The 142697-nt window shown below is 43.3% G+C and overlaps 6 protein-coding genes, 2 long non-coding RNA genes and 1 pseudogene across 19 annotated transcripts in view; 5 read left to right on the plus strand and 4 right to left on the minus strand.

Annotated features, from left to right (window-relative positions):
• The first annotated feature begins 6091 nt into the window (after positions 1-6091).
• LOC109909177 (beta-secretase 2) lies at positions 6092-17742 on the plus strand. 3 transcript variants are annotated; one of them, XM_031796079.1, is made up of 10 exons: positions 6107-6372; positions 6504-6685; positions 12585-12673; positions 12944-13157; positions 13716-13847; positions 14380-14514; positions 14865-14966; positions 15234-15383; positions 15532-15700; positions 15916-17742. In XM_031796079.1, exons 2-10 carry the CDS (start codon positions 6542-6544, stop codon positions 16152-16154), a joined length of 1374 nt encoding a protein of 457 aa, XP_031651939.1. In that variant the 5' UTR covers positions 6107-6372; positions 6504-6541; the 3' UTR covers positions 16155-17742. The 3 variants fall into 3 exon arrangements, with proteins under 3 accessions (XP_031651940.1, XP_020363765.1, XP_031651939.1); XM_020508176.2 differs by having other exon boundaries at positions 6106-6685; XM_031796080.1 differs by lacking the exon at positions 13716-13847 and having other exon boundaries at positions 6092-6685.
• Positions 17481-17938, minus strand: LOC116354767 (uncharacterized). Its single transcript, XR_004203996.1, has 2 exons — positions 17768-17938; positions 17481-17675 (listed from the first exon to the last, which is right to left on the minus strand). It is a non-coding gene; the product is annotated as an uncharacterized LOC116354767 (long non-coding RNA).
• Positions 17939-24350: 6412 nt separating this feature from the next.
• Positions 24351-66024, minus strand: atm (ATM serine/threonine kinase). Of its 3 annotated transcripts, none has more exons than XM_020508163.2 (63): positions 65921-66024; positions 65450-65578; positions 65240-65361; positions 64214-64359; positions 56720-56884; positions 56084-56249; positions 55441-55679; positions 55055-55224; positions 54706-54881; positions 54198-54569; positions 53856-54053; positions 52007-52108; positions 51674-51899; positions 51460-51591; positions 51244-51369; positions 51047-51136; positions 50711-50906; positions 50269-50462; positions 50040-50122; positions 47517-47672; positions 47343-47418; positions 47091-47221; positions 46845-46962; positions 46588-46758; positions 45675-45838; positions 45062-45305; positions 41599-41717; positions 41384-41510; positions 41014-41213; positions 40714-40888; positions 40395-40553; positions 40130-40262; positions 39912-40007; positions 39570-39741; positions 39002-39143; positions 38695-38871; positions 38360-38537; positions 38013-38124; positions 36759-36917; positions 36563-36671; positions 36393-36481; positions 36202-36304; positions 35941-36089; positions 35622-35726; positions 35397-35516; positions 34599-34833; positions 34104-34271; positions 32524-32643; positions 32194-32411; positions 31758-31965; positions 31430-31555; positions 31162-31302; positions 30859-30997; positions 30231-30313; positions 29881-30021; positions 29133-29249; positions 28649-28798; positions 28384-28549; positions 28189-28275; positions 27968-28082; positions 27791-27854; positions 27511-27659; positions 24351-24912 (listed from the first exon to the last, which is right to left on the minus strand). In XM_020508163.2, the coding sequence occupies exons 2-63, from the start codon at positions 65519-65521 to the stop codon at positions 24732-24734; spliced, it is 9267 nt and encodes a 3088-aa protein (XP_020363752.1). In that variant the 5' UTR covers positions 65522-65578; positions 65921-66024; the 3' UTR covers positions 24351-24731. The 3 variants fall into 3 exon arrangements, with proteins under 3 accessions (XP_020363752.1, XP_020363751.1, XP_031651517.1); XM_020508162.2 differs by having other exon boundaries at positions 24351-24915; XM_031795657.1 differs by having other exon boundaries at positions 24455-24915; positions 38013-38121.
• A 238-nt stretch (positions 66025-66262) lies between these two features.
• LOC109909173 (protein NPAT) lies at positions 66263-78398 on the plus strand. Of its 3 annotated transcripts, none has more exons than XM_031795659.1 (17): positions 66263-66345; positions 66671-66789; positions 66923-66983; positions 67089-67167; positions 67261-67301; positions 68053-68310; positions 68492-68567; positions 71058-71181; positions 71279-71370; positions 71487-71568; positions 71689-71785; positions 71932-72051; positions 72156-73580; positions 75691-75803; positions 75935-76025; positions 76115-77460; positions 77665-78398. In XM_031795659.1, the coding sequence occupies exons 4-17, from the start codon at positions 67118-67120 to the stop codon at positions 77743-77745; spliced, it is 3996 nt and encodes a 1331-aa protein (XP_031651519.1). In that variant the 5' UTR covers positions 66263-66345; positions 66671-66789; positions 66923-66983; positions 67089-67117; the 3' UTR covers positions 77746-78398. The 3 variants fall into 3 exon arrangements, with proteins under 3 accessions (XP_031651519.1, XP_020363757.1, XP_020363758.1); XM_020508168.2 differs by having other exon boundaries at positions 66281-66472; XM_020508169.2 differs by having other exon boundaries at positions 66281-66472; positions 71070-71181.
• Positions 78399-84791: 6393 nt separating this feature from the next.
• On the minus strand, positions 84792-89009 carry LOC109909193 (uncharacterized). The gene is made up of 7 exons (XR_004203951.1): positions 88278-89009; positions 87822-88059; positions 87644-87746; positions 87441-87533; positions 87124-87234; positions 86154-86414; positions 84792-85821 (listed from the first exon to the last, which is right to left on the minus strand). It is a non-coding gene; the product is annotated as an uncharacterized LOC109909193 (long non-coding RNA).
• A 2420-nt stretch (positions 89010-91429) lies between these two features.
• LOC109909174 (uncharacterized) lies at positions 91430-103751 on the plus strand. Its single transcript, XM_020508170.2, has 12 exons — positions 91430-91992; positions 93428-93568; positions 93709-94083; positions 94203-94340; positions 98503-98859; positions 99092-99294; positions 101463-101567; positions 101671-101766; positions 101858-101968; positions 102134-102254; positions 102401-102703; positions 102799-103751. Exons 1-12 carry the CDS (start codon positions 91875-91877, stop codon positions 103656-103658), a joined length of 2928 nt encoding a protein of 975 aa, XP_020363759.1. The 5' UTR covers positions 91430-91874; the 3' UTR covers positions 103659-103751.
• A 513-nt stretch (positions 103752-104264) lies between these two features.
• LOC109909179 (vacuole membrane protein 1-like) lies at positions 104265-127432 on the plus strand. 4 transcript variants are annotated; one of them, XM_020508179.2, is made up of 12 exons: positions 104265-104379; positions 104984-105067; positions 105501-105633; positions 105778-105868; positions 107328-107438; positions 117104-117271; positions 117609-117740; positions 122090-122170; positions 123515-123631; positions 124199-124260; positions 126388-126490; positions 126628-127432. In XM_020508179.2, the coding sequence occupies exons 2-12, from the start codon at positions 104992-104994 to the stop codon at positions 126778-126780; spliced, it is 1227 nt and encodes a 408-aa protein (XP_020363768.1). In that variant the 5' UTR covers positions 104265-104379; positions 104984-104991; the 3' UTR covers positions 126781-127432. The 4 variants fall into 4 exon arrangements, with proteins under 4 accessions (XP_020363768.1, XP_020363767.1, XP_020363769.1 ...); XM_020508178.2 differs by having other exon boundaries at positions 104274-104379; positions 104914-105067; XM_020508180.2 differs by having other exon boundaries at positions 104368-104787.
• A 7501-nt stretch (positions 127433-134933) lies between these two features.
• LOC109909447 (tubulin delta chain-like) lies at positions 134934-136214 on the minus strand (annotated as a pseudogene).
• LOC109909176 (ribosomal protein S6 kinase beta-1) overlaps positions 136202-142697 on the plus strand; it is an 11713-nt gene continuing 5217 nt past the window's right edge. Inside the window, exons 1-10 of one of the 3 annotated variants that reach the window (XM_020508173.2) lie at positions 136202-136420; positions 137498-137541; positions 137659-137779; positions 137920-137988; positions 138530-138677; positions 138996-139061; positions 139203-139260; positions 139507-139607; positions 139752-139842; positions 139950-140040. In XM_020508173.2, coding sequence (XP_020363762.1) covers positions 136352-136420; positions 137498-137541; positions 137659-137779; positions 137920-137988; positions 138530-138677; positions 138996-139061; positions 139203-139260; positions 139507-139607; positions 139752-139842; positions 139950-140040 — 858 coding nt within the window. In that variant the 5' untranslated portion in view covers positions 136202-136351. Of the gene's footprint in view, positions 136421-137497; positions 137542-137658; positions 137780-137919; positions 137989-138529; positions 138678-138914; positions 139062-139202; positions 139261-139506; positions 139608-139751; positions 139843-139949; positions 140041-142697 lie in introns of all 3 variants that reach the window. The other 2 variants (XM_020508172.2, XM_020508174.2) reach the window with 2 other exon arrangements.

Raw genomic sequence — 142697 nt, forward strand, 5'->3', positions numbered from 1 at the left:
ATGCAGATCATTTCACCACAATGTTATTATAGTGTCATCACAATGGTGTAATACCATTTTGATATTCTCTTATCAATTATGTGTTTACTTTAAAGTCTAAATGAGTTTCTCTGTCTTGACACAGACCATGCACGGAGCTGTGAGCTGACGGATTGTTAACAAACGCAGAAGCATGGCGGCAATAAGAATGTGGAATTTGACTTCTCAGCTTCACAACTCAATCCAACACAGGGTCGCAGTGTTGCCTAGTAACAATGGCACTCAACTGACCTTATCTATGTGGTCATAAAAATGTATGAAGACCCCCTTTCCCCCACACCTCTATATTTATTTATCTCCCCGTCTCAGAGCACAATCACCAGCACACAGCCAGAGGGCAAGCATACTCTGCACTCTCTTACCCTGGCCCGGGCAGCAGCGGGGTGGGTGTTTTTGCCTGGAAGCGCCCGTCTTTCATTATAGAAGGGTATCTGAACCAGAAAACAGCCACACAACACATACAGCACTGGTGGGTGGGAGATAGTGGAGATGCAGATCGCATGCCATGAAACAGAGAGATAGCTGTAGCACTGAGGGACAGAGTGAATGCAAGCTGAATAATATAGTTAAAGCAGCTACCACAGAATTATTTCCTTTGTTTTCCTCCCTTTAGGACAACAACAATAGAACAGACATTAAAACTCTCCTGCAAGAACAATACATTTTTACAATACCGTATGTACCTTTTTTCCAAAGGGCTTTAGAGAAGAATAAATCAAACTGAACTCATTTGCCATGGAACATAGACCTACAGATAGTCAAACAAATCAGGTAAGTCAATCTGATCGCTCGCTCTCTTGGCCATAAAACCAAGTATAATGCCTCTGATTGTCTACTGTATGTGACTTTGGAGATATGAACTCATCCGGGGAGCTCTTTGGAGTTACTCTTTCTTCCCCAGGTGATCCTGTACTGTAAACACCATGCCACGAAAACTGCTCTGCTCAGCCACCAGCCACCAGCCTCCCGTCCTGCTGCTACCATGGGAACATCTGTGTTGAGCTGCTGTGCGCATCTGGCGGGCACCATGCTAACACAGATGGTGTGTGTGTGTGTAATACTGCTGCAAAAGCTGGGTAAGGGTAGTGATCCTGACTCCTACAGGGACTGCTGTGCTGCTATATCCTACTACGTATCATATGTGTCCCCAATAATCCCCATTTTAAGGGTCAGAGAGTGACTTTAAGTGTAAATATTGCTGTAGGGCAACGATGGTAAAATGTGATTCGTATCTCTTTGCAACAAGTATGAAGCATCACAGACTTTCTGACCTCCACAATAATCTGAAGCAGAGTAGGTAGGCTAAGAATCTCCATACAAACAATGCTATTGCCTGTCCAATAAAAAGGCGCAGGCAGGGTGAGGGTAGAAAATTAGATTTGCAGCAGAAACATGTGGCCAGGTCATTACGCTTCTTCCCCTTTAATCCCAGCTTGTCCAGCTCTTTCCTGGCTGTAATTACACAGTATCCAATGTCACATGGAAATGCCAACAGATGCACAGCGTCTAAGACGAGCATTATGTACTTAGAGATGTCCTAGTCATTAGGCCTGTTGTACAAGGCATGCTGATTGCACCATTGTTGTGCTCTGGATAAGGCAATGGGGTGAGGTGGACGGACGGACAGAAGGACAGGCAAGCATAACAGGTGGACAATTCTAGGGCCATTGTGTGAAGCCAATTCAGAGGATGCTGTCAACTGTGGTCCTAATGACCAGTGACCACAAGAGTGAAAGACACCAATAATGCCTAGTTATTACACAACTACTACAGCTAATACTGTATTATACAATCATGATGTGTGCAATCAAATGATCATCAAATTAACCAAAAAGGTTCTCAGCATATGTTTACAGTGTACCTGACTTTTATTTAATCTAGAAATATATGTATATATAAACTCTAGAATTTGACATGTATTCATTGTAAAGATTGGGAGATGGCTACTCTGAAGGTGATTGGGTTGAGCTGTGGGTGTATTGTGATGATGAAAGAGGTGGAGGGGCAGGGGCTGATATGAAGGAAGAGCTGTTTTTCTTTCTCTGTGTGGTCATCTCTCCGGTCTCTCATCAGACATAGTGATCAGATCTCTGTGAGGATTAGGAACCGATGTTCCTCTGATGAAGCTTTGCACAGCACTGTGAGGCTGTTTACTCCCATAATCTGACTAATTTGCTCACCAGTATGTCACAGTGCCTCAAGTTTACATGGGAGCAAGGTAATTGACAGGATTGCCCTCTTCTGGTCATTGGTGGACAGCAATAAGGTAATGAGGGGATTCGATTAATACCCCGGCACGCCCTGGGTGAACTAAATGTGACATAGCTTTTGTCATATTTTACTTTTCGTGGCAGATTAGCATAACAAAACAAAAGTGACATAGGTTAAGCACATGGAGTAATAAGTAAGATTCTGTGTTTTCACATGCAAAAGTGATTGCTTTCGATAAAAACGCTTTCTGCCTTCCCAATGAAAACTAGTATGAAAATGCTAACATATATTTTATGGAAAAGAGATGCACCATGCTGCATTGTTGACAATATGACAGAGCGGCACAGATTACCGATCCGTTTTAGCAGAGCGCACCTCCCACACCGGTGTCGCCCTGTCACAAGATGGGCCATAGCTCGGTTCAACCTGGGGCAGCTTAATCAAATCCCCTCAATGTGTGCAAGGAAGAATTTAAAGCTCTCTTTGTTCTGGTTGTCTCAGTTCTCATGATGGACAACAGGCCCATTGAGGCTCTGCAAAAAGACACACACAGTCAAAATTATAAATGACCATAAGGTTGCTATGAATTTATGATAATAATGTCTTTCCAGGAAGCTAAGAAGGATAGAATGCAGACCAAGAAAACACAAGACCAATTCCAGCAGAGCCGGAGCCAGAACCAATTAAATTAAATTCTAAAAAAATATCATAAAATTTTTCCAGGCAAATTATCCAAAGGATAATTACTGAACTATTATGTTTTCAAACAAACATTGTTTTCATACCACAGCCATTTTGCTTTCTTATCCCTACTCACATGACCCCATACTTAAAGTGACAGGTATAATTTTGGCCAATCAACAGAATTTCAACCTGGCATACAAATCATGGCATGGATCTACAAATATTTCATTAAAACATGTCAAATGTAACCTTTCTTTCTGTTTAATTTCATTCCACATTTAATGTGGAGATGTTACAACTGAATGTTGACTTGCAGACTGCCTGGAATACATTTCTTGACTTAAAAGGCAGAGGCCAAAGGAAAGCTTTGATGCTAACATTGCGTACATCTTATTTACAGGAACATCAGGTGTTATATAAATGGTGATATCCATAGTAAGCACCATTTGATTATGTCACGTGAGCACATAGGCCCTACAGTGCATGCAGCTGTATTGCTATGGAGCAGATTGGTAAATGCTTTTCCCAGGCTGTACGCTGTGGAACTTCATTGAGGACATGTGAGACTGGAACTGTCTTAGCTCAAGTGGAACTCATTGGGGCTGTGGGGGGAGACAATGCCTGTCTCTGTGCTGCTCTAAGAGAATGAAGTGTGGTGCTGTAGTGTGTCATATTGATCCCTCTGACAACTACGGTCTCCCTCCCGCCACTTGTGGTGACAGAGACAGACTGGACAGTTTGCTGGTCATCCACCACATCGGTCAAGTGAGTGAGACAGGGCCTAAAGGGAATCCACCTTAATGACACTTTGCAGCAGATGATTGGGTAATTTTTATGCAATCATGTGGATCAGTAGTTGTTGCCTGCGGTAGGACGAGGAGGGCAAGGGTCAATCCAGAACACAATGCAAATAGGACAAGAACACCTCTCTGTGCACGTGGGTCATTCTGTTTCACCTTTGAAAAATACTAAATAATTTCCATATAATTCTAACATTTACAATATAAGCTTACGTATACCTATTTATTTTGTATCTTACAAACAAAATGTCCTCAATGAAAAAAACATTATTATTTTTCCTCCAGCTAAAGACTAGTCATACAGCACATAAATCACTTTTAAAGGTCCAATGCTGCTGTTTTTATCTCAATATCATTTCTGGTTAACCATTAAGTACTGTGATTGTTTTCAATTAAAATGGACAAAAAGCAAAAATGTTGCTGCAACTGTCTGGGAGTGGCCTTTGCCAGGTCCTCAACCACCGGATGTTCCGGTTTTCAGGGGAAATGGAAAGAGAGCCTATGATGTGACATCCGCTTTTGGAAGTTAACCTCTACGTAATCGGTGTCCGCCCGCGGGATGGTTGAGCTAACGTAGGCTAATGTGATTAGCATGAGGTTGTAAGTAACAATAACATTTCCCAGGACATAGACATATCTGGGTAGAAAGATTCTTGTTAATCTAACTGGACTGTCCAATTTACAGCAGCTATTACAGTGAATAAATACCATTCTATGATGAGAGTGCACCATTATAACTTGAAAATGTATTAATAAACCGATTAGGCACATGTAGGCAGTCTTGGTACAACATTTTGAACCAAAATGCAATGGTTCATTGGATCAGTTTAAAAGTTTGCACATACACTGCTGCCATCTAGTGGCTAAAATCTAAATATATATACAAATCACAGAAAGAAATCATGTTTTTGACGGCTCTGGGCCTTTAAAGGGAGATTGGTTGACTGACACCAAGTTGTTGCTACATATGGAAAAAACTGAATCTATTTTGTTTGGAACAAAACATAGATTGCTTAAGGCTGACAAGATAAAGGTAAACTGTGCAGGCAAGGAGATTGGATCTAAAACAAGTGTAACTTCTCTTGGTGTGTCCCTAGATCAATCCCTTTCTGGAGACCTGATTGCTGCTAAAATTATTTTGAAAATGGCGAACAAATTGACATTTTTAATTCGTAACACTAGATATTTTAACATTAAAGTTAAGAAACTGCTTGTCTCTACCTTGATTCAGTGTCATTTTGATTATGCCTGCTCTGCTTGGTATAGTGGGCTATCAAAAAAACTGAAAAAGAGAATGCAGGTCATGCAAAATAATGTAATCAGTTATATACTGAATTTCCCCCCTAGAACCCACATAGGGGTACAGGAGATCTGAGAGGTGGGCTTGTTGCCTTTTGAGTCCAGAGTGGACCAACTTAAACTGAATCATATGTTTTTCATCTTAAATGATCGTGCCCCAGGTTATATGAAAAACCACATTGATATGGTCTATAATCAATACAGTTACAATACCAGAGCTGGTGTTGTCTTGTAAAATCCCCAAAGTAAAGCGTTCTGCCCCCTACTGCTGGTCAGGTGTATTTATTTGAAGGATCAGTATGATTTAAAAAAATGTAACCTTTATTTAACTAGGCAAGTCAGTTAATTAAGAAGAAATTCTTATTTACAATGACGGCCTACCCTTAACCCGGACAATGTTGGGCCAAGTGTGCGTCGCCCTGTGAAACTCCCAATCAAGGTTGGATGTGATACAGCCTGGAATCGAACCAGGGTCTGTAGTGACTCCTCTAGCCCTGAGATGTAGTGCCTTAGACCACTGCACCACTCGGGAGTCCTGATGTGCAATTAATAGATTGTTTTAATGTGAAACTAATATGGATGATTTTTAGGGTTAGGGAAAGTGCAGTGAATCGAGGCACTTTTTAAGATGTCAAAATAAATGAATGTATTTATGGTTGTTTGTAATTTTGTCTTGCCTTTTAATCATTATATGTGATATTGTTTTTACCATCGAGGACCACTTTGGAAATAAGCATATTAATGAATAATTTCAAGTGATATCGTCTGGGTCCACATTGTACATTTTGATGTATATGTTGTCTGTTACCCAAAATAAAATAAAGTAAATTAAATTCAAAGGCTGATAGAGGCCTCTAGTGGCCAAAAGGCAGTTTTAGCATGGGCAGGGCCTCCAGCATGCTTCCACCATTTTAAAGTAGTCTAAGTAGTTATCTAGGTGGGAATGCCTATGGGTTGTAGCCTCAGTGGCGCTGCCCGTGGTGTCACAGACGCTATAACGGCACATATATAAAAATAAGTGCTCTATCTATCTCTATGGTGCGCCTCACAGGCGCCCTTCAAGCAAATCGTCGTTGACCAACAAAAAAACTCGTCACATCCGCGATATGGATTTCAGGAAGTAATCTAAAATAATAAAGTGGTGAACAACTTTCAGAGAGAGGAGCAAACTTATTAATGACAAGTGTCTAAATGTAAAGCCGGAGTTGTTTCTTATGTGTTTATTTAGCGTCGTTGTCGGAACATCACGTTCACCATGATTACCGCACTGGAGGTTTCATGTTGGCCAAGCTGAAAACTAAGGAGCAAACTTTGAACAAGGAGCTGAACTTTTTCTGAGGTTTGACTTTCCCTAAATATTATTTGCCATGGCTTACCATAAAGGTTCTATTCCTTTTAGGGCATTATTTATCATGCTCTGTTTTGGAATGGCAAAATCTCTCTATACCATTCCACTTAAAATATTTATAGGGACGTTTAACTCTTCTTTGGATTTGGATTTAACTCCTATGAAACGAATACAAGCCTCGGGACTGTCCCTGGCATCTGATCCAGCTGGAATAGTGAACTTTCTGGACATGGTCACTAACTTACAAGGCGACTCTGGCAGAGGTTACTACATGGAGATGACACTGGGTACCCCTGGTCAAAAGGTATATGAGAATATGACCTAATGTTGTTTTTAAGTTTTCAATGTGGAATACATTTCTTGACCTCTTTGGTATCACAGTCCAAATGTTTTCAAATGAAGGAGATATGCATACACACTACCGGTCAAACGTTTTAGAACACCTTTCTTTTCTTTTTTTTACTGTTTTCTTCATTGTAGAATAATAGTGAAGACATCAAAACTATGGAATAACACATATGGAATCATGTAGTAACCAAAAAAAATGTTAAACAAATCTAAATATTTAGGAGATTCTTCAAATAGCCACCCTTTGCCTTGATGACAGCTTTGCACACTCTTGGCATTTAAAAAAAAACTTTATTTAACTAGGCAAGACTGTTAAGAACAAATTATTTTCAATGACGGCCTAGGAACAGTGGGTTAACTGCCTTGTTCAGGGACAGAACAACAGATTTTTTTTTACCTTGTCAGCTCGGGGATTTGATCTAGCAACCTTTCGGTTACTAGTCCAGCACTCTAACCACTAGGCAGAGAGAGAGGCTAGAAGGCGAGGGAGGGATGGGGGGAGGGAGGGATGGGGGGAGGGAGGGAAGAGGCAGGGGAGGGAAGAGGCAGGGGAGGGAAGAGGCAGGGGAGGGAAGAGGCAGGGGAGGGATGAGGGGGAGAAGAGGAGAGGAGAGAAGAGTTGAGAGGAGAGAAGAGGCGAGGTGAGGAGAGAAGAGGTGAGAAGAGGTGAGAAGAGGTGAGGAGAGAAGAGGTGAGAAGAGGTGAGAAGAGGTGAGGAGAGAAGAGGTGAGGAGAGAAGAGGTGAGGAGAGAAGAGGTGAGGAGAGAAGAGGTGAGGAGAGAAGAGGTGAGGAGAGAAGAGGTGAGGAGAGAAGGGGCGAGGTGAGGAGAGAAGGGGCGAGGTGAGGAGAGAAGGGGCGAGGTGAGGAGAGAAGGGGCGAGGTGAGGAGAGGCGAGGTGAGGAGAGAAGCGAAGAGGTGAGAAGAGGCGAGGTGAGGTGAGAAGAGGAGAGGAGGTGAGGTGAGATGAGAAGATGCGAGGCGAGGTAGAGTGAGGAGAGAAGAGGTGAGGTAGGGTGAGGAGAGAAGAGAAGAGGTGAGGTGAGGAGAGGAGAGGTGAGGTGAGGTGAGAAGAGGTGAGAAGAGAAGAGGTGAGGTAGGGTGAGGAGAGAAGAGGCGAGGTAGGGTGAGGAGAGCAGAGGCGAGGTGAGGTGAGGAGAGGAGAGGTGAGGTGAGGTGAGAAGAGGTGAGAAGAGAAGAGGCGAGGTAGGGTGAGGAGAGAAGAGAAGAGGCGAGGTAGGGTGAGGAGAGAAGAGAAGAGGTAGGGTGAGGAGAGAAGAGGCGAGGTAGGGTGAGGAGAGAAGTGGCGAGGAGGTAGGGAGAGCAGAGAAGAGTTAGGGAGAGGAGTGAAGAGGCGAGGTAGGGAGAGGAGTGAAGAGGCGAGGTAGGGAGAGGAGTGAAGAGGCGAGGTAGGGAGAGGAGTGAAGAGGCGAGGTAGGGAGAGGAGTGAAGAGGCGAGGTAGGGAGAGGAGAGAAGAGGCGAGGTAGGGAGAGGAGTGAAGAGGCGAGGTAGGGAGAGGAGAGAAGAGGCGAGGTAGGGAGAGGAGTGAAGAGGCGAGGTAGGGAGAGGAGTGAAGAGGCGAGGTAGGGAGAGGAGAGAAGAGGCGAGGTACGGAGGGGAGAGAAGAGGGGAGAGAAGAGGCGAGGTGGGGAGAGGAGAGGAGGCGAGGTGGGGAGGGGAGAGAAGAGGCGAGGTAGGGAGAGGAGCGAAGAGGCGAGGTAGGGAGGGGAGAGGAGAGGAGAGGTAGGGAGGGGAGAGGAGAGGAGAGGTAGGGAGGGGAGAGGAGAGGAGAGGCGAGGCAGGGAGGGGAGAGGAGAGGAGAGGCAGGGAGGGGAGAGAAGAGGTGAGGTAGGGAGGGGAGAGAAGAAGCGAGGAGGGGAGAGGAGGCGAGGTAGGGAGGGGAGAGAAGGTGAGGGAGAGGAGAAAAGAGGAGAGAAGGGGAGAGAAGAGGCTAGCGTAGGGAGGGGAGAAGAGGTAGGGAGAGGAGAAGAGGCGAGGGAGAGAAGAGGCGAGGGAGGGAGGGGGAGAGGAGGCGAGGTAGGAAGAGGGTAGGGCAGGGAGGGGAGAGAAGAGGGGAGGTAAGGAGTGGAGAGAAGAGGGAAGAGGGGAGGGAAGGAGTGGAGAGAAGAGAGGTGGGGAGAGACGAGAAGATGGATGGTTTGGAGGGGAGGGAACAGAAGAGGGGAGAGGAGGAAGAGGGTAGGGAAGAGGGAAAGTAGGGAGAGAAGAGGAGTGGGAAGATAGGGAGGGGAGAAGAGGAGAGAAGAGGGAAGGTAGGGAGGGGAGAGAACAGAATAGGGAAGGTGTGAGAAGAGGAGAGAAGAGGGTAGGTGGGGAGAGAAGAGGGGAGGGGAGAGAAGGAAGAGGGTAGGGAAGGGAGAGGAGGGGTGGGAAAAGAGAAGAGGGGAAAGTAGGGAGTGGAGTGAAGGGAGGAGGGTAGGGAGGAGAGAGAAGAGGGAAGAGAAGGTAAAGGAGGGGAGAGAAGAGGGAAGGAGGGGAGAGAAGAGGGGAGGGGAGAGAAGGAAGAGGGTAGGGAAGGGAGAGGAGAGGAGGGGTGGGAAAAGAGAAGAGGGGAAAGTAGGGAGTGGAGTGAAGGGAGGAGGGTAGGGAGGAGAGAGAAGAGGGAAGAGAAGGTTTAAGGAGGGGAGAGAAGAGGGAAGGTGGGGAGAGGAGGGTGGAGGTAAGGAGAGGAGGGTGGAGGTAAGGAGAGGAGAGAACAGAATAGGGAAGGTGTGAGAAGAGGGGAGAAGAGGGTAGGTGGGGAGAGAAGAGGGTAGGTGGGGAGAGAAGAGGGGAGGGGAGAGAAGGAAGAGGGTAGGGAAGGGAGAGGAGGGGTGGGAAAAGAGAAGAGGGGAAAGTAGGGAGTGGAGTGAAGGGAGGAGGGTAGGGAGGAGAGAGAAGAGGGAAGAGAAGGTAAAGGAGGGAAGAGAAGGTAAAGGAGGGAAGAGAAGGTAAAGGAGGGGAGAGAAGAGGGAAGGAGGGGAGAGAAGAGGGGAGGGGAGAGAAGGAAGAGGGTAGGGAAGGGAGAGGAGGGGTGGGAAAAGAGAAGAGGGGAAAGCAGGGAGTGGAGTGAAGGGAGGAGGGTAGGGAGGAGAGAGAAGAGGGAAGAGAAGGTTTAAGGAGGGGAGAGAAGAGGGAAGGTGGGGAGAGGAGGGTGGAGGTAAGGAGAGGAGAGAACAGAATAGGGAAGGTGTGAGAAGAGGGGAGAAGAGGGTAGGTGGGGAGAGAAGAGAAGAAGGATGGTTTGGAGGGGAGGGAACAGAAGAGGGGAGAGGAGGAAGAGGGTAGGGAAGGTTGAGAAGAGGGAAGGTATGGAGGGGAGAGAAGAGGGTGGGTAGGTAGGGAGAGGAGAGGGGAGGTGTGGAGGGGAGGGAAGGAAGAGAAGGGGCAAGGTAAGGAGAGAAGAGAAGAGGAGGAAGAGGGTAGGGAAGGAAGAGGAGTGGGAAGGTAGGGAGGGGAGAGAACAGAATAGGGAAGGTGTGAGAAGAGAAGAGGGGAGGCAGGAAGGGGAGAGAAGAGGGTGGGTAGGTAGGGAGAGAAAATGGTAGGGTAGGGAGGGGAGAGAAGAGAAGAGGGGAGGTAGGGAGGGAGAGAAAATGGTAGGGTAGGGAAGAGGGGAGGTAGGGAGGGGAGAGAGAATGTGGTGGGGAGAGAAAGAGAGAACAAGGGGAGGGGGCACAATAACACCAAACCTCAAACAGTTCTATCTATTGTATGATGCAATTAGAGGCCTGATGTTAAACAAGGCGTTATTCAAATGAACCACTAATTGCCACATCTGTTAGCCCCGTCGCAGCAAGGCTGAGGTGTTGGCTGGAGTGCGTCACATCTGGTAATTGGTACAAACAGGTAGCAGATGTACGTCCCCTCCACTGAGCCTCTGCTAATTAGCCAGGCAAGGCTCAACCACAGGCGACTAGGCCGCCGTGCTGGCTCGGGGATGGGGAAGAGGAGGATTTGCCTGGCAGTGGCCCAGCCAGGCTAGGGGAGTACGGAAGAGGATTGAGAGGGTAGAAGGTACAAGGAAATGCCCCTAGTTTTCCCCAACAGACTGCGTCAGGATGGTCTGTCCGGTTTGGGCCCAGCGTGAGTGGCGTGCTGCCATCGGTGTGGTGGCAGTAGGGTTGCAGATGTCAGAGCCACGGTGGTGGGACTTCGGCCAGTCCAACTAGGAAACACAGATAGGGATGCAACATAGAACTTTGAGGAAGTACAGTGCCTTCAGAAAGTAATCACACCCCTTGACTTTTTCCACATGCATCCTGTTTGCAATAAGGCACTATAGTAAAACTGCAAGAAATGTGGCCAAAAAATGAACTTTATGTCCTGAATAAAAAGCGTTATGTTTGGGGCAAGTCCAACACATTACTGAGTACAACTGTTCATATTTTCAAGCATGGTGGTGGCTTTTTTTTTGGTTGATAAAAAGAAACTAAGCACTGGCAAAATCCTAGAGGAAAACATGGTTCAGCCTTTTTTCCAACACTGTGAGACAAATTCCCCTTTCAACAATATTCTAAAACATAAGGCCAAACGTACACTGGAGTTGCTTACCAAGATGAGATTGAATGTTCCTGAGTGACCTAGTTACAATTTTGACAGATCTTGGAAGAATTAAAAAATTATATGAATATTGTAAAATCCAGGTGGGCAAAGCGCTTACAGACTTACCCAAAAAGACTCACAGCTGTAATAACTACCAAAGGTGATACTAACATGTATTGATTGACTCAGGGATGTGAATAGTTATGTAAATGAGATATTTCTGTATTTCATTGTCAATACATCTGCAAAAATGTCTACAAACATTATGCGGTATTGTGTGTAGATGAGCGAGATTCATTTTTATTTAGTCCATTTTGAATTCAGGCTGTAACACAACAAAATGTCAAGGGGAATTAATACTTTCTGAAGGCACTGTAGATCCTACTAGGGTTTTTGTTTACCGTATATTGTGAGGAATAGCTAGGCCTATTTACTCAGTGTTTGTCCGTCATCAATACTTCCTGCTCATCTGTTTTTCAGAACAGGGTCGACAACACTAGAATGCAGAATACTCTTGAGTAGCCTATTTATTGAGAGCAGAATGCTCCATTTGTTCTGTCTGGGTGTCAAGTAAGGTCTTCACTGTAAAATCTCTGAGTAAGTCGCTTCTTATTCTTAGCTTTGATGAAGCCCATGCTTTAGTTGAATGGAAACAAATATCCAGAAAATCATGTTTTCCTGCTTTAGGGAAGAAACAGGAAATAGAATGTCACACCAGCAGACCGCATTCCTGTGTGTTTCCTGTGTGCTACCTCTCCTCCATCAATCCAAAGTGCCTTAAAGGCTGGGTATGCAGCCTAACATGATTTGAGGTCATGTTTAAATGGTAAAGAAACTCATTTTGAGAGCCGTGGGGGGCCTGTTTATTATGGCCTCTTTAATGATGAGGAATGTTAAGTAATGACTCTTCTGCGCCGGTCACCGAGGTGACAGAAGTCGGTTATCTCATTAGTTCCCCCTCGTTGAATTGATGCCTGAGACAACATAATCTCAACTGCTGCTTTGCTGGCTCATGCTCCGCTCCTGCTCGCACACAGTCGACAAATACCAGGTTGGAGGGACATTTAGACTCTGGAGAAATGGGTGGACGTTTTTCCCAATGACTACCAGACCAGAGAGCTTTTTTTCTAATCCTCAGACGTCAGAAGCATATTAGTAAATACCCTGTTCAGCTCAAAGCACGATTACTGACTGTGAGTCAGTTTGTGTGCTTATTGCGTGTATTAAGATGAATGGGGTTGAGTTGTTCTGTGTGCTTAACCCAGATGGTTGAATGATTGATAAAGTACTCACTACTCTTTTGTTTTCCAGCTGAATATCCTGGTTGATACAGGAAGCAGTAACTTTGCAGTGGCTGCAGCAGCACATCCCTTCATCACACACTTCTTCAACACAGTACTGTGAGTCGTCAGGCTCTCATATTTACTCTGTGGAATAGCTCTTTCTATAAGGTCAATAAGAAGCCTACGTTATCTACACATTATATTTGGTGGCCCCAATAATATTAGAAAATGCCTTAATTCAATAATCAGTGTTTCACATCAATCTCATAATTTATACTACAGTCTGATCGTGTTTATTTTTGTTTAGAATTCACTCAGGCATGTGTTTGATAAGATTTCCTTTGTCTAAGAGTACTGGTGACTCTCCCTGTCCCTCCCTGTGTTCAGTTCCAGTACGTACCAGTCCACTGGCAGGGGCGTGGCCGTCAAGTACACCCAGGGCAACTGGGAGGGCGAGCTGGGCACCGACCACGTCCGCATCCCCAGCATCCCCGGCACCCCCACCATCAACATCGCCACCATTCTCTCCTCCAACGGATTCTTCCTCCCGGGGGTCAACTGGCAAGGCATCCTGGGCCTGGCCTACCCCCTGCTGGCTCAGGTAAAGGGCGTGGGCTTGGTGCACCCTGGGACTCTGGATATGAAGGAAGGGGTTCCATGCCTTTCGCCATGTCTGTTTGAGTTGGCACAGTGGTGTACGTAAGCGTGGCGGGGCATGAAGAGCTGCTGAATGTTATCAAAGAGCAAATCAAGGTTCACACACATGATATTGTTCATAATCTCATCATCACATAGACCCATGGGGTGTGGTGGCTGAGGCTATTCTGAGCTGACACAATGTATGCCTTATGCAGATTGAGGTCAACCATTTTAAATCATTAACATGCAAGAACGTACGGTGACCACTCTGTACTGCAGTTCTCAGCTTTTGCTCAGATGATTTGCAGAATGTTTGTCAAACATCACATGTATATATACACCATGTGAAGTCAAGGTATATGGGGGGGGTCCTGTTTAGTCACGGTGATAACTGATAATACTTTATGCTGTCATTCTCTGTGCTTACAGCTTCACTATTGACCAATAGGACAGCCAAGACATTACACTGTTTTATACTAAGTTAATGACCAGTGTTTTGTGTTTGTCTCCTGTTTCTCAGCCTGACTCCTCGGTGGAGCCCTTCTTTAACTCCGTGGTACGACAGACAGGCATCCCAGATGTGTTCTCCCTCCAGATGTGCGGAGCTGGGTTGTCAGACAGCACCACTGCCGACCCCGCGGGGGGAAGTCTTGTGAGTAGTCAGGAGGAGAAAGCTAAAGGCTACGTATGGGAGGAGTGAATGCTGGGGGGGAGACTTCCTTATAAAGGCTGGTTGTTGTACTGCAAAAGAGGATGATTATTGAGGCTGTTTAATCTCACGCACGCTAGGCAGACACTTGGCATAATATTGCTCCCGACGCCCAGACCAGATAAACCTTTCAAGGGCGGATGAGACTGAGCGGCATTTTTAGAAACATGATCGCTAGCAAGTCTCTGCGCCTCTCAATGAGTTTCCCCATTGGACGCCCAATCTAGTTAGTGAGTGGCTAATTAAGCTAAAAGAGCCCCCTGCCGAGAGCAGGGCTGTCGGTGTTATAGGAGCGGTCGAGCCGACCACGTGAGCCTCTGAGAGGGGCAGATGGGAGAGATGGTGGGGTGTAATCACTGTCTGCAATGCCATACCAAACTGTGCCAAGGCATTCCATTGTAGTTTTATTATAGTATTCAGGCAATCATTGTCATCAATCATTTGTACGGTGAATGAAAACCCAGTTTTGTTTCAGGTCATGGGAGGGGTTGAACCAACATTGTATTCGGGGTCCATGTGGTACACCCCTATAAAGGAAGAGTGGTACTATCAGGTGGAAGTATTAAAGCTGGAGGTTGGGGACCAGAATCTAAACCTGGACTGCAAAGAGGTATGAGACAGACTGGCCCCATGTTGTTTTCTAAATGTTTCAATCTGCACAACACGTCAGGAACAAAGACTAACCTTGGCCCTAAGCCCAAGGCTGTTTCTAGTCAGCATTCTTGGTGGATTAACCTGTAGTGCAGGTTTGGAAAGAGGAAATAAAGCAACAGTTAATAAAGACAACAATATGCTAATCATGTTTCTGAAGCCTTCCAGGAATCAAGGTGGACATTTCAGATTTTTGTTTGATCAAGATCTTCTGAAAGGAAACCATGTAACTGAAGAGGAAAAATAAAATCTGCCTCCATGTTTCTTTATACATCTTCTCTCTCTCCTCACTCTTTCTCCTTCTCCCAGTACAACCAGGATAAAGCCATAGTGGACAGTGGAACCACTCTTCTGCGGCTGCCTGTGAATGTGTTCAATGCTGTGGTGGAGGCCATCTCAAGAACATCTCTGGTATGTCAGCCTCTGTGCCCATGATCAAATGACAAAGGACTTCTAGGATTACCTGGTTGTCTGAGGACACTTCAGTAACTGTGTAGACTGAGGACACTGCAAGTTATTTCCTTTTCATACAGTATGACCATGGCCTGTATTTTTCCACCCCAATATGGCCAACTTTGTTCTGGTCTACAGATCTGAGAGAAAATGTGTAGTCATCTATGTAAAAGTACACTTTTTTTTGTTGGAGTCTTAATCCATCGCTGTCTTTCTATGGTCCAGATCCAGGACTTCACCTCAGGGTTCTGGGGTGGCACTAAACTGGCCTGCTGGTTGAAGGGGGAGACACCGTGGAGGTTCTTCCCCAAACTGTCCATCTACCTGAGAGCCACCAACAACAGCCAGTCCTTCAAAATCTCCATCCTCCCTCAGGTGACAACAAACGTCCCCCATGTTGCCCCCGTGTGTTTTGTTGTTTTGTTACGCCAACCAACATCCGCCATCTTGTTATGAGCTTTAGATCTGTTTGCTGACAGCTCTTTGATTGACATTAGTGTGTCTGTGTGGCTCCTCCCTGTAGCTGTATATCCAGCCAATCACAGACGTGGATGGTAGGCTGGACTGCTTCCGCTTCGGCATCTCGTCGTCAGCCAACGGCCTGGTGATAGGAGCAACCGTCATGGAGGGCTTCTACGTAGTCTTCGACCGGGCAGAGAAGAGGGTGGGCTTCGCTGTCAGCAGATGTGCAGGTGAGGGCTGGAGACACTTAAGGGCATAAAGGATATTATTGGGTCTTACATAAAGCCTTGGACTTCCAATAAAATATGGTTATGGCTCTAGCATCAGAAAATATGTAATTTTTTGGGCTATTAAATGTTTATCTGCTTGGTCAAGTGCCCTTCGTATCCAAAATATTGCATTCAATACGTCAGTCATTATAACCCCAAACCCTCCCTCGCTCTAGTGAACGGTGGGCTAGCCGTGTCAGAGATATTGGGGCCCTTCTCATCTGCAGACGTGGCATCTGACTGTGCTGCTGGAGGGCTGCTGAAGGAGCCCCTTCTCTGGGTCATCTCCTATGCCCTGATGGCCGTCTGTGCTGTGGTACTCCTCATCCTGCTCCTCCTCCTGTCCTGTCGTCACCGAGACCGGTCCGGCGAGATCACTGATGAGTCCTCGCTGGTCCGCCACCGCATCAAGTGACACGACAGCGGCAGTCCCAGTTCTACTGAGGCTGGGAAAGGGGAGGGGTTGGGGCTTCACTGACCAATAGGACTGTTCTCTGGACATATCATGGGGGGAAAAAACCTAACCCGTTTGACCAGTGAACACTTGTCTTAGCTTAGATGTTACCACTTCTTTGCACTCCAGTTTTACATCAACCTAGACATGTTATAAGACTGAAGGTTGGGTAGCAGAAAGGAATCATGCTATCCTTATGCCAGCCCAGTCCCTCATTGCACATATTGCCTGCTGATTCTCCACTGCCTACAACATGGTAGTGAAGCACACTGCTCTCAGCTGAGAGACAAGGTCCCAAGAACTCTTAAACAGTCAGGTTTCTTTTTACTTCTTAGAAGCCTCAACTCAAAATGATGCTTTGAAGTTTGTTGAATGTTCCCCACAGGTATCAATAGCATTATTTCATGGCAACTTCTGTGATAAAAGGAGGAATGTTTCGTAGCAGTTTCTTATTTTCATTCACAAAGCACAACCAGGAGTTAAGACAATTGATGCACACATTATGTTGGGGTAAGAAAATCACTTCTCATACTTCCCTTCTGGTTTACAATGTCCTCATATGGGAACTAGCAGGGTTTGTAACAAGTGTCAAAAAATATGAAGATCAATATCACTGCATCTGTATGAGTGAGAATGAAGCAATCGATAGGATTTTGTAACCGACATTGATGATGTACTTTTACTGCTATACATATTTGAAATGTCAATGTGATTGTATAATATTATTTTAAAAACTTGCCATGGTAGACACATACAGAAAACTGATATGTAAGGGCACATATGTTTCTATGCTAATTCATGTTCTAAATTGTACAACACCCAAAGTTACCCATGATTTCAAAAGTGGAGATAAGACACTTTAAGTTGTACTGTATTTTTCTATCAAACGTTAAAGAAAATATTTTGCAAAGGTGTTATGAAACTGTTGTGCATGATCATGTTTGTTTAAAATGTGTTTTAACTGTTTATCAGTGCCAAAGTTGTGATTGTATATAATTACATTGACCCGATTAAAGTAAAGGCTCTCTCATTCCAGTGTGATAATAGGCCCGGCCTCTATTCCAACAGCCTTCAACCTGGATAAACAATCCACCATTCACTTGACTAGTATGACTAAAGAAAGAGTTACACAAGTAGAGGGAACCATGATGCAGGTTCACTTTCTCTAATCTTGAGCTCAAGAGGAACTACCAAGAACACAAGCACCATCTGGTGGTCAAAGTGGTATATAAACGTAATGACTTTTCAAACTGAACAGTATATATATATATATTACACAAAACAGTATCAGGATGTAGAAGTGGTCATTTAATGAATACATACATACATATGACAAATTCAATATGTAGCACAAATATTGCATTTCTGATGACACACTGTACGTACAAACATCTCTTTCTGGCTTTTCTATTCAGAAAAAAATACAATGTTTCCACCATTTCATTCTGATTGTCCACCAGTGATTTCTCAGTTTCTTTATTTCTGCAAAACCAAACACACCATAGTTACAACTTCCCATTATTAAAAAGTGTATGCATGTAAATCACAACAATGGATTTAATGGTTTCTTATACCTGCATTTGTTCATAGATCCAGCCTAGGAAGAAGGTGACGTTTCCATAGATGCCTGGTTTGTTCCTCGGCACTAACGTTTTTCTTGAGGTGAAGGAGAGTCGGACAAAAATGCAGCGTGGTTTCTATTCATGGTTCTTTAATGAAGAAAACTATACATGAACAGACTAACAAAAACAAGAAACGTGAAAACCTAAAAACAGCCCTATCTGGTGCGAACACAGAGACAGGAACAATCACCCACAAAACCCAACACCAAACAGGCTACCTAAATATGGTTCCCAATCAGAGACAATAACTAACACCTGCCTCTGATTGAGAACCATATCAGGCCAAACATAGAAATAGACAAACTAGACATGTAACATAGAATGCCCACTCAGATCACACCCTGACCAAACAAAACATAGAAACATAGCAAAGCAAACTATGGTCAGGGTGTGACAGGCACAGACATCTCCCCAGCTTGTGTCCCCTACCAGCCACCATACTGAGTCCTATAACAGCAAAGGACCTTGTGAAGATTCTGGAGGTAACAGGCACAAAAGTATCTATATCCACAGTAAAAAGAGTCCTATATCGACATAACCTGAAAGGCCACTCGGCAAGGAAGAAGCCACTTTTCCAAAACCGCCATAAAAAAGCCAGACTATGGTTTGCAACTACACATGGGGACAAAGATTGTACTTTTTGGAGAAATGTCCTCTGGTCTGACGAAAGAAAAATATAACAGTTTGGCCAAAAGGATCATCGTTGTGTTTGGAGGAAAAAGGGGGAGGCTTGCAAGCCGAAGAACACCATCCCAACCGTGAAGCACGGGGGTGGTAGCATCATGTTGTGGGGGTGCTTAGCTGCAGGAGGGACTGATGCACTTCACAAAATAGATGGCATCATGAGGTAGGAAAATTATGTGGATATATTGAAGCAATGTGACAATGTGTAGATGTGTAGATATTTGATCCCCAAATCCTGCATGTACTGTCTTCAGGATAAGAGTGACTGAAATGAAAGACAACTGAACTAGTCAATTTAACCAGGATGCCACAGATTCAAAAGAATATGCTCAGAAGTGGACTGTGCTGGACATACCCAATGATATACACGACAGGTCAAACATTTTAGAACAATATTTTTTTTTAAATGGGGGTGAAATTCACACAATTTAATGTCTTAATGTACTCTGAAATGGAGAGAGACAAAATAAATCATGGAATGGTTTTGTTTAACAAAATTGAACCAACATTTTTGACTCATCAAAGTAGCCACCTTTTGCAGACATAAGTCGTGGCATTCTTTCTACAATGGAAATCAAATTTTGTTCGGGAAGTTCTTCCCAACAAATGTGTTGCACTTGTAGGTTGCTTTGCTTTCACCCTTCTGCCCCGTTCATCCCAAACCAGCTCAATGGGGGTTACGTCTGGAGACTGTGCTGGCCATTCCACGATTTGAAGCCTACCGTCTTCTTCTTTTCTTCTAAGGTAGTTCAGACATAGCCTGGAGGTATTTTCTGGGTCATTATCTTCAGGTAGGATGAACCATATAGCCTGGAGGTATGTCCTGGGTCATTATCTTCAGGTAGGATGAACCCCATAGCCTGGAGGTATGTCCTGGGTCATTATCTTCAGGTAAGATGAACCCCATAGCCTGGAGGTATGTCCTGGGTCATTATCTTCAGGTAGGATGAACCATATAGCCTGGAGGTATGTCCTGGGTCATTATCTTCAGGTAGGATGAACCATATAGCCTGGAGGTATGTTCTGGGTCATTATCTTCAGGTAGGATGAACCCCATAGCCTGGAGGTATGTCCTGGGTCATTATCTTCAGGTAGGATGAACCATATAGCCTGGAGGTATGTCCTGGGTCATTATCTTCAGGTAGGATGAACCATATAGCCTGGAGGTATGTCCTGGGTCATTATCTTCAGGTAGGATGAACCATATAGCCTGGAGGTATGTCCTGGGTCATTATCTTCAGGTAGGATGAACCATATAGCCTGGAGGTATGTCCTGGGTCATTATCTTCAGGTAGGATGAACCATATAGCCTGGAGGTATGTCCTGGGTCATTATCTTCAGGTAGGATGAACCATATAGCCTGGAGGTATGTCCTGGGTCATTATCTTCAGGTAGGATGAACCATATAGCCTGGAGGTATGTCCTGGGTCATTATCTTCAGGTAGGATGAACCCCATAGCCTGGAGGTATGTCCTGGGTCATTATCTTCAGGTAGGATGAACCCCATAGCCTAGAGGTATGTCCTGGGTCATTATCTTCAGGTAGGATGAACCATATAGCCTGGAGGTATGTCCTGGGTCATTATCTTCAGGTAGGATGAACCATATAGCCTGGAGGTATGTCCTGGGTCATTATCTTCAGGTAGGATGAACCATATAGCCTGGAGGTATGTCCTGGGTCATTATCTTCAGGTAGGATGAACCATATAGCCTGGAGGTATGTCCTTGGTCATTATCTTCAGGTAGGATGAACCATATAGCCTGGAGGTATGTCCTGGGTCATTATCTTCAGGTAGGATGAACCCCATAGCCTGGAGGTATGTCCTGGGTCATTATCTTGCTGTAGGATGAACCCCATAGCCTGGAGGTATGTCCTGGGTCATTATCTTGCTGTAGGATGAACCCCATAGCCTGGAGGTATGTCCTGGGTCATTATCTTGCTGTAGGATGAACCCCATAGCCTGGAGGTATGTCCTGGGTCATTATCTTGCTGTAGGATGAACCCCATAGCCTGGAGGTATGTCCTGGGTCATTATCTTGCTGTAGGATGAACCCCATAGCCTGGAGGTATGTCCTGGGTCATTATCTTGCTGTAGGATGAACCCCATAGCCTGGAGGTATGTCCTGGGTCATTATCTTGCTGTAGGATGAACCCCATAGCCTGGAGGTATGTCCTGGGTCATTATCTTGCTGTAGGATGAACCCCATAGCCTGGAGGTATGTCCTGGGTCATTATCTTGCTGTAGGATGAACCCCATAGCCTGGAGGTATGTCCTATAGGTCATTATCTTGCTGTAGGATGAACCCCATAGCCTGGAGGTATGTCCTGGGTCATTATCTTGCTGTTGGATGAACCCCTGACCAACTAGGCGTACACCAGAGGGTGTTGCAAGGCGCTGTGGTAGCGGTTTTGGTTCAGGGTGCCACTCACTCTTTGCAAGTCGTCGTCTCTGGATTCAGTAAAAGAGCCCCAGACCATCACACTTCCTCCTCCATGTTTGACAGATGGTGTCACACACTGTGGAACCATCCTTTCGCCTACCGAATGGTGCACAGAAACCCAGCGTCAAATGTTGATTCATCGATCCATAAGACCGTCTTCCAGTCTTCAGTAGTCCACCGCCAGTGCTTCGTGGCCCAGGCAAGCCTCTTCTTTTTTTGCCATCTTAGCAGTGGCTTTCTTACTGCCACTCAACCTGTCAAATTGGAGACTACTCTGGTACCACAGTCTGGAGACAGAGGTTTATCAGGTGGTAACACTTTACATGAAGTGGCTCGATACCTAATTACTGAGAAAGTTACATAATGACTTACCTATGCACTTCAGGGTCACCCCATTAACACTGGGACAGGTTTCACTGAGGAGAGTAAAATGAATCCCAAAAATACAGATGGTGTTATCAAGGGTTTAACATTACATACCGTTGGGAAATAGTGTGATATGAAATGTGATTGGCTCACATTTTTTCACTGATGTGCTCGCAAGCTGTTGCATTATGGGTGTGTCAGGGCTTGCGCCAGACTTCAGCATTAAGAATCCACTGGCATTTGTCACATATGTAACATATGTGTCTCTGTGAACCCATAGCAAACAAATGAAATAAATGACCATAACACATGCTCACTGTTTTACATTCACGTTTACACTTGCTTGACTATCTCACAATGCATATGGGGAAGATTACATTCTCTAAACTATACCAATGGGCATAAATATAAAAACAAAATAAATCTCAATCTGAATCTAGATACAGTATGTCTCACCTGCTGTATCCTAAACGCTGTCAGGCTGCCTTCCCATGGTGATCAGCCCATCCATCGGAGCACACTGTCCTCCACGATCCAATGTCAGACAAATAGGCTTGCAGAAGAAAACTAGAGCCACACAGCCTCACTGTAGAAAAACAAATAGCACAACACACAATGTTAAGTCAAAGAGCAAAAACAAACAGAAGTACACACACAGTACCTATACAGTAAAATGTCCCAGCCAGGTCTTTGTCAGGGCAGATGACAAGAGGTCTGAATGGGTAAAGGTAAAGCATCCGAAAACCTATCTTCAAAAGAGTACCTCGTTTGAACCTTCTAGCGAAAATAAATGAAATAACCTCACACTTACTGTTGTACTTGCCTTTCTTGCACGAACACTAACGCTTCTCTTTTCTTATTAGCTACGATTTTGCTGATAAACTTTTCTTAATAAAGCAACTAACTTACAATCACTGATGTAGTTGTTATACTACCTTGAGGGTAATGCACTGACTGTAAAGTGTTCTGGATTGGAACATCTTCTAAATTACCAAAATGTAATGTAAAAATGGATTCTTACAACACTGAGCTTCATCCTGCCCTGCTGGACAGTCTCTTACCCCATCACACCACTGAGACTGCCTGACACAGCGACCATCGCCACATGCAACCCCACGCGCACAGATGGAGGACAATGGAGGGTGAGGTTAAGGATGGTCAGAAGGGAACAAGTTAAATTCATCAAATTGATGTGAATGAAGTGCACCTACACTACATGACCAAAAGTATGCTCGTTGAACATCTCATTCCAAATGGGCGTTAATATGGCATTGGTCCCCCCTTTGCAGCTATAACAGCCTCCACTCTTCTGGGAAGGCTTTCCACTAAATGTTGGAACATTAGTGAGGTCGGACACTGATGTTGGGCGATAAGGCCTAGTTCAGCCTGCATTCCAATTCATCCCAAAGGTGTTTGATGGGTTGAGGTCAGGGCTCTGTGCAGACCAGTCAAGTTCTTCCACACTAATCGACAAATAATTTCTGTATGGACCTCGTTTTGTGCACGGGGGCATTACCATGCTGAAACAGGAAAGGGCCTTCCACAAACTGTTGCCACAAAGTTGGAAGCTCAGAATCATCTACAATTTCATTATATGCTGTAGCGTTAAGATTTCCCTTCACAACTAAGGGGCCTAGCCCAAACCATTAATCCTCCTCCACCAAATGTTACAGTTGGCACTATGCATTGGGGCAAGTAGCGTTCTCCTGGCATCCGCTTGTGTGTGGCTTCTCGGCCATGGAAAACCATTTCATGAAGCTCCCGACGAACAGTTGTTCGGCTGAAGTTCCTTCCAGAGACACTTTGGAACACGGTAGTGAGTGTTGCAACCAAGGACAGACGGTGTTTATGTGCTTCAGCACTCGGCGGTCCCGTTCTGTTAGCTTGTGTGGCCTAACACTTCGAGGCTGAGCCGTTGTTGCTCCTCGACATTTCCACTTCACAATAACGGCACACACAGTTGACCGGGGCACCTCTAGCAGGGCAGAAATGTGTTGAACTGACTTATTGGAAAGGTGCAGTGGTGGAAAAAGTACACAATTGTCATACTTGAGTAAACGTAAAGAAACCTTAATAGAAAACGACTCAAGTAAAAGTCACCCAGTAAAAATACTGCTTGAGTAAAGGTTTCTGGATTTAAATCTACTTAAGTATCAAAATTAAATGTAATTGCTAAAATATAATTAAGAATCAAAAGTAAAAGTAATTTAACATTCCTTATGTTAAACAAAACACAGCACGATTTCCTTGTTAAAAGACCATCTTCCTGTCCTGCTAACCATTTGAAATGTAACGAGTGCTTTTATGCGTCAGGCAAAATGTATGTAGTAAAAAAGACATTCTCTTCAGGAATGTAGTTAAGTAAAAGTAGTCAAAAATATACATAGTAAAGTACAGATCCCCCCCCCAAAAAACAAATTAAGTAGTACTTTAAAGTATTTTAACTTAAGTATTTTATACCACTGGAAAGGTGGCATCCTATGACGGTGCCACACTGAAAGTCACTGAGCAATTCAGTAAGGCCATTCTACTGGGGCTGTGTGCCCGATTTTATACACCTGTCAGCAACGGGTGTGGCTGAAATAGGCGAATCTACTAATTTGAAGGGGTGTCCACATACCTTTGTATATATAGTGTATATATATAGTGTATATAGTGTGTGTTTTAGGGTAGAGACCAAATGAGGGAAAACACTATTACTTACAGTAGTATCCAAGCAAGATCCCAGCAACCAATAGGAGGAGAACACTGATGACCATGGTCATTAAGTACTTGAAACAGGTTAAGGTATATGGACAAATTCCTCTACATTCTTCTTCAACATAACATCAAAGACTACTAAAAAAAGTTGTAAAACATTTTTTGTTTGTTGCTTAATTACAATACCACATTAGTCTGACAGGAAGAGGACCAAATGTATACTGGTAACAAGGTAGAGGCAGTGCTATCAGGGGGAGGTGCAGAGCCCAGTTCATGTACAAACTGGGGTAGTTCCTCCGCAGATGGTTTGAGAGGGGATCTCCCGAGTCAATTAAATCTCCTGATCTCCTGAATCAATTCTCTTTATTATCTTACATGTCAGCTATTTACCATCCAATGGTACAATGTTCAAGAACAATATTCAAGAACAACCATTTTTCACTTCAAGTGACCAACATGTTTTGAATTTATATATAACTTGACACTTGATACAAAGAATTCAGAGCAACACAAGAAAACAAGTCATTTACATGTTGTATTAGAAACCTAATAATTGATTACAGTCTATTGAGTGCAGAAAGCTAAAATATCATCTGTGATTGATAAGGAAGCACATGGTGCATCAAGTATGTCAAAACAAAAACATTCATTATTCATACATAGTATTTTGTAGAAAGCGGACTAAGATTGACCCAGGCCCCCTGGTTTCTCCCAGTATGTTAGACTTAGACCCAGGCCTGCCAGCCGGGGAAGAGGCGGCTGAGATTGTTAGGGTCCATGGCCTGCTGGATGAGGAGGTTGACCTGCCCTCCTACACTGAGCACCCTGCCATCCTCCACCCCCTTCAGCTTCTCCTGCAGCCGCAGCAGCACGCGCTCCGCCACCTTGTTGAAGCTCTGGCTATCACTGCTGAGAGAGAAGAGACAGCATATTGTGCAGCCAATATATGAGATTCGTTAAAAATGTTTATAGCACAAATGTAAATGACCAACACCAAGCCTTGCCACATGATTTTCTTTAACGAGTCCGACGCAAAGGATATACTGCTTTCTCTGGATGGGCCCAAATCCCTGTCATTTGTGTGAAGAAAAGACAGAGAAAAAGGGGGCGGCAGTCGGGCTGCCTTCTATTAGCCAACGTGCAGTCATTGGGGGAAAAAATTGATGATATACGAGCAAGACTATCCTACCAACGGGACATTAAAAACTGCAATATCTTATGTTTCACAGAGTCGTGGCTGAACGATGACATGGATAATATAGAGCTGGCGGGATTTTCCATGCATTGGCAGAACAGAGAAGCTGCGTCTGGTAAGACGAGGGGCGGCAGTGTGTGTCCATTTGTCATTAACAGCTGGTGCGCGATGTCTAATATTAAAGAAGTAAAGGTATTGCTCGCCTGAGGTAGAGTACCTTATGATAAGCTGTAGACATCACTATCTACCAAGAGAGTTCTCATCTATATTATTCGTAGCCGTCTATTTACCACCACAAACCGATGCTGGCACTAAGACCACACTCAACCAGCTGTATAAGGCCATAGCAAACAAGAAAATGTTTGTGACAGGGGACTTCAATGCAGGCAAGTGGTCAGATGACGCAGATGCTATGCTACAGGACTGTTTTGCTAGCACAGACTGGAATGTCCAGGATTCATCCAATGGCATTGAGGAGTATACCACCTCAGTCATCGGCTTCATCAATAAGTGCATTGACAACGTCGTCCCCACAGTGACCGTACGTACATATCCCAACAGAAGCCATGGATTACAGGCAACATCCGTATCGAGCTAAAGGCTAGAGCTGCCGCATTCAAGGAGTGGGATACTAATCCGGATGTTTATAAGAAATCCCGCTACGCCCTCAGACGAACCATCAAACAGGCAAAGCATCAATACAGGATTAAGATTGAATCCTACTACACCGGCTCTAACGCTCGTCAGATGTTACAGGGCTTGAAAACTATTACGGATTACAAAAGGGAAACCCAGCCACGAGCTGCCAAGTGACGCGAGCCTACCAGACGAGCTAAATGCCTTCTATGATCGCTTCGAGGCAAGCAACACTGAAGCATGCATGAGTTCACCAGCCAACTGTGCCAACTGTGTAATAACGCTCTCAGTTGCCGATGTGAGTAAGACCTTTAAACAGGTCAACATTCACAAAGCCGCGGGCCAGACGGATTACCAGGGCATGTACTCAAAGCATGCATTGACCAACTGGCAAGTCTTCACTGACATTTTCAACCTCTCCCTTACCGAGTCTGTAATACCTACATGTTTCAAGCACACCACCATAGTCCCTGTGCCCAAGGAAGCCAAGGTAACCAGCCGTAGCACTCACGTCGGTAGCCATGAAGTGCTTTGAAAGACTGCTCATGACTCACATCAACAGCATCATCCCGAATACCCTAGAACCACTCCAATTTGCATTCCGCCCCAACAGATACACAGATGACGCAATTTCAATCGCAATTTCAATCGCACTCCACACTGCTCTTTCCCACCTGTCCACAAGGAACACCTATGTGAGAATGCTGTTCATTGACTACAGCTCAGCGTTCAACACCATAGTGTCCACAAAACTCATCACTAAGCTAAGGACTCTGGGACTAAACACCTCCCTCTGCAACTGGATCCTGCCACGCTGATCCTCAACACTGGGGCTCGTCAGGGGTGTGTGATTAGTCCCCTCCTGTACTCCCTTGTTCACCCACGACTGCGTGGCCAAACATGACTCCAACACCATCCTTAAGTTTGCTGACGACAAAACAGTGGTAGGCCTGATTACCGACAACAATGTGACAGCCTATAGGGAGGAGGTCAGTGACCTGGCAGTGTGGTGCCAGGACAACAACCTCGCCCTCACTGTGAGCCAGACAAAGGAGCTGATTGTGGACTACAGGAAAAGGAAGGCCGAACAGGTCCCCATTAACATCGACGGGGCTGTACTGGAGCGGGTTGAGAGTGTGTCCACATCACCAATGAACTATCATGGTCCAAACACACCAAGACAGTCGTGAAGAGGGCACGAAAACATATTTTCCCCCTCAGGAGACTGAAAAGATTTGGCATGGGTCCCCAGATAGTCACTTTACCCCTACCTACATGTACAAATTACCTCGACTAACCTGTATCCCCACACATCGACTCTGTATAGGTACCACCTGTATATAGCCTCGTTATTGTTATTTTATTGCATTACTTTTTATTCGTTTTTACTTTAGTTTATTTGGTAAATATTTTCTTAACTCTTTCTTGAACTGCATTGTTAGTTAAGGGCTTGTAAGTAAGTATGACACTAAGGTCTACTACACCTGTTGTACTCAGCGCATGTGACAAATAAAGTTTCATTTGATTGTTCAAAGGCATGTGGAGGGTTTGGTGAGTAACATCAGGACTGAGACAGGACTGAGAGTGTACTCTGTCAGGCATATGATTCCACTTGATGGTATACTAGTAGGCAGAGACCCCTGATGTAAGGGGTTTATAGTACTGAAGAGTACCTGGACTTGCGGTGGGCTTCCAAGATGTCTCCCCCCAGTGTAGAGTTGAGCGTGGACTGGAGCTCAGCCTGCTCATCATGCTGCTGCTGCAGGTAGAAGGCCTTGAGAGGGTTCATGGTCCAGTCAAACAGAGGGTCGTACAGCAGTACCTACACCACAGGGCAAAGGAACAGCAGGAGTTATCACATAAACATGTAATGAGCATACACTCCAAGCTCACATACAGACATTGAGTGAATGTGAACAGTATTTGTGCGTGTGTATATGTTTGTGTTTATACCTCTACAATAGTCAGCAAGGCCTCTTGAGAACACCTCATGACCTCCATGGTCTTCTCACAGCATCTGAATGGTAGAGATGAACACAGTAAAAATTATATCCTGATTTAAAAAAATGTGCTTCAATAAAATCCATCCAGATCTATCTCCATTGGGATTGGGTCTTGTTGTCTGCTCACCTTCTGAAAACGCCCTCCACCCCCGTTATGCCCATCCCATCCACAATATCTCTGGATAGCCTGAAGGGAACAGTCTCAGGAGTTGGGAGAATCTTGCCCTGTTCAAATGCTACACCTGAAGAGAGATAAACGCATTACACCAAATACCTAACCCAAAATGTTCTCAAGACACGTTCCTCAAATGTTAACTCAGACACAGCTATTAGGAGTATCCTCCTTACCCAAATCAATATGCACCAGTTCAGCTGTCTGTTCGTCTATAAGGATGTTCTGAATGTGCCTATCCCCCAGTCCAACAATGTAGCCCACTGAGGAGAACAAACACAGAAACAAAGGAATCAGATGAATAGCCAAATAAAATTGTGTAGGTATGGTAATTATTGTATTGTGGAGAGCAGAGGTGATGGTGTTTGTACCGATGGAGGAAGTGGCCACACTGCGAGTGTAGGCCAGCCGTTTTTCCAGCCACACTGCCGGGTCCAGGAATCGCTCCATGCAGAAGTACCGGAAGACAGGCCGGAAGTTCTGACACACCTCACTGAAAGCCTGGGTCTTCCCACCGGAACCAAGCCTCTGAGACTCCTACAGTAAAAACAATATGTTACCACGACATTACAGTACAGTACTACATAATTCAGCCATCAAGGGACTAAGAATAAATGAGTCAAAAGTGAGACTCACCATCATCTTTTTCCGGCAGGTTATGCTGGTCCAGTCTTGGGGGCAGAAGCGTGTGTGAGCGCCCTTTTGGGGGTCTATGAGGAAATCCCCTATAGGGACGGTCCCCGAGCACCACTCTAGAACCCCACTACGCTGGGAGAAGGGCACCACCTGGGGGCAGAGACAGGGGCCTCAATCACTCCCATCCACCAAAATTGATAACAGCTCCTTAAGAATATTTGTGTCACATTTTTAAAATATTTTTTTACATATAACATAACAATGATATGATGAGAAAGAGCCAACTAAGTCATTTAACAGAAGCTCATCTCTTGTGGATCTATGTCTGTGAAATGTTAAGTTGTCTATTGTGCAAGTAGATTAATTTATTTTTATTTAAAAAACATACCCCCCTCCCAAAACAGAAACTCTTCTACAGAGCAATTTACAGTACCGGCAAATGTTTTTAAATAAGTTGAGCTGTGAGACTGGGGCAGTGACTGACCTTGTAGCGTCTGATGTTGAGTTTCCTCTTGCGTGTCTCAGTGTTGCGCTGCAGCAGCATAGAACACATGTGAAACACCTGCTGCATTACAGCATCCTGCCGCAGATCATCCTGGCCCTGAGGATACAGAGGGGCAAAGGTCACAGGGGGTATCAAACTACATAATATCAAAATAAAACACTACACCGGAACTGACCAATTCTCTATAGGGTTTGTGTGATGGGTGCACTGCCACATGCTATGTTGAGTGAATTTACCAAAAAAGAACATCAGAAAACGGTCTAATATACCAAATCTCTTTTTTTCAGGGCCATCAGGTAAGAAATTCAAGACTGATTCCTTCTTGGCATTTTCCATGAGCTAATCTGTTATTTCATCATGAAACTCCAACATCTTAACTGTGCATTTATTAGACTGGGAGTGACACGTTTTCCAGCAAATAAACAAAAAGTGAACAGTTCCCTAAAGAACGCACTCATGAAGAACAAAGCACTGGATAGTGTTTATTTTGTTAGACTAGAAACATAGGGGATCAATAATTACCCTCAGGCCAACATGGACAATAACTGAACCCACAACAGAACCTCAAGTCCTCTATTGTCTTTCACATGGCTTAGGTACACAAGGCAGTGGATTTCCCTTCGAAGGGTCGGGAAATGCTTTGAATTACATTGAACACACAGTTTACTCACACAATGACTTGCAGGGGGAACAGCGATATAAATCTATGGTTCACAGTTCATCTCACCTTGACCAGTTGTCGTCTGATCTTCCCATCTGATCCCACACAGTCAATGATCTTGGGCAGGTTGACCCCTCCGGCCAGGTGAAAGTGAGGCTTGAAGGACTTGATGGTCACCAGGTTGTCATATTTACCCGAGGGGTCCACCTGTTAACACAGAGACCAATATGGACACAAGTCCTTCTTACATACATCCCTTTTCAAAGCACGCCATGGGTGTGACATGGTATATACATACATTACAGTGCAAATACTATACAAACTGGCTGCAAAACATCCTATTGCATAACAAAAATCCCCTTACGTCAGGTGATAGACTAGTGAGGGATCCACAGATGATCAAACCCATTCTCTACCTTGATCTCCATTGTAGGAATGATGACATCATCTAGGTTCTTTATCTGCATGATGGGCTGGTCAGAGGGGATGAGGATGGCTTCTACAGAGGAACACAAGGTACAGTAACTTCACAAACACATTAGCATGTGGTTAAAACTAGGTAGTCATTCATGAAGGTGGTTGTGTTTCTTTATTTTATTTAGGTAAGTTGACTGAGAAAATATTCTCATTTACAGCAACGACCTGGGGAATAGTTACAGGGGAGAGGAGGGGGATGAATGATCCAATTGGAAGCAGGGAATGATTAGAAACTCCATGACGGTATGAGGGCCAGGACACCAGGGTTAACACCCATACTCTTACGATAAGTGCCATGGAATCTTTTAATGGCCACATAGTCAGGACACCCATTTAATGTCTCATCCAAACTACAGAGGGCAATGTCCCCAATCACTGCCCTGGGATTTTTTTTTATATCAGAGGAAAGAGTGCCTCCTACTGGCCCTCCAACACCACTTCCAGCAGCATCAGGTCTCCCATCCAGGGAGTGACCAGGACCAACCCTGCTTCAGAGGCAAGTCAGCAGTGGAACACAGGGTGACATGCTGTGTTCAGTGCTGTAAGGAGTGTGCCATTGTCACTCACTTTTCTCTGTCTTATGTCGACTGGCGTCCATGTAGGCCAGAGTGATGTAGGCATCACAGAGGACCTCTATGCCTCTGATCATCTGGGCTCTCTTCTTCCTGATCTTCTTCATTATCCCCTGGGCCACCTCAGACCGCTCCTACAAGACATCACAACTTTCCTTCATTCTCACGCGACACACACTAAAAACAAACTCAGTTCCTAAGAGAATTCCAACAAGACAGTAACAGGTTATGCACACAGTAAAGAGACCCAGTTCCCTATTTATTTTATTGGCAGTGTTTAGAGAGGTGTTGGGCTTACCAGGTCCAGTTGGGAGGAATGGCGCGGGGTGCTCTTGGACAGGCGGCTGCGGGAGAAGCTCTCGTCCTTGTTAGCGTTGACCAGAGCCAAGATGATGAAGAGGGTGTGGTGAGGGTGCTCCAGACACGACAGGCAGATCAGCTGTGTTGGATGGATGGATGGATGAACAGATGGATGGATGGATAGATGGAAACAAGCTAAGCTGAGGAAGACAACTCTATAGTTCAAACAGACTTCTGTTGCTTATTGAAACATATTGAAGTCTCACCTCATTGAGAACACCATAGAAGCCCACATCCTCTGCCACTGTAGCAGACATTTTGGTCCCCATGCGGGCAGCCAGCTGGTACATGAGAGGCAGAAACTTATAGGACGGGATCCTGTTCACACCTCCCTGAAGCACAAGAAATAGTCAAACAAATTGTAGTTTCTCTCATCTGAATGGGAAGACACACTAATGCCAGGTAGCCTGGGATCCAAACAGCGAGATTTCAGTTTGGAATGGAGCCCAGACTAAACAAATAGTGCAACAAACAATATTGTATAAATGTAGTCAGTGTTTGGTGATATTAGTTAGTGTGATATCACTAACTCACCTTCATCATGTCATTGACTGTCTTGACGTCAGCATTCTCCAGCCACAGTGAGGCCAGGCGGAACACCCAGGTGTCGTGCTCCTCACCCTGCTCAAGACAATGGATGTAGTTCTCCACAGCCTTACACAGGAACCTCCTTCTGTCAGCCTGCAGGTTGGACAAAGCCCTCTCATCCAGCTCCAACTCCCTCTGCACCTTCACTGTGTACCTGGGAGAGACAGGGAGAGGGAGTTGGAATATCATACACACACACACACACAGTAGGTATTGAGCAGAGAGGACAATGGAAAATAAAATTGTCACAACAGCCTGGAGGCCAACTCTCTTTCAGCATCTGTCACCTACACTCAGCCGGTGTAGAACCTGCATAAAACAAGCTGATTCAAAACCACACAAGGTTAACAGTGTTCTCATCTGCTGTGAGTTTGTGTCTGACCTGTTCTTGCCGACCTTGCGCTCCCTCATCAAGTCCACCTCCTCCTTGGCCTTCTCCAGCAGAGCCTGTTTGTTCTCAAACTCAGATGACTTCATGTAGTTATCAATGCCCTGGTACTGGGCATCTGAGAACCTGGCCAGTGACAGGAAGGCCTGCGTCCTCTGGCTCTGCAGCTTGGTGTCTGAACCTATCGCATGGCCCTCGATCACAACCACTGCCTACAGGAGGTCAAACACACAGACAATCACACACACACAGACCCAGACAGTCACACACTATAGATCAACTGTGCCCAAGGAGTGGATTATATTATATGGGCCTTAGTTTTACCCTCTCCAGGTACTTCTCCAGGATGACCCCAGGGCTCTCCAGGCACGTCTCTGCCAGCCAGTTCCCACACAGCCTCAGGCACTCCGTGAACACCGGCACCAGGGCAGGGTTAACGTTAACCTGGCCAAGACAGAGGAACAAAATTAAGCTGTAGCTTAAACTGCCTGCTAGAGTAAACTGCCTGCTACTCAGGCCCAGAATAAGATATGTATATTATTAGTATATATGGGTAGAAAACACTCTAAAACTGTTTGAATGATGTCTGTGAGTATAACAGAACTTATATGGCAAGCAAAAACCTGAGAAAGAAAACAACCAGAAAACAACCAGAAATCTGAGGTTTGTAGTTTTTCAACTCTTTCCCAAACCAAGATATTGTAAATTTGGTCCGATTGCAATTCCTATGGCTTCCACTAGATGTCAATAGTCTTTAGAACCTTGTTTCAGGCTTCTACTGTGAAGGAGGAGAGAATAAGAGCTGATTGAGTAAGAGGTCTGCCAGAAGGCCATGAGCTCAGTCAGGCACGCTCCCGAGAGAGTTAGCTGCGTTCCATTGCATTTCTAAAGACAAAGGAATTCTCCGGTTGAAACATTATTGAAGATTTGTGTTAAAAACAGCCTAAAGATTGATTCTATACATCTTTTGTCATGTTTCTACGAACTGTAATGTAATTTTAAAAACTTTTCGTCTGGCCTGCACGTCGTGAATTTAGATTTGTGAACTAAAGGCGCGAACAAAAAGGAGGTATTTGGACATAAATTATGTACTTTATCGAACAAAACAAACATTTATTGTGGAACTGGGATTCCTGGGAGTGCATTCTGATGAAGATCGTCAAAGCTAAGTGAATATTTATAATGCTATTTATGACTTCTGTTGACTCCACAACATGGGGGATATCTGTATGGCTTGTTTTGGTCTCTGAGCGCTGTACTCAGATTATAGCATGGTGTGCTTTTTCGGTAAAGCTTTTTTGAAATCTGACACAGCGGTTGCATTAAGGAGAAGTTTATCTAAAGTTCCATGCATACCACTTGTATCTGTTATCAATGTTTATTATGAGTATTTCTGTAAATTGATGTGGCTCTCTGCAAAATCACCGGATGTTTTTGGAAGCAAAACATTACTGAACGTAACGCTCCAATGTAAACTGAGATTTTTGGATATAAATATGAACTTTATCGAACAAAACATACATGTATTGTGTAACATGAAGTCCTATGAGTGTCATCTGATGAAGATCATCAAAGGTTAATGATTCATTTTATCTATATTTCTGCTTTTTGTGACTCCTCTCTTTGGCTGGAAAAATGGCAGTGTTTTTCTGTGACTAGGTACTGACCTAACATACTCAGATGGTGTGCTTTCGTCGTAAAGCCTTTTTGAAATCGGACACTGGTGCGATTAACAAGTTTATCTTTAAAATGATGTAAAATACTTGTATGTTTGAGGAATTTTCATTATGAAATTTCTGTTGTTTGAATTTGGAGCCCTGCACTTTCACTGGCTGTTGTCATATCGATCCCGTTAACGGGATCTCAGCCGTAAGAAGTTAACATGTAGACTGACTCCCACTGACCTGCTCCTCCAGAGTGTGGATCATCTGTCTCAGTAGCCCCAGAGCAAGACCCTGCTCTCCCTTTGCCCAAAACACCTGGGCCTCTTCCAGCTGCCATGACGACGCTGTGGAGCCCCGCCCCCCTCCTCCGCCATGCTGCTTCATTTGGAAAACCGCCCGCTCTGCCAGCTGGGGAGGGGTGAGGGCGGCACAGGGGTGAAAAGGGCACAGCGGTGAGACGGGCACAGGGGTGCACTATATAGTCACTCACACATAGAGACCAATATAGTCACTCACACATAGAGACCAATGCAAATGCATGTTGTTCTGCAATATTTAAGAGAACATACTGGTAAATGGGTCAGGAGTGCTGAGTGAATCCAGACCAAAGAAAACATGTGCACTCATTCTCCTCCTATTACGTGTAGAGTAGACACACTATACATGTGGAACACACTATATAAACCCTATACACGTATGAAACACCCCCACGGTGAGCGCTGAGCTCTAGTCTACCTGTGTGTTTCCTGCGGCGCGGGCCAGTTGGCAGAGCTCCATGAGGTGGGAGGTGAGGACAGTGCTGAGGTACTTGTTCTTTTCAGGGTCTCTCTCCTGGGAGATTAGGGTCTCCTGGGCCACGGAGCGCAGGGCCAGGATGGGCTCCACCAGCGTAAAGTCACTGTCCACCAGCAGCTGGGAGTGCTGCTGCCAATGGGAACACACCTCGGCCAGGCCTACGTCGGTCAGGGGCCTGCCACAGGCCAGGGGAAATATAACTTACATGACTTGTATTACCTAAGAGATTGAAGTATCAAAACCCTGCACTCTATAAAAAATCTGATCACGTGTTTTTTGTATGTTTTTTGTATAATATTTGAAAGAGGGAGGAGCCTACAAGTCCCCCTGGGGTTTTTAATTGAACCTTTATTTAACCAGGAAAAGCCCATTGAGACCGAGAGACTCTTTTTAAGGTAGACCTGGCCAAGAAGGCAGCAACAATCAATACATTACATCATTAAAGCATACAACAATACAATACAACATGACGCACCCTAAAAAAAAAGCATTTACACTCCTCCGTAACAGTCTCCCATGTTCTTTTTGTTTACCTTTTAAACCATCATAGTGTTTTGTATTTTTTTATTGTGTGCAAATAAAACATGTATAAAAAATACAAAATCTCTAGGTTTGTGGATGTGCATTGTGTTGAGGTATGAGACACAGTGGGTTTCAAATCAATTAGAAAATACACTTTCTATACTGTATAGATATTTGAAATTAGCGATGTTGACATGCTGGGAAGGAAGATCATACTTGGAGAAGAGTTGTCGGATGCTCTCCAGCTCACTGATCCTCTGGAGGTTCCGTAGAGCAGGGTAGAGAGAGGACACTGCCTCCAGACTGCCTTTACACAGTTCCTCCACCTCATTGCCCCTGATGCCACACACAATTCATTTCAATGAGTATAGTTGTTTGTGTGGTGATATTTTGATGGCTGAGAGATAGTTGTTGATTTCCATGAGGGAAACCTTGTTTTACCTGGCATATTTAAGAGTTTGGTCGAATGTGGAAAACTCTTTGTCTCTCAAAGCCTGCAAGGAGCAGAACACTGACTCGTTGAAGCCAGGGTTCAATTTCTCATTCCTGAAACAAGCAAGAAGGCAAGACACCAAGGGCACATGTCAATCCATTTAGCAATATTTTCTTCACCTTCTAAAATACCACCTCAGGAACCCTTACTTTCATACCCCTTGTCTTCCAGAGGCCCCTCCCACTCACCTTTCCTATGGGCCAAAGTCCTGAGGCCCCTCTCACTCACCTGTCTGATAAGTCACAACCCGAGGCCCTTTCCACTTACCTCTCTGATAGGTCACAGTCCCACTGCATGTTCCTCCAGGCGGCCTGAAACCTTAGCTCCCTTAGCTCCGCCCCCCACTCCACCCCCTCACTCTCCAGACCCCGCAGGTAGGTGGCCAGGATACTGCTCAGACCAATGTTCTGCAGACCCTGAGGGACCATTGGACAAGCAGCATTAGGTTTTGTCATCTGTCCCCAACAATGGTTCACACAGACAGACAGAGACGATACAGATTTGGAGTTCAAACAAGTTTCTGCTTACCTCCACAATGCCTACTTGCCGTGTGCCATCAGGAAGATTGGAGTGGAGGTCGTAGGAGGTCAGAGCCTTTCCCCACATCGCCTCATGCTCATAGGTCCGAATCCTACAAAACAGACACACAAAAAGAGAATTCTCAGCTAACAAAACTTTGAATATCCAAGATAGAACAAAAATAGGATAACAAAGTTCACCTGGTGAGAGCGCTGGTCATCTTCCCACCTTCACACCCATACAGACTGTCTGGCTCCCCAATACTACGATACACCTCAATCAGTAGGTCCTAAGACATGGTACAGAAATTATAGTACGGAGCTATGCATTGGACAACAACACTAAAGGTTAATTGCAAAATCAACTCTACCTGTAGACTGATACCAGTGTCTTTCACACTCTCCTCTGTCAGACTGGAGATGGTGAAGTTCTGACTGCTCTCATCAAATGTGATTCTGCGCGACAATCTGGCCGGATTTCTGTAAGCAGAGGTAAAGAACGATGAGAACAACACAGAACAAGAAAGACATAAGAGACATCAGTATCTCCCATCATGTGTAGTGTACCTGTGGTTCTCCTCCATGTTAGTCTTGATCTTGTCGACGTAGATCTCAGAGTAGAGCAGGGCTGTGAAGTGGGCTGAGCAGGACTGGGCTGCCCTGGCCACCTCCAGGTAGTTCAGCTCCAACCAGAAGTTAGAGTGGCACACCGTACCACACAAGTTACTAGAACCAACACAACAGCATCAAACACCGTACCACACAAGTTACTAGAACCAACACAACAGCATCAAACACCGTACCACACAAGTTACTAGAACCAACACAACAGCATCAAACAAGTTACTAGAACCAACACAACAGCATCAAACACCGTACCACACAAGTTACTAGAACCAACACAACAGCATCAAACAAGTTACTAGAACCAACACAACAGCATCAAACACCGTACCACACAAGTTACTAGAACCAACACAACAGCATCAAACAAGTTACTAGAACCAACACAACAGCATCAAACACCGTACCACACAAGTTACTAGAACCAACACAACAGCATCAAACACCGTACCACACAAGTTACTAGAACCAACACAACAGCATCAAACACCGTACCACACAAGTTACTAGAACCAACACAACAGCATCAAACACCGTACCACACAAGTTACTAGAACCAACACAACAGCGTCAAACACCGTACCACACTAGTTACTAGAACCAACACAACAGCGTCAAACTCCGTACCACACAAGTTACTAGAACCAACACAACAGCATCAAACACCGTACCACACAAGTTACTAGAACCAACACAACAGCATCAAACAAGTTACTAGAACCAACACAACAGCATCAAACACCGTACCACACAAGTTACTAGAACCAACACAACAGCATCAAACAAGTTACTAGAACCAACACAACAGCATCAAACACCGTACCACACAAGTTACTAGAACCAACACAACAGCATCAAACAAGTTACTAGAACCAACACAACAGCATCAAACACCGTACCACACAAGTTACTAGAACCAACACAACAGCATCAAACACCGTACCACACTAGTTACTAGAACCCACACAACAGCATCAAACACCGTACCACACAAGTTACTAGAACCAACACAACAGCATCAAACACCGTACCACACAAGTTACTAGAAACAACACAACAGCATCAAAACACCGTACCACACAAGTTACTAGAACCAACACAACATCATCAAACACCGTACAACCTAACAAAGAGAGGGGTGCAGTAGATTTTATAGTCGTACAGGTCAGGAAGATAAGAGCAAATGCATCTACAAACCTATCAGATCCTAGAGGTCTTTGTTGCTGCCTCAGATAGTTAATGACAGAGAGCATGGTGCGCAGAGAGGCCTTATCCAACAGACCCTGGTCGGAAATGTCAGACTCTCCTGCTGAGATAATAAAAAACACTGTAATGACCTGATCTTCAGGAGAAAAACCTACTAGAAATGTCTAAAGTCAAACATACACAGCGAGCAAGCGAGAGAGCTAGAGAGAGAGAAAGAAAGCTAGAGAGAGAAAGAGCTAAAGAAAGAAAGCTAGAGAGAGAGGGAGAGAAAAAGGGAGAGAGAAAGGGAGAGAGAAAGAGCTAGAGAAAAAGGTAGAGAGATGGAGAGTAAAACCCACCAGAGTCTGAGAGGAGAGGAGTGGTGGAGCGGCTAGAGGCCCGGGCACGACTGAAACAGCTGGTGAAAAAGTCTTGGATGTGTGTGGAGAGGAGCTTCCTCCAGGAGCCGTCAGAGTCCCCCAGCAGGATGTCATGGATGATGAGCGGCAACACCCTGTGGCAGAAGTCTGTTTTCACCTGAACACATGGGAAAGGATAGGGGTTAGAGACAGGGATATCTGACTAGAAAGATGAGCCGAAATTTGTGTTTACAACGGCGTAGCGAGAGATGCCTGAACAAGAAATTAGCATTAGCACAAGTGCTGGCCTAGAGATATAACAGCCATGCCCTCACCAGACACAGGGGCCGGGAAAGCAGCAGAGCTTCACTCCTGACCCCTCCACTGTCCAGCAGAACCATGCAGAGCATCTTCAACCAGGCCTTATGGCCGCCAGCCTCAGGCACCCACAGGTCCTGGCTCTCCAGCCGCTCCCTAGCCACCAAGCTCACCTCCTCAATCATCCCGACCACCTGCACAGGTGAATGGAAAATTAACGCACACACACCGACACATATATGTATGCAAACAAATTCACACACTCCGAAATTCAGACACACATACGAGGATGTGATATTTCAGGTCTTGAAAAGTCTGCCCAACCTTCTTCTTGGTAGACCTAAAAGGGTTGAGGTAAGCCAGCATGGGGTCACGGTTGTCTTTATGGATCTCCCAGAAGTCAGCTCCAGCCTGAGTGGCCAAGATGCCCTTCAGACTCTGGACAGCAGCTTGCCTCACCTCAATACTGACAGAAAAATACATGGGACCACAAAACATGACAGCATGTCAAGACACACTCATTATATGAAAACCATATGACAATACAGTGGCTACTTCCCTGTGCTAAATTCAGTGTTGAATTAGTAGGAAAGTGTCATTGTACTTTAGGGCCATTAGATACAGTATATGGCAGGGCTCTAAACTGCTACCATTATGGTCGCATATGCTCCTAAATATTTTACTGTGCTACCTGGAATTGTAATTTGGGAGCACCAGTGCCCCTAAAAAAATTTAAATTTTGTAAATTTTGTAAATGTAAATTTTGTAATTGGTGGCAATTATCATAATTTATACCTATAATATTTTTCTAAAATTCTAAACCTACATTTTTCAACTTTGGAGCAAATGTGCTCTTTGAAAACATGTCAGCGTAGACCCCTGTATGATGTACCAGTGGTGTGTGAGGGCGTTGTTGATGCAGTTCAGGGTGATGTAGAGCCACTGTGGTTCCACTGAAGGGAAGAGTGATACAGCTCTGGCATTGAGCTGGTCCTTCCCATGGAGCAGAGCGATGGTGGAGAAATCCACAGGCCCCAGCTCTCCCAGACAGCTCCCTGCAGCCTCTATAAAAACATAGGCACATGGTCAAGGAAAAGACTAAGACCCTTTTCACACAACGGTGCCAAGCCAGCCGAAACTACTTCCTATCACACAAACAATTATTGATGCTTTCTTGGGCTGAGAGAGGAAACATACGCAGTGCCAACAGTGAGGTTGTGGTAACCATACGTACCTAAGATGTCTCTTCCTCCAGGGTGATTGGCTGCTAGCTTACAGAGCTGTAGTAGGTTAAGGACCAGCAGCACCAACACACTCTCTGCAGGGTCCGCTAGAATGAAGAGGTACAGAGATAGGATTCAAAAAGGGCAAACTAACACACACTCATCCCCACACACAGATACATGGGTCTGGTAACATATCTAGACTACAGTAGGCCTCCCCCTCTCTGACCGAGGCACTCTCTCAGCAGCGGTCTGATCTGGCTCTTGTTGTTGTGGAGCTGCCTCCTCAGGTCCTTCAGCCCCTCCAGTCTGGTCAGAGGCAGGGAGTCACAGGAAGCCACAGACAGGAAGTGGGCTATCTCCTGTGGACGAGACACAGAGAGGCTCATGGGATGTGGCAATAGTGTGACAGAAGTGTGAATCAGCTGTAGAGGTCATACATGAGTGGTTAGAGGGTGTGTGCTGTGCCCTGTGTGTGAAGGGGGTGTCCTTACCTGTCTGAGAGTGAATTTCCCTGTGCTGTACTTCAGTGTGTGCTGCACGGCCCTCAGCTCTCTGAACTCAGGTCGGTCTGGGAAGGGCTCTAACTTCTGGATGGCACTCTTCAGCTTGTCCTGACTCTCTACGACCAGGAACTTCAACAGACTGAGCACCTGAGAGAGAGAGGTCAACAGAGAGAAATAAAAAAAAGAGCGAGAAGAGAGGGGAGAGAGAAGGAAAAAGAGAACAATGAACAGGGTAATACCTACTTGGAGCAAATGATTATTTGTCATATAAATAGTCTACTGGCCAGGTAATACAACCATGTCTTACCTGCTGTGAGATAGCAAGTTGGGTTGTCACCTGGGCAGTGAGAGTACCAACGATAACCTGTAGGTGGCTCTCCACAGCATCGTCACAGAATTGCACGGCCGTGCGACACACAGAGGTCAGTAGGTCACAACACAGGGAGAAACTACGGCTGGACACCTCGTCCAACTGGGCCGGCCTGTCAGAAAACAAGAACAGGCAGAAAAACAGTTAACTACTAGAGAGAGCAAAAATCAAGTCACTCCATTGGATCTGTGTGTGAGCACTAGACTTTGTGTGTGTGTGTGTGCGTTTACCCCTAACCTGCTGTTGATGTGGTGGATGAGTGTGTAAATTATGTCTCGGAGGACGAAGGCCCAGGCTCCCCCCAGGCCGTCCTTGACCTCCTTGAGCAGCAGGCTGACAAACAGGTGGTACATCAGCAGGATGCGGTGCCTCTCGTAGGCATTGATCGTCTCAGCTGCCTTCTGACACACCGCCAGTAGGATCCTCTGGATGGAGATCTAGAATCACAACACAAGGGGATCACAGAATCTGGATTCCTTTCCAGATTAAACGGTTTGAAAAATTGGGCTCACGAAACCACAACTTTGTAAAGCCCTATTCTGTTCCATTGTGTAACAACATTTTACAGCCATTGCAATACAATGATGAGAGCAGGAGAGGATTTTACCGGAGTCTTGGATAAAATGGCCACCAGGGACTTGAGATTGGCACTGTGACACGAGCTGAGATAGTCCAGTGTGGCTTTTATGACATAGGAGCTGAAATAGGGTGGGTTTGGGGCTGGGTCCAGTTCCCTACAGAGAACATATTAACATCACAGTCAATGAAAAGGTTCTGAATGCAAGTAAGGGTGGTTGTGGAGTGATGTGTAGTGAACATTACCCTATGAACCTTCTCAGATCCCCTCTGCCCCCCTCCTCAGTAGCAGCCCCTTCATACAGGGTCATCAACAGCTCCACCACAATGTCTGACAGGTTACTGTGAATCAGGCTGTCGATTTGCTGTGGAAAGTCCAACAGTGATACAGTAAGTTAGGTCTGTGAGAGAGACAGACATTAAAGATTGCTTTTACAGCTTCTAATGCAGGTTCACTTGACTGCTGCGGATTGTAGCTAGCTCAACCTGAAATGGTTGTATGGAGGGAAAATGAGAAACTCTTATGAACATACGCTGTATAAGCCTTAAACCTGTACATTCCCATTGTCATGTTTCTGTCATGTAAGAAGAAGCTAGTGTTCTTCCACTCTTGTGTATCTTAGTCACGCGGGGCCAAAGACAAAGGGCCGTCTGAGAGTGACCACAATTTTTGGTCCATCCTGTTCTTTTTGTAACTTTCAAGAGCACAGCTGTGTGGAGATATGGAGAGACCAGAGGCTAGCTTGAGCAGCAGCAGCTAGATAGCTTACAAACAAGTGACAATGCCAGTTGTGTTACTATGTTCCCATCAGGCTCTTACACATTCGCTAAACTGCCATGTAGACAAAGGTTATAAAAGCTGAGACCCAAATCTTGCTAGTTGGGCTGTTAACTCTGCACCATTGAGTGAATTGTGAACCGCTCCAGAATAATAAAGTAGTTATTTGAATAATCTGGTCTCTCTCTTCCTTTCTGGTTAGAATTTCCGCGACAATTCTTGGCGACGATGGCGACGATGGATTGGCCAACTCCGTTTGCTGATCGGACACCAATGTTAACAGCGCGCAGGGGCTGCATTAGATGTAGTTCAGAGAGCCCACACTTCGCCTGAGTGGAGCAGAAGGGATCCGCCACGGACCTGCCAGGGAGCGTCAGTGGACAGATACGCCATCCCGAACAATCAAATAAAGGGTGAGACTGACTTTCTTTAAAAGGACAACTAAAGTACACATGAAAATATATATATTGTCTTAGTGACAGAAGACTACTGTGTGTAGAGGAGAATTCGGTGTGTGAAGAAGACCTTGTTTTAGTGACAAGGAGGGCTCTACTGTGCGTGGAGAAAACCTGTTTTATTACAGAGGTATTCCCGTGTAAATGCGCATTATTTGGCAAAGTACTAAATTAATATTAATTGAGATGCCAATCGTCAGATGTAAATGCATGATGAAAGTGTTCCAGGACAGGGTCCTGAAGTACTATAGATACCAGGACAGGGTCCTGAAGTACTACAGATACCAGGACAGGGTCCTGATGAAAGTGTTCCAGGACAGGGTCCCGAAGTACTATAGATACCAGGACAGGGTCCCGAAGTACTATAGATACCAGGACAGGGTCCCGAAGTACTATAGATACCAGGACAGGGTCCCGAAGTACTATAGATACCAGGACAAGGTCCCGAAGTACTATAGATACCAGGACAGGGTCCCGAAGTACTATAGATACCAGGACAGGGTCCCGAAGAACTATAGATACCAGGACAGGGTCCCGAAGTACTATAGATACCAGGACAGGGTCCCGAAGTACTATAGATACCAGGACAGGGTCCCGAAGTACTATAGATACCAGGACAGGGTCCCGAAGTACTATAGATACCAGGACAGGGTCCCGAAGTACTATAGATACCAGGACAGGGTCCCGAAGTACTATAGATACCAGCACCGGGTCCCAAGGTACTATAGATACCAGCACCGGGTCCTGAAGTACTATAGATACCAGCACAGGGTCCTGAAGTACTATAGATACCAGGACAGGGTCCTGAAGTACTATAGATACCAGGACAGGGTCCTGAAGTACTATAGATGCCAGGACAGGGTCCTGAAGTACTATAGATACCAGGACAGGGTCCTAATGAAAGTGTTCCAGGACAGAGTCCTGAAGTACTATAGATACCAGGACAGGGTCCTGATGAAAGTGTTCCAGGACAAGGTCCCGAAGTACTATAGATACCGGGACAGGGTCCCGAAGTACTATAGATACCAGGACAGGGTCCCGAAGTACTATAGATACCAGGACAGGGTCCCGAAGTACTATAGATACCAGGACAGGGTCCCGAAGTACTATAGATACCAGGACAGGGTCCCGAAGTACTATAGATACCAGGACAGGGTCCCGAAGTACTATAGCTACCAGGACAGGGTCCTGAAGTACTATAGCTACCAGGACAGGGTCCTGAAGTACTATAGCTACCAGGACAGGGTCCTGAAGTACTATAGATACCAGGACATGGTCCTGAAGAACTATAGATACCAGCACAGGGTCCTGATGAAAGTGTTCCAGGGTCCTGAGATAGAATTAAAAAATATTCCTGCAGGATAGAAAAATATTGTAAAAGAAAATGTATTAATCAATGGACTGGTAAAACAGTTGGTTATGATTGGGAAACCAGCTATACATTTAAAACCTTAAATGTGCATAGGAGGAACTACCATGTGGGTACAAAATCAAAAATGACAGAGTAATTCAAAAATATTTTGATGAGAAGAAATGACTCCTTTTTAATTATAAGAAAGGAAGACGTTCCTAACCAAATACTATTTGTTTTTGTTTCCTGAGTGTATTGACGAGAGATTCATATTATGGACGGACGATGAACCCTATCAGGCCCAACTGGCTGCACTGTGTGATCGCATTAAGGAACATTACCCACCAATGACTGATTGGTCAGCCATCCAGTTGCACACAGAATGTATACATTTATATATTTTATTCAACATTTCTTAAACTAAGCAAGTCAGTGAAGAACATATTCTTATTTACGATGACGGCCTAGGAACAGTGGGTTAACTGCCTTGTTCAGGGGCAGAACGGCAGATTTCTTTACTTGTCAGCTCGGGGATTCGATCTAGCAACCTTTCGGTTACTGGCCCAATGCTCTAACCACGCTACCTGCTGCCCCAGAAAGCCAAAGAGTCACTGGAGGACTACATTGGAAAACCGTGACAGATTAGGTGGACGAATCAGGAGGTTGACGCTGAACCCTGGCCGTGTGGACAGTGTCAACGTGATGATTGTCCTCTTTGTACAGACGACAGGTGTACTCCTGTGTAACTTTTCAAATGACTTGTAACTGTTTAAATGATTCCCATAAGAATGTTTTGTACCATGTGAAGGTAAAAAAAATGGCTCAACAGAAGCCCTTTACAAAGACAATGTAGTAGTGTAAGAAAGCCCTGTCCTACAATGTTTTATATTTTGCTTGGTTGAAGTTTTGAAGAATGTAGTCTTTTTCTTCCTTTCTGATTAAAATTTCCACGACAGTTAGCAAACCTGGCACCAGGGTTGGAGTCAATTCCATTTCAATTCAGCCACTTCAGGGGATGAAGTGAAAAGGAATGGAACCCAATCCTGGTTTATACATGATAACATCCTACAGAGTTTTAAGCACATTCAGCTGCAGGCACAGAGACTCCAAGCGTCTCATCCTCACCGGTTTGCCCAGGCAGTTGCTGTCCTTGAGTAGGTCATAGACCCTGTGGGCCTTCTCTCTCTGCCGGGCCACTTGGGCATCCTGGCCCGACATGGCAAAGTAGGGCAGGATGTTAACCATGATCTTAGGGAAGCAGTTGGCCAGCAGCTTCTTCCAGTCCTTACCCAGGAGGGTGCTGATGGACTTCACCTGCTTAAAGTCATCCAGGAAGACCAGGTGTGGGATAAGGACCTGATAGGAGGAGCTGGGATAAAACAAAGAAACAACAAATAAATCGATAGATGCATCATTCCTTCTTTCCTTAAGGTGAACTGACATGATTGAATAGGTGAAAGCAATATGGTAGAAACTCTACTTTCACCTCAATTCTGTCAGATTAGTAAATTCACAAAAAGTCATTTTATGGACATAAAACGTATGGGATGCGCCGAATTTGAATAGTAACTGAATTAAATAAAGGTGAAATAAAAAAATACAATAAATATAGCAGGTGCAGAACTTACCGTGAAATGCTTACTTACAAGCCCTTAACCAACAATGCAGTGTGAAGAAAATGTTTACTAAATAAAGTAAAAAATGTCATGTAGAACATAAACTAAGCGTGTGCACCTACCTGTAGAAGTCCTTGAGAGTGGCGTGGTTGAGCAGAGTGTAAGGGAAGGACTCCAGAGTGTAGCCATGCTGGCCCAGCCACTCTGCCACCAGGTAATCCAGGTGAGAGCTGACAAACCCCTCTACACTCCTGTAGCCCAGAGCTCTGGACACACTGCCCAGGACCTAGAGGGGGTGAGAGACAAACCAGGTTAACATTCAGTCTATCAATATCATAGCATATTGATACAGTAGTCAGAGAGATACTGTATGTAGTGATGGTAGAAAGCAGTTGTGTAAAGTACTTAAGTAAAAATACTTGAAAGTACTACATAAGTAGTTTTGGGGTATCTGTACTTGACAACTTTTACTTTATTACATTCCTAAAGAAAAGTATGTACTTTTTACTCCATACATTTTCCCTGACACCCACAAGTACTCAATACATTTCGAATGCTTAGCAGGACAGGAAAATTGTCAAATTCACACACTTATCAAGAGAACATCCCTGGTCATCCCTACTGCCTCTGATCTGGCGGACTCACTAAACACATGCTTAGTTTGTAAATGATGTCAGTGTTGGAGCATGCCCCTGGATATCCGTGAATAAATAAAAACATGAAAATGATGCCATCTGAATTGCTTAATATAAGGAATTTGAAATGATTTCGACTTTTACTTTTGATATTTAAGTATATTTTAGCAATTACATTTACTCAAGTAATATTTTACTGGGTGACTTTCACTTGAATCATTTTCTATTAAGGTATGTTTACTTTTACTCAAGTATGACAATTGGGTACCTTTTCCACCCCTGGTGGAAAGGGAAAGTTAGCCACATTCACTATAAAGTGCTTTCAGTTTAAGAAACATGAATACAAAACATAATAATTGATGAGACCGTAAATATATGTAGCCAAATGATTTTCCCTTACCTTTTTGATGAGTGGCTCCTCTATGTTGTTCTCCTTGTAGGACTGGAAGAGGGCGAAGAGGGACTGTTTCTCACAGACGGGGCTGCAGCACAGTACCACCGACAGACTCTTCAGCAGCGTGGCCTTGCGGTTAAAGGTCTCGTCACTCAGGTCTTCAGGAGAGCTGTTCTTCTGTTACACACCAGGGAGAGCAGAGGGATAGTGAGACGGACTGGCCATAACTTCTGTCAGAGTAACATGTGAAAGACAGGTTTTACCTGGAGCCTCATCCCTTCTTGGGCTTTCAGGTAGACGTTCTCAAAGGCTGTCTGCTGGCATTTCAGAGGAAGCATCTTTCTCTTCTCCAAGCTGTCCGGTGTCATCTCCAAAAACAGCCTATGGATGGAAGAGAGCATGCATGGTAGACATGTCAAACATGTAAATATTTACTTTTTAACTTGAGACATTAGCCTCTGTGATTGAATTAAGGCTGGTGAGAGAGTGTTCTGTCGGTAAAAACCAACCTTTCCACTGTCATGGCTGCAAGCATTCGTACATGATGGTGAGAGTCAGACAGGTGGGACGGGAGGATGACGGACACTGGAAGCTCCTCCTCCCTCAGGGTAAGGACCGCCCACTTACAGCAAGGGTCAGCCTGACATAGGGGCAGAGACAGGGAAGTAAATCTTTGATGTTATTACGCTCTATCTACCTAAAGACAGGGTGGTTATCATGGGCAGTTACTATGCTGTGATTTTAAAACATTGTGAGCTCACCTCCAGTAGAGCCAGTAGACAGTGAATTAATGCCACCTTTACAATTGCTGTGCATTTCCCCGTTCTGCCCAAAATGCTAGAAGAGACCATTAAAAAGTTGGAAGTTCAATTCTAGAACAAAGAACCAGAATGATTGTGAAGTCAAAATACAAAAATGGAGACTTTGGTGCTGACCAGAATCCAGAGACCACTTGGATCAGAGCTCCCTGGACATGTCTCATGTCATTGTGCTGGTCCTGGGTACGGCCCAGACTACGGATAGACGGTAGCAGACCCAGCAGCACTGCAGCACAGACCTCCTGGTCCTGGCGGTACAATGAGCAAAGATCCCTGCAAGCACAAAAAAGTCCTAACGTCTCCAGCACCTACTGTATAGCATAGTATACTTGACAGCTACTGTATAGCATAGTATACTTGACACCTACTGTATAGCATAGTATACTTGACACCTACTGTATAGCATAGTATACTTGACACCTACTGTATAGCATAGTATACTTGACACCTACTGTATAGCATAGTATACTTGACACCTACTGTATAGCATAGTATTACTTGACACCTACTGTATAGCATAGTATGCCATACAACTCTCCTTCCGTGGCCTCCAATTGCTCTTAAATACAAGTAAAACTAAATGCATGCTCTTCAACCGATCGCTACCTGCACCTACCCGCCTGTCCAACATCACTACTCTGGACGGCTCTGACTTAGAATACGTGGACAACTACAAATACTTAGGTGTCTGGTTAGACTGTAAACTCTCCTTCCAGACCCATATCAAACATCTCCAATCCAAAGTTAAATCTAGAATTGGCTTCCTATTTCGCAACAAAGCATCCTTCACTCATGCTGCCAAACATACCCTTGTAAAACTGACCATCCTACCAATCCTCGACTTTGGCGATGTCATTTACAAAATAGCCTCCAATACCCTACTCAACAAATTGGATGCAGTCTATCACAGTGCAATCCGTTTTATCACCAAAGCCCCATATACTACCCACCATTGCGACCTGTACGCTCTCGTTGGCTGGCCCTCGCTTCATACTCGTCGCCAAACCCACTGGCTCCATGTCATCTACAAGACCCTGCTAGGTAAAGTCCCCCCTTATCTCAGCTCGCTGGTCACCATAGCATCTCCCACCTGTAGCACACGCTCCAGCAGGTATATCTCTCTAGTCACCCCCAAAACCAATTCTTTCTTTGGCCGCCTCTCCTTCCAGTTCTCTGCTGCCAATGACTGGAACGAACTACAAAAATCTCTGAAACTGGAAACACTTATCTCCCTCACTAGCTTTAAGCACCAACTGTCAGAGCAGCTCACAGATTACTGCACCTGTACATAGCCCACCTATAATTTAGCCCAAACAACTACCTCTTTCCCAACTGTATTTAATTTTAATTTATTTATTTATTTTGCTCCTTTGCACCCCATTATTTTTTATTTCTACTTTGCACATTCTTCCATTGCAAAACTACCATTCCAGTATTTTACTTGCTATATTGTATTTACTTTGCCATCATGGCCTTTTTTGCCTTTACCTCCCTTCTCACCTCATTTGCTCACATTGTATATAGACTTGTTTATACTGCATTATTGACTGTATGTTTGTTTTTACTCCATGTGTAACTCTGTGTCGTTTTATCTGTCGAACTGCTTTGCTTTATCTTGGCCAGGTCGCAATTGTAAATGAGAACTTGTTCTCAACTTGCCTACCTGGTTAAATAAAGGTCAAATAAATAAATAAATAAATAAAAATACTTGACACCTACTGTATAGCATAGTATACTTGACACCTACTGTATAGCATAGTATACTTGACACCTACTGTATAGCATAGTATACTTGACACCTACTGTATAGCATAGTATACTTGACACCTACTGTATAGCACAGTATACTTGACACCTACTGTATAGCATAGTATACTTGACACCTACTGTATAGCATAGTATACTTGACACCTACTGTATAGCATAGTATACTTGACACCTACTGTATAGCATAGTATACTTGACACCTACTGTATAGCATAGTATACTTGACACCTACTGTATAGCATAGTATACTTGACACCTACTGTATAGCATAGTATACTTGACACCTACTGTATAGCATAGTATACTTGACACCTACTGTATAGCATAGTATACTTGACACCTACTGTATAGCATAGTATACTTGACACCTACTGTATAGCATAGTATACTTGACACCTACTGTATAGCATAGTATACTTGACACCTACTGTATAGCATAGTATACTTGACACCTACTGTATAGCATAGTATACTTGACACCTACTGTATAGCATAGTATACTTGACACCTACTGTATAGCATAGTATACTTGACACCTACTGTATAGCATAGTATACTTGACACCTACTGTATAGCATAGTATACTTGACACCTACTGTATAGCATAGTATACTTGACACCTACTGTATAGCATAGTATACTTGACACCTACTGTATAGCATAGTATACTTGACACCTACTGTATAGCATAGTATACTTGACACCTACTGTATAGCATAGTATACTTGACACCTACTGTATAGCATAGTATACTTGACACCTACTGTATAGCACAGTATACTTGACACCTACTGTATAGCATAGTATACTTGACACCTACTGTATAGCATAGTATACTTGACATATGAATCTAGAAACAGAGGCATTTCTTACGCCAGAGGTCTGAGGAGTGAGTCAAACTCTTCAGCTGCCAGCGATGTGTCCTCAGCAGGTAGTTTCTTCAGAAGGACCAGGTACTGAGGGGGGACAGGAAAATAATGAACTATTAGTATTCCATGTTAGAGATACAAGATCATCATCAGTCTTCATTTCCAACATGATTGGTAGGGAACAACGATTAGCTGTGCAACATTGACCCCACTACACAGTCCTGGTCACTCACCATGTTGAGGTGTAGTGGCTTGGTGCAGTCTATCTGCTCCAACATCAGTAGTAACCTGCGGCGAACCTCCACTGGTTTGAAAGAGAGCCCGTGGATAAACTCAGCCGATACACACAGGGACAGAAACTCTAGACTGGCCAAGATGGCTAAATCCTGCTGGGCCAAATGCTCCTCAGCCAGTAGGCTTTTAGCATCTAGGAGAAGATAAGAGTATTTAAATGACCATCTGGTCACTGGTTGATTCCTAGAAATGCATGGAGGACAATGCCTGGTCTGATTATCATCTGCCAAGCCCCTACCTCTGGAAATATCTCATTGATCTGAAAGAATCAGATGGGGTGTACACAATGTCAATAGCTCCACCTCTATTATCCTGGCATAGTGGCTGATGCTGAGGGGTTAATTTTACATGTGGCATATACGAGGGATATCATCCACTTGCCAAAACCACACTGGGTGTCATTGGGGTCCACATTCTGTCTGTGAGTCCCCTTAGATGTGCTGGTCTGTGGTCCGTCTCCATCATCAAACAGGTCAATATCCTCCTGCTGCTCAGCCTGTGTCCTCGTCATGTCCCAGTCCTCATCTGTGATCTCCTCCTCAATCCCCACACTACCTCTCTTACAGGAGCTGTTCAGCTGTGAGTTAGAAACAGAGACACAGGGTGAGCTTACATAATTCAGATCATTATAGAGTGGTTAAACAGGTCCAAATGATGGTTATTCAAATGGTCAAAATGATGGTTCATGGGACAGAAAGCAAACTCTCCATGACTCACCAACAGTTTGCATATTTCTGCCAGTTCAGTCAAAAGTCTCGCAGGGAAAATCTTCATGAACAAGTTGCAAGAGACAGAGCTCATACTGTCCTGTGGGAGAGGATATGTGGAAGTCAATGAAAGTACAGATAGAGAGCCAGATTTTAAACACAGATGTTGATGGTGGTGATAACTACGAGGAAGAATGCTTGTCTTACCTTAACCCCTCTGTTGACACACTGTGTGCACAGCCGCATGACAGACCTGAGTGTGGTCATTGTCCCATCCTCTGCCATCTTCACCTTCACATTAGATATGTACTCACTAAAATCCTGGACCAGTGCCTTCGAAAAGCCGAAAGAATATACAATGAATTACATATATGTGGATTTTCTGCAGGCATTAAAGAAATGTTATCAACCCGTTCAGACTACCTTGGCCTTTAGGAAGAGTTGGGAATGGCAGGCTTCTTCCTCAGTCAGGAGACCAGTAGAGACATATCCTGCTAAAACGCCAGTAAGGAGACTTGAACAACGAACCAGGCATTCTGGTGGTGTGGTCTGAGACTGAGGAGAAAACACACACAGTACTTAGTTTGAACATACACCAACTCACACAACCATGGTTCTAACATAGGCATTCACTCACATCTGGGGAGTAGCAGTTGAGTAGGTGGTCAGCCACAGACAAGAGGCCCTGCTCCAGCTTGTGTTTAAGGCTGGGGACAACAGTGAGCTGGGTGCCGGCTGAGGACACCATCACTTTCGCCATGGGGTTAGAGGGCATCTCGTCAAAGCTGAACTGCAGGTACATGCTCTCAATCTCACTCAGGGAACCTTTAACTTCCACTTGTGCTTGCTCTTGCATCACAGCACTTTAGGCAGAAGGAAAGGTTGAAGGCGGCATGAATTCTATGGAGTTATGTTGACACTGATGACAATATGGTTGAATTTATCGGTTTTAGATAAATATTTCCCTCACCTCTCAAGTCCCTTTGCTCCAAGGAGAAACATAATGCCAGCTCGGGTGTCTTTGAGGGTCAAAGGCACAAGGATTCTGGGGATGAGGTTATGAGGAAAATCCCTGTGAAAAGAGGAATAAGACAAACTCTTATTAGGAATGTGTTAAAACAATTACAGATGTAAAACATTGTACCAAAACAAAATAATCCCACTAGTAAATAACAGCTGGTGCACGATATCTAAGGAAGTCTCAAAGTTTTGCTCGCCTGAGGAAGAGTATCTTATGATAAGCTGTAGACCACACTACCTACCGAGAGAGTTTTCATCTGTATTCTTTGTAGCAGTTTACGTACCACCACAGTCAGAGACTGGCACTAAGACAGCATTAAATGAGCTGTATTCCGCCATAAGCAAACAAGAAAACGCTCACCCAGAGGCGGCACTCCTAGTAGCCGGGGACTTTAACGCAGGGAAAATTAAATCAGTTTTACCAAATTTCTATCAGCATGTACAGTGGGGAGAACAAGTATTTGATAACCTGCAAAATCGGCAGTGTTTCCTACTAACAAAGCATGTAGAGGTCTGTAATTTTTATCATAGGTACACTTCAACTGTGAGAGACAGAATCTAAAACAAAAATCCAGAAAATCACATTGTATGATTTTTAAGTAATTAATTTGCATTTTATTGCATGACATAAGTATTTGATACATCAGAAAAGCAGAACTTAATATTTGGTACAGCAACCTTTGTTTGCAATTACAGAGATCATACATTTCCTGTAGTTCTTGACCAGGTTTGCACACACTGCAGCAGGGATTTTGGCCCACTCCTCCATACAGACCTTCTCCAGATCCTTCAGGTTTCGGGGCTGTCGCTGGGCAATACGGACTTTCAGCTCCCTCCAAATATTTTATATTGGGTTCAGGTCTGGAGACTGGCTAGGCCACTCCAGGACCTTGAGATGCTTCTTACGGACCCACTCCTTAGTTGCCCTGGCTGTGTGTTTTGGGTCGTTGTCATGCTGGAAGACCCAGCCACGACCCATCTTCAATGCTCTTAGTGAGGGAAGGAGGTTGTTGGCCAAGATCTCAGATCTCAAATCAAAGATTTGGCATGGGTCCTCAGATCCTCAAAAGGCTCTACAGCTGCAGCATCGAGAGCATCCTGACTGGTTGCATCACTGCCTGGTAAGGCAACTGCTCGGCCTCCGACCGCAAGGCACTACAGAGGATAGTGTGTACGGCCCAGTACATCACTGGGGCTAAGCTTCCTGCCATCCAGGACCTCTAAACCAGGCGGTGTCAGAGGAAGGCCCTAAAAATTGTCAAAGACTCCAGCCACCCTAGTCATAGACTGTTCTCTATCCAACCACACGGCAAGCGGTACCAGAGTGCCAAGTCTAGGTCCAAGAGGCTTTTAAACAGCTTCTACACCCATGCCATAAGACTCCTGAACATTTAGTCAAATGGCTACCCAGACTATTTGCATTGCCACCCCCCCTCTTCACACCACTGCTAGTCTCTGTTGTCATCTATGCATAGTCACTTTAATAACTCTACCTACATGTATATAGTACCTCAACTAACCGGTGCCCCCACACATTGACTCTGTACCTGTACCCCCCTGTATATAGTCTTGCTATTGTTATTTTACTGCTGCTCTTTAATTACTTGTTACTTTTATCTCTTATTCTTAGCTGTATTTTTTTTAAACTGCATTGTTGGTTAGAGGCTCGTAAGTAAGCATTTCACTAAGGTCTACAGCGGTTGTATTTGGCACATGTGACTAATAAAATTTGATTTGATTTAGACAACACTAGCAGCGTGAATAAAAATGCGATATAAGCCCAGTGATAAACTGCCCACCTGCAGATGACGGGGTGTGGTCTTGAGCTCTCCTCTGCCTCTTCACTCTGTTCATTCATCAGCAGCCAGCTTATGATGTTCTCCTTGAGGCTGGGTGGCCCGACCCCCTCCACGGCCCCTGCATGGTCCCACCCAGTGCCCAGGCTCTTAAGAACAGGACACTTGAGGAGGGCCTGGGCCAAACACAGAGCAGCAGCACTGCAGACATAGAGACAGAGGATGAAATCGTCCTTCAGAGATAAAAACATAAAGCACTATAGTTTGCAAAGAGTAAATTAGTAAATCAAATGTTGAGGAAGTGACTTTATACGAAAAAATCATTCATCAAAGCCAAGGACTCACTCAGAGGGCTTGCAGGCCGAGCCAGAGAAGAGCTTCCAAAGCTCTCTGTCAATGGGAATGAAGGCTCCCTGGAGGATGGTGGACAGCAGGGCCAGACTGAGGGCCTCAGTCTGGGGGGAGCTGACCCCCCGTAGAGCCAGGGCCCAGACACGGCCCCACAGCCTGCCCAGTTCAGCCCTGTAGGATTGGGCCCTCTCTGGGTGTGTGGCCTGGCAGCGAGCCACCTCCCTCAGGCAGCGCAGCACGTAGGGCCCCCTGTCACCCCGCCGCTGCTCCCCCAGCAGCTGGCAAAGGACGGATAGCAGAGGAACCAGCTCCTGGCCAGGCACCATGGAGGGGTACTTAGAGGTCAACACTGATGTGATCTGTAACCTAGATAGGAACATTGTATTGTTGAGTTGGGGAACACAGAGGATATGGAGCTGTGAAGAGTTTGATTGTACTAAATATACGGATATTTGGCAAGTTAATGAGCACTGAACCTTGGTGTGATATTGTCTTTTCTCACCATGGTATGACGTCAAAGTCACTATGGTGTGGCTGCAGGTGGTCTCGGAGAACCTCCCAGCCCAAGTCAATGCGTCTACGCTTGCTGGGCGTGCCGTGTGGACTGCCTCTCTGGGTGGCTCTGAGGTGGGCCTGAGTCACCTCCAGCATCTGGAAGTTACAATCCTCGCTAAAGAGCTGAGAAACAGTCAAACACCCAAAACATGAAGATGAGACCAACAATACTAAAATCATCCATTTTCATTCTTAAAAACAGGAGAACTATGTCAGATGATGTCAGCACAGCTCAGGTTTTAGTCTTGAACTAAATGAAGTCAAGATGGAAAAATGAAGGATCTTAGCTTTATCACCTGATGGCAGATTTCTGCAGTCAGCTCCATAAGGTTCTCCTTCACAGCGATGTGGCGCGACCCTGTGGCATATTTCCCCCGGCTCCCAATCTGGCTGATCTCACTCACCAGGGCATCATACAGGTTATAGAGTAGACTCTGCCATTTGACCCAGTCCTCAGCGTAGGCTCCTGGAATATTGAGGGGTGGAATGGTCAAGAAAAGTTGTCAGATGGGCTGTATCAATCATAATCTATAATATAATTCTACTTCAAGGGTTTCCGTGATGAAAACACTTCACACTTGTCTGTTGTTCCACCATTTTTCATCGTTCAACATCGAAACAGATTCATAAAGACAATGGTGTTTTTTCACTTTTCAGTCTGTCCACAAAATTCCAGCCATACCTGTGTCTTGTGTCTTTGATCCTTTGGGATGATGTACACAGAGCTGCAGGTTGAAGAACTCTACTATCTCCTCTTTGAGAGTGGTGCTGGGCCTCATCTGTGTCCACACATAGAGCACAGAGGGCAGGAGCTCCTCACCCAGCCGACACACCCTCATACGGCAGTTCATGGCAGCAGACCTCAGGAAGACGTTCAGAGCAGAGACCAAGTGCTCCACCACTGCCAAGTGTCTCTCCTGCCTGGAGAGAACATACCACATGCAGTGTAATGGATGAAGTCTCTTGACGGTAGGTCTTACTGTAGACCAGAGGAGGCTGGTGGGAGGAGCTATAGGAGGACAGGCTCCTTGTAATGGCTGGAATGGAATCAATGGAACAGTATCAAACATATAATGGAAACCACATGTTTGACGCCGTTCCATTTATTCAATTCCAGCCATTACAATGAGCCCGTCCTCCTATAGCTCCTCCCACCAGCCCCCACTGCTGTAGACACAATTTCTAAGAGTTCCGTTTAGTAGGTTTACACATTAGACAACTTACACCTACAGTCTCTGAGGCGCATAACTACTGGACAATGACTGTGGCAAGTAGCAACTCCCTTGCATGATACAGGTCACCTCTCGCAGTTATTGTCATCGTACCTGGCATTGAGCAGTGCTCTGGAGAAGAAACTGAAGAGTGTATGGCTGAAGCCCTCAGTCTGCAGACAGCAGCCCTGGACTGCAGTGTGGATGATCCTGCTCACAAGCACACGATTTATGGCCTTGGAGGAACCAGTGAAAAGGCCACAATACAGATCCAGCAAATCTAGATGAATATTAGAGAATGAATTGTTTAGAAACTCACAAGAATGAAATCCATATCTGGACAATGCATTGCATTGCGGACCCATGACCTCAATCAAGCATTTACCATTGTGTTTGTTTGTATTTTCTATTACTAGCTGCAATTACTCCAAAACATCACCAATTACTTCCCCCTAACATTCATAGATTACATTCAACAGGGGTGGCAGGTAGCATAGTGGTTAGTGTTGGGCCAGTAACCGAAAGGTTAGCTTCATCACCTGAAGGCAGATTTCTGCAGTTAGCTCAAGGTAAAAAATGTGACACTGTAAAAATATGTCATTTTGCCCCTGAACAAGGCAGTTACCCACTGTTCCCTGGTCGGCCGTCATTGTAAATAAGAATTTGATCTTAACTGACTTGCCTAGTTACATTAAAAAACAATAAAAAAGTCTCTGCTGTATTGAGAGAGGAACAATAAAAACCACTGACTGTGCCACTGCTGCTGGGTGATGTCACACCAGTACTTGCGGACAGACAGGATGTTCTTGAGCAGGATGCTGCTGTAGTCCTCCCCATAGGCCAAGCAGCTGAATGAGCTCCGCAGCACCTCCATCACATGATTCAGGAGCTCGCCACAATTCAGCCGAGGCCCTCCTGTAGGGAGAGAAGTGGAGGGTTAAAGTACCCAGAGTGACTACAATAAAGTCAGTACATCCAAAATGGAACTACTTTTCATCAGAGCCCTACAGGCCCTTGTCAAAAGTAGTGCACTATATAAGGAATAGTGAGCCATTTCAGACACATATTGGTGATTCCCCTTGCCACTTTATTGTTAAGCCAATTGGTTTTAGTTTTGTCTTGCCTTCACCTACTCAACATGGCATCTTATTGGCTGGTTTGTGTGACTTGCTTGAGGGAGGATGTTTAAGTTAGAATCGTCCCAGTGAACAAGCACCAAACCAGCATTAGGTTGTTGGTTGCAAAGCACACGTCAAAAGTGATTTTTATACTCCCAAGTAATGATTTGAATGTACCATTTATTTGTACATCACACAAGATTAAGCGTTTTTTGTGCATTTTGTTGTAGAGAATTCCAGCTAGCAACTTACTGTGTCTGGTGTGGGGGTTTTGTGTATTTTGTACAGTTCTTGAGTGCAGATTGAATCGTGCATTGCATGACGTGCAATTTTGTGCTACTTATCAGGTACATTGTTGAAAATATTACATTGTGTATTGTAATCGTTGTATTATTCTGGTAACTACGTTCCCCAGTGAACAAGCACCGTTCTTCTGGATCGGATCATCCTTCGCTGGATTTCCATCTCAGGTTGCCCTTGGAGAATCACGTAAGACTTTGCTAGTGCAGTTTATGGCAATATCGCGTTTCGCCATAAGAGGGTGGTAGTGTGACATTTTTTGATTACTAAAGTTGGTGATTTCTCTTATCGAGACTTTCTATATTGATTGGAACTTTCTTTTCACGGATAAACGATAACTTTTGTGTTACTTGTTTATTTGCAATTCTAGTATATATCTGGTATAACTAGGCTGGGTTTTTACCAGTGTAAATGTTACATTTTGAGGTGAGTTTTTATTTATTTTATTTTAAAATGTTTTGCATTTTTGTTTTAGTGTGTTGATTTCCCATTATTAAGATGGAAGGTGAGGTGTTGGGAGAGGTAGGGGTTTCCTGACATTTAATCTGTCACCATCTGTTGGTAGGGGTTCAGCCAGAATTCTGGTTGCTTCTACACACATGCCTAAACAGGAGAGTTTTGGAGGTTTCGATGATAGTTTCAACAGGGAAACAAACAAGGATGTGAATGAAAGAGGTTTGCCAAATACAGGGAGCTATGAAATCTCCATCGATTTCATAGCAGACATTGTACAGCAGATTGGTCATTCCATTGGGGAAAACATTTCCTCCTGTTTGGAATCAAAGACAATTGTTGGACATGTTGGGGACAATGTTATGGGGAATGCATGTAGCTCTACGGTTATGGATGTTTTGGGCCTTAAACCTGGTATTGAAGTCTATCAAGGAGCCGGTGTACTTTAGAGGGGATGGCTCTGAAAAGTGCACAGTGCATGAGTGGCAGGATATGGTCATGGTTTACATGCGTAAGAGGGGCGTATCTGTGGTGGACCAAGCAGATGAGGTTATGCGTAGGCTTATGAGAAGGGCCCGCAATGTTGTTAAAGTGGGCATACGCAGCAATCCCTCTGTTGATTAATATAAAAGGCCCAAGTCCCATCTTGGGCCTTTACTGAAACAACATTTTAGTGACACTTCTATTTCAAGCATGTCCTTCACTGACTTTTATGCCACATTACCACTGACTGATGAACCATTCGACTATTGGCTCAGACTAAACAGGGCTATGGAGGTTGCTGAAGATTGTCTAAAAAGACACAAGAAAAGTGTTGAAGACCCATCTTGTGAGCTCACAGTCATGTTCCTCAGACATTGCCCTAACGCTGAACTGTCGCTTATCTTTAAGTGCAAGCCATTACAGCAGTGGACCGCTGCAGATGTTCATGAGAGGTTGGATGAATACAGAAGGGAGCGGAGGTACTCTCACTTATCTAAGGTGACCCCAGCCATCGTAACAATGAAGCAGGAAGTTGGTGCTGTCAGGCCGCTCACCATGCCTGTTGTGGGGCTCCACATGGAATCACCGAATGCGGTGCCTTCTCCAGACCAGGCTACTCAGGGCTCAGTGCCGAGGGCTCTGAGCCGATGGAATGTACCCTTACAATGCTGGAGCGTGTGCTGGAGCAGAGGCCACAACAGTCTCACCGTTAGTTTCAAAAAGGGAATAGGAACAAATTGAGGTCTAATGGGACATGTGAAGTGTGCGGGGATGCTGGACATGATACTTTCACTGCAGGGCCAATCACCTCTGCTTTCTTTGTCATGTAGCTTGCCACGCACACTCTCAGTGCCACAAGGCCCTGAGCACAGCTGTTGGAGTCCCTACAGTAATCACGGCTCAGCTCACGGAAAACTAGTAGACTTGCATGTAGAAGGGGAGAGTTTTTGGCCTTTCGTAGTCCCCATCAGTGAGAGATGTTGATTTGGAGTCTGTATATAAGTGTTTGTGATGAAATGAGACTGAGAATAGTATCATGATGCAGAACTCAGTGACTTTCCCTATATGATGATTTATTCTATGCCAAGGTGTTAATAGGAGGAGAAGTGGAAGTGAGAGCTATGCTTGACAGTGGGTCGATGGCTTGTACCTTGAACTCTAGGGTCTTATCTGAGCTGTTGCGTGCAGGAGTGTTAAACTCCATCATTGAGTACTACAGAGGTAGCTTTGGTTGGTTATGGTGGGACGAAGATGAGGCCTTTGGGAGTATGTGAGCTGGAGATGTACGCCTGTAGTTTTGCTGTGTCTACACTGGTGGTTGAGGGCCAGAGTGATGACCTCATCTTGGGCAGAAATCTCCTAAAGCACTTAATTCGCCACCTGAAGACTAATGGAGATTTCTGGAAGAGGGTTTATACTCCTGTGTGTGACGGGGGTGAGGAGAGCAAGCTAATCAACATGATGGTTATGTGGAGAGATGGAGAGACAGTGAAGTACCTGACAAAGTTGGAACTTTGAGACTGAAAGGGGCTGTAACTCTAGAGCCTATGCAGGAACACTTAGTCTTAGGCAGACCACGAAACTCAGAATCTATCAGCTGGCAGTGCTGTTCTCATTGAGCCCAGCAGTTCAAGGTCAACACCAAGGTCAATCCTGGTAGGGAGGATGGTAGATATGTTGCGGGGGGATGGGTGGCTCCCTGTTAAAGTGATAAACCCTTCTCAGAAGACATTGAGACGAAACACCAGTTTAGCCAATGTCTTTCCTTACATGGATCTAGAGGACCTTTGACTGTGTGAATGATGATTCACCAGCAGCTTTACAGCACCACGTGCAGAGAATGGCTGACATACTCACTGACTGCTAAGATGATTTGACTCTGCCTGATGACGGTTCCAACCGAGTTGATGATACTGACGGACCTGACAGTTCAAACAGTCCTGGGGTCTTACGTGACTTAGGTTTGACTGATATTGACATTGACTCCTGTCAAGTGTCTTCTGCTGGCAAGAAGAAACTCATCCAGCTCATAACTGAGTACCAGTCCATCTTTTCCAGGCACAAGTTGGATTGTGGAAAAGCTACCGGATGTTTTTATCGCAGTCGACTGAGTGGTGAGAAACCCTTTCGGATGCCATATGGATGCCTTTCACCAAATCATTATGAGAAGCTTAAGCAAGCGTTGAATAAGATGGAATAACGTGAAATCATAAGGAAGTCCAGTAGTGAGTTCGCCTCACCCATGTCCTTGTCTGGAAGAAGTCTGGAGACCTGAGACTCTGTGCTGATTTTCGTCTGATCAATGCACGCACCATCAAAGATGCCCACCCACTCCCTCACCAGGCTGACTCACTGGCTGCTTTAGGTGGAAAAGCCTTTTTCTCGACAATGGCTACTACAATGTGGATGTGCATGAGGATGACCGGAGATTCACAGCTTTTACGTCGCCATTTGGATTGTACGAATACAACCGCATGCCACATGGGTAATGTAATAGTCCTGCAACCTTTATGAGGATGATACTAAACATCTTTGAGGATCAGAACTTTTTTGGCCTGCTGTGTTACCTTGATGATGTCTTGGTCTATGCGCCCACTGAAGATCTGGCTATACAACGCCTGGAAATGTTTTTTGAGCGTCTCAAGACTCAGAACCTGAAGTTGGCGCCAAAACAGTGTCACTTTATACAGAAGTCTGTGAAGTTTCTGGGGCATATCATTAGTGCGGATGGTGTAGCTACAGACCCTGAGAAGGCGAGGACCATTACAGGAGTGACAGAAGCTGTTCTGATGTAAGATGGCACTAACATTGAGGTCATTCATTGGGACAGTGGTGTATTACCAACAGTTCATTGATGGTTACTCGACCATCACAAAGTCTCTCTTTGGATGGACAACTGGATACAAGGCTCCACGCTGGAAAAAGAAGTGACACTCACATGTCAGGAAGTTGACTGCTGCCGACCGGACAGCAGAATGCAGACAGGCCTTATTACAGCTAAAGCAAGCCTTACTGGACTAGATTTTGTTGGTCCTACCCCAACTTCGACAAACACTTTGTACTCTCAGCAACAGCTTAGGCGCTGTGCTGTCCCAGGTACAGGAACAAGAAGCTACAGCGAAACCTATAGCCTTCGCGAGCAAGACCCTCAGTTATGTGCAGTCAAGGTATCCTGCGCACAGGCTCAAGTTCTGTGACAAGTTCCACCACTGGTTACGGAGTCAGCTGTTTGCTTTATTGACGGATAATAATCCCTTGACATACATCCTGACCAAAGCAAAGCTTGATGCTTGTGAACAGAGATGGGTCGCCAAGCTGGCACCGTATGAGTTTGACATCCCTGGGCCAAAAATTGTTGTTGCAGATGCTTTGAGCAGAGAGCTCTTCATACGCACTCCATAGACTGACAAGGATTCGGTACGAGACCTTACTGGCTGAAGCGAACGCTGTGCGCACAGACAGAGTGCAAGGTGTGTTTCGCTGGTCCAACCACCCCTTTGACAAAGCCTCTGACACCAACGAGGTGGTTATTAGCTGCCAGGCTACTGTTGAACCCCCCATCTGGTGCTTTATCAAGACAAGAAGTTGCTGCGGTTCTTCATTCACACAGGTGCTTGTGATGTGGGCTCACATGCACTGCTGTTGCCACAGCTTCCGCAGGCTGTAATGCCATCAGAGCAGACAAATGTCAATGTCCTGCCATACAATCAACTGATGAGTAAGCAGCGTGATGAGCAGAGTGATCTTTGTGGAGAGGGGGAGAAGACCATCATGGAGAGACCGTGCCCATGAGTGTTGAGGTTTTGTGTCTTCTCAGAAGTTGGGACAAGTTGACCATGAGGATGGGTGTACTGTATCGTGTTTCGAAGAATGTGGTTACAAAGAGAAATGTATCTGTATGTGGTTCCAGCCTCCATGAAAGCGATGGTGTTGAAGGGTGACCATGATGAAGCTGGCCACCAGTGACAACAGAGAACAGTCTACCTGACAAGACAGAAGTTCTTCTGGCATGGCCTGGAGAGGGAGCTAAAGGAATATGTTGTGCTGCAGGAGATGCATCGTGAGCAAGACTCCTGATCCGGAAGTCAGAGCTCCTCTGGAGAGCATAATAACAACTGAGCCTCTCAAACTAGTGTGCATCGACTTTTGGTCTGCAGAAAATTCTTCAAACAAGTCCCTGGATGTGTTGTTACTGGCCACTTTACAAAGTTGTCTCATTCCGTATTGTGTCTGAACCAGTCTGCTAAGTCTGTTGCTTATCGGTTGTGGAATAAGTATTTCTGTGTCTACGGGGTGCCTCGCCATATACACTCGGATCAAGGAGCCAATTTAGAGCGCTTTAATAGCAGAACTCTTGAGGGTTGCAGGTGTTCAGAAGTCTCACACCACGCCGTACCATCCGGTGGGGAACGGGTCTTGCGAAAGGATGAATAGGATGTTGGGAAACTTGATCCGGGCCCTGCCAACGAGAGCAAAGCACAGATGGCCTCGGGCGCTGAAGTCCCTTACGTTTGCGTACAAATTGTACGAGACCACAGGCTTTGTCCCTTTACTGTTAATTTTTGGGAGGACACCAAGACTGCCTGTTGATTGTCTTTGGCTCTGTCAGAGAACCCAGAAGTTGTCGGCTATGACCAGTTTGTTCAGCCCTTGAGGAGATATCTGAAAGAAGTCATGAATACAGTACACGCATCTGCAGCTAAGCAGTTGAAGAGGCATGTACGACAGAAGAGTCAGAGGAGCGCCCGTGGAGATTGGTGATCGAGTGTTGCTGGCTAACAAAGGGGAGCGCGGAAAGTAGAAGCTCGCTGACCTTTGGGAGGATACTGTCTATCTTGTCACTGGATTGAATGCTGACAGTTACACCTTTAATATTCAGAACAGCTCCACTGGACAGGAGAATATGGTATATCGCAACCTGATAATGCCAGTCAACTTTCTTCCTCTTCACCATGCTGCGGTTGATGATGGAACAGATGTCTAGATTAACAGAGTCTGAGGACCGCTTTGTGGTCTCAGCTGCCATGGAACTGCCGTGGTGATGAGGATGCTGAGTAGAGAACAAAAGTGTGGATGTCGGAGTTGCCTTCTGAAGGAACAGGTGACCCAAGCTTGGAGGGTGATGTGCGATCCTTGGATGCTCAGGACATTCCACCTTTGGATTCTATGGAAGATGTACTGCAGCTGGCAGATCTGCCTTGATCAGAGAGTCTTCAGGAATCTGACCCAGACCGTAACAGTGTAGTGAGTGAGCTAATTGACCAGTCTGCTTACAATATCCGTACTGACCTACCAAACTTGGACCATTCCTTACCTGATCAGCTACGCACTGACTGTGTTGACAGACCCACTATTGCAACAGTACACAACACTGTCACTCTTTATGCAGTTTAAGGTACTCTGGGTCGTATTAGGTAGGAAGATTATTTATACCAGTGTCAAGACTGACTGAGATTATGAATCAGCAGAAAGTTAGCTCTTGAAGGTTAATATGTGAATACAGAGGGTCAATGGTATTGACATCTTTTATTTGTTTTGACATTGTGACCATGATTAGAGGTTACAAGATGGTAATGTGACAAAGTCTCTTATGGTGGTTCCTTTTATTATGTGGTTGTTTTAAAGTAGTTGAGTGTAATTAACATGTAACAGACATTTTTACCTATGAGGGATATTGATCAATCACTTTTCACTCTAATTCTCATGGAGAATAGTATAACAACTGGAATATTTAGTGACTGTTTTAAAGCAGGGTCTGCATCTTCTGCATACGCAGCTTTACCTTTTAGTTTAATCTATTAGGTGGTCAAAATTTAAGAGTACTGTTACATGGACATTAGGCTCTATAGGTCTATGATTTTATCTGGTATATGATTCTCCAAACCCTTACTCTTGTTGGCACAGCGGATGAAGTATTTGACCAGGCTGCTGATCTCCTGCATCTTCTTCTGACGGTTGGCCTGTGTGGTGGCTGACACGTTGGCTTTCCCTGACTGGAGCAGCTCAGTCTCTTTCTGCAGATACTTCTGCAGAAACCTGAAAGAAAGGCAGTGAGAACGCAAACAGTGAGAACGCAAACAGTGACAACGCAAACAGTGACAACGCAAACAGTGAGAACTCAAAGCGATGGACTTACTCAAAAAAATAGTAGCCTGGCTACACCTTACACGGAACCCAAACCGGCTGTGCGCGTGCGCCATCATGTGCTATCGTGCATAAATATATTTTGTCCCCCTACATCAAATGCGATCACGACACGCAGGTTAAAATATCAAAACAAACATTGAACCAACTACATTAATTTGGACAGGTCAAAAAGCATTAAACATTTATGGCAATTTGGCTAGTTAGCTTGCACTTGCGAGCTATTTTGTCCTATTTAGCTAGCTAGCTGTTGCTAGCTAATTTGTCCTGGGATATAAACATTGAGTTGTTATTTTACCTGAAATGCACAAGGTCTTCTACTCCGACAATTAATCCACACATAAAACGGTCAACTGAATCGTTTCTAGTCATCTCTCCTCCTTCCAGGCTTTTCAATCGTTGAACTTATATGGTTATTGGCATCTAAACTTTCATAGTATTACCACGATGACCGGCAAAACAGTTCGTCTTTCAATCACCCACGTGGGTATAACCAATGAGGAGATGGCACGTGGGTACCTGCTTCTATAAACCAATGAAGAGATGGGAGAGGCAGGACTTGCAGCGCGATCTGCGTCAGAAATAGAACTGATTTCTATTTTAGCCCTTGGCAAAGCAGACGCGCGCGAGCAGTGTGGGTGCAATAATTGAATAACATGGAATTCTACATTGATTTTGCAATGCTCACGTCGCGTGCGTGAGCGGTGTGGTCAGCCTATTAGTCCCCTAATAGTGGGAATTGTGTAATACACATTGTAGGAAGCAATAGTACCTGAAGACTGCATTCCAGGTGAGCTGCTTGGAACTTTTAGCAGCTCTGGTTCCAGAAATGTGATCAAGCTCCTTCACTGTGTCAGGAGACCGGATGAGCTGTCTGAAGCGATCAGCCTCTTTCTGGATACAAGAACAGAATGTTCCATGTACAGACATTGAAATAGGCCTATTGATTCAATGCACTGATTTTATGAGTGAAATAAATTACCTTTCTCTCCGTTGCTTTGTCATTCTCTAAACCTCTGCAGCAGACAAGCAGCTCGTGAAGGACCAAGCTCATGATGCTCTAGGGTCGTGTATCAGGTTCCATCAACAGATTTGGGGGGGGCATGCATCTCTAAAAACAAATGATAATGACATGTATGAAGCATGATGTTGATGACAAGTTTGACAAATTAAACAGACATGATGCATTGATCAAACAAGTGTCAACAATTTCATCACTTTGGAAAGAGTGTAGCAAGCCTAGCTTCATAACAAATCATACTAATTCACAATGAATACTCCAGGTTGATGAAAAATAGCTAGCTAGCTAACTAGCAAGCTAAAGCTGCTGCAGTTAGCTTGCAATAATAGCAAGCATGGTATTGAATTCACACATAACACCAAAATAATAAATTTTAAAAGAGTCACATGTCAAACCCATCACATTTGATATTGATGCTCGGTTATTTCATACCTTAATGTTTATTATCCTCATATAAAGTGAAACTTCCACCAAAGATAGAAGGGATGTTGACGTGCGCACGCTGCAAAACCACGCCCCCCCCTCCACGGTTGAAAAATATATCACAACCGGGTCAAAGAGAAATCGCACGAGTGTCTAGTTTTTCTGGTGGTGGCAAAAGTGAGTCCATTGACTATAATAATAATCAGCTAAACAAACTACAATGACAAACTGACATCAGCTTATATGTAATTTCGTGGAAGTAACTTGAAATTTACTAAAAAACTGAAAGTGGACACTCACCATTTAAACACCATTTCCCATAATGCACATATGCTAAATATTATGGAAATTCCGGGTTACATGTGCTCGAGTTCCCCGCCTTTTCACAACTCGTAGGATGTTGCTTACACAACACACTGGATGTTTTGACAAATGTACTTGCTTTATTCGAGATTAAATGTATTCTTACCTGATTTGACAGAGAATGTAATTTGTAATTGTTGCAATAATTCGACATTGCAACCATGTTGCTTCCGTCTGACATGGCGCGTCTCGTTTTAGGTAAATCAAACTGGGTCCTGTTTGTGTTGCTAGCTAACCTAATGGCAGTAGCATGAAGCTAACTAATGTCAGATTGCTATCTGTAAGACCCTGCTGATGATATTGCAAGGAGAGCTGCACTGTAGTAAGCAAAAATCTAGATGATTTTGACAAGCTGAGCCTCCAATTCAGCTTCTCTCTTGTACACTGTTTTTACAGGATACCTGCAACAAGAGGGACTGTGTAATACAAGCCAGGCATTCATTCGCGAAAGCCCCAATTTGAAGGAGTACGCAGAACACAGCTCAGATGATGGAACTATTCCTGCTTGTGTGTTTGTAAGTTTGTTGTCAGTTCAGACTGCATATAGCTGTGTTCAACTCTGTCATTGTAATGACAATATCTAGCTACAGTAAGTTCTTTAGTGGATTACTTAGCTAGGTAGCTAATCCATGTGTATTCCCATTGCAGTCCCTCTTCGGGAAAAACCTGACAACCATTTTGAATGAATATGTTGCTGTCAAAGCTAAAGGTAAGCGTAACTTCTGACCTCTACCACTTTCAGTAAATGAGTACAGGACTTTCACGTGTATGTATTGTATTATTGGTTGTCACCCCCCCTGCTATTTCTGCTTAGAGACCAGTGAAGAGACTCAGATACCTGTCATGATGACATCATTGTGGAAAAAGCTTGATTTCACACTCAATCAAATAAAGTAAGGAACTCACCAACAGATTGCTGTTTGATGGTGTCACTCAATCATAGTGCACTTACTGACATCTTCAATTCAACTTCTTTCTTTCCTTAGGTCTATGCAGAACTCCCCAGCTGTTAGCCAGAATCAAAGACGTAAGTGCTTTATTAAATATTCTTGGAAGTTAAATGGTTATGATCTTAGTACGACCTATGAACTTGGATTTTATTGTCTCTTTATAATGTTGTGTGGCTCAAACAGTCATGCAGAGCGCAGAACTCCATGGCTGTATGGCAGGAGTCCCTAATTACATTCAGCCGAGGGATGTTTTTTTCCCCTTGAGCCAGAGCGGACTTGGAACATAGTAAAGAATCGTTTGGAGTGGCTGTGGTTCCAGATTTTCTGGAGTCAGACTTGCTTTTGCAAAAAATGCAAAGATTTCTGCGCATGCAGGATCCACTAGCCTACCTCCTTTCAGTTGCTTTTCAGTCATTCACTTGTTCACAAAACAGCAGTCAATAGCGATTTAATGCTCTTTTTCATGGTCATTGCAAACATTGACTAAACAGGAGGCAGACTGCTGGCTATATGGCAGCATAACTATAAAGGTTACTTCACACAAAAAGCTAATTGTTGTGTACACTGCAAATTGACCGTAAGAATCCTAAACCAGGTATTTGAGAAAAACTTAATAATTTTCAACCTTCATTACATTGGTATACGATCCAATATTCCTCCTTATTTATGTGTGGGAATACAAATTTCCTGTTGACTTTACAATATTTTATGTCCAAGCAATTATATTTTCTGCTCAGAAAACATGGTGGGCCGAAAGAATTCACCCACTGGCCGCCTATTGGGGAACCCTGCTGTATGACGTGATTCATAAACCTATTTCCTCTGCAGTCCGCACACGTAATGGGATCGTGAACATGAGGGGGCGACAGAAAGCCTTGTCATCAACGCAGTCCCCCAGCTCTGCATTTCTGTCATCGTCGGCCCCTCTGTTGGCCCAGGGCTTTTCCAGCCCCCTCGATACCCCTCAGAGCATCTTGGGACACTCAACCCCAGTCTGCTACAGCTCCCAGCTGACCAGACCCTCCCCCATCTGCAGCACATCGCCCCAGATCCAAGATGGAGGACGTCTACTCATCAATGTGAACCGTAAGTAAACACCTCCATGAACAGCAGTGTACTGGGGAAGGTTGTTACAGTAGGTGTATGTCTATCACATCTCATTTTAACCATCGATTACTGTAAATATTATGGACATTAATACCAACTTGTAGGAAAAGTTGTCATTAAAGCTTAATTGAATAATAAACATTTGTTTTTGTTTTTACAGGAGAGTCACCATTGCAAATAATGGTTCCAGACAACCGGTTAACACCAGGACCATTATCCCCAGGGCGTCGGAAATGGTGAGATAGTCATTGTCATCCATTTGTAGGTTCTTAAAAGTTCTTACCCGTGTGTAGATTCTAGTGGTGTAACGATTCAACTATACACATTGGTCCATTATTAAAATGTTTAAAGATTAAACTATCAGTCCGTGGACCCCAAATAAGCCAAATTTAGCATGTAATCGGTCAGAAAATGTATTTAAGCATTATGAATTGGCGGTTCACACTTCTTTTTTTTTGTTGCTCAAATTACATTGTTTCTAACTTCGCGAAATACCTCTCATCTTTGTTGACAACAAATGCATCCTCTCCTTGTAGATCAATGACTCTCAACACAGTTACAGTGCCTTCAGAAAGTATTCAAACCCCTCTTTGTTGTTACAGCCTGAATTCAAAATGGAACAAAATTGTTTCTCACCCATGAATACACAATGCCCTATAATGACAAAGTGAAAACATGTTTTTAAAATGTTTTCAAATTTACAGAAAATGGAATACATAGAGCTCATTTACAAAAGTATTCACACCCCTGAGTCAATCTTTGGCGGCCATTACATTTTTGAGTTGTCTTGGGTAGGTCTGTATCAGCTTTGGACATCTGGATTGGGGGATTTTCTCCCATGCTTTCCTGCAGATTTTCTCAAGCTCTTAAATTAGATGGGGCATGGTGGTGAACAGCAATCTTCAAGTCTTTCCACAGATTTTCAATGGGATTCAAGTCTGGGCTTTGGCTGGGCGACTCGGGGACTTTCACATTCTTGTTCTGAAGCCATTCCCGCGTTGCTTTTGCTGTATGCTTGGGGTCATTGTCCTGAACGTAAATCTTCGCCCCCAGTCTGAGGTAGAGTCTGCGTAGATCCATATTTTATCAATTTCCCAATGATTGAGACCACTGCTCTTGAAAACATTCAACATTCTTGAAATGGCTTTATACCCTTCCTCAGATAGAATTGTGATGAGGAATATATCTCGGAAATCTACTGACAGTTCCTTGGACTTCATGGTATAGTTTCTGCTCTGACATGGACTGTGGGACCTTATATAGACAGGTCTTTCTTTCTAAATCATGCCCAAACAATTGAATTGTCCATCAAGTTGTAGTGACATCTCGAGGATGATCAAAGGAAATTGGATGTACATCTGAGCTCAATTTGGAGTGTCATAGCAAAGGGATGTGAATACTTATGTAAATGAATGATTCTGTATTTAATTTTCAATCAATTAGAAAACATTTCTAAAAACATTGTTTCACTTTGTCATTATGAAATATTGTGTGTAGATGACTGATAGGAACATTTTAATGTAATCCGTTTTGAATTCAGGCTGTAACACAACAAAATGTGGAATAAGTTGAGGGGTATGACTATTTTGTGAAGGCACTAACTGTGTTGTCAGTCATTGATCTACAAGCCATTTTGAATGCCGAACAACCCCAGGCCAGATCAGTAGCCTAGTCAAACTGTGCACTGAGCCAGCATCGTGCACATCTGCGCAGCACCTTCAGCATTCAAATACTACAATGGCTTGCGTGATATTAGGCTTTATTGGTTGAGTGACAACCTATGTAATTTGCTAGGTTATTGTTATCTATGCACTGTTGAAAATGTTTTTTTTTTAGCTACCAGAGACGCAACTCTCATCTGGCTATATCTGCTGAATGGGGTTGACAATAGATTTGATTTGGATTGTTCGGTTTTACCATCAGCAATAGTTTGGGTAGTTTTGCTTCAAACAGTCAGTGTATATTGTCATAAAAAAAATAGTACAGTGCTCCTGGAGCAAATTGTGGTCAAGGGCACATTGACAGATAATATATATATATTTTTTTTTACCTTGTCGGCACAGGTATTCAAACCAGCAACCTTTTGGTTACTGGCCCAATGCTATAACCGCTAGGCTACCTGTCGCCCCGATATACAGAGTAAAGTTGATAATTTCATAATGAGGACAGCAATCACTTTTGCGAGACGGACTACATGGCCGATGCGAAAGAAGATAATTGAAAACCATTTGATTTTAAGATGGGGGGTGAAATCCAAAGTTGTTGCTATATATTCATTGGCTATGTCATAGCTAGTTTGTAAATTATAAATATTGATACATTATTATATTACAATTTAATTCGTGGGTGACAGAGACATGAAAACAGGCTACATTGCTGCCCCCCGCCCCACCCCAATCTGGTAGTGGGATGATAGAAGCCTCCTTTATGATTCAGCTCAGGTGCCTACATACACCATAGACATGCGTCATTTACACACCACACACACCGAAGTCAGCTCAGAGAGGCCCAGCTCATGAGCTCCCATCAGCAGCAGAATTTGAATGTGTTTCTGCAAGAAATGTTAGTGTATCGAATCAAACCGAATTGCACCAACTAGTTTCAGAGTAAAACTTGTTGTTCCTGTAATGTTTTGAAGCCCATGTATCTAGATGCGTATCGAATCATCTTGAAAATGAAAGATGCCCATCCCTAGTAGATTGCGTTATGACGAGTAATCTTCCCAGTGACTCCCCCAGGAGGAGAGGTGGGGGCTTCAGTGGATCTGGTGGGAATGGAAGAACCAACATGGCGGCCAGTAGCCTGACAGCTGAGCCCCAGAGTGAAGAGACAGTCACAGAGAATTTCCCTGTGAGTACAAAACAAAGTTAATACTCTGTTTTTCTATAAATATGTTGCATTTGAAAACTCCTAACCTGTCGATTCATTGAATTGTTTATCTTTGCAGCAAATGGTGATACAAAATGCAAGAGAGAGGATTCTAAATGACAAGTCCTTACAAGAGAAGCTTGCTGAAAACATCAACAAAATCCTAGCAAGGTAATAATTAAAGTACATCTTCTTTTGTAACATTTGAACAGTACTGACTAAATTACATTTGGCTGTTGAGTAGATATTTCTTACCTGTACATGTGTTTCTTTCTCTCTACTTATAGTGATGGCAGTCCACAGGCTTTAAAGGCATCATGCAGCACCATGGAGCCTGACCAGTCCATAGATGAAATTCTGGGCCTGCAGGTAATGTCATGTTCTCACAGACTTGCTATTCCTAATTTATCCACTTGACCTAAGGGAACATTGTCAGTCTTTAGTGCATAGTGTGGATATGTGCTTTCTCCTGACATTTACTCTGTGCAGGGGGAAATCCATATGTCTAATGATGTTATACAAGACATCTTGGAGCAGACAGAGTCTGACCCAGCCTTCCAGGCTCTCTTTGACCTCTTTGATTACGGTAAACCTTTTCAACTTTGCTGACGATTTAATCATGTGCAGGATTTTGTTGCTCCAATGCATGAAGTGGGCCTGTTGATTTAATGTTTGACTAAGATTATATAAAATCACATTCTTCCACTAAATCTCTTGATTCTTTGCATTAAGGCAAAAGCAAAACCAGTGAGGATACTGAACAAGGAGCTGGGAATGTGAGCAATACCACCACAGAGAATGGTGAGACTGAGACTAGATGTATTGATGGCTCTCCTGAGACTGGAGATTCAGGTATGGACAAAGTCCTCATGATCTGATGGAATCATATACTAAACAATATTGCTGCTTCATCAGAAACCTCTTTCTGACAATGGGATTTTTCTCTCATTTCTCAGGCACTGGGCCTGAAAATTCGACACAAGGGCAAGAAACAACAACTAGAGCGACAAAGTCTAGTCAAGAGCCCAAGAGTAAGAAAACAAGGAAATCTGCACCTCATGTTTCAAGCACTTCAAATGCAACTCCTGGACCCAGTACCAGAGGGTCGAGAAGGGGAGCTAGCTCAACAACTCCTGGACCCAGTACCAGAGTGTCGAGAAAGGGAGCCAGCTCAACAACTCCTGGACCCAGTACCAGAGGGTCGAGAAGGGGAACTAGCTCAACAACTCCTGGACCCAGTACCAGAGGGTCAAGAAGGGGAGCTAGCTCAACAACTCCTGGACTCAGTACCAGAGGGTCGAGAAGGGGAGCTAGCTCAACTGAACCGTCAGCACATATCGATAAACTTACTGTTGCTGCCTTTTCTGCCGCCAAGGACTCTGATACTGTTGACTCCGGCTCCATCTTTGATCAGGATGGATCAGGCGTGGATATAGATGAGCCTCTGAATACTCCTCCCCTTCACAATATAGCTCTCCCAGATCTCTTTGAGCCAGTCAGACAGGAGAGTGGAACAAATAATCTGGTGTCAGCATGCAATGCAGCTTCATCTGAAACCAGTATGGTCTCTGCTGTCAAAAACATATTGGGCAATGAGAACCCCGTGGGGGTTGATGATGGACAAGTGATGGATAACCAAGCATCACTTCTTAACTCTTCACCTGGCCTGTCTAATTCCATGCCAGCGCTGGATCAGTCAAACAAGGCTCCCATACAGGCCTCTAACCTGTCTCACAGGAATATGACCCCTCCCAGCAGTGTAGAAATTTCCCAACCTCTACCACAGACCATACCCTCTATGGCTGTCCCATCAACAGTTAAAACATCAACCACTCCTGCTGCCCCAACCTTCATCCCAAACCCCAACCCCACAAGCAAGGAAGTTGACCCCAGTAAGATTGTAGCCCTGAAGATCATCATCAGTGATGAACAAGGGGAGCCCTCCTGTGACTCAGCCCTGAACCAGGCTGTGTCCAGCATCACTGGGGACAGGATCCCCACCATCTTCCTCTCCTCCCCCACCAAGTCACCTGCTAAGGCCTCGGCCCTCAGTGGCTCCCCCATGGCTCAGGAGGAGACGGTGCAGGCGGTGACCAGTTTACAGAGGACAGAAGTCCTCCAGCCAGCAGAGACTCCTCTTAGTGAGAAAGCAGGGGATGTGGCAGCATTGGCAGGGACGTCATCTGCGATGACACAACCAGGCTACTACATTCAGCTGCCCTTTGATTCAGCCACATCCACCAACAGCTACATCTTAGTGACAGACACAACAGCCACAAACCACCAAGCCAACAAGGTGATGTTACCCAGTGGCGCCCCACAGGTACCGACAGTACCCCCGACCTCATATGCTCTGGCCACTCCACCCCGCTATTCCCCTGGTAAGACAGAGTTTAAATACTTAAAGATGCACTATGCAAAAATTCTAATAGTTTGCCTAATTTCAGTTTGTGACAAAACAAGCAAGTCTAGTGTAGAGAATCATTGTACCATCTAAACTGCTGTGAAATAAATTTTCCATAACTAAAAATATTGTATTTTCAGCTGTTGGAAGCTTGTGTACAAAACCGAAGGACTCAAACTAAACTTAAGAACGGGAAGCATAGAAATAGTGCACAAAAAACTGATTACCGCTTCTTAGACTTGCATTCAATCAGATTGACAGATCAATAACACACATTTCTATGTGAATTTGGTCGGGTCGCCCAGAAAGTTACATATTGCAGCTTTAATATTTTGTACTTCATAAAGCTATAGGTAATTTCCATGTAAAAGGACCAATGAGCACCAACATATGAAGTTCACAGTTGCATTTCAAAATGAAGTTTACATTTTCTGACCATTTTCCATCCTAAAAATTATGAATAAGCAAATGCTTTGATTTCTGGTCAAACAGATGTAAAAGGAGTCTTAGAAAACATCTACCAGAATAACTATTAGAAATACATCAAAACACAATGTTAAAGAAATGACCCCTGCCAACTTATATCAAGACTTGTATGTAGTTTTGGAGAAATTGTTCTGCTTTCTGTACATTTAAGAAACATGGCCTTGTGCCTTGAAATTTCATTACCAAAAACCCACGTCTTTAAGATCTTTTCTAATTTATCTTCCTCATGAAGAGGGAGGATCATGGACGTAGACCTATCAATTAGTTATCGTGCTTTTACTGATATCAATTTTGTTCATGAATTAAGTGATTAAAACTTGACTTTCTGACATCTGTAACGGAATGTCTGCTATTGGTTCTAATGTTCAGAGAAACTCTACGGACACTATGAAAGCTGAACCAAGTTTATCCTTCCCAGAGGATCAATACAGCTGCATTAGACACAAACATTCTCACACAAGCACTGATATTTAACCCTCCCAGGCTGCGTCTCCTCCTACACATCTGAACAAACATTGTATCTTTACTAAACTTTTCTTTCTCCCTTAGCGTGATATGACCTCGACCCCCTTCGTCACTAATCCATAGCCCTCTCTCCTTATCAATGCCTGCCACGTCCCTGCATTCAGTACATTCCAAGCTTAATTGCACACACTATATACCTTCCTCCCACAGATAACCATTTACTTATGGTGTAGACCCTCTAACCTTAAGCACTCAATATTTCAATAGGATACCTGCTATAATGTAAACGTTATACATTACCCTCGCTTCCTCAGTGACATGAATAAGTATATTTCAGATTCTCAGAACCCAACAGTTATAATGGGAAATCATAGTAGTCACAAAACACAGTTTGGTTCACAAGTTTGAACAGCACAGTACAGTAGAGCACAGTAAGGAAAAGTAGAGTATAGTTCAGTGCGGTACTGTACTCTACTGAGCTCTACTGTGCTGTGCTTTGATGTCCAAACTTGTGAAACATAGACGTCTATTATTGGTTCAGATTTGGACCAACCAAATTTGGTCTTGTTTGAGGACAGAGCTTATTAAAAATAATAGCCAGTGTGGAGAACAATACCCAAATATGCAAAGGAGGATGTGGCATTACACCTTTGTGTACCTATTTAGGATACATCACCATGAAGGGAATTCATAATTACGCATTTCTGTGTAGTACAGATCAGGGATCCATGATGAAATTCCGTTACTGCAATTATGTTACAGGGTGTAAATCCACTTCAGTTACTTTAGTTCAATAGCCAAAATATATAAATGTCATAGTTAACACATCATTCTTTCTGCAGTCATCGTTAAATCTTAATATATTTAAAACGTGGACGTTATGTTACCAAACTTTGCATCTGCCCAGTTCTTCCAGTAAATGTTATATATTTTTTTATTCTGTGTAAATTGTTAAAAGTAGTACTTGTGCATGAAGTTGTAAGGTTTGTTCAACTCTGAAATCAATAGCTTTTGTTTGTCATACTTAAGTCTCAACACAACTCCCTTACTGTGGAATTACCTATTAGTCATCACTCATTTAATTTGCCATGCTGTTTTGCTGGAGTGAAATGTCTAACCAGTTTATATCCTTCCAGGATCTAGACTCATTATATCTTCACCAGTTCAGCCCATGCTGCAACACATGGTGGTTCCTGTATCTGTTGTTGGGCAGAATAATGCAGGACAGTTCTCAATAGTTCCTAATCAGGTAAGCACTCCTTTTCATTGTATAAATGAAAAATAAAAACTTTTACATATTTGCATTTAATCTCTTTTCTTTAACTGATAGGCTACCTTAGCTACAGTAACATGTACATCTAGTGATCATTTGTCTGTTAGTTGATAGCCATGCCTAGCCCTGTTTCAGCAAAGCAGCCAGTAGCAGTGAAAACCAAGCCTAAACTGGCACCCAAGGACACCACAGTCTCAGGTAAGGATTAGTGTTCAGTCATATATAATGTCATTGTCTGTTTACTGTTGTTTTGTTCACAAATGTTGTTGCTTGCGTGTGCATTTCAGACAAAATGGGAGCTTCTGGATCGAATATGATTACAAAGCAGGTTCAGGGGCAATCCTCTGAAAGCACAGGGCAGCAGAAGGTAGCAGTTGGCTTGAGCCCCAGCCATAGAAGGATGCTTTGCTTTGATGGGTCTGCTAGTAAAACTGCCACTCAGACCAGAAAAATTGCTTTCTCCTCCAAAGCAACACCTACTCCTGTATCACCTTCTGTCCAACAGTTGGAGAAAGAGAGAACTAAATTGGCCTCAGCAAATTCTGCTATCTTGGGTAGCAGCAGGCCAAAAAGGAGAATAGAGACTGTAAGATGCACAGACAACACTCAAACATCATGGACCGGAACAGAGACCGAGAAATCCTCCACTGACCAAAATCAGAAAGAAGCTGTGAAAAAGACCCCTTCAAAGAGGGACACGGATCAAAATGCTAGAGGTCAAACTGCAAGTACCAGTAGATTTCAGAGTGCTGGTAGCAGTAAGACTGATGCCTCACAGTCAGAGTCCAGAAAGAGATCACAATCAGCAGACCAGAAGGATGATGGTGGAACAGAATCTAAGGATGCCCAGAGCTCCAGGTCTTCTTCCTCTGATCACAGACTGAGATCAGGGAGCAGGAAAGAAAAGGAGGACACAAGTAGACAAGAGTCTACTGAAAAATCTCCTGCCAAGGAGTGGGAGGGACAGACCGAGAAAATTACATCTTCTCAGGACCCCCCTCATGTCACTGCCAATAAGGAGAATGAGCTGGAGGGAGGCAGGCGAGAGCAGCAGACCACACCAGCACCAAGAGAGTTCAGCCAGGCCCCAGTGGGCTCACAAACCCCTGTCCCCCAGGCTAGCTCCAGCAAAACCCCCTCCAAGACCAGCCCGCTGACCAAGCAGGCGGCCGAAATGCTCCACGACATCCAGGGTCTAAACCCTCCCTCCACCCCTTCTAAGAGGCTAGGCATGGGCTGTCCGGACCTGCCTCTTCCTCTGACCCCTGGTCGTCTCCAGGAAACTCTAGACTGCCCCAGGACCCCTGCACGTCAGAGGCTAGGCAGGGATGGAGAGGGCACCCCCAGGCCCCTGGTCCCTCCCGCCACCCCGGACCTTCCCTCCTGCAGCCCAGCCAGTGAGGCAGGGAGTGAAAACAGCATCAACATGGCGGCCCACACACTGATGATCCTATCCCGAGCTGCCATCGCCAGGACAGGCACCCCACTGAAAGACAGCTTGCACCAGGAGGGGACTGGAACAGTGGCCACTGTAGCTGCCAAGAGCAAGAAGCGCAAGCAGCCCGAGCCCCTGGCCAGCCTGCCAGCAAAGAAAGATCTCTCCGGTTCATCTGGTAGTAAGAAGAAAGCAGAGGTGTGCAAAACATACAAAATGTTCTGTTCAAGCTGTGTATCCTAATCCTTCCTAAGGTTAAAAATGGAATGTAATTGCATCTACCCAATCGTAGATATTTGACATGACGACCGTGAATGAAATGTAAACTGTTTTCTGTTTGCTTGTATAGTGAGAAAGCACATTAAAATCACTGCGTCTCTATTATTATTTGTTTCTCCTCAGAAACAGCAGAAACTAATGGATTCCTTCCCTGATGACTTGGATGTGGATAAGTTCCTGTCTTCACTGCATTATGATGAGTGATGGGTTGAGTTATAGCAGTTTGAGTGAGATGGGAATCTCCAAACACTACCTACCTACTCTCCAGGAATAGAACAAGCCATGATTTAGTGTCACAGTGCCTATGGTTAACCCATCATGCCTTTTAGGAGTTAGGCATCTGTGGTCTAGTGGAGCATGTCCTCAGATCAGATTTTTTTCTTTGTACTGTCTGCTTGTAGGGTGTGTCCTATACCCTTGAACCTAACTAATTATACATGTGATGTATGAACTGTATAGTAATTATTGTAGAAATGCTAGATAGAGAGCACTTTGATTCCATGCAAGGACTAATGTTAAGAATGGTTTCCCAATCTTGTATCAATAATTTCAAGAAAACAACCCTTTCCTTGGTCAATGTTTGACTGTCTAACCTTTTAAATGATCCATCTTGTACACTCTGGCAGCCCAATTCTGATCTTTATTTCACTAATTGGTCTTTTCACCAATCACATCAGATCTTTTCATATTGACCCTTTTTCAGAGCTGGTCTGATGTGTAAAAAAAAGACCAATTTGTGGGGGGGGAATCAGAATTGGGCTGAATGTGTAGATGCAGACTTGGTGTTGTGTGTGTGTGTGTGTGTAAAGTATGTTTCCTTCACTAGTGATTTTATATTAAACTAAAATTTAAGAATCTTAAGTAATCATGATCTTTTTCTAGAAAAATCGAGTTCCATTTAATATCGTCTCTGTGCAGGTAAAAACTGGCCGCGCTTCTGTCCAAAGCATCGTGATTAGAATAGCCTAACACTATAACCAAGTTAATATTGCACTATTTTATTCACTTGGGTAAATTACTACTATATAGTTATAGTAGGCTTACAGTTTGTCGGAAGTTTACAAACTTAGGTTGGAGTCATTAACTCTTTTCAACCACTAATTTCTTGTTAACAAACTATAGTTTTGGCAAGTCGGTTAGGACATCTACTTAGTGGATGACGCAAGTAAGATTATTTCACTTAGTGAATTGTGATGCAGGGAATTGTATCACCAGTGGCTCAGAAGTTTACATCCACTAAGTTGACTGTGCCTTTAATCAGCTTGGAAAATTCCCGAAAATTGTCATGGCTTTAGAAGCTTCTGATAGGCAAATTGACGTCAATTGGAGGTATACTTGTGGATGTATTTCAAGGCCTACCTTCAAACTCAATGCCTCTTTGCTTGCCATCATGGGAAAATCAAAAGAAATCAGCCAAGACCTCATGGGGAAAAATGTAGCCTTCCACAAGTCTGGTTCATCTTTGGGAGCAATTTCGAAATGCCTTAACGTACCAAGTTCATCTTTACAAACTATAGCACGCAAGTATAAAAACCATGGGACCGCGCAGTTATCATACCGCTCAGAAAGGAGACGTTTTCTGTCTCCTAGAGATGAAAGTACTTGTGCGGAAAGTGCAAATCAATCCCAGAACAACAGCAAAGGACCTTGTGAAGATGCTGGAGGACACGGGTACAAAAGTATCTATATCCACAGTAAAACGAGTCCTATATCGACATATCCTGAAAGGCCGCTCAGCAAGGAAAAAGGCACTGCTCCAAAACCGCCATTAAAAAGCCAGACTAATGTTTGCAACTGCACATGGGGACAGAGATTGTACTTTTTGGAGAAGTCTGATGAAAGAAAAATAGAACTGTTTGGCCATAATGACCATTGTTATGTTTGGAGGAAAAAGGGGGACGCTTGCAAGCCGAAGAACACCATCCCAACAGTGAAGCACGGGGATGGCAGCATCATGTTGTGGGGGTGTTTTGCTGCAGGAGGGACTGGTGCACTTCACAAAATAGATGGCATTATGAGGTAGGACAATTATGTGGATATATATTGAAGCAACGTCAAGACATCCGTCAGGAAGTTAAAGCAAATGGGTCTTCCAAATGGACAATGACCCCAAACATACTTCCAACGTTGTGGCAAAATGGCTTAAGGACAACAAAATCTAGGTATTGGAGTGGCCATCACAAAGCCCTGACCTCAATCCTATAGAAAATTTGTTGGCAGAACTGAAAAAGTGTGTGAGCAAGGAGGCCTACAAACCTGACTCAGTTACACCAGCTCTTGTCAGGAGGGATGGGTCAAAATTCACCCAACTTATTGTGGAAGGCTACCCGCAACGTTTGACCCAAGTTAAACAATTTAAAGGCAATTGAGTGTATGTAAACTTCTGACCCACTGGGAATGTGATGAAAGAAATAAAAGCTGAAATAAACCATTCTCTACTATTATTCTAACATTTCACATTCTTAAAACAACATGGTGATTCTAACTGACCTAAGACGGAATTTTTACTAGGATTAAATGTCAGGAATTGTGAAAAACTGAGTTTAAATGTATTTGGCTAAGGTCTATGTAAACTTCCGACTTCAACTATATATCTCACAGTGATCGAAGAATCTCCACTGCCACTAATCTTAGTTTATAACAATTCTACACTTAGCCAAGGTAAGAAATTCAAGCATGTTAAAGGACAACTGCCCCCCAAAATGATCTTTTGGCATTTGTTTCATTAGTCCATTGATATAGTCCTGCAATGTTTTGAATGTCAGCAATCAAGTTTAAGGTATGGAACTTTAAAAAATCAGATATTTGGTCTGTATGATGTGGCAAGGTAAGCAACTCCAGTGTATATTTGGCCTTGTGTTTTCGGTTATTGTCCTGCTGAAGGGTGAATTTGTCTCCCAGTGTCTGTTGGAAAGTAGACTGAACCATGTTTTCCTCTCGGATTTTGCATGTGCTTAGCTCTATTCAGTTTCTTTTCACCCCCCCAAAAACGACCCTGTCCTTGCAGATGACAAGCAAAACCATAACATGATGCACCACCACCATGCTTGAAAAGATTAAGTGTTACTCAGTGATGTGTTGGATTTGCCCCAAACAACACTTTGCATTCAGGACATAAAGTTGATTTATTTGCCACATTTTTTGTAATTTTACTTTCGTGCCTTATTGGAATATTTTTATTCTGTACAGGCTTCCTTATTTTCACTCGGTCATTTAGGTTAGTATTGTGGAGTAACTACAATGCTTTTGATCCATCCTCAGTTTTCTATCACAACCATTGAACTCTGTAACTGTTTTAAAGTCACCATTGGTCTCATAGTGAGATCCCTAAGCAGTTTCCATCCTTTCCAGCAACTGAGTTAGGAAGGATGCCTGTATCTTTGTAGTGACTGGGTGTATTGATACACCATCCAAAGTGTAATTCATATATTCACCTTGCTGAAAGGGATATTCAATGTCTGCTTTTTAAAAATGATTATTTTACCCATCTACCAATATGTGCCCTTCTTTGTGAGGCATTGGAAAACCTCCCTGGTATTTGTGGTTGACTCTATTTAATTCACTGCTCAACTGAGGGAACTTACAGATAATTGTATGTGTGGGGTACAGAGAGGCAGTAGTCATTCAAAAATCATGTTAAACTAATTGCACACAGTGAGCATGCAACTTGTGACTGAAGCACATTTTTACTCTTAAACTTATTTAGGATTGCCATAAAGTGGTTTGAATACTTTTTTTTTTCCACTTGTAAAAATGTCTAAACATAATTCCACTTTGACATTATCGGTTATTGTGTGTATGCCAGTGACACAATCTCAATTTAATCCATTTTAAATTCAGGCTGTAACACAGCAAGATGTGAAAAAGTCAAGGGGTGTGAATAGTCTGAAGGCACTGTATGTACATATAGAGAGGGATAAAGTGACTAGGCAACAGGAAAGATGATAAACCGTACCAGCATGGTATGTGAAGAGTCAGCGCAAAATGGGTCAATGCAGATAGTATGGGTAGCTACACTATATATACAAAAGTATGTGGACACCCCATTTAAATTAGTGGATTCTGGTATTTCAGCCACACCTGTTGCTGACAGGTGTATAAAATCGAGCACACAGCCATGCAATCGCCATAGACAAACATTGGCAGTAGAATTACCTTACTGAAGATCTCCATGCTTTTCAACGTGGCACCGTCATAGGATGACACCTTTCCAGCAAGTCAGTTGGTCAATTTCTGCCCTGCTTGAGCTGCCCCGGTCAACTGTAAGTGCTGTTATTATGAAGTGGAAACTTCTAGGAGCAGTAACCGCTCAGTTGGGAAGTGGTAGGCCACACAAACTCACAGAATGGGCCAGCAGAGTGCTGTAGCACGTAAAAATTGTCTGTCCTTGGTTACCAAACTCACTAACGAGTTCCAAACTGCCTCTGGAAGCAACATCAGCACAATAACTGTTGTTTGGGAACTTCATGAAATGGGTTTCCATGGCCGAGCAGCCACACGCACGCCTAAGATCACCATGTGCAATATCAAGCGTCAGCTGGAGTGGTGTAAAACTCACCGCCACTGGACTATGGAGCAGTGAAAACGCGTTCTCTGGAGTGATGAATCACGCTTCACCATCTGACAGTCCAACGGACAAATATGGGTTTGGTGGATGCCAGGAGAACGCTACCTGCCCCAATGCATAGTGCCAACTGTAAACTTTGGTGGTGGAGGAATAGTTGTCTGGGGCTGTTTTTCATGGTTCAGTCTAGGCCCCTTAGTTCCAGTGATGGGAAACCTTAATGTTACAGCACACAATGACATTCTAGACGATTCTGTGCTTCCAACTTTGTGGCAACAGTTTGGGGAAGGCCCTTTCCTGTTTCCAGCATGGCAATGGCCCTGTGCACAAAGCGAGTCCCATACAGAAATGGTTTGTCAAGATCTGTGTGACCAACTCCATATTAATGCCCATGATTTTGGAATGAGATGTTCAACGAGCATACTTTTGGTCATATATTTGGATAACTACTTAGCAGTCTTATGGCTTGGGAGAGAAGCTGTTCAGGGTCCTGTTGGTTCCAGACTTGGCGCATCGGTACTGATTACCGTGCGGTAGAGAAAACGGTCTTGGGTGGCTGCAGTCTTGACAATACTAAATACGTCCTCCGAGCATGTGCAGACCAGCTGGCTGGAGTGTTTACAGACATATTCAATCTCTCCCTATCCCGATATGTTGTCCCTACTTGCTTAAAGGTGTTCACCCTTGTTCCTGTACCCTAGAAAGTGAAGGTAACTAACCTAAATGACTATCTCCCTGTACCACTAATTTCTGTCATCATGAAGTGCTTTGAGAGGCTCGTTAAGGATCATATCACCTCCACCTTAGCCGACAGCCTAGACCCACTACAATTTGCATACCGCCCCAACAGATCCACCCACAAAACAATCGCCATTGCACTGCATTCTGCCCTATCCCACCTGGTTCATTGACTACAGTTCAGCTTTCAACACCATAGTGCCCTCCAAGCTCATCAGTACGCTCAGTGCCTTGGGTCTGAACCCCTCTCTGTGCAACTGGGTCTTAGACTTGCTGATGGGCCGACCGCAGGTGGTGAAGGTAGGCAACAACACCACGTGTGTCTGTAAAATGTGTTTCTGTGGGAGCCCCACAGGGGTGTTTGCTTAGCCCACGCACATCTACAACTCAATCAGGTTTTCTGACAACAACAATGGTCGGCCTGATTACCAACAGAGACAGCCGACAGGGAGAAGGTGAGATCACTGGCCGAGTGGTGCCAGGACCTGATCGTGGACTACAGGAGACCGCAGAGCGAGCACCCCCCCATCCACATTGAAGGGGCCGCAGCGGAGAGGGTCAAAAGCTTCAAGATCCTCAGCGTGCACTTCGCTGAAGACCTGAAGTGGTCCCTCCACACCAACTGTGGTGAAGGTGCAACAGCACCTCTTCAACCTCAGGAGGCTAAAGAAATGTGTCTTTGCCCCTAAGACCCTCACAAACTTCTACAGATGCACCATCGAGAGCATTCTGTCAGACTGCATCACCACCGCCCGCAACTGCAGGGCTCTCCAGAAGGTGGTGCGGTCAGCCCAACGCATCATCGGGGGCACACCTTCCCTCCAGGACATCTATAGCACCCAGTGTCACAGGAAGGCCAATAGGATTATCAGGAACCTCAGCCAGCTAGAAGGTGGAGACACTATAGGTGCCTCAATGCTGTGACAATCTCCAGGTCATCAGACTGTTAAACAGTCATGACTAGCCGGCCTCCGCACAGGACCCTTCCCGGACCTTAGACACTGTCACAAGCTAACCTTAGACACTGTCACTAGCCGGCTACCACCGGGTACTCTACCTAGCCCGGACAGCCGCTAGTTGGCGCTAAGGATCTCCACAATCATCTGGGCTTGATGTGACCAGCCGGTAATACACTTGTGCCCCCTTGCGCCCGGTTTGTACATTAAACATTCTCACCCTTACAAAAAAAGATTGCAGTTTTGTTATGTCTTCGCTATAACAATGGGAGTCTTCGTCCCAAAATCTGGAAGGCAGGCGATAAGATTAAGTCTGCATATTATGCCCATAGAAACACATTGGGCTACAAGGCGCTGCATGGTCAATCCGAGTCTGCATTGGCTGTGCAGCATTTACTGTGACACGGCCTCTGCAGAAGTCAGGGCATCCTTGCGAGGGATGTTGTGAATTAAGTTGTCAAGAAAGTGAGTTGGTGTTTATACAGGACCTCCCGCCCTCACCTACTGTCAACCAATCATGTCAATGTGGACCTATAGGTAGCTCTGTGCATTGTTACAAACTTTTAAAGGCGCACAGGGTGCAGTAGAGGTAAATTTGGTCTCTGCGTACCTCAGAAGGCACACACCATCCATAAGGTGCCGCTGACCACATTTTCGGATCAAGCATAAATTGGCTCTTATTCTGGACAGATTTTGCCGAGTGAGCCCTCTCGCTTTGCATTTTCCTCTCTGCTGAAACTAAATCACTGGAGAAAGCATCCGAGTGAGCAAAACAGTGCCCCTCTATATGTAGCCCATGTATCTGATGCTGTCTGGCCAGAAATAGTATGACATGCAATACTCCTTTGGTGCAGACAGCATCAGATACATGGTCTACACATATTGAGACAGAGGGGCACCGTTTCGCAAGCTCGGGTGCCTGAACTTAGATTGAGTCTTTCTGTCGGTGCGCGTCTCTGTAAAATTTATTATTAATATTTCTGTATTTTATTTTGTACGGGAAATAAGGTTACGGTAGGAAGTAACACCATCTACCAGACTTTATGCATAACTAATATGATCTTTCTGGAATATCTTAAAATCCATGCCTTTTAATATTAAGATGCGTTTTCAGAGTTTCCTTTAAAGAAATCTCTTCCCACACTTGGACCACTGGTGATGTTTCTCACCCGTGTGAATTAACATGTCTTGTATGTTCCATGAGAATGACAATGTGTTGTGCACAGGGTGCAGGGGTATGGACACTCCCCTACTTGAAATCTTTGTACATGAATCTGAACATGGCATGCTGCTTTGAAACTCTTTCCACAACATTCACAGGTGTAGGGACATTCTCCTGTGTGTGATCATGTATGCAGCATTAGTTCTCCTGAGCTAAGGAATGCCTTACCACAGATGCTACATAAATAGTTTTTATGCAGCCGCATGTGTCTAGCTAGATGTTGAACAGATGTCTTCCCACAAATGGTGCAAGAGTAGGGACTCTCCACAGTGTGTGTGTGTACATGCATTTTGAGTGAATATGCACACATCACAGTGAGAGCATTTGAATGGTCTTTCCCCTGTGTGAGCTCGTTGATGTCTTTTGAGATCTAATCTGGTCGAGAATCTTCTCTCACACTGGCTACAACAGAATGGAAATGTGTGAATTCTTACGTTTTTCCAGGGAGTTTTCTGTCCCAGATTCTTCAGAGTGTTGACACTTCCATTCATCCCCTTGGTGCCTAGTCCTGATGTGCTGGTGAAGTAGTTTTGTGCTGCGTGTGGGACGGGAATTATCATTCCCAGATTCTTTAGAGTTGAGGCGCTTCCAGTTCTTCCTTTGGTGCCTAGTGCTGATACGCTGGGGGAGTTTTGTGCTGCTTGAGGAAAGGTGCTTTCAGTCCCAGATTCTTTAAAGCGTAGAAGCTTCCTGTCCTCACCGCCATGCTTAATCCTGATGTGCTGGTGGAGTTTTAACATAATATGAGAGAATGTGCAGAGAGCAGGCAAGGACCTGGGATGCCATGTCACTATTCAAACCTGCAATGCCAAAATTAGGAGCCCAGATTGCTTAAGAAGTCCAGATGAATGAATTATCATTTGAGAAATCAATTTTGAGTAACACTACATTTAACAACTTGCTGATTATCAGGTATTTACTTACAAAGTACATAAACAAAAGATAAGCATTGATGTTATTTGGCAAAGAACACAAGGATGTACCAATTGTTATCAAGAATTTACATATTCTGTTCATTTCCAAGTTGCTAATTACGATATGGTACCAATTGTTAAGTAATTTCATTTTAAATACCAGATAAATAACAGTGATAATAATGCTGTAAAATGAAGTCAAATATTTTAGTAATTACTTGAATTTCCTTGCCGTTGCTGGGTACTGGGATACACGGACCAGAAGTCCTCTTCAGTCTGCCTATCTTTTTCCTCCTCTCTGACCCCATTAGATTGTCCTTCTCTCTCTTCTCCTGCTCTATCTGTCCCATTCTTGAAGCATTTATCTCCATCTGAGCATGACCTCATTTTGTCAGAGCTGGCCTGCTCCGAGCTAATGACAACTCTTATTGTTGGAGGGAGGGACAGGATGGTATCTGCAGTGTAGTAAGACAAATAACCTAGGAAAGACAGAACATACTGATCCAGTAAATTACACTCTTGCCATACATTGTCTTCCACTACATACCAGACAAAGAATTTAACATACTCAGTGACAAATACATAATTCTGGATGGAGACTTAGTCTTTTTCGGGTTTCCATGATGCTGGTGCTGCATAAATTTGTAATCGATTACATTTCAGTGTTTTTCAATGCTTTAGATTTTACATTGAATTCAACACTGTATAATTTGTATTGTTCCTTCTCTGCATGCCAGAGCCTTGCGCATTGAGTAGATGTTTTCCTTCAGCTCACCATAGTCCTCAGTCCAACATTTTTTTAAAACAGTGATCAGCACTCAATACTTTTTAACATATTTTTTTCCCATCTCTTTTTTCTCCCCAATTTCGTGGTATCCAATTGGTAGTCAGTCCCAACTCCCGTACGGACTTGGGAGAGGCGAAGGACGCCAGGCACACCAATGTGTCGGAGGAAACACTGTGCACCTGGCGATCGTGTCAGTGTGCATTGGAGTCGCTAGAGCGTGATGAGAAAAAAACATCCCTGCTGGCAGAACCCTCCCCTAACCCTGATGACACTGGGCCAATTGTGCGCCGCCCCATGGGTCTCCCGGTCGTGGCCCGGCTGCGACAGAGCCTGGACAGCAAGCACTGTGCCACTTGGGAGGCGCCTCAATACTTGATGGGCACTGATGTTTCAATCTGTACCTGTCTGAAGTCTGGTACAGGTAGCAGCTCCTCCAATCTGGAGAGGAACTCCCACACCAGTACCTGCAGTGCTGTGTCATGCCGAGGGCCGTAATGTACTGGGAATACCTCCTGAAAAATAGACAATTTAACACACAATAAGTCAGGTGGCAAATATTTTCTTCAGCATGGCTTTCGGGGATCATTTTTCATGTGGAAAAGTCTGCAATCATCTCCTGTTAATGTGACAATTAACAATGTCAATAATAGCAACACTTAGCTTTGACGTGACTACTGTGCCAAAAACAAATGCACTTACGGATGCATTAAATACGCACCTGAAGAAGTGCTCCCTCTCAGAAGGGTCTCCCAGCAGAGTTTGGACCAACTCCACAAAGTTAGACTGTAGCCTCCAACTCATCATCATTACTCTGTCAGTAAGCATAAACAAACAAAACAAATTACTTCAGACATGAAGTCAACCTCAACATAAGGCTGAAAAGTTTATATTTTCTTCAACTTAAAGCATAAGTTAACTTACCTTCTTGTGTATAGCGTATTCTGTTAACAAATGGATTTTGTCTAGGTGAGGCTGGATGGACAAGGTCACCGGTGCTCTCCCTGACTCACAACTCCAGAACCAGCTGAAAAAAGAGGTAGACATGTTAGAGGCAGCCCCAGGGGAAAACATACTTATTGTTAGTTGTAGCTGCCCATACTTTATCAGAATCCTTTGCATTTCCACCTCACAAACCCTTGCTCTCAGACCCAGGAGGAGTTGGGTCCTCTGCCTAGAACTCAGCAGCTCTGGAACCACCTCTGTCACCAAAGTCACAAACTCCTCCAGTTTCCCATAATGCTTTACAATATGCTGCCAAGCCACTTGCCACCTGAATGCTGACATCAGGCGTAATGGTGGAGCAAGGAGACACAGTAAGGACAGCTTTAAACCGGGAACTACAGTGGGAAACACAAACAAGAAATTATCATAGCGTAAAAGCCAATGACATATTGGAAATACTTATAAAAAAGTTATAAAAGTTATTTTAAAAAATGTATCCAGAAAAACATTAGGAAACTAGCCATCATCAGCAAATAGCTACTTAACTAGCCAGTCACCATTGTGAAAGCCCTCACACAAACTTAAAAAATGTACACAGTAAAAGTTAACTTACCAGTCTTCTGCTCCTGGAAAGGAATAAGCCTGAGTTTTTGATAGGTGAGTGAGGACTCTATCGATGACGACAAAACAGCTTTCTTCAAGATAGATGGAACCACTCATCTTGTTGTCACCCTTGAGGTTTCTTTATTCCTGTTTCAGATTTTTAAAAACTTTTCTCTGCATTGCTTCAAAGTTCCGTTAAATCCAAGTGCAGCAAACTCTGAACTAAATTTGCACAGACATGCTTGTTTTTATAGGCGAGAAGCTGCTCTTGAACACTCATCTGCTCAGAGTTTTAATGCATGGATCTCCTGAGACGTTCAGCTGTATCCCGATTTTAATGTGAAAGAACCACATCAGTTGAAAGCAGTCAGAAACTGGTAAACAATATAAGCTAGCAAGTTTATTGTACAGTTTATGAAAAATGTGTACTAGATAAGTGTTTTTCAAATTCTTGCTATTACTGGCCAGTCCCTCAGATGGTTAGCAGACATTAACTTAGTTAGCTAGTAGTAGTAAGCTAGTTTCTATCCAAGCAGTCTACCAAGGAAGAGGAACACATTTTGCTAATCCCTGGTACAAAAAAGGTTGAGAAAGACTGTACTAAATTACTTACCATAAGGTTCCTGTTTTAAAGGGGAATCCGGTTATTAAGTCGGCTCCAGCAGCACAGTAGCTGAATTTATCATCTCATACCCTGAAGATCCTGGTTGGTGACCTCATCAGTTGTCCAACTGGATGAAGATTGCTCTGTGGAAGCAACAGCTCAGTTGACAGTACTCACATAATCAATATTAACTACCAAGCTTGTGGTAACAGGCGAAGTTACTGTGTAAAAAAAAAAAAATGTGTACGAGAGACTGTATGAGAGAACCTACCAGAATTCGACATTTCTTGCGGGGAATCAGATTGAGTAGACTACAAAAGCAAGTTCTCACCCCAGACCTTGAAGTTTGTGGAAGTTCATCAGGTGTCCAACTGGATGATGATTTGTCTGGAAAAGCACCAGATCAGATAAAAGCACTCACACAAACAAACAAACAACCGCCGGCTATTTCTGACCAGTGTGCTGTTAAGGTGCATTGCCAACAACCTTGTCGTAATAAAGTTCTCTATATCCTTTGTTATGTAGGCAATCATGTTTAACATTTACAATTTGGTCTATTTATGTGTATTCATGGTTAAAAGTTCCCTTTGTTGTTTAATGTGCCTGTATGTGCTTGGGTGAGGATTGTTTTGGAGCAACTTGCACCTTTTGGTGATCTCAGGTTTCCCAGAAGTAAATTATTGTGAAATTTGGTCAGCTTCCTTATTTACTTCTGGGTCCAAACGTGTTAACAATTGAGAGTTGTGTTGTGCCAAATAGGAAGTAGTCTCCACCCTTGCAAAAGGAAACTCTCAGACAAAGCCCCACCCCTTCCGCACACTGCTTTAAACAGGGGAGAAGGACTCCCCCTTTCATTGAAGTTCAAGGCCGACCCCGAATAGGAAAATGGCGAATAGGAAAATGGCAATCTTCGTGGTCTATCTGTGAATAAAAATAGAACAAAATCAAAGACAATCATGGTACCAAAATTTGCTTCTATTACACCAGATGTATGTCTTTGAAACAATTATTTTAAAATAGCACATAGAAGAAATTATAATTTAGCTGCTAATTGCAGCCTGCAGTACCCCGGTCTGCCTTCAACTCGAGTTACTCAACGAGAGGGGGCAGCACTGAGCTAGACTGCAACATTACTTCTTGAAGTAGTTGAAACTGTGAATTTGGGCTGTGCCAGTATATGGACAAAATGAGAATCATAACGGATATTGGCAATTTTCTGGATACGTTTATTAATAGAGTATTTTTTTGTAATTATTCATGAACAAAAAATAGGTTTGCCAGCACACATCCTATATCAGTGGTCCCCACCCCTTCAACGTACTCTTGAAAGTTGTAATAGTAAAATGCACAAGCTGAAATTTCAAAATTGGGTAATCCATCATCAGTTTTCCTCTTGTTATGTCAGTCATGGCACACCTTTGAGAGCTATTTATAACTTGTCAGAAATGTTTAAGACCTGTTTGAAAAGGCTGCATGAACTTTCAGCCTGTTTTGGTGGGATGGAGTTTTAGCCTGCCTGGTGACACCATGAGGTGCTAAATTTGTTAATAGACCAATAAAAAGGGTTCCAAACCAAAGCTTGTTTTCCCCTACCCACTCAGAGCAAAATTCTTGCTTGAGAAATAGTTTTTTTGCTAAGAAGGTATTTTTGTTTATTTTTGACCATTTTAATTAAACTATCACAGTGAGGTACTTAATTGTTACCCAGAAATGTGTTATTTAGCTAGGCAAGTCAGTTCAGAAAAAATCTTATTTACAATGACGGCCTACCCCGGACGACGCTGGGCCAATTGTTCGCCACATTATGGGACTCCCAATCACGGCGGTTGTGGAATCAAACCAGGGTCTGTAGTGACACCTCTAGCACTGAGATGCAGTGCTTTAGACCGCTGCGCCACTCAGTAGCTCAATATCAAAATGTTTTGATATTGAGATAAAAAACGGCTGCATTGGACCTTTAACTTTTTTTGCTGTAACCAAGATCCATTGGGAATGTCAAAGAGATTGATAACTAATCCCTTTCATCTTTGGGAAAACTCTTATTTTGAAGGATTTGGGAAAAACAACGGAAGTGATTTGTGTTTCTTGTTTCTGACCAATAGGTGGGCTATCTCGGCCCACTTTTATCACAGATGAAACAATAAGACCGCTATTTCACCGGATGTATGAATGTGGAGAATCCGGTTGAAGTTTCCACTCACTACCAAATATGGTAGTGAGAGGAAGCCCAGTGGCCGGCAGTGGGAGAAGTTGGAACGAGATGGATTTTGGCCGACATTCTGCTAATTTACTCATAAATTAAACATTTGATCTCAATACAGTTTTCTGTTCCCAAAACTACAATATGTTACGAACGGAGTGGACTAAGTTTGGTAAACTTGACCCTTGGCCAAAGTTTAAAAAATTTGCGTTGTTTACAAGGCGTGCAAAGGCGAATTGAGTTATTGCTCACGCGCACTTCAGAGTAGGCGTTTCTCAACGGAGAAATGCAAATGAGCGTGCCAATAGGATCACGCTTGCTTCTGCTTGGCTCTGCCTACCTCATTGCTTGTTCTGCCCACTATTGCTCATTTGTTACCGTTTGAAACGACAGGCTGTGGTCTATCTTGGTTTAGTTATACACATCTTTGCAATATCCGAACCGTGCTAGGCAGACTATTGTGAAAAGGGCAGACTATTGTGAAAAGGGTATTCTATAAACTATTACAAATAGAAAATACATAACCATGGAAAACAAAAAATCCCTGTCAATGGGCACCTGAGGAGGTAGTGGCATTGTTAACACGCTGGGCAGACGGGAGTGTTCAAGAGCAGCTTCTCACAGCAGTGAGAAACGAGAGAGTCTTTATCAAACTTAGTTCAGAGCTTGATGCCCTAGGCTTCATCAAAACATCGACACAGTGCAGGTGGAAAATAAAGAAGCTGAAACAGGAATACAAAAAAATCAAGGACGACGAAAACAAGAATGCCGCCACCTGTCTTAGAAGAAAATGGTTTGCCATCATGGATAGTGTCCTCGGTCACCAACCAAGTGGTACCTTATTGGAGTCTGGCTTGGTAATGAATTCTCAAAATATTTTGGAGTCCACGCCTGATGCCCCACCAGAGGAGGAAGATCCCGGTAATTTAGAGTAATGTCCCTGTTCCAAAGTAGGGTTTTACACCAGGCTGTATATAAACTCTGGATCGCTACTACAATGTATTGGCCATTGAGAAGCTTTGAAGCCACCGGTCGGCCATATTGGCACTCCCCAGTAGCAGCAGTCCTCTATAGGATTGAATGGAATTATACAGTATATCAATGAAATGTTTTTGAAGGACAAAATTACATGTATTTAAGTCTTTTTTTTGTTCTCGTGGACAGTAACATTTGTAATATATACTTTAAGGAAAATGTTTTTTTTATTGAATCAAATTGTTTTTGTCACAATGCGTTGACAACAGGTGTACGTACACCTTACAGTGAAATGCTTACTTACAACTAACAATGCAGTTAAGAAAATACAAAAAATAAGAGAAGAATAACAAATCATTAATGAGCAAGCAGTAAATAACAATAGCTGGGCTATATACAGGGGGTACTGGTACAATGTGCGGGGGCACCGTGTCAAGGTAATTGAGGTAATATGTACATGTAGGTAGAGTTATTAAAGTGACTATGCATAGATAATAAGAGTAGAAGAGGGTGGGGGGGCAATGCAAATAGTCTGGGTTTCCATTTGATTATTATTTGCATACTTAGCGCACAATCTAATTTAAAAGGATGCATTAAGGTGTCTGTAATTAAATCCATGTGGCAAAAACGAATGTAGACCATAAATGCATTTTTTTTATAGCTTCCAAAATATTTTTTTACAATGTGGAGGAGTGCCAAGATGGAGGCACGGTGGCTTCAACACAGCGCCCACTATAACTGGTCTAGTGTGTGTGTGTATATAATATAATATATATATATATATATATATCATTGGTTTACCCTTGGCCTGTATTTCCACCCCAGGAGACCAGGCAAAAAAAGTATTGGGCCATGGCCTATTTTTCATCATGCCAACACCAATGTGACTTTCCATGCGTTTCCCACAGTGGAGGCTGGTGGGAGGAGCTATAGGAGAACGGGCTGATTGGAGTCAATGTGATTTCCATATGTTTGATACCATTCCAGCCATTACTCCTCCCACCAGCCTCCACTGGTTTCCCATTGTTATAAACTAAGTAACATTAGGAAATGGTGAATGGTCATTCCATAGCTAAGTCTACTTACAAATGTAGGTTAACACTGCATATGTTAGCAATATACAGCTCTGCCCAGAGGCCCAGGCTTTTGCGGTGCAGTCCGTTAGGTGCTTGCATCTGCACAGTAAAAGCCACGATGCAGCTATCTTCTTTCCCGCTACATTGACAGCAGCGGTGGGAATGAAACAGCTTGTGCCACATGCTAAGCCCAGACCTCTGGCCTAGGCAGTACAGTACAAAGCTCTCACATACCGTGTTACACAATCTTTGCTAGTTATTATGTCCCTGTTTGTGTGAGTACTCGTTATCTGGTGCTTCCACAGACAAGTCACCATCCAGTTGGATGCCTGATGAGGTCCACAGTCTCTTTAGTCACCGTTCAGGGACTTCAGGGTCTGGCAGGATAAATTCAGCTTCTAGGCTGTTGGAGTCTGCTGATTCCCCCAAAAAAGCGGAAGATTATGGTAAGTTCAGAAACATTACATTTACAGAAACAACGGCTGATCCATTACATTTTTAGTAGGCCTAAATGGCCTATGACCTTACTGGATAACATTTTATCTGCGTTTTCTTGTGTCCTTCAACTGATCTGGTGCATTCACAGATGAATCTCCATTCCGCTGGACGCCTGAGGAGGTCCATGCATTGTTACGACTCTGGGCAGACAGGAGTGTTCAGGAGCAGCTTCTCTCATCAGTGAGAAACGAGAGCGTCTTTACCAAACTTAGTTCAGAGCTCGCTGCCTTGAGATTTAACAGGTCGTCAAAGAGGTGCAGAGAGAAAATAAAAAAGCTGAAACAAGAGTATTATAAAATCAAGGACAACAATAAGAAGAGGAGCTACAACCGCCGTAGAGAAAGATGGTTTGCCATCATGGATAGTGTCCTCCGTCACCAACCAAGTACTTTGGTAATAGATTCAGATGGAAATATTTTGGCGACAACTCAACCTAATTCCCCACAAGAAGTGAAAGATTCTGGTAAGTTAAGCTGCCTAGTACAGCATCAACACTAGTGACATTTTCAAAACACTAAATTGGCCTGCGACTGGAAGCTCGGAAGTTAATATTGTTTGTCAACTGATCTGTTGCTTCCACAGACAAATCTCCATCCAGTTGGACACCTGGCGAGGTCCATGGTTTCATTGGTCACCGTCTTGGAACCTCCGCTACTAAGATAAATTCACCTACTGTGCTGTTGGAGTCGACTGATTCCCCTCTAGAAACAGAATATTATGGTAAGTCATCTAGTCTAGTTTCTGAACCTTTTTTACGGACTCAATGTCTGCTAACGATCAGAGGGACCAGGCAGTAAAATAGTCAATGAGAAACAAACAACATAAACAAAACATGTAAAGTGTTGGTCCCATGTTTCATGAGCTGAAATAATAGATCCTCGTAATTTTTTCCAAACGCACAAAAAGCTTATTTCTCTCAAATTTGATCAACAAACTTGTTTGCCAAGATTTTCCACACACCTGACAGGTGTGGCATATCAATAAGCTGATTAAACAGAATGGTCGTTACACAGGTGCACCTTGTGCTGGGGACAATCAAATGCACCGTTTTGTGCTGGGGACAATGGACACTCTAAAATGTGCAGTTTTCAAATAAAATGTTATTTGTCACACACACATTAAGCAAATGTTATTTCAGATGTAGCGAAATGCTTGTGCTGCTAGCTCCAACAGTGCAGTAGTATCTAACAATTCTCAACAATACACACAAGTAAAAGGATGGAATTAAGAAACATACAGTACCAGTCAAAAGTTTGGACACCTACTCATTCAAGGGTATTTCTATATTTTTACTATTTTCTACATTGTAGACTAATAGTGAAGATAAACTATGAAATAACAGTTATGGAATCATGTAGAAACCAAGTGTTAAACAAATCAAAATGTATGAGATTCTAAGTTCCCACCCTTTGCCTTGATGACAGCTTTGTGCACTCTTGGAATTCTCTCAACCAGCTTCACATGGAATGCTTTTCCAACAGTCTTGAAGGAGTTCCCACATATGCTGAACACTTGTTGGCTGCTTTTCCTTCACTCTGTGGTCCAACTCATCCCAAACCATCTCAATTGGGTTGAGGTCGGGTGATTGTGGAGGCCAAGTCATCTGAAGCAGCAGATGGGTCAGTGTCCTGTTGAAAAACAAATGATAGTCCACTAAGTCCAAATCAGATGGGATGGCATATCTCTGCAGAATGCTGTGGTAGCCATGCTGGTTAAGTGTGCTTTGAACTATAAATAATTCTGTGTCACAAGCAAAGCACCATCACAGCACCTCCATGCTTCACAGTGGGAACCACACATGCGGAGATCATCCGTTCACCTACTCTGCGTCTCACAAAGACACGGCGGTTGGAACTAAAAATCTCAAATTTGAACTCATCAGACCAAAGGACAGATTTCCATTGCCCATTGCTCGTGTTTCTTGGCCCAAGCAAGTGTTTTCTTCTTATTGGTGTCCTTCAGTAGGGGTTTCTTTGCAGCAATTTGACCATGAAGGCCTAATTCACGCAGTCTCCTCTGAACAGTTGATGTTAAGATGTCTGTTATTTGAACTTATTTGGGCTGCAATTTCTGAGGCGGGTAAATTGAATGAACGTGTCCTCTGCAGCAGAGGTAACTCTGGGTATTCCTTTTCTGTGGCGGTCCTCATGAGAGCCAGTTCCATCATAGCGCTTGATGGTTTTTGCGACTGCACTTGAAGAAACTTTCAAAGTTGTTAAAATTCTCCAGATCGACAGACCTAAAGCAATGGACTGTCATTTCTCTTTGCTTATTTGAGCTGCTCTTGCCATAATATGGACTTTGGTATTTTACCAAATAGGGCTGTCTTCTGTATACCACCCCTATCTTGTCACAACACCACTGATTGGCTCAAACTGATTAAGTAAATAAATTCCACAAATTAACTTAAGGCACACCTGTTAATTAAAATGCATTCCAGGTGACTACCTCATGAAGCTGGTTGAAAGAATGCCAAGTGTGTGCAAAGCTGTCAAAGGCAAAGGGTGGCTACTTTGAAGAATCTACAAAAATATATATTTGTATTTGTTTAACACTTCTTTGGTTACTACATGATTCCATATGTGTTATTTCATAGTTTTGATGTCTTCACTATTCCACAATGTAAAAAATAGTAAAAATAATGAAATCCTGGAATGAGTATGTATGCCTAAACTTTTGACTGGTACCGTAAATATTAGATTGCGCAATGTCAGAGTGGCATTGACTAAAATACAGTGCAATAGAATACAGTATGTAAACATTACTAAAGTGACCAGTGATTTTATGTATATAGGGCAGCAGCCTCTAAGGTGCAGTGTTGAATAACCCGGTGGTAGCTGGCTAGTGATGGCTATTTAACAGTGATGGCCTTGAGATTGAAAAACAGCTTCTGTCTCAGTCCCAGCTTTGATGCACCTGTACTTACCTGGCTTTCTGAGTGATAGAACAGGCCGTGGCTCGGGTGGTTGATGTCCATGACAATCTTTTTGGCCTTCCTGTGACATCGGGTGCTATAGGTGTTCTGGAGCGCAGGTAGTTTGCCCCCGGTGATGCGGTGGGCAGACCGTACCACCCTCTGGAGAGCTCTGCGGTTACAGGCGGTGCAGTTGCCATGCCATACAACGCCATGCGGTGATACAGCCAGACAGGCTCAATTGTGCATCTATAAAAGTTTGAGGGAACTTCTTCAACCTCCTGAGATTGAAGAGGCGCTGTTGCGCCGCCTTCACCTCATTGTCTATATGGGTGGATTTAATGTAAATTTTTCTACCATAAGCTGTCTCCAACGTAGCTTTAGAGAATTTGGCAGTACATCTAACCGGCCTCACAACCGCAGCCCAGGTGTATGGCGCCGTGTGGGTGAGCGGTTTGCTGATGTCAATGTTGTGAACAGAGTATCCCATGGTGGCGGACAACAAACCCAATTACATTTCAGATAGCCTTCCACAAGCTTCCCACAATAAGTTGGGTGAATGTTGGCCCATTTCTCCTGACACAGCTGGTGTAACTGAGTCAGATTTGTAGGACTCCTTGCTCGCACACGCTTTTTCATGTCTGCCAGCAAATCTTCTATGGGATTGAGGTCAGGGCTTTGATGGCCACTCCAATACTTTGACTTTGTTGTCCTTAAGCCATTTTTCCACAACTTTGGAAGTATGCTTGGTGTCCATTTGGAAGACCCATTTGCGACCAAGCTTTAACTTCCTGACATCTTGAGATATTGCTTCAATATATCCACAATTTTCCTGTCTCATGATGCCATCTATTTTGAAATGCACCAGTCCCTCCTGCAGCAAAGCACTCCCGTGCTTCACAGTTGGGATGGTGTTCTTTGGCTTGCAAGCCACCCCCTTTTTCTCCAAACATAAAGATTGTCATTATGGCCAAACAGTTCTATTTTTGTTTTTCGTCAGACCAGAGGACATTTCTCCAAAAAGTACGATATTTGTCCCCATGTGCAGTTGCAAACCGTAGTCTGACTTTTTTTTATGGCGGTTTTGGAGCAGTGGCTTCTTCCTTGCCGAGCTGCCTTTCAGGTTATGTCGACATAGGACTCATTTTTACTGTGGATATAGATACTTTTGTACCTGTATCCTGCAGCATCTCCACAAGGTCCTTTGCTGTTGTTCTGGGATTGATTTGCACTTTTCTCACCAAAGTAGGTTCATCTCTAGGAGACAGAATGCCTCTCCTTCCTGAGCGGTATGACTGCTGCGTGGTTCCATGCTGTTTTTACTCATGTACAATTTTTTTGTACAGATGAATGTGGTACCTTCAGGCGTTTTGTAAATTGCTCCTTAGGATGAACTAGACTTGTGGAGATCTACAACTTATTTTACTGGGGTCTTGTCTGATTTCTTTTGATTTTCCCATGATGTCAAGCAAAGAGGCACTGAGTTTGAAGGTAGGCTTTGAAATACATCCACAGGTACACCTCCAATTGACTCAAATTCTGTCAATTAGCCCAAAGCCATGACATAATTTTCTGGAATTTTCCAAGCTGTTTAAAAGGCACAGTCAACTTAGTGTATGTAAACTTCTGACCCACTGGAATTGTGATTATAGTGAATTATAAGTGAAATAATCTGTCTAAACAATTGTTGGAAAAATACTTTTGGACATTTTTGGAGTGGTTGAAAAATGAGTTTTAATGACTCCAACCTAAGTGTATGTAAATGTCCGACTTCAACTGTTCATAGATTAGGGCCTAATGAATTTATTTCAATTGACTGATTTCCTCATATGACCTGTAACTCACTGAAATTGTTGAATGTTTTTATTTTTGCTCAGTATAGTACACATTTTTGGAAAACTGTTTAAACTTGCTAGGTAACATTGTTTGCCAGTTTAAGTGCTTTTAACAGATCTGGTGCATTCACAGATGAATCTCGAGCCAGCTGGTCACCTGAGGAGGTCCATGCGTTGTTAACACTCTGGGCAGATGGGAGTGTTCAGGAGCAGCTTCTCTCCACAGTGAGAAACAAGAGAGTCTTCACCAAACTTAGTTCTGAGCTTGCTGCCCTCGGATCTACGAAGACATCTAAGCAGTGCAGAGAGAAAATAAAAAAGCTGAAACAGGAATACAAAAAAATCAAGAATGACACTAGCAAAAATAGTTCCAATGTTCGTGGAACAAGATGGTTTGCCATCATGGATGCTGTCCTCAGTCAGCGAACAATAACTTCAATGCTTTTGGAGTCGTCTCAGCTTAAGTCCTTGCCCGAGGCAGAAGACTCTGGTAAATTAAGTTGTACTATACATTCTCAAAATGTTAACGTGGCCCCTATGTTGTTTGTGTGAGTGCTTTTAAAATGGTCCCTGGCTTCATAGATGTTTACTGAAGCTGGCTAGCATCCCAAACCCTAGCTAAAGGCATTTTTAGATCAAACCTATACAATACTTTTGGTTTAAACTGTCCTAGGATATTATTATTATGTAATACATATTCTTGTTTGTGTTTCCCACTGTAGGTTCCCGTTTAACTCTCTCCTCCCTACGTCTCCTTGCTCCACCATTACGCCTGATGTCAGCATTCTTGTGGCAAGTGGCTCAGCAGCATACTGTAAAGCATTTTGGGAAACTGGAGGAGTTTGTGACTTTGGTGACAGAGGTGGTTCCAGAGCTGCTGAGTTCCAGGCAGAGGACCCAACTCCTCCTGGGTCTGAGAGCAACGGTGAGAGGTGCAAATGCAGAGGATTCCGATAAAACTATGGGCAGCAACTAGTCACAAATATAAACGCAATATGCAACAATTTAAGATTTTCATATAAGGAAATCAGTCAATTGAAATAAATGAAGCCCTAATCTATGGATTTCACATGACTAAGAATACAGATATGCGTTTGTTGGTCACAGGTACCTTTAAAAAGGTAGGGGCGTGGATCAGAAAACCAGTCCGTATCTGGTGTGACCACCATTTGCCTCATTCAGCACATCACATCTCCTTCGCAGAATGGATCAGGCTGTTGATTGTGGAACGTTGGCCCACTCCTCTTCAATATCCAGCAACCTCATGTTTCAGCATGATAATGCACAGCATGTCGCAAGGATCTGTACACAATTCCTGGAAGCTGAAAATGTCCCTGTTCTTCCATGGCCTGCATACTCACCAGACATGTCACCCATTGAGCATGTTTGGGATGCTCTGGATCAACAGCGTGTTCCAGTTCCCGCCAATATCCAGCAACTTTGCACAGCCATTGGCAGGAATTGGAACACGCTGTCTTACATGTTGTTCCAGGGCATCCCAAACATGCTCAATTTGTGACATGTCTGAGTATGCAGGCCATGGAAGAACTGGGACATTTTCAGCTTCCAGGAATTGTGTTCAGATCCTTGCAGCACGGGGCCGGGCATTATTATGCTGAAACATGAGGTGATGGTGGCAGATAAATGGCATGACAATGGGCCTCAGGATCTTGTCACAGTATCTCAGTGCATTCAAATTTCCATCGATAAAATACAATTGTGTTCGTTGTCCGTAGCTTATGCCTGCCCATACCATAACACCACCGCCACCATGGGGCACTCTGTTCACAACATTGACATCAGTAAACAACTCACCCACAGAACGCCATACACACTGTCTGCCATCTGCCCGGTATAGTAGAAACTGGGATTCATCTGTGAAGGGCACACTTCTCCAGCATGCCAGTGGCCATTGAAGGTGAGCATTTGCCCACTGAAGTCGGATACGACGACGATCTGCAGTCACGTGAAGACTAGTGAGGAAGCAGATGAGCTTCCCTGAGACAGTTTCTGACAGTTTGTGCAGAATTTCTTTGGTTGTGCAAACACATTTATCAGCTGTCCGGGTAGCTGTCTCTAAAATGACCAGCCACAGTCCGCATGCCAATTGCACCCTCCCTCAACTTGACATCTGTGGCATTGTGTTGTGCGACAAAATGGTGCATTTAATTGTCCCCAGCACAAGGTGCCCCTGTGTAACGATCATGCTGTTTAATCCGCTTCTTGATATGCCACACCTGTCAGGTGGAGGGGTTATTTTGGGAGAAATGCTCACTAACAGGGATGTAACAAATTGGTGCACAACATTTGAGAGAAACAAGCTTTTGTGCATATGGAACATTTCTGGGATCTTTTATTTCAGCTCATGCAAAATGGGACCAAACTTTACGTTTATATTTTTGTTCAGTGTACAGTCGTGGCAAAAGTTTTGAGAATGACACAAATATTAATTTTCAAAGTCTGCTGCCTCAGTTTGTATGATGGCAATTTGGGAGTGGGCTCACTCACAATTTTGCCTAAGAACACAGCCATGAATAAAGAATGGTACCAACACATCCTCTGAGAGCAACTTCTCCTACCCATCCAGGAACAGTTTGGTGACGAACAATGCCTTTTCCAGCATGATGGAGCACCATAAGGCAAAAGTGATAACTAAGTGGCTCGGGAACAAAATATTTTGGGTCCATGGCCAGGAAACTCCCCAGACTCCCCATTAAGAACTTGTGGTCAATCCTCAAGAGGCGGGTAGACAAACAAAAACCCACAAATTCTGACAAACTCCAAGCATTGATTATGCAAGAATGGGCTGCCATCAGTCAGGATGTGACCCAGAAGTTAATTGACAGCATGCCAGGGCAGATTGCAGAGGTCTTGAAAAAGAAGGGTCAACACTGCAAATATTGACTCTTTGCATCAACTTCATGTAATTGTCAATAAAAGCCTTTGACACTTATGAAATCGTAACATCTGACAAATATCAAAAGACACTGAAGCAGCAAACTTTGTGGAAATGAATGTGTCATTCTCAAAACTTTTGGCTACTACTGTAGTATGTTTTCCCCTGGTGCTACCTCACTTCTACCTCTTTTCCAGCTGGTTCTAGAGTTATGTCGTAATGAATGCACAGCTGACCTCGTGACCATCCAGCCTCACCTGGATAAAATCCATTCTTTGACAGAATTCTCTGTACACAAAGAGGTAAGTTAACTTATTTTGGCAGCATATTTAGAAAAATATCGGGGGGGTTTCAGCCCACATGTTGAGTTCATGTCTGATGTCGTTTGTTTATGCTTACTGACAGAGTAATGATGATGAGTTGAAGGCTACAGAGTCTAATTTTGTGGAATTGGTCCAAACCCTGCTGGAAGACCCTTCTGAGAGGGAGCACTTCTTTCAGGTAAAAGATCTTTCTGTTTTGTGACTTGCAGGTGACTATTGCTTGTATCAGCATTGGCACCGGACTTTGTCATAAATTATCTATTTTTCAGGTGGTGTTCCCAGTACACTACGGCCCTCGGTATGACACAGCACTGCGGTTACTGGTGTGGGAGTTCCTCTCCAGACTGGAGGAGCTGCTACCTGTACCAGACTTCACACAGGTACAGAATAAAGCATCACAGTATAAGTTTGAACCTTTTAGTCTACACTAGGTTTTAAGCTTGCAAAGATGGCTGGAGTACAACTGAATGGAATATACTCCATGTGTATAAAATATCAGTTGTCTGGCATACTGTATTTTAACACTATATTCCCCTGCTCCTCAGACGGCAGCATGGCTTGGTGCAGGCCCCTCTGTCTTGGAGGAATGTGGACATGCCATATTTGACACTGAAGAGCTGAAGACACTTCTGCAGCACCATCAGCATCATGGAAACCTGAAAAAGGGTAAGTCTCCATCCAGTCAAACCAAACTCCTGTCATTTGAACTTGATGATGCAGGTGTCAGCGACAATCATATTAGCTGTAATGGTAAGAGAAAGGAAAACGCTGCTGAAAAATATAGCAAGAGTAACGTGTGCCATCTTTCGTAGGTTATTTCTCTTATTACACTGCAGATACCATCCTATCCACACTGTCCCTCCCTCCAACAATAAGAGTTGTCATTGGATCTGAGCAGCCCAGCTCTGACAAAACGAGAGATGGAGAAAAGCGAGAAGGACAATCTAATGGGGACAGAGAGGAGGAGGAAATGGAAGAGAGACGGAGTGAAGAGTACTGGGAAGATGAAGATTGCAATGAAATAAGTTATATAAGGCAGGATTTGGAGCAACAGGAGCAGATGGGCATTTCAACGGCAGAGACGTCTGCTCTGTGTATCCCAGTGCCCAATAACGGTAAGGGTATTCAGGAATTTAAACACTGATCTCATGTCATCAAATTATTGATAACATCTATTATACAATCTAAATTCCTGATCTTGTCATTGCAGGATTTAATGATGGAATGTCATCCCGCAACCTTGCCTGCTCCCTATGCCCATTCAATCACATTGAAATTGCAAAACTCCACCAGCACATCAGGATTAGGCATCGAGGAGAGGACCGGAAGCTTTTATGTTCTAAGGAATCTGGGACTGATCACCCCTTTCCCTCAAGCAGCACTAAAAGAATCCCCTATGCATCAATAATCAAGACTCACAAATGCACTCATTGTGGTAAAGTTTTCAAATGCTCCAAAACCCTGAAAGTACATATAGGAATTCACACATTGCCATTCCATTGTAACCAGTGCGAGAAAAGATTTTCTTCCAGGTGTGGTCTGAAAAAACATCAGCGAGTTCACACAGGGGAAAGACCATTCAAATGCTCTCACTGTGACCGAAAATTCATGTGTGCAGGTTCACTCAAATGGCATGTGCGCACACACACTGGGGAGCATCCCTACTGTTGCACTATTTGTGGGAAAACATCTGTCCAACATCTAGCAAGACACATGCGGATGCATGCAGGAGAGAAAAACTATTTATGTAGCATCTGTGGTAAGGCATTCCTTAGCTCAGGAGAACTGAGGCTGCATACACGATCACACACAGGAGAATGTCCCTACACCTGTAAACATTGTGGAAAGGGCTTCAAAGCATCATGCCATCTAACACTTCATATGCGATCTCACACAGGAGAGCGTCCATACCCCTGCACCCTGTGCACAAAACGTTTTACTACAGCAAGAGGCCTTAAAAGACACATGCTTACTCACACTGGCGAAAAACCTCACCAGTGCTACAAGTGTGGGAAGAGATTTTCTGTAAGGGGAAATCTGAATACACATCTTAAAAGTCATAGATTTTAGGATGGGATTCTGCAGGAGCAGTCTCGTAGAATTGACTTTAATTAAATAAAATGTATACAATTTCATTAAATACTGAACAAGTTTTGTGATTAACGATTCCCTGTGCATTTTGTTTTGAACAACCTACAACCTGTGAACAATGTGAGGGGTTTATCAATATCCTGCCCATAATCACACTATACTGTTAATATGGTGAGTCCATGCCTCTAGATTCAAACTAGCCCAAGATGTACTATTAATAAGGAGTCTACCCTTAATCCTTAAGGTCCAAATATGTTATTTGCAGAGGTAGAATGGTTCTGGCAGCCAAATACTCCATCCAAACGTGGATCGAGTCTCAATTGCGATACGGTCCTAGAAACATAAAGCCCTTTACTTTCATATCAAAATAATTTCACAAATGCAAACGGCCTTTTGTTACACATAGGTGTATAGTGCATGCTAGATGGCTAATTAGCACAGGTGGTACCAATGTCTATCATAAACACGAAATGGAGACATGGCCGTGTGGGAACCCCAACCATATACAAAGGCTAGATTCAACTCTACGTTCAAGGGCACAACTTTTTTTTTTAAGTAACTAATGCAATTATCACTTATGAACATGCAGAAACCAATTCAATATTGATGAATATATAATAATGTAAAGAGGACCTTTACTTGGAAGGAAATGTTTTGCCCGGAAGTGATAGCCACGGCTTCAGGAAGAAGACGCTCTGGGGTATGAGCTTGTTTCATTCAATTTGTGTGACTAACACATTAATCTTTGTTTATAGTATGTAACATTTTCGACTGTGAAACGTTTTGACATTATAGTATTTTACGTCTCAAGACAACAACCGAAGTAGCTTGATCCAAACATATTTCAATGGTTGTAGCCTATATTTCCCAGTGTCGCTACTACCTAGCTAACGTCACCTTGTTAACTAGCTACGTGAACATGCTATAGGTTACTGTAGTTTATAATTCATAGTTATAAACATTGAACAATTGTAGTAAACCAGTTTTTATTAACTCACGCCCGCCAGCTAGCTATTACACACTTTACTTGCTAGTTAGTTAACGAGAACCCAAGGTGGTTTACACAGCCGGTCAGTGTAATCCAATGGAGTTGGAGTGGTGAATAAAGGTTACTTGCTATCAGCTGTTTTGTTAGCATGCATGCCGGTTAGTTAACTAACGTTAGCGCGTGGGAGATGTTGCCACTAATTGTCAGTCAGTGACAAGTAATAACTAACTAATGCTCTTCCTACAGTTGATATAGGTCAAAACCCAATACAACATATTTGCTGGTCATGTGTTTGTGTTTTCTGGTCGATTCAAAGTGAATGAGATGGCGACGAATGAGGCAAGCTGTGAACAACCACAGAAGCGAGGAACCAAAGACAAACCGAATGGATATTTTGCAGGTTGGTTGTGAAACTTCAAGTGAACCAGCATTAATTAGCCTGTGTTTATGGAAAATGGATTAACAATTTTACCAAGGAAGGAGAAGGGTTGTGTTGCTAAAGGTATGCAGCAATGCACAAATTGTTATCTTGGGAATTCTTCTTACAACGTTACAGTATTGCCAGAATGGTTCCCAAACAGTTGTGTACTTATTAATTCCATAGTTTAGAAAAAACTAAATAATTATACTTGATTCAAAGGTCTAGACTAGTGAACTCCACCATTTGCTAGTGTTATGTTCCTACTTAGGCCTAGACAAAGTGACATGACTTTATCAAAGGCTTATGCTAGCCTATATCCATCAAATTAAGGGGATATTGCTATGGCTTTTTTTGATACTAGGCTACTTTTATAGATTAATCTGACCTCACTTGTGTGCTCCTGTATCTACAGACTCTGTGGTCAGTGAGAGGAGGCAGAAAGATAGGGAGGAGCGTCTCGCTCTGGTGCTGTGGAGGCGGCCAATCATCACACTACACTACTTCCTCCTGGAAACCTTCATCACACTAAAGGAGTGGACATTAAAGTAATCCACCACTACTTGACAGTAAAACTAGAAACCAACTGATTAGTTGAAAGCTGTCTCAGTTCTGTTGTGTTTAAAGTAACACTCTACCAGTCTAGCCATTTGGTAGATGTATCAAACTGTTCCACTTCTTCCCCTCTGCAGGTTATGGCGACGAAGGGGGACAGTGTTCTTGTTCCTGGTGTTGTGTTCACTCTTCTCCCTTGCCTACTCCACTGAGGGAGCACACCAGAAGGTAAGGAAGGAGATAAACAAACTCATCTCCTCTGTAATTTATTTATTTGGGATGGTTAAAGATAAGTAACTGTTTATTCAGATGCACTGCATTCCTGGAGGAAAGGTCACCTGAGGAGATGTGTTGTGCGATATTTTTTTGCTTGATGCTCAGGCCAGTACTTTGGATGTATCTTGACCAATGTGTTATTATTGTGTAAATTGTTCACATTTCCTAATTTTCCATTACTATCCTTGGCATAGTTGAAGTCGGAAGTTTACATACTTAGGTTGGAGTCATCAAAACCCGTTTTTCATCCACTCCACGTACTTTGGTGCAAAAAGTGCAAATCAATCCCAGAAGAACAGCAAAGGACCTTGTGAAGATGCGGGAGGAAACGGGTACAAAAGTATCTATATCCACAGTAAAACAAGTCCTATATCGACATAACCTGAAAGGCCGCTCAGCAAGGAAGAAGCCACTGCTCCAAAACCGCCATAAAATAGCCAGACTATGGTTTGCAACTGCACATGGGGACAAAGATCGTACTGTTTGGAGAATTGTCCTCTGGTCTAATGAAACAAAAATAGAACTGTTTGGCCATAATGACCATCGTTATGTTTGGAGGAAAAAGGTGGTGGCTTGCAAGCCGAAGAACACCATCCCTACTGTGAAGCACGGGGGTGGCAGCATCATGTTGTAGGGGTGAATTGCTGCATGAGGGACTGGTGCACTTCACAAAATAGATGGCTTCATGAGGAAGGAAAATTATGTGGATATATTGAAGCAACATCTCAAGACCTCAGTCAGGAAGTTAAAGCTTGGCCGCAAATGGGTCTTCCAAATGTAATGGACTCCAAGCATACTTCCAATGTTGTGGCAAAATGGCTTAAGGACAACAAAGTCAAGGTATTGGATTGGCCATCAAAAAGCCCTGACCTCAATCCTATAGAAAATTTGTGGGCAGAGCTGAAAAGTGTGTGTGAGCAAGGTCTACAAGCCTGACTCAGTTACACCAGCTCTGTCAGGAGGAATGGGCCAAAATCCACCCAACTTATTGTGGGAAGCTTGTGGAAGGCTACCCGCAACGTTTGACCCAAGTTAAACAATTGAAAGGCAATGCTACCAAATACTAATTGAGTGTATGTAAACCCACTGGGAATGTGATGAAAGACATGAAAGCTGAAATAAATCATTCTCTCTACTATTATTCTGACATTTTACGTTCTTAAAATAGTGGTGATCCTATCTGAGCTGAGACAAGCACTTTTTACAAGGATTAAATGTCAGGAATTGTGAAAAACCGAGTTTAAATGTATTTGGCTAAGGTGTATGTAAACTTCCGACTTCAACTGTAGGTCTCCAATGTTTTCTCCTAAGGATAAATGTCTTGTGAAGTCGTGTGTTATTGCTCTTTGTCCATGCAAAAGCCTAAAGCTCTCTCTACTCTCTCCCCCCTCCTGTCTGTTCTCATCTGCAGTATGTGCAGTACCTGGAGAAGAGGTTCCTGTGGTGTGCCTACTGGGTAGGTTTGGGCATCTTGTCCTCAGTAGGCCTTGGGACTGGCCTGCATACCTTCCTACTATACCTGGTAAGTAAAAGAACCACCCTTCCCTTGCCTGTCAGCTGTGACATCAAAAATGTAAGCTAACTTATCTCACTCAGACATTGGAAAAGCCTGCTCTATCTCGGTAAATCAAATACGTTTATTTGTCACGTGCGCTGAATACAACAGGTGTAGACCTTACAGTGAAATGCTTACTTACAGGCTCTAACCAATAGTGCAAAAAAGGTATTAGGTGAACAATGGGTAGGTAAAGAAATAAAACAATCGTAAAAAGACGGGCTACATACAGACACCGGTTAGTCAGGCTGATTGAGGTAGTATGTAGATATGGTTAAAGTGACTATGCATATATGATGAACAGAGTAGCAGTAAAAGAGGAGTTGGTGGGTGGGACACAATGCAGATAGCCCGGTTGGCCAATTTGTGGGAGCACTGGTTGGTCGGCCCAATTGAGGACGTATGTACATGAATGTATAGTTAAAGTGACTATGCATATATGATAAACGGAGAGTAGCAGCAGCGTGTAAAAAAATTAAAAAACGGGGGGGGTTGGGGGGGCACACAATGAAAATAGTCTGGGTAGGCATTTGATTACATGTTCAGGAGTCTTATGGCTTGGGGGTAAAAACTGCTGAGAAGGCTTTTTGTCCTACACTTGGCACTCTGGTACTGCTTGCCATGCAGTAGTAGAGAACAGTCTATGGCTGGGGTCTTTGGCAATTTTTAGGGCCTTCCTCTGACACCGCCTGGTATAGAGGTCCTGGATGGCAGGCAGCTTAGCCCCAGTGATGTACTGGGCCGTACGCACTACCCTCTGTAGTGCCTTGCAGTCAGAGGCTGCACAATTGCCGTACCAGGCAGTAATGCAACCATGCTCTCGATGTTGTAGCTGTAGGCCCTTTTGAGGATCTCAGGACCCATGCCAAATCTTTTTAGTTTCCTGAGGGGCCATAGGCTTTGTCGTGCCCTCTTCACGACTGTCTTGGTGTGTTAGGACCATTCTAGTTTGTTGTTGATGTGGACACCAAGGAACTTGAAAGCTCTCAACCTGCTCCACTACAGCCCCGTCGATGAGAATGGAGGCGTGCTCGGTCCTCTTTTTCCTGTAGTCCACAATAGTATTTACTTTTTTTCTGAGAACGCTGGTACAGTATGTGACTTTGGATGTTTTTGTGAGCCTGTTAGCTCTGCTTGTTGTTCCATAACTAGCACGATAGACCAACAAAAAAATTGTAGTTGCGGTGAATTGGTTTACAGGCTTGTGCTTGTCCTCTGACCTAGAGGGACACATTTTGTGCACAGGCTATTTCCATAATTTGATTCACCACTGCCAGAAAATGAATACATAGCCACAGTTTGTCCAATGGGTGGCCTCATACATCATATCTCATTCTTTCAGTGTGTTCAGTTCTCCATAGATCTGGTCCAAATAGAACTGCCATTCACCTCTGGGGCCCAGTTTTTCTATTTGGACTAAGTCCAGATAACTTTTGATAAACTGGGCACGAAAGTCTGGGTAGCCATTTGATTAGCTGTTCGGGAGTCTTATGGTTTGGGGGTGGAAGCTATTTAGCTCTTGGACCTAGACTTGGCTCTCCGGTGCTGTTTGGTAGCAGGGAGAGCCATCTGACTGGGGTGTCTGGAGTCTCACAATTTTTAGGGCCTTCCTCTGACACCGCATGGTATAGAGGTCCTGGATGTCAGATGGCTTGGCTCCGATGATGTGCTGGGCTATTCTATTTTTGAATCACTCTGACATTGCTGCAAATGCAATCAAATCAAACACTTCATGAGAGCCCTGGCTTTCAGTTTGAGGGGAATATGATCACCTGTTGGGCAGCGAGAACCAGCTCCTCATAGCTGGGTGATGCATGGAATTAAATGTGTTCCTGTAAGCCCATGTTGTGCAACATTTCTATAGGCTATGCAATTGTTTTCTCACATAGTGTTTTGATGGTCTCCATTTAAAAAGAGGATCCAATCAGCTTTCTCTAGACTAGGCTGACTTTATTTCTCAACTTTCCTAATATTAAGCACATTGCATCGCTTTACAACCGGAGTAGCCTACATGGCTGATATGAAAATGAAACGCCTGAAAGTGTCCTCCATTCGCTATTCAAGTGCATATGGATGACATGTTTTTATTTTTCTGCGTTTGTTCCGACAGGTGCTTGGTAATGACCCCTTCTCAATCAACTAATTTCAGACATTGTTTAGTATACATGTAGACCAGATTAAATTGACAGTGTAATGGGTGAGAATATTGATTATCACTTGTGAATGATGCCCGGCATGTGGAGTCTAAGGCAAATCATAGTCTCATGTATCCTAGTCCATAGGCCTATATGTTTTGATAAGGTTTGTATCACAACTAGTGGCCAAATGTCTAAGCATAGCCTTTAGCCTACAGAGTTGTGAAACATGTACTTATCATTGCAGTCATTGCACAATCGAGTTTGAAAACAGAGTTTTGACTGGCCAATATTTAAGAGGATCCCAGCTTTCTCATGCTACTATATTTATTGCTCAACTCTTAAAATGTAATCACATTAAACCTCTTAACTGGTGTAGCTTACCTGGCATATTATAAACGGAACTGAGCGAAGCGCTTCCTCCGTTCGCTATTCAAGTGCAGGCTGCTTTTTTTGGGGGGGGGGCTATTCAAAAGAATATATACATTTCACACATGCACAGAGTGTACAAAACATTACGAACACCTGCTCTTTCCATGAGACTGCCCAGGTGAAAGCTATGATCCCTTGTTGATGTCACTTGTTAAATCCACCTCAATCAGTTTAGATGAAGGGTAGGAGGCTGGTTAAAGGATTTTTAAGCCTTGAGACAATTGAGATCTAGATTGTGTATGTACAGTGTATTCAGACCCCTTGGCTTTTTCCACATTTTATGTTACACCCTAATTCTAAAATTGATAACTTAAAAAAATGTTTTATCCATCTACACAAAATACCCCATAATGACAAGGTAAAAACAGGTTTTAGAAATATTTGCAAATGTATTAAAAATAAAGATACCTTCTTTACATATGTATTCAGACCCTTTGTTATCAGACTCAAAATTGAGCTCGGATGCATCCTGTTTCCATTGATCATCCTTGAGATGTTTGCACAACTTGATTGGAGTCCACCTGTGGTACATTCAATTGATTGGACATGATTTGGAAAGCACACACCTGTCTATGTAAGGTCTCACAGTTGACAGTGCATGTCAGAGCAAAAACCATGCCATCAGGTCGAAGGAATTGTCTGTAGTGTTCCGAGACAGGATTGTGTCGAGGCACAGATCTGGGGAAGGGTACCAAAACATTTCTGCAGTATTGAAGATCCCCAAGAACAGAGGCCTCCATCATTCTTAAATGGAAGAGGTTTGGAACCACCAAGACTCATCCTTGAGCTGAGCAATCTGGGGAGAAGGGCCTTGGTCAGGGATGTGACCAAGAACCCGATGGTCACTCTGACAGAGCTCTAGGGTTCCTCTGTGGAGATGGGAGAACCTTCCAGAAGGACAACCATCTCCGCAGCACTCCACCAATCAGGCCTTCATGGTAGTGTCCCGATGGAAACCACTCGTCAGTAAAAGGCATATGAAAGGGGGATACCTAGTCAGTTGTACAACTGAAGTGTCTTCCGCATTTAACCCAACCCCTCAATCAAAGTGGTGCGGGGGGCTGCCTTAATCGACATCCACGTCTTCGGCGAAAGCCCGCTTGGAGTTTGCCAAAGGGCACCTAGCTGGTGTGATGAAACTGAGGTTGCAGTATTTGGCCTGAATGCCAAGTCTCACATCTGGAGAAACGTGGCACCATTCTTATGGTGAAGCATGGTGGTGGCAGCATCATGATGTGTGATGTTTTTCAGAGGCAGGGACTGGGAGACTAGTCAGGATCGAGGGAAAGGTGAACGGAGCAAAGTACAGAGATCCTTAATGAAAACCTGCTTCAGCTTGAGAGGATCTGCAAAGAAGAATGGGAGAAACTCTCCAAATACAGGAGTGCCATGATTGTAGCGTCATACCAAAGAATACCAGAGGCTGTAATCGCTGTCAGAGGTACTTAAAGTACTGAGTGAAGGGTCTGAATACTTATGTAAATTTGAGTTATTTTATTAATTAATTTGCAAAAATGTCAACTTTTTTTGCTTTGTGTGTAGATTGGGGGGGGGGGGGGTGTGATTGAATGGGCAAGCTGAAAGATTACTATCAGCTAAAAACGAGAAGCGGCTCCAGTGGGCACGCAATCAACACAACTAGACAATTGAGTGGAAAAACATTGCATGGAACATGACAGTGAGTTCAGTTTACTTGTGGGCTGTCCAGTCACCAGACCTCAACCCAATAGAACATCTTTGGGATGGGATGAGATGGAACGTGCTGTTCATAGCATGGCTGTCCAATCAGCAGCATGTGCGTGATGCCATAATGTCAGCATGGACTAACATCCCTGTAGAACGTTTACGACACCCTGTAGTATGCCCCAAAGAGTTCAAGCTGTTCTGGAGGCAAAGGTGTATCGGACCCGGTAATAGATTGCTGCACCGACTAAACTGGCTCTTCTCCATCTTGCGTTACAAGAACTTCACTTGTCTGTTCAGTAGCGGGGCAAGACTGTGAAGATGGAGTGATTGTATTTATTTTTATTATACCTTTATTTAACTTGACAAGCCAGTTAAGAACAGATTTTATTTTCAATAACGGCCTAGGAACAGTGGGTTAACTGCCTTGTTCAGGGGCAGAATGATAGATTTTTACCTTGTCTGCTCGGGGATTCGATCTTGCAACCTTTCATTTACTAGTCCAACGCTCTAACCACCAGACTACCTACCGTAATGAAATGTGCCACGATGTAAACGGGGCCTTTATAATGTATTAAATCAAAACATGGAGCCTGAGGTTTGTAACACAGCTACAGTTGCATGGATAACTCTACATTAAGCATATAGGAGGACCTATTTCAAATTATCACTTTTTTAACCACTCAACACAGAATAGCCACATGTCCACAGTCCCTCGGAATTCGTTTGGGGAAAATATCCTTTCTATTTTATTCAGCTGTGTTCCATTGTATTCTTCTTACTTCAAAATAATTCTGCAAATATTATCTGCTAAATGAACTAGTTAAGCCCACAGATCAGGGCCAAACATAAGGATGACTCAGAATATGTTCTTCTGAAATGGGCTACATGTCACAATGTTTCTTTAGACATGCCTAAAATTAACAATGGATTTATTGTGATGGTGTTGGCTATATTAAATGGATTTACTTGACATTTTTTAAATGTAATGTTCCAAAGGTCTGCATAAGTGGCTTGTCTATGTGTGGATGCCCAGAGATGTTAATTAACACTCAATTACCTTGAGACCGGCAGTTGTTTGCATGACAATTACCGGCTGACAATTTCATGACCGCCACAGCCCTAGTTTCTGATGAGTGAAAGTGAACAGTGTGACTGTGGTTGAGTCACGCTCCTTCCTCACTGTGGTTTGTTTGTTTGACATCCATCTTGCTGTGGTGAAATGAAGCATTAAACTGTGATTAAGACAAGTGATTCTAATTGTCTTCTATCTCCTGTCACTGTGGTATCTCAACAGGAGGCATAATAGACCTCCTGTACTGTGGTTTCAGGTGCCCTGACTGCCCTCACTGTTAATGAAGCCAGGTGGCTAAGCCTGGGCTCTGATTAATGGAGCTGCATGCCGGGCTTTCGTGTGTGTGTGTGTGAGAGAGAGAGAGAGAGCTGGGCAATATGGACAAATCCATTCTTTTTTGTGATAATGATAAATGACAATTATTTTTGGGGGTGGTGCTAGACCTGGGCGACATGTACCAAAAGTCATATTGCAGTAAATGTTAGGTTTTTATTTTATGGACAGTTACTTTACATTAGCACCACGGCTCTAGCATTTTTTTTCCAGTGCCAGATAAGACAACTGAGGTAGCCTATGATTTTTAAAAAAGGAGGCTATTTCATCGAGCACATCCAAAATATAAAATCATGCATTTGCTGATGTGCAACCTGTCAAAATAGGATCTGGAATCATCAGATGTATTTTTGGCTCTTCAGAGTACTTGCCAACATCTTTGTGCGTATTGGCCTATAATCTATAGCCTATTTATCACCTGAGGAAATGGGACCTCAAAGCACTTCGCTAGATTGCGAACTCTAAATATATTGTAGCTAGAGTTACGTTCCCCAGTTTCTGTGTTGTGGGTTTGTGTGTATTTCAGGAAATGGCTTGGTTCTAGTTAGGTAAGTTGGTGCTAGTTAGGTAAGGTAGGAGAGGGGGCTCAAATTTTTTTTGTTGCTTTGGTTCTGTCCAGCCCCTTTTCCCCAAATTACTGTGTGAAAGAAAGAAATTCCCTGTAAACGGTGATATATTCTGCCTCTGTCACCCTTAACCGCACCTGCAGTCACATACCTCTTTCACTCCACGGGGAGTTGGGTGTTGCGTTCCCTCCAAGAGGCGTGCGTAACACTATATAGCCATGTAGACTGATTAGCCTACATTTTCTGATAAATTAATCAATGTCCTACAAAAACTTTCCAGCGCTAGGCCTAGGCTACTTGATGTAGGCAAATGGAGTGTTCTGCTCCGCGGGCACATCAAAACTATACTAACTACAGCCTACTCTGGTTGTAAAGTGGTGCCGTGAACTCAATATTAAGAGGCGAGAAATACGTTGACATATGTAAAGAATGTTGTGACTCTCCTTTCCTTTCAATAACTATACTGAACAAAAATATAAACACAACATGCAACAATTTCAAATGTTACTGAGTTGGTTCACATTAGGAAATCAGTCAATTGAAAATAATTTAGGCCCTAATCTATGGATTTCACATGACTGGGAGTACAGATATGCAGCTGTTGGTTACAGATAACTTTTTAAAAACAAAAAGGTAGGGGAGTGGATCAGAAAACCAGTCAATATTTAGTTTACCACCATTTTCCTTATGCAGCACGACATCTCCGTCACAGTGGATCAGACTGTTGATTGTGGAACGTTGGCCCACTCAATGGCTGTGCGAAGTTGCTGGATATGGGCGGGAACTGGAACTCGCTGTTGATCCAGAGCATCCCAAACATGCTCAATCGGTGACATGTCTGTAGTATGCAGGCCATGGAAGAACTGGGACATTTCCAGGTTCCAGGATTTGTGTACAGATCCTTGTGACATGCTGTACATTATCATGCTGAAACATGAGGTGATGGTGGCAGATGAATGGCACAACAATAGGCCTCAGGATCTCATCATGGTATCTCTGTGCATTTAAATTGCCATCAATAAAATACAATTGTATTCATTTTGTGTAGCTTATGCCTGCCTGTACCATAACCCCATCACCACGGGGCACTCTGTTCACAACATTGACAACAGCAAACTGCTCGCCCACACAGCACCATACACATGGTCTGTGGTTGTAAGTTCTGTTGGACGTACTGGTAAATTCTCTGAAACTATGGTTGGAGGCAGCTTATGGTAATTTAATGGTAATTTCTCTATCTGGCAACAGCTCTGGTTGACAATCCTGCAGTCAGCATGCCAGTTGCACGCTCCCTCAACATGATGAATGATCATGCTGTTTTAATCAGCTTCTCGATATGCCATACCTGTGAGGTGTGTGGATTATTTTGGCAAAGGAGAAATGCTCACTAATAGGGATGTAAACATATTTGTGTCCAAAATATTTATATATTTTTTGTGCGTAAGTAACATTTTGGGATCTTTTTATTTCAGCTCATGAAACATGGGACCAACACTTTCTTTTTGCGCTAATATTTTTGTTCGGTGTTGAACCACAGTTGCATTGAACTCTGCAATATTTTGAGCAACGGTCATACATTGCATTTGGAAAGTATTCAGACCCTTTCCCTTTTTCCACATTTTATGTTACAGCCTTATTCTAAAATGGATTTAATAAAAACATTTCCTCATAAATCTACACACACACTACCCCATAATGACAAAGTGAAAACAGGTTATTTTAAAATTAGCAACATTTTATGAATAAAATAAATGTTGAATAGTTATGTTAATGTGATAAGCATTTAGACCCTTAGCTATGAGACTCGAAGTTGAGTGCCAGTGCATCCCGTTTCCGTTGATCATCCTTGATGTTTTTATATCTTGATTGGAGTCCACTGTGGTAAATTCAATTGATTGGACATGATTCGGAAGGTCTGTCTATATAAGGTCCCACATTAGACAGTGCATGTCAGAGCAAGAACCAAGCCATGAGCTCGAAAGAATTGTCCCTAGAGCTCCGAGACAGGATTGTTAAGGCACAGATCCAAAAAATGTCTGCAGCATTGAAGGTCCCCAAGAACACAGTGGCCTCCATCATTCTTAAATGGAAGAAGTTTGGAACCACCAAGACTCTAATTAAAGCTGGATGCCCAGATAACCTATGAAATCAGGGTAGTAGAGTCTTGGTCAGGGAGGTGACCAAAAATCTGAATGTCCCTCTGACAGAGCTCGAGTTCTTCTGTGGAGATGGAAGTACAACCATCTCTGCAGCACTCCACCAAATCAGGCCTTTATGGTAGTGGCCAGACAGAAGCCACTCAGTCAATGCCACATGACAGCCTGCTTGAAGTTTTGCTAAAAGGCACTTAAAGTACTCAGACCATGAGAAACGAGCTTCTCTGGTCTGATGAAACCAAGATTGAACTCTTTGGCCTGAATTCCAAGCGTCACGTCTAGAGGAAACCTGGCACCATCCCTACAGTGAGCATGGTGGTGGCAGCATGCTGTGATGTTTTTCAGTGGCAGGGACTGGGAGACTATTCAGGATCAAGGGAAAGATGAACAGAGCAAAGTACAGAGATCCTTGATGAAAACCTGCTCCAGAGTGCTCAGGACCTCAGACTGGGGTGACGTTTCACCTTCCAACAGGACAATGACCCTAAGCACACAGCAAAGACAATGCAGGAGTGGCTTCGGGACAAGTCTCGAATGTCCTTGAGTGGCCCAGCCAGAGCCCGGACTTGAACCCGATCGAACATCTCTGGAGAGACCTGAAAATAGCTGTGCAGTAACCTGACAGAACTTGAGAGGATCTGCAGAGAAGAATGGGAGAAACTCCCCAAATTAAAGGTGTGCCAAGCTTGTAGCGTCATACCCAAGAAGACTTGAGGCTGTAATCGCTGCCAAATGTGCTTCAACAAAGTACTGAGTAAAGGGTTTGAATACTTATGTAAATGTGATGTTTTTTTTATTTTTACATTTGCAATTTTGCATTTTACATTTCGCTTTGTCATGAGGTATTGTGTGTAGATTGAGGGGGTAAAAACTATTTAATCAATTTCAGATTAAGGCTGTAACGTAACAATGTGGATATTGTCAAGTGGTCTGAATACTTTCCGAATGCACTGTTTTCTTGTGCTTCTCAGAATACATCGCTCCCTCCTCCGTGCGCACAGTGGGGAGAGGGAGTGAGTCGGCAGCCGGCAGGGACCCACAATGCGTAGGCTATTACTGTTGACAAAATAATTGTTCTAAAACTATCTATATGAACGTTGTGTAGCAAAATCACAGAATTACCAATGTAAGCAAAATGCTTCGGTAAGAAGGCGATGTCTGTAATTTTCGGTTTATCATCCCAGCTCTAGTGTGTCTCAACTGTCCATGTTCAGCTGAATTAAGGAATACCCATCCATCCTCTGGCTCTCAGGGTCCACACATAGCATCAGTCACCCTGGCTGCGTACGAGTGTGGCTCTACAGACTTCCCCGAGCCCCCCTACCCAGACCAGATCATCTGCCCAGAGGCAGGAAGAATGGAGGGCAGCATCTCACTCTGGTCCATCATCTCAAAGGTCCGGCTGGAGGCCTGTATGTGGGTGAGGAAACATGTCTTTATTCAACTAAAGTCTAGGTTCATCGTTCTAGTGAACTCTATGGGGTGGTTTCCTGGACACAGATTAAGCCTTGTCCTGGACAACAAAAAACACACGCTTAATGGATAATGTCCATTAAGTTTTTTTATTTTGACATTGTCCAGGACTTAATCTGTTCCTTGGGAAACCAGTCCTTTTGGATTTAGAACAATAAGGGCATCTTTAGTGCTCAAAATTGGTTGACATCACGTCTCCTGAACTATGACATCCACCATAGAACTATGCCTGACTCTGGTATGAATCAGTGCTAAGCTAACCCAGTGTGTGAATGTCTCTCCAGGGTGCAGGCACAGCCATTGGGGAGTTGCCGCCCTACTTCATGGCTCGAGCGGCCAGGCTATCTGGAGCAGACCCAGATGACGAAGACTATGAGGAGTTTGAGGAGATGCTGGGGCAGGCAGAGACTGCTCAGGTGAGTGGGGGACTCTGTTTTCCCCTCTGAGTGTAGTAGCCTGCCCCATTCCATCTAAATCCTGTGGAGTCCTAAATACTCTCATTCAGTCTTTTGATTTTTGGGTTTGACTCTACTTAACTGTCCATCACTATCTACTGACTTCTCTATCTGGCCTGTGATTGGCCTCCAGTTATCACATGACTTCTCTGAAAGCCCCTCCCACCATTTCCAGTAAGGTCATTGCTAGTGGAGTGAGTCACGGTGAAACAAGCTCCCCTGTAATCATCCCAGAGGCATTTCTTTTCATGATCCTTTCATTTGAGGGACAGGCAATGTGAACAGGCTACTGACACCATGACTGCCCCTAATCATGTAACAAATTAACTCATTAGGATTTGGGGCATCATGGAACAAGTTGTTTAGCATTACCATCTCCTGAATTAAACTGTAAAGGTCTTTAACTATAACATCGATAAACAGTCATCTTATTAATCATGACCTCTTATCAAATATTCATTCTAAACGATCGTGACCTTGGCTCTGCAAAAAAAAACAGCTTTACGCATTATTCAGTACTACACATTGGTTGAATAATTGTATTTATTATCTAACTATATAATAGCACAAAATACACACACTTATGAGACAAAGCTCCCTAGTGGGCTGAAAGATATGATGGCTTGTTACAACATCATGGAGAGGGTGGGGGGGAGAAAAAGACACACTTATCGTTGATTTCCTAAAAAAAGTTCCATTATTTGGTCCATCCAGTTTTTAATAACATCACAAAATGGAAAGCAATATTACATTCGTTTTCCATAGTTTCCCACTGACCATTTCCCACAACGTTATGTTAGAAATAGCGTTCCGTTGTTCACTTTCTGGATGTTAAAGTTTTGGGCGGGCAAAAGTTTCTGAACAGACATTCCTTTGGTTGACACTAAAGAGCAAGAGAGCCCACTCGGACTTCATTTAGCTGTCACCCCCTTACGGGTGTGAGAGGGTTTGGTTATTGTCAGCCATTGTCAAGCTGCTCTGACCCATTGTGATCCTCACAGGACAGTCATTACAAATAATAAAAAATAACACATCATATTTACATAGTGGGGCAAAAAAGTATTTAGTCAGCCACCAATTGTGCAAGTTCTCCCACTTAAAAATATGAGAGAGGCCTGTAATGTTCATCATAGGTACACTTCAACTATGACAGACAAAATCAGAAAAAAATCTAGAAAATCACGTAGGATTTTTAATGAATTTATTTGCAAATTATGGTGGAAAATAAGTATTTGGTCACCTACAAACAAGCAAGATTTCTGGCTCTCACAGACCTGTAACTTCTTCTTTAAGAGGCTCCTCTGTCCTCCACTCGCTACCTGTATTAATGGCACCTGTTTGAACTTCTTATCAGTATAAAAGACACCTGTCCACAACCTCAAACAGTCACACTCTAAACTCCACTATGGCCAAGACCAAAGAGCTGTCAAAGGACACCAGAAACAAAATTGTAGACCTGCACCAGGCTGGGAAGACTGAATCTGCAATAGGTAAGCAGCTTGGTTTGGAGAAATCAATTGTGGGAGCAATTATTAGGAAATGGAAGACATACAAGACCACTGATATTCTCCCTCGATCTGGGGCTCCACACAAGATCTTACCCCGTGGGGTCAAAATGATCACAAGAACAGTGAGCAAAAATCCCAGAACCACACGGGGGGACCTAGTGAATGACCTGCAGAGAACTGGGACCAAAGTAACAAAGCCTACCATCAGTAACACACTACGCTGCCAGGGACTCAAATCCTGCAGTGCCAGACGTGTCCCCCTGCTTAAGCCAGCACATGTCCAGGCCCGTCTGAAGTTTGCTAGAGAGCATTTGGATGATTCAGAAGAATATTGGGAGAATGTCATATGGTCAGATGAAACCAAAATATAACTTTTTGGTAAAAAGTCAACTCGTCATGTTTGGAGGACAAAATGCTGAGTTGCATCCAAAGAACACCATACCTACTGTGAAGCATGGGGATGGAAACATCATGCTTTGGGGAAGTTTTTCTGCAAACCAGGACCAGGACGACTGAGCCGTGTAAAGGAAAGAATGAATGGTGAGATTTTGAATGAAAACCTCCTTCCATCAGCAAGGGCATTGAAGATGAAACGTGGCTGGGTCTTTCAGCATGACCATGATCCCAAACACACCGCCCGGGCAATGAAGGAGTGGCTTCGTAAGAAGCATTTCAAGGTCCTGGAGTGGCCTAGCCAGTCTCCAGATCTCAACCCCATAGATAATCTTTGGAGGGAGTTGAAAGTCTGTGTTGCCCAGCAACAGCCCCAAAACATCACTGCTCTAGAGGAGATCTGCATGGAGGAATGGGCCAAAATACCAGCAACAGTGTGTGTGAACTTGTGAAGACTTACAGAAAACGTTTGACCTGTCATTGCCAACAAAGGGTATATAACAAAGTATTGAGAAACTTTTGTTATTGACCAAATACTTATTTTCCACCACAATTTGCAAATCAATTCATAAAAAATCCTACAGTGTGATTTTTCAGGATTTTTTTTTCAACTTTTGTCTGTCATAGTTGAAGTGTACCTATTACCGATTACAGCATCGAGTCGTCTTGGGTATGACACTACAAGCTTGGCACACCTGTATTTGGGGAGTTTCTCCCATTCTTCTATGCAGATCCTCAAGTTCTGTCAGGTTGGATGGGGAGCGTCGCTGCCCAAGTCCGGGCTCTGGCTGGGCCAAAAGGACATTCAGAGACTTGGCCCGAAGACACTCCTGCATTGACTTGGCTGTGTGCTTAGGGTCATTGTCCTGTTGGAAGGTAACCTTCGCCCCAGTCTGAGGTCCTGAGCACTCTGGAGCAGGGATCTCTGTACTTTTCTCGGTTCATCTTTCCCTCAATCCTGACTAGTCTCCCAGTCCCTGCCTCTGAAAAACATACCCACAGCATGATGCTGCCACCACCATGCTTCACCATAGGGATGGTGCCAGGTTTCACCAGACGTGACACTTGGCATTCAGCCAACAGAGTTCAGTCTTGGTTTCATCAAACTAGAGAATCTTGTTTCTCATGGTCTGAGGGTCTTTTAGGTGCCTTTTTGGCACACACCAAGCGGGCTGTCATGTGCCTTTTACTGAGGAGCGGCTTCCATCTGGCCACTCTACCATGAAGGCCTGATTTGGTGGAGTGCTGCAGAGATGGTTGTCCTTCTGGAAGGTTCTCCCATCTGCACAGAGGAACTCTAGGGCTCTGTCAGAGTGACAATCAGGTTCTTGATCACCTCCCTGACCAAGGCCTTTCTCAGATCTAGGAAGAGTCTTGGTGGTTCCAAACCTGTTCCATTTAAGAATGATGGAGGCCTCTGTGTTCTTGGGAACCTTCAATGCTGCAGACATTGTTTGGATCTGTGCCTTGACAATCATGTCTCTGAGCGCTACGGACAATTCCTCTCCCCTCGTGGCATGGTTTTTGCTCTGACATGCACTGTCAACTGTGAGACCTTATATAGACAGTTGTGTGCCTCTCCAAATCATGTCCAACAAATTGAATTTACCACAGGTGGACTCCAATCAAGTTGTTAGAAACATCTCAAGGATGATCAATGGAAACAGGATGCACCTGAGCTCAATTTCGAGTCATGGCAAAGGGTCTGAATTATTATGTAAATAAGGTATTTCTGTAGAGACCTGAAAATAGCTGTGCAGCAATGCTCCCCATCCAACCTGACAGAGCTTGAGAGGATCTGCATAGAAGAATGGAAGAAACTCTCCAAATAAAGGTGTGCCAAGCTTGTAGAGTCATACCCAAGAAGAGTTGAGGATGTTATCGTTGTCAAAGGTGCTTCAACAAAGTACTGAGTGAAGGGTCTGAATAGTTATGTAAATATATCTTCTTTTTTTATATATACATTTGCAAATCTAAACCTGTTTTTGCTTTGTCATTATGGGGTATTGTGTGTAGATTGAGGGGATGAAAACAATTTACTAAATTTTAGAATAAGGTTGTAACATAACAAAATGTTGTTTTTTCACCCTCAACATGAAACCACAATATTTCACCCCCCTTTGTAGTGTGTATCAATCAGATCAAATGAGTTCAATAGCTCTCTGCCAACAACTCTTGCCTTGGATTTTTACCAGAGCTTCTAAAATAGATCAAAGGAAAAGATAATAGCCAGTCTGATAGCATTTGCTATACCACATGAATTCTTTATCAAGTAACTCCTTTTTCAGAATTACATTAAGACTTTTGCTTTATATTTTGGTTATACTGTATCATTGATATTATTGTAGAAGTTGTTTAATGTGTGAAGCATAAATTTATATTTGAATCTAAACTGAATTATGTTTTCAGGATTTTGTTACTCGAGCAAAACTGGGAGTTCAGAACATGGTGCAGAAAGTGGGATTCTTTGGGATTCTAGCCTGTGCCTCGGTAAATCCAAAACTACATCGCAGGCAACCTTTTGACTTGACTTGCACTCTTATCTAATACTGTTTTAAAGTTTATGCCTTTATTATTAAAGCGCATCACTGAATATTGTACACATGGCCGAAAGTATGTGGACATCCCTTCCAATTAGTGGATTCAGCTATTTCAGCCACACCGTTGCTAACAGGTGTACATCACACACAACTATGCAATCTCCATAGACAAACATTGGCAGTATAATGGCCCGTACTGAAGAGCTGTGACTTTAAACGTGGCACCGTCATTTGATGCCACTTTTCCAACAAGTCAGTTCATCAAATTTCTGCCATGCTAGAGCTACCCCAATCAACTGTAAGTGCTGGTATTGTGAAGTGGAAACGTCAGGAGCAACAACAACTCAGCCGTGAAGTGGTAGGCCACAGAACGGGACTGCTGAAGTGCGTAGCTCGTAAAAATTGCCTGTCCTCGGTTGCAACACTCACTACTGTATTCTAAACTGCCTCTGGAAGCAACGTCCGCAGCAATAACTGTTCATCGGGAGATTCATGAATTTGGTTTCCATGGCCGAACACAAGCCTAAGATAACTATGCGCAATGTCAAGCATCGGCTTGAGTGGTGTAAAGCTCGCTGCCTATGGATTCTGGAGTGATGAATCACGCTTCACCATCTGGCAGTTCCGACGGACGAATCTGGCTTTGGCGGATGCCAGGGGAACGCTACTTGCCCCAATGCATAGTGCCAACTGTAAAGTTTGGTGGAGGAGGAATAATGGTCTCTGGCTGTTTTTCATGGTTCAGGCTAGGCCCCTTAGTCCCAGTGAAGGGAAGTCTTAACGTTACACCATACAATCACATTCTAGACGATTCTGTGCTTCCAACAAGTGGCAACGGTTTGGGGAAGGCCCTTTCCTGTTTCAGCATGAGAATGCCACCATGCACAAAGCAAGTTCCATTCAGAAAATGTTTGTCGAGATCGGTGTGGATCTCAACCTATCAAACACTTTTATGGATGAATTGGAACACTGACTGTGAGCCAGGTCTAATCTCCCAACATCAGTGCCCGACCTCACTAATGCTCTTGTGTGAATGGAAGCAAATCCCCGCAGAAATATTCTAACATCTAGCGGGAAGCCGTCCCAGAAGAGTGGAGGCAGTTATAGCAGCAAAGGGGGGGCCAACTCCATATTAATGCCCATGATTTTGGAATGAGTTGTTTGACGAGCAGGGGTCCACATACTTTTGGCCATGTAGTGCATGTTTGTTACAATGAAGTTATGACCATGAAGGTAGAATTCGAATGCATTCTATTACAGGATATATTTTGACATGTTAAGACCTGTCTTTCAGATCCCTAATCCTCTGTTTGACCTTGCTGGTATAACATGTGGCCACTTCCTGGTACCATTTTGGACCTTCTTTGGAGCGACTCTTATTGGGAAAGCCATCATCAAGATGCACATACAAGTAAATATTTTAGTTGTACTTAACAATTACACATGGACATTGTCTGAATATTTTCTGTTGGCTGTAATTCTGTGTTTTTGAAGTACTTTTAGTGCTGCTATTGAAGACCATTCCATATTAAATGAGTATGGAGAGCACTTTAATGAGAACCATTGCTTTTTGTAAACCAGATCAAACTCTTAGTTTTCGGCTGTATTGTTGAGTCTGCCACGGTGACTAATCTACTCCCAGACGGTGCGAGACTGACTGTGTCTCTGAGTTGTGGTGGTGAGAGCTGAGCAGTCTAACCAGACCAATCCATCTGTGGTACCAGCCAGTGATCTCACCAGTTCTGACAAAGCCCTCCAGGGTTGAGGAGGACCAGGGTCCGGGGGATACTTTGTTTTTTCTCCTCAGACCTCAAGGGTCTTTTACTGTCCAGACTTGGCTGGGACGGCATGTGTCACCGTGCTCAAAGCAGACATAGGATATATCCCCCACCTCGGTGCAGATGATGACTCAGGTTTTCACTGTGTCTGTCTGAGACTGATCACTAATCACCCAGTTGATTAATTTGTCTCCCCACAGAAACTGTTTGTTATCATAACGTTCAGCAAGCACATAGTGGAACAGATGGTGTCTCTGATCGGGTGAGTATGTGTCTTTGTTAATGTATGCATATAGATGAAGAGAGGTGCTTTGCCCGGTTAGCATCTTTCCTCTGTGCTTTAATGGGGGCAGGGCTCCACACTTTTTGTTTGTCCTTTTTGTTACGTAATAATCACAATCAAACAATTACTCGGATCAGAATTGGCCAAAGAGAGGCCAAAGTTGGAATAATATTCTAATCTGTTTTTAATCTTTAAAAAAATTAAAGCCTACATATCAAAGTGTATGTGATATGCATGTTGGGATGAGTTGGACTACAGAGAGAAGGAAAAGCAGCCAACAAGTGTTCCGCATATGTGGGAAGTACTTCAAGACGGTTGGAAAAGCATTCCAGGTGTAGCTGGTTGAGAGAATGCTAAGATTTTGCAAAGCTGTCATCAAGGCAAAGGGTGGCTACTTTGAAGAATCTCAAATAAAATATATTTTGATTTGTTTAACACTTTGGGTTACTACATGATTCCATGTGTTATTTCATAGTTGATGTCTTCACTATTATTCGACAAAATATAGAAAAACCCTGGAGTGAGTAGGTGTCCAAACATTTGACTGATACTGTATATGTGCAGCGGTTGTATGAATTTAGGATTATACGTTTGAAACCAGTTTTGCTGATGGTTTGATCATTCTCATTCTGAACAAATGGCATCAAAAGCATAACCTCAAAGTCAGATGTGTGTGCGTGTGTTTGTTTTGCCCCCTCCATTAAGGGTATTTCCCTTACACAGAAACTAATCCCCCACATAGGTGGTCAGCCAGCCTTGTGGGGTCTTCTCAGATGGAATGTCTTCTGTTCTGACTCACAGCAGTTTAGCTTTGACTGCACCAGAATCTTCTCGACAGCAGCAGGGAAACAAAATAACTGCAGGGTTTATTTAAGAACAATAAATCACTTCCATATTACACATCTAACAACTTCCTTGGCTTTTTCTTCTCACAATTTTTTTCACATTAACAAATCAAATTTAAAATCGTACTCGCAACTAATGATTTTATTTAACTGGGCAAGTCGAACAAATTCTTATTTACAATGACGGCCTACCCCGGCCAAACCCACCCCTAACCCGGAAGATGCTGGGCCAATTGTGAGCCGCCCTATCAGTTTATAGTGCTGTCTTATTCACAGTTAAAATTAGTTGCATGAGAAAGAACCCTTGCTTGCTACCATTGCAATTGACTGGTCTGACTCGCTATGAGGTTACACTGGTGCTTGAATGCTGAATTGGGACTTTTTGTAATTGCAGCAGTTTGTCAGTCAGTTAGCCTGGGAATGGGCTTGCCATATCCCTTAAGATCAGCGATTACAGTTAACTAACTTTTCTACTCCTGATAGTAAATACTCTTGAAACGGTTTAGTTAAGTTTAAAATGTGGAAGTTTATATTAACACCTGAATTAAAACTAAACTCTGATTGTATCCATATTTATATTCTATTTAAATATGGTTGTGATACATTGATTAGACTATACCAATTATTGTTGGTATAGTGCAGTCAACTACAAATGATTGTGGATTTATTAAGGTACAAGTTATAGTACCTCTTGGTCTGAGGGTTCTCTTCCAATCAAATTGTCTGCATTCTCTAACTATAATCTTAAGAGCACCTATGAACTGCGTGACCCACAGTGATCTAATCCTTTGCGCTAATCTCCCATATATGGACAGTCATATTGATGAACACGCCTAGTTTGTTCTGTTTCCACCCATAAGGCTGTGATGACAGCATATTGAGTCACTTCCTGGTTATTGGGCTCAGACTGGTTTCCTATAGGAACCTCTGGGATAAATAAGAACGATGGGGAGGACTGCCTTACTTCATTCTGCTGCGTGCTCCCAGCAACTACACTTCCAGTGTGAACTCCCAGCTAGAGGCCTAACTAGAAATGCATAGGAAATGGAACTCAACATCCTGAGCAATGGACTGTTCTCTTGAAACCCTGGTTCTATGGCCCAAGGGTTCCCTCTCCACAGCCTAATTATTTAACCATGTGAAGGGATACTGCTGGTATGGTAAGTACTCTGGGATATAATCATGTCTTTGTCTTTGCCTCTCTCTTCCCCTCCTCCCATCTCCCCTGCCTGTGGATGTCCTTGCCCTGCCACTGTGTCAGGTCTCTGCCGAGAGTAGGTCCCTCCATACAGAAGCCCTTCAGTGAGTACCTGGAGGCGCAGAGGAGTAAACTCCACCACCACACCGGAGAAGGCACCCTGGCGGTAAGAGCACTACTACCATCATCCGTCCTTTCTATGTTGAGACAAAGCATGTGATTTTTATTTATTGGCAAGATTATACAAATTTTAATGTGTTAGTGTCCATAGAGTAATATTCCTCTGTATGCATGTCTCTGCAGAGTGAGAACTGGCTGTCGTGGGTCTTTGAGAAGGTGGTTCTGGTCATGGTCTGTTACTTTATCTTCTCTATCATCAACTCCATGGCTCAGAGCTACGCCAAGCGACGACAACGGAGTCAGCAGCAGCGATACTCTGTGGAGAAAACCAAGTGACGAGACTCTTGAGTCCCTCAGCTCTGATCACAAACTAACCTCGCCCTCTTCCATTCTTAAGAGGCTATGTATGTGCTGTTTGTTTGTCCCTCTTATGGTTTTGTAGTTTCCCCTCCATTTGTGTAACTTGTGTGATTTTAATAATATAATGATAGGATATGAGCAGTGAAGCAGCAGTTGGATGTCAACTTTTTGCTGGCAGCTATACCAGCTGCGATGCCTTATGCAAGGTGGAGGGTCCTACTTCCATTGAACACAGTTCTTAATCACGACTTGATTTGTACATTTTTCACTGTATGGATGGACTCTATTCTGATGTGATGCTAAGGATCTTTTCAGGGTTACATTTTTCTTGTGTTTTTGTCCTGTTGATCAGAAATAGGCCATCTGTCATTTGCGTTTCTTGGATTTGTTTGAAATTCAAGTTTGCAATTGGAAATAGCAATATCAAGTCGTCTCAACATGTTAGTGATAGTTTGCACATCCTGGAAATATTTTTGGGGCGGTATGTATGCACATGCATTTAGAATGATCTGGACAAACCAACTTGAACCAAAACAGAACTTACATTACACTCAGCTAACTTGGTGTTATTTTTATTCTGTACATTTACTGAGTCTTTGATCAGAATATATAAAATGCCTAAATCATTTTTCTTGTTTCCATGTCTGAGTTTTTCCATCTATTTTACTCTTTGTAGGTCTAACTATGTAAACAATTGCTCCCATTCTTGTAAGCTTGCCCCATGTTATTGTATAAAGCATCTTCTACTGTTGAATTAATGATGCTTAGGCAATCAGACCACCAGGACAGGAAAAAATGCTGGAATCTCTGAGAACTAACATCCAAAAGGTAAGTGTCAAGATTCTCCAATAGCAATCTGGATGCTTTTTGAAATTTGTGAAAATGTATTTTTTTTTAATATTATGGAAAATATGTAGTTGGTATGTTGTAATTAGAATATATATATATATATATATATCATGGCTTAATGTTTTAAAGAAAGCAATGCTTGTTGTCCTGTGGCAATGAGTTTCCTGAAGCTGGTTTGTACAGACTTGGTCCTGGTTGTTGCAGGTGTTGTACTCCATCTCCCATCCTGTCAGATAGCTTATCAGACTGGTGTTGACTGTTTGAATCACATGGCGACAACGGTCTGTAAGCTGTCTGAAGTTCTGGGTATTAATCATCTGAAGAGTGCCGTCTTTTTACCAGAGTCAAACTTTAAAGCATGTGTAAATTTTGGTACGTTTGATTTGGTCCGTTAGCTACCAAACAACTTTCCAACAGACATTTGTAGGGCGTCATGGCTGTGTGCATTTGTAGGGAATCAGTTGTCTTATCTGAAAAATCATGCTGTATTCAATAAATCGCCTTGTTCATATAAAATGTTGTTTTTATACCCCTCAAATGTACATATTCATTCAACATGACTCCTTTGACCATTACACACGTGTACTCTACTTGTTCCAATCTCCTCTTCTTAACATGCCAATATAGTATCACCTCTGCAAGTCAATTGGCTTAGGCAGGAATACAATATGATTGCGCTATGTCTGCAATGCATGTTTTATAGGCAAGGTTCAGAAAACACATTCGCCGTAAACGCTGCATATGATGACTATCGGAAATTACCTTTAAAGTGCATTGTCCAAATCTGCGGTCGGATTGAATCCCAAACAGTATCTTACTTGTCCAAAGTTGACTGTCTCTAGAGATTACCTGTTCAGGAAATCTTCCTCCGAGATCCCAAACTTAGTGTACAGATGAATGTAAGCCCTGTGGAAGCAGAGACACCATATCAATATGTGGAAACCCAATAGCCTAGGAATGAGGCAGTTTAGAACAGTAAAATGCCATTACCAATCTTTTTGCAATGATTGACAATGACACATGCTGTTGGAAAACATCAAAATAAGTGAGCATGCATGCCTTACCTATAACCTTACCTGGATCAAACATATTCTAAGCTATCCACCCCATGTTGTCCAGAGGCCTCAGCAGAGCCTGGCTGTTGCTGACCAGTGTAGGAGACGTATACTTGTTAAAGGGGACTGGGTTTTTCCACATGCTGAAAGCCAGGGGGTATATAGGGTCGATCCTAAAATCCACCTATAGATATAAAAACATTCAAAAGGAGTGTTGGATTCTAGAATGAATCAACCAGTATCTATTAATGTATTTTGTCCCATAATAGTTAGACAGCTAGGTAAGAGACCAATACATATCTCTGCTTTGTTCACATCCTTCCCCTGCAGTGTGAGCAGGTGGGGGAGGTCTTGAAGCCAGGTTGTCTGTGACTCCTGGTCCTCTCTACCCCTTCAGGCTGGAGAGAGTGGGCTCGCACCTGCCAGTCGATGCCTGAAAAATAACAATCCTCAGAGCATTAACAAGAATATCTGGACATGGAACAGTGAACACGATGGAGAAGCTAGCTTATACTAACTATTGTACAAAAATGGCTACACACACAAAAAACAATCAATATACAGTACCAGTCAAAAGTATGGACACCTACTCATTCAAGTTTTTTTATTTTTACTATTTTCTACATTGTAGAATAATAGTGAAGACATCAAAACTATGAAATAACACATGGAACCATGTAGTAACCAAAAGTGTAAAACAAATGAAAATATATTTTATATTTGAAATTCTTCAAAGTAGCCACCATTTGCATTAATGACAGCTTTGCAAACTCTTGGCATTCTCTCAACCAGCTTCACCTGGAATGCTTTTCCAACACTCTTGAAGGAGTTCCCACATATGCTGAGCACTTGTTGGCTGCTTTTCCTTCAGTCTGCGATCCAACTCATCCCAAACCAACTCAACTGGGTTGAGGTCGGGTGATTGTGGAGGCCAGGTTATCTGATGCAGCACCATCACTCTCCTTGGTCAAATAGCCCTTACACAGCCTGGAAGTGTGCTTTGGGTCATTGTCCTGTTGAAAAACAAATGATAGTCCCACGAAGCGCAAATCAGATGGAATGGCTTACTGCTGCAGAATGCTGTGGTAGCCATGATGGTTAAGTGTGCCTTGAATTCTATATAAATCACTGACAGTGTCCGCAGCAAAGCACCATTACACCTCTATGCATCACAGTGGGTACCACACATGCGGAGATCATCCGTTCACCTACTCTGCGTCTCACAAAGATACGGCAGGTGGACCCATAAATCTCAAATTAGCACTCATAAGACCAAAGCACAGATTTACACTGATCTAATGTCCATTGCTTGTGTTTCTTGGCCCCAAAAAAGTATCTTCTACTTATTGGTGTCCTTTAGTAGTGGTTTCTTTGCAGCAATTTGACCATGAAGGCTTGATTCACGCAGATAGCCCTAACCCAAATAGAGCTATCTTCTGTACACCACCCCTACCTTGTCACAACACAAGTGATTGACTCAAATGCATGAAGGAAAGAAATTCCATAAATTACAGTGCCTTGCAAAAGTATACAACCTGTAATTTAAATGGATTTTTATTTGGATTTCATGTAATGGACATACACAAAATAGTCACACAAAAAAAAATTAAAAGTGGTGCGTGCATATGTGTTCACCCCCTTTGCTAAGAAGCCCCTAAATCAGATATGGTGCAACCAATTACCTTCAGAAGTCACAACATTAGTTAGATTACACACAGGTGGGCTTTATTTAATAAGTGTCACATGATCTCAGTATATTTCCACCTGTTCTGAAAGGCCCCAGAGTCTTCAACACCACTAAGCAAGTGACACCACCAAGCAAGCGCCACCATGAAGACCAAGGAGCTCTCCAAACAAGTCAGGGACAAAGTTGTGGAAAAGTTCAGATCAGGGTTGGGTTATAAAAAAATATCCGAATAAACTTTGAACATCCCACGGAGAACCATTAAATCCATTATTAAAAAATGGAAAGAATATGGAACCACAACAAACCTGCCAAGAGAGGGCCGCCCACCAAAACTCATGGACCAGGCAATGAGGACATTAATCAGGGAAGCAACAAAGACACCAAAGATAACCCTGAAAGAGCTGCAAAGTTCCACAGCGGAGTTTGGAGTATCTATCCATAGGACCACTTTAAGCCGTACAATCCACAGAACTGGACTTTATGGAAGAGGGGCCAAAAAAGAATCCATTGCTTAAAGGAAAAAATAAACAAACACATTTGCTGTTTGCCAAAAGGCATGTGGGAGACTCCCCAAACATATGGAAGAAGGTACTCTGGTCAGATGAGACTAAAAATGAGCTTTTTGGCCATCAAGGAAAACGCTATGTCTGGCGCAAACCCAACACCTCTCATCACCCTGAGAACACCATGGTGGCAGCTAATGTTGGCTAACTGGCTTGCTAGGTTCAGTTTGTTTTGTAGTGATGTCTGTCATTGTGAGATTTTTTTTATTATTCTTCACCTCAGCACCATTAGCTATTGTCACGAGAATGTTCAACCCCAATGATAATAACTAACAATCAATAGCTTTGACCAATCTCCAAGGTTTGTAAGACCATGGGTTTAATAATAATTAGGCAAAGACTCAGCTTATGCAAAAGGTTAGTACAGTTTATTCACGAGAACGTTCTGAAGACATCCATTTTATACCTTGCTCCTTACTTACGCACATACTTCCACACGAACAGTTGGTGAGTTGTATCCTTCTCCAGAGTTCTCACCACTGTGTATCACTACCCAGCCGACAGTTCCATTCCCCGAGATTAGAGAAACCTTGAGAAGTACTCCCTGTCCTATCATAAGTTTCTCAGAGTTCTAGCCAGGTCGGGTCAAACACAGTTGAATTGTTCTCGGTATTTCCTTAGGCACACACTGTCTCGCCTATACTTCTAACTTCTAAATGGTAAGTCTTAACTTGTCCTATGCACACACAATCATAAGAATTCTAGTCTTATGATTCAAATACATTTCACTCCATTATACAGTGACAGGGTAGAATACTTTTAGTCATTATCTTAATAACATTACCTTTAAGATATAAATAATTTAGTCAATATCTTACCATTACCTTAAACATATGAATTTCTATTATATCAGCTATGTATTTGACGGCAATTGCATATATCCAACTAGTTAGCAACTAGTCATAGTGTACCTTGTTTGTTTACAACTTGATGCTTGGCTAGGTAGCTAGCTAGTTATGGCTAACTTTTTAGGCCAACAATATCATGAGTTAGCCTATGATTATGTCTACAGTATTGTTTTCTTCAGTGAGCATTCCTATTGCCAATGCTGTAAACTACAACTCACGATTCCACTGAGTTTTACACGTCCTCATTATAGTATTATGTGGTACTACTCCCTTATGGATAGAACTTTAAGCAGGGTACCCAGATAAGTGTACATAATATCAACTATAGGCTACTAGTTATAAAAAAAAATGTATTTCACCTTTATTTAACCAGGTAGGCCAGTTGAGAACAAGTTGTCATTTACAACTATGACCTGGCCAAGATGAAGCAAAGCAGTGCGACAAAAACAACAATACAGAGTTACACGTGGGATAAGTAAACATACAGTCAATAACACAAACGAAAAATCTATGTACCATGTGTGCAAATGTAGTAAGATTAGGGAGGTAAGGCAATAAATAGGCCATAGAGGTGAAATAATTACAATTTAGCATTAACACTGGAGCGATAGATGTGCAGATGATGATGTGCAAGTAGAGATACTGGTGTGCAAAGGAGCAAAAAAATTATAGTAATATGGGGATGAGGTAGTTGGGTGTGCTATTTACAGATGGGCTGTGTACAAGTACAGTGATAGGTAAGCTGCTCTGACAGCTAATGCTTAAAGTTAGAGAGGCGGATATGGGTCTCCAGCTTCAGTGATCTTTTGCAATTCGTTCCAGTCATTGGCAGCAGAGAACTGGAAGGAAAGGTGGCCAAATGAGGTGTTGGCTTTGGGGATGACCAGTGAAATATACCTACTGGAGCGTGTGTTACGAGTGGGTGTTGCTATGGTGACCAGTGAGCTGAGATAAGACGGGGCTTTACCTAGCAAAGACTTATAGATGACCTGGAGCCAGTGGGTTTGGCAACGAGTATGTAGCGAGGGCCAGCCAACGAGAACCTACAGGTCGCAGTGGTGGGTAGTATATGGGGCTTTGGTGACAAAACGGATAGCACTGTTGTAGACTGCATTAAATTTGCTGAGTAGAGTGTTGGAGGCTATTTTGTAAATGACATCGCCGAAGTCAAGGATCGGTAGGATAGTCAGTTTTACAAGGGTATGTTAGGCAGCATGAGTGAAGGAGGCTTTTTTTGCGAAATCGGAAGCCGATTCTTGATTTAATTTTGAATGGGAGATGCTTAATGTGTGTCTGGAAGGAGAGTTTACAGTCTAACCAGACACCTAGGTATTTGTAGTTGTCCTCATATTCTAAGTAAGAACCGTCCAGAGTAGTGATGCTAGTCGGGCGTGCAGGTGCGGGCAGCGATCTGTTGTTGTGCATGCATTTAGTTTTACTTGCATTTAAGAGCAGTTGGAGGCCACGGAAGGAGGGTTGTATGGCATTTAAGCTTGTCTGGAGGTTAGTTAACACAGTGTCCAAAGAAGGGCCAGAGGTATACAGAATGATGTTGTCTGCGTAGAGGTGGATCAGAGCATCACCAGCATCAAGAGCAACATCATTGATGTGTACAGAGAAAAGATTCGGCCTGAGAATTGAACCCTGTGGCACCCCCATAGAGACTGCCAGAGGTCTGGACAACAGTGCCCTCCAATTTGACACACTGAAATCGCAGACTTGCAGCTGTGATTGCTGCAAAGGTGGCTCTACAAAGTATTGACTTTGGGGGGGTGAATAGTTTTGCATGCTCAAGTTCAGTTTTTTCATATTATTTCTTGTTTGTTTCACAATAAAACATATTTTGCATCTTCAAAGTGGTAGTAGGCATGTTGTGTAAATCAAATGATACAAACCCACAAAAAAATCCATCTTAATTCCAGGTTGTAAGGCAACAAAATAGGAAAAATGCCAACGGGGTGAATACTTTCATAAGCCACTGTAACTTTTAACAAAGCACTCCTGTATATTGGATTCCAGGTGACTACCTCATGAAGCTGGTTGAGAGAATGTGTGCCTTGCTGGTTGAGAGAAAGCCTTGATGCCTTGTCATCAAGGCAAAGGGTGGCTACTTTCTCAGTACTGTCTCAGCCTCCAGTATTTATGCTGCAGTTTATGTGTCGGGGGGCTGGGGTCAGTTTGTTATATCTGGAGTACTTCTCCTGTCCTATTCGGTGTCCTGTGTGAATCTAAGTGTGCGTTCTCTAATTCTCTCCTTCTCTCTTTCTTTCTCTCTCTCGGAGGACCTGAGCCCTAGGACCATGCCCCAGGACTACCTGACATGATGACTCCTTGCTGTCCCCAGTCCACCTGGCCATGCTGCTGTTCCAGTTTCAACTGACCTGAGCCCTAGGACCATGCCCCAGGACTACCTGACATGATGACTCCTTGCCGTCCCCAGTCCACCTGGCCATGCTGCTGCTCCAGTTTCAACTTCCACCTGACTGTGCTGCTGCTCCAGTTTCAACTGTTCTGCCTTATTATTATTCGACCATGCTGGTCATTTATGAACATTTGAACATCTTGGCCATGTTCTGTTATAATCTCCACCCGGCACAGCCAGAAGAGGAGTGGCCACCCCACATAGCCTGGTTCCTCTCTAGGTTTCTTCCTAGGTATTGGCTTTCTAGGGAGTTTTTCCTAGCCACCGTGCTTCTACACCTGCATTGCTTGCTGTTTGGGGTTTTAGGCTGGGTTTCTGTACAGCACTTTGAGATATCAGCTGATGTACGAAGGGCTATATAAATAAATTTGATTTGATTTGATACTTTGAAGAATCTTAAATATAAAATATTTTGATTTGTTTAACCCTTTTTTGGTTACGACATGATTCCATGTGTTATATTGTAGTTTTAATGTATTCACTATTCTACAATGTAGAAAATAGTAAAAATAAAGAAAAACCCTTGAATGAGTAGATATGTCCAAACTTTTGACTGGTACTGTAAATAGGCCCATATTGAGCTGCACGGGGACGTCAATTGTTTTGAAATTTCACACTTGTGAATTTCATAGTTAGCCAATGCTTCCCCATGGTGTTCAAAACTAGTACAGCACTCATTTCTGACAAATGCACTATGGCTACACAGACATTTTAATTTTTCATTTTATTTTTATTAAACAGTAACATGCAAAACGCTGTAAGCATCTGATGTTGGTGTTGGAGCAGGCCTGGCCAGGTGAACACGCTGTAAGCCATGGAGGAGCTGGACACCTGGGGAATGTTGCAGAAGATGAGCAGCTTGTACTCTGGGTGACACCAGGCCACTCATCAGTTCAAATGGAAAAACAGTGCACAGTGTGTGATATGCAACTTCAAGACTTTGACACACTGGTTTATTTGTTGCAGTAGTGTTGATGCTCAGTGCTTACCTATGGCGTTTCTATTGTAGACACCGTGGAAGTCACCAGTGAGTGCAGACTGCAGAACACTCCCTAGCTGGTGGGCGATTACTTTGTTGAAGTCACTGAATGATATGTGTTGATGTTCATGACCTGGGCAAAGATATTGTGCACTGTGTCATTTTTGTGAACGAGGATGGCATCAGAGGTGTGACAGTGTGAGCACAGAGGTGTAGTTCTGGACAAAACAGCAGTTAGTGAAAACTGGTCATCCAAAGAGTACTGATGATGATGTTGTTTCTGGCTTCAGAAATTATATTATTGTAACCGTGTCAATCCTTTGTAACCTAGCTATCTTAAGAGGAATGCACTAATTGTAAGTCGCTCTGGATAAGAATGTCTGCTAAACAACTAAAATGTACAAATAAAATGCTTTGAAATATTACTTTCTTAGAACATAGGAAATATGTCTGTTTGTAAAACATAAATTGTAGGCCTTTATCTGCCAGATTTGTGATGTTTTCCAGTTGCTGAAGCAAGCCTCTTGCCTTTCCAGTGCCATAGGGCTATGTCAGGTGGTTGAGGATGAAGGAATTTGGGTAGTCTTCCCGGAGACACCGAGAGGCGTATGTGCCCACCCTTGACCCTGTGCCCCCTGCCACACTGATCATGTCATGATTCCTGCCATATGGTCATAGCGCTCCACCTCTCTCCTCACTTTTTTAAATATTTTTTATTTATTAACAACAAATCAATACATAAAGCACATGAGGGGACACAAGCATACATAGATTACAAACAATGGACAATCGAGCTAGGGGGTACAATATCATATTACAATTACACAAGGACCTTAAGGGACATGCATATACTTACAATTCTAACAGCTTTTTTGTTAGTAGAGCATTTAACCGTCTTAAAATACAACCACCTCTCTCCTCACGTTGTCCACCACCACCACCTCCTCATGACGTGGTCCATGGACACAGTATCTCCACGCAAAGAAATGAAAACACAGTGTTGTCATATCGGCGCTTCACTTGGTTGGTTGTGTGGTGCGCATGCTCTGTTTAGTAGCCGGTTATGGCGGCGGCGATGTGTGTTTGTCCATGAGGCAGATGAGCGCGAGCTATTCTCACCGACTGAACCTGAACGAAAGCATTGATGGCGGGTGTATTCGACATCGATTTGGATCAGCCGGAGGAAAATGTCTCCGAAGATGAGCTCGAGGAGGTAATTTTCTCGATTCTGTCGGGTGTTGTTGCACGAGTGTTCGATGTAATTGCTGATAGCCATGCTAGCTAGCTATAGGCCCGACGTCTTGGTTTGTTGCCAATGCTTTAGGCCCAATTTTGACAACGCTCCAAGCTAGCTTTCTAACATTAGCTAGCCACAGATCAGCCAGTTAACACTCATGAGCTGTCACTTGTTCTCAGCTGTTGGGAGATAGTAGTTATACAATTCATATATTTGCATACTTTATACGAATATTGAATATTATATTTTCAAGCTTGCTAGACTATGCAGCAAAGGCAAGCGTGCTTTTTGGTTGCTGTCGTGCAACAGTTTATTTTGGTACTTCTGCAGTTTGGAACAATATGGACTGGAGGTCCTTATGTGGACACATGCAAATCCCAATTTGGACCAGATTTAATGATGGGTTATAGTGGACATTCGCCGTTCTAATAGACCTACCTGTGAACTATTTGTGATAGCTAGCTAGTAAATTGGCTGTATAGGACCATGTTTACAGTTTACATGGTATGAACGAACTCTATTCATGCTCTGACAGTTAGCTACCAAGAATGACAATTTTATCATAAACATTTCGTACTCTATTGAACATCTCATGTTCAGTGCCCATTGGCAAGGATTTTGGGCTACACTAAATATCACGTTACATGTTTTTTTGGGTGTAAAATGTTTATCTCCATAAAGATTTGTAAACACAACAAAATAAATGTAAGTTTGGGGTCAATTCCAAAGCTGTCGAGATACAAAAAAAGCTGTCTACAGCTCAAGATCCTCTATCCAGGGTTCTGAAATGTGAACAAAACAGATTTGAATTTAACCTTCTTTCACATGATGGTATACTCTCGCATGTTGGTCTAAGTTGAGTTAATGTTTTAGCTAACATTGCTTTGATTTCAGATGATATCCTTGCGTCTAAGATGTAACTTTTAAAAATAATATAATCAACATTCCTGTTGAATCTAATGAAGTGCTACTGCTGTTATATGGCTCTGCAGTGATTTCAGTTATAAAGCAGATTTATTTTTACAATGTTCTAATTTACATTTTCTGTCATAGGCTCAGATCAACGATTTCATGGACCAGTGCAGCGGCTTTGAATTGTAAGTGTTCACCCTTAGCATTATGGATGCCTGGTAGATTAATAATTATGTTGAGTTGTCACAGTAAATGTACCGTGCCGGTCAGTGAGCATATAGTTACATTACTTCTTTCCCCAGCAATATGGACGACTGTGAGAAGATTGAGATATCTGAGGACAACGTCAACCAAGGAAAAGAGAACATCAGGCCGGAGTGTTTTGAGCTGCTGCGGGTGCTGGGAAAGGGTGGTTATGGAAAGGTACGGTGCTGTTCCCCTGAGAGCCATTTAAAATGTGTTTTCATTGGCCTTTATGAGGTTTTATTAAAATTCCATTTCAAACTTGTCATTATTTGGCCTGGCCCATTGTGTTGAACTGGTTATGCCCTTCTTTTTTTTAGGTTTTTCAAGTTCGAAAAGTTGCTGGAGCAGCATCGGGGAAGATATTTGCCATGAAGGTTTTAAAGAAGGTACCTAAAAAATAATATTCAAAGACACATTTATTTACAATTAGTTCATAATTGGCAGCAGGCATATTCATCAAGTCTCTCAATTTTGTCTCAAACTTAGTAAATATGACAAATAAACATTGTTTTATGTTGCTTCTGTGCAATAATTGGCTTTCCTTGAAGCCTGTTGGTGTTTTTGGTAGTTTGCCATCTTCACTGCTGCAGTCTTGGCATTTCAGAAGCTGTTTCAGTCCATTAGATGTTGCACAATAGATTGTGCTTTTGCTTGATCAGTGAAATGTACTTTAATGAGAGATGCAGTCACATACCACTTCATCAAGATTTGTCCCCTAAGCTATGCTGCAAAAATTCCCTGAAAAGCCAATTGCTTAATTTCGAACAGAAATGTTCTAAGCAACGCTGAATTATATGTTAGCACATTCTTGAAAGTGGTGGCATTTCTAGAACTGATAATGAAGTGTATTTTATCATGTGGCTTTTTGAATGGCAGACTAGCGGTATTAGCATGACTAATGGTCATAAATGTTTTGGGGCCTTGCAGGCTATGATTGTACGCAATGCTAAGGACACGGCCCACACCAAGGCAGAGAGGAACATTCTGGAGGAAGTGAAGCATCCTTTCATCGTGGATCTCATCTACGCCTTCCAGACGGGGGGCAAGCTGTACCTCATCCTGGAGTACCTCAGCGGTCAGTAAATCAGGAGTCACGCAGGCAGTTACATCAAATGACCTATTCACCCAAAGATAAACAAACATCCATTCTTTTCACACTCTTCCTGTTGCTCAAGAGTAGCTGGGCAGTCCAACTGAATCTCTTTACACATTAGCAGTCCCAGTCATGCAGATGGTTTCTCTTATTCTGAGACCAAGGGATGGTTTCACAAAAAATATGATTCAAATCATCTGAATTTGTTGTTTCACACAGGACGTTGGCCTTTGCATGATTTACATGAACACTTAATGGGACTCCTCTGCTCATTGCATCTAACCATAATGTATGTAATAGTGCCTACATCCTGTCCACCATCCCTTCCTGTCTGCTCTAGAGTTACAGAGAAGAATGCACACTATGGTATGTGGAAGTCAGTCAGTCAGAATTCAAAATTAAATGGGTGAAACAGTTAATTTGGTGTAGTCTCCCCACAACTATTTTGTGCAACACTATTATTATTATTGAAAAAAAATTATGTTTGAATTTTGTTGTACTTTTCAGGTGGAGAGCTGTTTATGCAACTGGAAAGAGAGGGGATTTTTATGGAAGACACCGCCTGGTGAGTTGAGATGACAAAAGGCAATGTTGTCATACCAGTCTGTTTTCTTACATCCACTGTATTAAGACACATATTTGGAATAACCTACACCAGTATGTTAGTTGGTGAAAGGGAAAATACTATTTACAAAAGCAGTAAACTTAAGATTAGGTTACCAGGTGTTGGCTGTGTCTGGCACAGAAAATAATTTAGTAAAAATCAGTGTGTGTGTATGTGTACAATGTAAATGTGGTTTCTTATCTGCAGCTTTTACCTGGCAGAAATTTCCATGGCTCTGGGCCATCTGCACCAGAAAGGCATCATCTATAGAGACCTGAAGCCTGAAAACATCATGCTTAACAACCAAGGTAATGCTGGGCAACACCTGTTATATTCAACGCATGTGACTAACATTTAATTTATTCCGCAGGAAATGTAATTTAGAAAATGTTCTGCATGTCCACCTCAAAGTGAAATTGGCTGTAGTGTTTCTGTATTGTGTGTTTTTCCAGGCCATGTGAAACTGACTGACTTTGGGCTGTGTAAAGAGTCCATTCACGGCGGCACAGTCACCCATACTTTCTGTGGCACCATAGAGTACATGTAAGTCACACTTTGTAAAATACACACCCTGTTATTCATGTAAATCTGTTGAAAGCTGCTCTTTTTTATCATGAAAAGATGTGTTAAAAAAACTGTTGTTGTGTCAGGGCTCCAGAGATCCTGATGAGAAGTGGACACAACAGAGCAGTGGACTGGTGGAGTCTTGGAGCGCTTATGTACGACATGCTGACTGGAGCGGTTAGTGCACAACTTCTTTCATAGACTTCTGTTTATAATGACGTAGTTATACAACCACTTCTGTTACAATCAATCAGTGTTGACTAGGGGTGTTGCAGTGACCATATTACTGCCACAATGGCGGTCCCGAGTCATGAAGGCAGTCAAATTCTACGTGACCGTTTAGTCACGGTGATTAGGCTTCTCCAAGCTCTCTGATGCTGCTGATGGTCATTAGTAGCTTACCAAACTTGCTAACTGCCTGGTACTCAGCACACTATTGTCCCTCTAATCACTCTGATTGTGTGAGGAAACAGAGTGATGGCCTCTTATCAAAAGAGGAGGATCCCATCAGCTTTCTATAGGCTAGGTCTACTATATTTATTTATCAACTTTCCTAATATTAAGCACATTGTTTATCTTTACCACAGGAGTATAGCCTACCTGGCTATTTAAGTGCATAGATATATTTTTTCCCGCTGCCCAAGTTTTGAGACAGGTGCATGATAATGGTCCATTCTAAATCAAAACAAATGTCACACATGCTATTAGAATATGTAAAGACGAGATGAAATCAGAATAGTTTGATGGGTGATAATATTAGCATATGTTATTTTTTTTGCAGCTTTTTCTAATCATAGTCGCATACCTCATGTAGCCTACCCTAAAGGCCTATATGTTTTGATACGGTGTGTATCACAACTGAAGTGGCCAAATAACTTCTTAAAATGAAGCACATTAATCTATTTTACAAGGTGTTTAGAGCCTAACTGGCATACATAAGCAGCACCTGAGTTTCAAGTTTGGGGAAGATAATTTTCACCATATAAATGCTCCTTTTTAATAAAAGCATTACATGTATAATCGCATTTGCAGTCACTTTTTGATAATGGTGTTTTCCCGCTAATGGAACATTCGCGCTTATAGCCTACTGCCATGTGCGCATTGCTGCGCTTATAATGTGAAGAAATAGATTATCAATATTTTAAGCTAAACGTTCTGTTGGTCAGTCACATTGTGAAAAAATGTTTTTTTGATGCTAGTGGTTGTATAAATATGGGATCTATCCCATCCCACAACTGTCTCAGACTATGTTTGGAATATTTCTTTCTCGCGCAGAAGGTCAAGTTGACCAATAGCATAGGTACATTTTTGTACTATGGGGATAGTAGATTGACATAGGCTAGTGCTTTTGCTGTTTGTTAGGCCTACTCATCTTGTTAGCTGACAAAGTAAATGTGGAAAGTTCTTCCATTGTCTTCAATATACACCTCTGAATTGGATGAGGACACGTGTAGTTGCGTCCCTGGTGTCTGTCTTCACTTGTAGCCTGTGAGAAAGACCCAATCACGTGATGGAGAGCCATGTTAGTGAGAGGCCCTTCGGATTGCGCAGCACTAAGATAGAATGGAACAAGGCAGCACTCCGGGCCGCAAAAGGCATGGATTTTTTCGGGGTGCATTACAGCCAAAAAGGGGATGCCGCCTGGAAATTCGAGTCATTATCAAGTGCTTGTCAAATTGTGAATGAGAGACTATTGTACAGTCTGCGCAAAAAAAAACAAATCTGAGCTCATGCCTTTCAAGTTACTTTTAAAAAAAGTCGTCATTACTAGTCTCATCATGCAGCCTTACAATATATTAAAAATCTAAACTTATAGCCCAATGTTTGTAGAACTAAAGTTACATTAATAACTCTAAATTAAGCATATAGGAGTACCTATTTATTTGTTAACCGCTCAACACAGAATAGCTGCATGTGCAAATCTTTTGGATAAAATATTTATTTCATTCCGTATTGTTCATACTATAAAATAATGCCACAGAATTCTAAGCAAATCTTGTTTACTGAATGAACTAGTGTAGCCCATAGCCACGTCATGACCTAACATCAAATCAATGTTTTTTGTCACATGCACTGAAAACAACAGGAGTAGACCTTACAGTGAAATGCTTACTTACAAGCCCCTAACCAACAATGCAGTAAAACAAAAAGAGGGAAAATAAATATATATATATATATATATATATATAAGAAATAAAAGTAACAAGTAATTTAAAGAGCAGCAGTAAAATAACAAAAGCGAGACTATATTCAGGGGTGTACGGTACAATGTGCAGGGGCAACGGATAGTTGAGGTAATATGTAATCTACAGTGGCCTGCAAAAGTATTCACCCCCGTTGGCATTTTTCCTATTTTGTTGCCTTACAACCTGGAATTAAAATACTTTTTTTTGTGGGGGGGGTTGTATCATTTGATTTACACAACATGCCTACCACTTTGAAGATGCAAAATTATTTTGTTTGGTCAAACAAACAAGAAATAAGACCAAAAAAAATGAACTTGAGCGTGCATAACTATTCACCCCCCCAAAGTCAATACTTTGTAGAGCCACCTTTGCAGCAATTACAGCTGCAAGTCTCCTTGGGGTATGTCTCTATAAGCTTGGCACATCTAGCCACTGTGATTTTTGCCCATTCTTCAGGGCAAAACTGTTCCTGCTCTGTCAATTTGGATGGGTTCCGCTGTTGTACAGCAATGTTTAAGTCATACCACAGATTCTCAATTGGATTGAGGTCTGGGCTTTGGCTAGGACATTCCATGACATTTAAATGTTTCCCTTTAAACCACTCAAGTGTTGCTTTAGCAGTATGCTTAGGGTCATTGTCCTGCTGGA

Source organism: Oncorhynchus kisutch, linkage group LG18 (genome assembly GCF_002021735.2).
Source record: "Oncorhynchus kisutch isolate 150728-3 linkage group LG18, Okis_V2, whole genome shotgun sequence".
Classification (NCBI taxonomy): domain Eukaryota; kingdom Metazoa; phylum Chordata; class Actinopteri; order Salmoniformes; family Salmonidae; genus Oncorhynchus; species Oncorhynchus kisutch.

Bases quoted from the DNA above. Each gene is read 5' to 3' on its own strand.
- LOC109909177 (XM_020508176.2), top strand. From the start codon at position 6,401: ATGGCTTACCATAAAGGTTCTATTCCTTTTAGGGCATTATTTATCATG. The intron at 6,686-12,584 runs GTATATGAGAAT...TTTGTTTTCCAG, and splicing joins TGGGTACCCCTGGTCAAAAG to CTGAATATCCTGGTTGATAC. The intron at 15,384-15,531 runs GTGACAACAAAC...TCCTCCCTGTAG, and splicing joins AAATCTCCATCCTCCCTCAG to CTGTATATCCAGCCAATCAC.
- atm (XM_020508162.2), bottom strand. From the start codon at position 65,521: ATGAGCTTGGTCCTTCACGAGCTGCTTGTCTGCTGCAGAGGTTTAGAG. The intron at 47,222-47,342 runs GTGAGCTCACAA...CCCCTATGTCAG, and splicing joins GTCTACTGGCTCTACTGGAG to GCTGACCCTTGCTGTAAGTG. The intron at 46,759-46,844 runs GTAAAACCTGTC...GGTGTGTAACAG, and splicing joins AAGAAGGGATGAGGCTCCAG to AAGAACAGCTCTCCTGAAGA.
- LOC109909173 (XM_020508168.2), top strand. From the start codon at position 66,436: ATGTTGCTTCCGTCTGACATGGCGCGTCTCGTTTTAG. The intron at 71,371-71,486 runs GTAATAATTAAA...CTCTACTTATAG, and splicing joins ATCAACAAAATCCTAGCAAG to TGATGGCAGTCCACAGGCTT. The intron at 75,804-75,934 runs GTAAGCACTCCT...TTTGTCTGTTAG, and splicing joins TCTCAATAGTTCCTAATCAG to TTGATAGCCATGCCTAGCCC.
- LOC109909174 (XM_020508170.2), top strand. From the start codon at position 91,875: ATGGATAGTGTCCTCGGTCACCAACCAAGTGGTACCTTATTGGAGTCT. The intron at 101,969-102,133 runs GTACAGAATAAA...CCTGCTCCTCAG, and splicing joins CTGTACCAGACTTCACACAG to ACGGCAGCATGGCTTGGTGC. The intron at 102,255-102,400 runs GTAAGTCTCCAT...CATCTTTCGTAG, and splicing joins TCATGGAAACCTGAAAAAGG to GTTATTTCTCTTATTACACT.
- LOC109909179 (XM_031795660.1), top strand. The intron at 122,171-123,514 runs GTAAATCCAAAA...CCTGTCTTTCAG, and splicing joins GGATTCTAGCCTGTGCCTCG to ATCCCTAATCCTCTGTTTGA. The intron at 123,632-124,198 runs GTAAATATTTTA...GTCTCCCCACAG, and splicing joins TCATCAAGATGCACATACAA to AAACTGTTTGTTATCATAAC.